This window comes from Nannobrachium achirus (genome assembly GCF_963921795.1).
Source record: "Nannobrachium achirus genome assembly, chromosome: 3".
Taxonomy (NCBI): domain Eukaryota; kingdom Metazoa; phylum Chordata; class Actinopteri; order Myctophiformes; family Myctophidae; genus Nannobrachium; species Nannobrachium achirus.
The window spans coordinates 9045323-9176736 of NC_137812.1; the positions used below are offsets into that span (position 1 = coordinate 9045323).

The 131414-nt window shown below is 42.6% G+C and overlaps 3 protein-coding genes across 3 annotated transcripts; 1 reads left to right on the forward strand and 2 right to left on the reverse strand.

Moving 5' to 3' along the window:
- Positions 1-37278: 37278 nt before the first annotated feature.
- Positions 37279-60141, reverse strand: tmem154 (transmembrane protein 154). Its single transcript, XM_080721300.1, has 9 exons — positions 60047-60141; positions 58115-58306; positions 57525-57593; positions 56151-56201; positions 52713-52856; positions 50060-50111; positions 48820-48896; positions 47295-47344; positions 37279-37435 (listed from the first exon to the last, which is right to left on the reverse strand). Exons 1-8 carry the CDS (start codon positions 60099-60101, stop codon positions 47301-47303), a joined length of 684 nt encoding a protein of 227 aa, XP_080577426.1. The 5' UTR covers positions 60102-60141; the 3' UTR covers positions 37279-37435; positions 47295-47300.
- Positions 60142-63022: 2881 nt separating this feature from the next.
- On the forward strand, positions 63023-76068 carry tma16 (translation machinery associated 16 homolog). The gene is made up of 7 exons (XM_080721387.1): positions 63023-63104; positions 63195-63304; positions 67856-67893; positions 68659-68743; positions 70415-70563; positions 73344-73386; positions 74375-76068. Exons 1-7 carry the CDS (start codon positions 63102-63104, stop codon positions 74592-74594), a joined length of 648 nt encoding a protein of 215 aa, XP_080577513.1. The 5' UTR covers positions 63023-63101; the 3' UTR covers positions 74595-76068.
- A 4751-nt stretch (positions 76069-80819) lies between these two features.
- On the reverse strand, positions 80820-121414 carry LOC308281972 (uncharacterized protein; the record flags this gene model as incomplete). Its single annotated transcript, XM_080722321.1, has 9 exons — positions 121323-121414; positions 98398-98448; positions 97321-97446; positions 95962-96196; positions 92314-92588; positions 90580-90809; positions 89334-89514; positions 86520-86664; positions 80820-81136 (listed from the first exon to the last, which is right to left on the reverse strand). Exons 1-9 carry the CDS (start codon positions 121392-121394, stop codon positions 80820-80822), a joined length of 1632 nt encoding a protein of 543 aa, XP_080578447.1. The 5' UTR covers positions 121395-121414.
- Between the last annotated feature and the right edge of the window lie 10000 nt (positions 121415-131414).

The following is a 131414-nucleotide window of genomic DNA, read 5'->3' on the forward strand; positions in this document are numbered from 1 at the left end:
TGTGAGCATGTAGATCGGCTATTTTCACAATGTCTGCCTCTAATATTTGACAATTTGGCCAATGTTTAACATGTATTTTTAGAGGTATTAAAAAGTATTTAAATTTTCACTTTAGGAATGTGTATTATACCCTCTATACACTTAGTTTGTTTACTGTTGAGTTACTGTTGAGTTTGTACTCTCTGAGACTAGAGTACAAATGGAACCAAATAATGTCTCTCAGACTGAAATGGACACTAAGTATTTTATAGTGTAAATTGGGGTCCCAGAGATAATGAAAAAAATGCGGTCCCAAGGCCTAATGAATATAACACTAGGGCAGGGGTCTTAAACGTTTTTTTCAGGCCAAGGACCCCTTAGTTGAGAACTTGAGAGAGAGAGAGATGAAGCAGGGACCCCGTCTACATATTGTATGAATGTGTGATGGAGATTTCCTAGATAGATTCATAGACTTGTCTGACACTTAACCACTTAGTCACAAATGAAATCGTTGATACTTACTTAGTAAACTTGACCTTTCACTCTGTACTTGGTCTGTTCTTTTATTTCCCCTCTAACCAAAGCTCTTTGCTAAAAATAGCCGATCTACAAGCTCAAAACGCTCCGCAGCGCGAGGCGTGGTGAGCTTGTAGATCTGCTATTTTTTACTCAAGTTCTCAGAATACTAGGGCTGTCCTCGACTCGGGATTTTTGAAGTCGATTCGAGTCGTGGGTTCATTCCGACGCGTCGACGAATCGTTTTATAGTCTACTTTGTGTAAAAAAAAATAAAAAAAATTAAAAAAAAAGTGTTGCTTTAAACGTCCACATCAACATAACACAATAACACATTAAGATGATTGAATACACAGTGTTTTCGGTGATATCGGTGCGCGAGCAAAAACGTTATCTGCATAGCAATGTACCGTTAAAACAAATAAAACATCTCCGCTGTTCAACCCTGCCCCGTCTCTCTGCAGCGTGCAGTAGAGATGAGACATTCGCGAACGATTCCGCTCTCTTGAACGGCTCTTTTAAATGAGCGATTGGATTCAGTCCGCAGTCGCGGGACACCGATCACTGACAGAGTAATGAGTCGGTGTCGAGAACGGATTCATTTCAGAAACGGATCATAAACAGCGGGAGGCACAGCTCCCGCTAGAGCCAGCAGTGTGGACATGTCATGGACGCAAACAGCGAAACAAACATCATCGTGGATTACTTACAACAATTCAGAAGCACTTTAATTAGAATATGTAACTAGTAGCCTACACTTGAGTATGTTAATTTGACTTTAGTAGATTGTTTAATTACTTTGTGGACGTGCGTTTGTGCTGTGGCAGGTTATTTAATATGGGATTTTGACAGCAGTGCTTCTCCTCCTCCTCCGGAACGTTTGTTCTAACAATGCAGCGATTCTGGCCGCTCCGTCTCACTTTCACCCCTACGCTGGTGCGAGACAATAAATAACTGTTCGCCAATTGCTACATCTCTCAATTGGAAGTACACACCAATGCACTGTTGGCAACAGTGCACCGCAGACAGTAGTAGGCTAACTAGTGATGTAAAAATATATATATTTTCGACTCCTCGACTCAAACAATTGGCGTCGATTCCCGGGGCTTAAAGCGACGCGTCGATTCGTCGATTTTTAGAGGACAGGCCTACAGAATACGGACACTAGGGTTCAAGTGGTTAATATAAAAAAACGCGGCACTCAATGCCGCGCTGTGAGCTTGTACACCTGCTATTTTTCAATAGTTAAAGCATTCAATAATTCTAGGCCTAAATGGATAAAGGAATGACCGACTGCTCTATTCTGCTTTTTTCTTCCAGGTTAGTTCAACAGAAGTTCAACAGAAAAACAATTTTTTGTTTACAGATGCCGATCGAGGTTCAAAAGGCAGGAAGGGTGAAAATAAAAATCACACAAGCCAAGAATACATCCAGGCGAAGGTGCTGCGTCCCACAGGAGATCACAGCGACCGAGGACCTGCTGCCATGGAAACTGATAAGCCAACAGGTGCCATCTATTGATGCCAGCTTGTCTCTGTCATTTTCTCTTTGCTCTGTGTGTGGGACCATGACAACATCCTCAGGCGAGTGTGTGTGTGCGTGCGTGCATGCATGCGCGTGTGTGTGTGTGTGTGTGTGTGTGCACGTGTCGCCGGGGTTAAAGATGGACCACAACATTGAGGTGATCTTCATTTGGAACAAGAACAACAGGATTGTGTTTAATACAGACACAATACCACCTTCTATATAAATGGAATGAGGCGGGCTGCTTAATTGTGTGTAGTGATATCCTGTCACATCGGTTCAAGTTCCAAGCATTGTGTAATCATTATTGAAATACTGTATGGTTGCACTGGAGGCTAACGGGTTCCTGATAGCTTCGTTTCTAATTCTTCGCAAAGCTTTTGCTGTTAATTTGCGCCTTTTCTTCTCAGTGCGCGACCCTGTTGACTATTCACGACAAAACGCTTGATTGTCCAGTGGTCACGTCTAAATAGTTTACTGTAGCTATTTCGAGAGTGCTGCATCCATCTGAAAGGCATTTTACAATTTTTGACTTTTCAGTGTCAGTTAAATCTCTTTTTTGGCCCATTTTGAGATTTTAATATCTAGGCACACCTGATATAAGGTGTTAATCACTTTAGGCCACACAAAATGGGCATATACATAATGACAAGGTCAAAATACTCATTTGCCTAATAATTGTGCATGCACTGTAATTACAATCTAAAATATGAATATGACAGAGTGGTCTCTGTCACCGGGCTATAGAAGGGGCCAGATGAACATGTCAGCCTGTGGGGAGGTGCGTGTTAAAGGGGCTCTGGGAAAGCTTAGCGGCGCTATTGGTGGTACGGCATGTTATCTTCTGCAACACAGAGCCTGGCTCCTCTTTGAAGTGCCGAGCTGCAGACCCAGGGCCAGGGGCTGGAGACAGGGGCGTCACAAGGGGGAGGGAAGTGGGACTGAGTTACCAGGGCCTAAGGTGGAGGGGCCTTAGTTATTTTATACTTTAGTTATTGAAAAATAGCAGATATACAAGCTCACAGCGCGGCACCGAGTGCCGCGCTGCGAGCTTATAGATCTGCTATTCATGTCATCAACATGCATCTGTCCCATATAGCGCCACCATCTGGCAGATTTTTTTTTCAAACACATTTTTGGACACTGCTCCTACACATTTTGCGCTAAAATCACGCTGCGACCTGACGGTCGCTTATCTCCCGATTAGGGAGTCTTACTGGTAGATCTGCTATTTTTGAAAAGTCGTGAAAATGTGTGCAAATCTTTGAATATTATGTATTTAAGCGAACATTTGTAACTCAAATTTTGCTTCTGGGCCGGGGGATCCCTGGAACAACAGGTTTTGAGATGGGGGTCCACGGCCAAATACATGTTATTTTGGGGGTCCTTCACATGAAAAAGGTTTGAGCACCACTGACATAGAAATATAGGTTTTTCAAAAAACCTTTTCACGATTTTTCAAAAATAGCAGATCTACAAGCTCGCAGTGCGGCTGTGAGCTTGTATATCTGCAATTTTTCAGTAGTTAAAGCACAAAATAATGCGTAATAATGCGTTCCCAGTCTAATGAAATGCATTCATGGGGGGCCCGCAGTGAATCCTTGTACCCAGGGCCCAGAATTTGGTGTGACACCCCTGCCTGGAGAGGAGAGTAGAGGAGGAGACCACACTTGGACAGCTACAAAGGAATACATAAAAGAAACTAACCCAAAGGTACAAAACATAGAGAAGTGGAATGGGGCAAAGAAATGTAAAAAAATATATATATACAAAACATCATCAGGGGGGAAAGACAACTTTTTAACAAATGAAATGTGTTATTAGTCATTTGCCAAGAATTGTCCTCTCGTTGTCTTGAGAGACAAGTATGAGGAAACGCATCTTAAAAAGACTGGTTATACTCGCACGGGAACAAGCTGGTGTGCGATCTATACGCTCACAACCACGCGTAGATCCGGCTATTTTTGGGTGCTCCTCCACATGCCGTCTGCCACGCCACGCAGACAACGTATAAATCTGCTATACCAGAGGTCTTCAAAAGGGGGTTCAGGACACCTAGGGGGTCCTCCAAATATTTGTGATGGAAACTATTTTCTCTTCTTTTTTATATTAACCTTGTGAACCCTAGCGCCCAATGCCTTGTGTTGCGAGGCGCTGTGAGCTTGTAGATCGGCTATTTTCGGCAAAGAGGTTTGGTGTAGAGGGGGAAAAGAGCAGACTAAGTACAGAGCGAAAGGTCAAGTTTATTAAGTATTGACGGTTTAGGTGGTTAAATATCTGAAAACACAAATTGACACGAATCCAAAATACACTGATGATCGTGCTGTCAAACGATGAAACTGTATGGAATCTATGAGAAGGTTGTGGGGGTCCCTGCTTCATCTCTCTCTCAACTAAAGGGTCCCTGGCCTGAACACGTTGAAGACCCCTGTGCTATACTTTGTAGCAGAGTGCACGTTGTTTGGGTTTTCCTCGGGGCCCCGGCTGGAAGATTGTTTGGGAGACGGCATATCCTCTTTGGAAAAAGCAGATGGTTACCATGTGGCTAGAGGAACGTTTGGCTGCCGGGGAGGAGGACGAAGAGGAAGAGGAAGAGGAGGGGGAGGGGGGGGGGGGGGTAGACAGGACAATTAAGAGAGTGAGAGGAAGAGAATTGACTCTTTCGCTCTCACTGCCCTCCTCCCTCCCCCCACCTCCTGTATCTGTTTTCCTCTCTCTCTCTCCGTCTCTCCCTCTTCGCAGGGGTGTCGCACCAAATCCTGGGCCCTGGGTACAAGGATTCACTGCGGGGCCCCCCATGAATGTTCTTCACATTATTCTTCACATTATTACGTGTTATTTTGTGCTTTAACTATTGAAAAATAGCAGATCTACAAGCTCCGCAGCGCGGCACTATTTTTTGAAAAATCGTGAAAATGTGTGCATGTCTTTTTTTGAAAAAAATATGTTTCTATGTCAGTGGTGCTTTACACTTTTTCATGTGAAGGACCCCCAAAATGATATATATTTGGCCACGGACCCCATCTTAAAATATTTAGTTCCAGGGACCCCCCAGAAGCAAAATTTGAGTTGACAAACGTTCGCTTTAAAAATACATATATTCAAAGATTTAGCACCCATTTTCACGATTTTTTAAAAATAGCAGATATCTGCTATTTTTCAATAGCTAAATAATTAAGGCCTCTCCACCTTGGGCCCTAGTAACTCAGTCCCACTTCCCCCCCCCCCCCCCTTGTGACGCCCCTGCCCTCTCCTGTCCTTTCCTCCTGGAGGCTTATCCTCTCTAATAGACCGTAAGGCACTTGGACTGAGCCGCCAGCTGCCCCGCCGTGTGTCTGTGTCCGTCTGTGGCTCAAGCAGCAGCAGGTAGGGCTGCAGCTCATGATTGTTTTCTTACCGATCATCAGTGGTAGAAAAAGTAAAAGTGTCAATACTGGAGTATAGAAATACTCTGTTACAAGTAAAAGTCTAGAATATATCCGTTTCGCTATGTTTGCGTTATCCAAGTTCATTCCTGAGCACATTCCCTCCTTAGCAGAACAGACGAGTGATTATTGTGGTAGTTCAGCCTGCGCTGAGGATTGTCTAAGTCTAAAGGCCCATTCCCACTGGGCCAGAGAACAGATAAACTAATCTCTTTCTCCAGATATTTTTTCCATTCAAAGTGGATGGTAGATACAGATGAAAAAAAATATCTGCCACCGATATTTCTTTTATCTGTGGCAGATATTTTTTTTAATATCTGGCCCAGTGGGAATGGGCCTTATAGATGATTGCTTAATAGTCGACATCAGTGCTGGATGTCCCGATCAATTTTCTTTTACACCCCGTCCAGATGTAAAGCGTTGTTATGAGCATCAATCGGCTCACACATGATCCTTCGAAATAAAAAGCTATAAAGACCCTTTTCGACTGCAGCTTTAGCGCCACACCACACTACACCGCACCACACCGCACCACATGAAAATATCTACATTTTCCATTACACAAAAGTACCCCTACCGGTAAGAAACAAATTGACCCTTTTAACTGTGATTATTATACAATATAAATTTGTATTACAACTATCCTTAATTATAATACACTATAGTGGATTATAACTGTGATTAAAATACACTATAAGGTAGAATTATTACTATGATAATTATAAGACACTAAAATAAATTATAATAGTGGTTATAACACAATAGAATCTATTATCATGTTATTATCATGTATCACAACTATATCCTGGTGGTCTAAATGAAAAGTCAGTGAGTGATCAGTCATTATGAAGTGTTTGGCCCGGTTTGGCCTAGCTCAGACCTACTCTAGATTGGATACTTTTTAGTACCACATTTAGCACCACTTTCACACCACTCTACCCAGTTCCTTGTAGTGGAAAACCTGTCACAAGTGGGAGGTGTGGAGTGTTGTGGTGTTGGGCCAGTGGAAAAGGGGCTTAAGTAACATTCTCTAATTTCTCTCTCACATCATGATGGCAGATCATGGCACTAGTGAAGTCCTAAAGTCCCGCAATAATGTTTGGGGGGGTCCCCAAATGATTAGCTTATCGTGCAACAATTTGTGGGAATCTTATCTGTGGAACCAGAGTCAAACTAAATGTAATGCCTCAACTCCTACAATTCCAAGTGCTTGTCAGGGTGGGGGGTCCCCAGTTTAAACATGATTATTTTGGGGGGGGTCGTGGCCTGAAAGGTTTGGGAACCCTTGAAGTCCTTGACAATTTCAACAGAGTTTGACGTTTGCATATATGACTGCTGACCTAGGCGGAGGGCAATGGGGTAAACAAACAAAGGATCTGGCTTGAAAATGCTTACAATTGCCGAAATGATGCTTTAATCGGACCGTAGCGGGACTTTGCGTGTACCGTTGCCGGACTGGCTGGTAGTGGTTCCCAACGTTATATATCTGACATGCAGATCTTTGGAACCAATACCAACAATAGCATCAAGTGCCATCAGCATCAAGTGCCATCAGTGGCACTTGATGCACTGACAAAAACAAAAACTAAGCTATGGTTACTAAAACTAAAGATTAAATGCATTGACAATTTTGTCAACAAATAAATACTAGTAGACTAAAATGTTAGGGAGGGACTAGGTGGAGAAGAGATCCAGTAGAACTAAAAACAAGTCATTTTGTGTTTGGTTGCGCTCGGGTGTTGCGATTTGAAAATAGCCGATCTACAAGCTCACAACGCACCGCAGCGGCGCGTTGTGACCTTGTAGATTGGCTATTTTCAGCATGCAACAAAGTGTAAAATCAGCCTTTACCACACCATCAAAACCCGCGAAAATAATCAAATGTCGACAACAACAACAAACTTTTCAGATGACTAAAATATGACAAAAACCAACTTACATTTCATTCAAATGACTACAAAATCTTAATCTACAAGCTGGCGGCTTGAGCTTATAGATCGGCTATTTTCGGCAAGCGACGCCAGCACTTGTATAAACGGGTCTTAATGGAGTCCCCCCTCCTTTGTGAGAATGTTGCGGCTCAGTACTTCTAACTTGCCAGACTCCTGCCGTGCCTCAGTCGGTACCAAAACATTCTCACCCAGAACTGACACCATCTCTGTTTGAATTTTCATAAGCAGTAAATAATTTAGCACCTGAGGGAAAGGAGAATGTGGGCCAGAGCACTGCCAGTTAAACTACTTGAAAAAAGGGAGAAAAAAAAACACCCAAATTCCTTATGAGCATTCACTGGTGTCATATGTTGATGGATAAAGCCACCGCGATATGCTCCGTTTCAACCAAACTGAGTTGACAAACGCTCGCTTTAAAAATACATATATTCAAAGATGTGCACACATTTTCACGACTTTTTCAAAAATAGCAGATCTACAAGCTTGCAGCGCGGCACTCGGTGCCGCGCTGTGAGCTTGTATGTCTGCTATTTTTCACTGGTTAAAGCATTCAATAATTCTAGGCCTAAATGGATTATTAAACTACTTGAAAAAAAGAGAAAAAAACACCCAAATTCCTTATGAGCATTCACTGGTGTCATATGTTGATGGATAAAGCCACCGCGATATGCTCCGTTTCAAACAAACTGGCATTCTCATTGAACTGGCAAATCCTTCTTCAACTTGTTTTTATTTTAATTAATTTACGTTGTTGGTACTGGGCTGTGTTGAAACGGGTCGTTACCGGGACATTTTATAGGCTAATGAGGTTTGGTTTTGCTCAAGCATGCGCTGCATTGCACCACCGTTTGGCTTTTCATGGAGTTTTGTTCAGATGCTGAAATGTTCACATCAGAGTATGTACCAATAGAATATTCACCAATCACCTGACAAAGCTCTCGGAAAGCCGCACAAAGCTGTAGAACAAACTCAGACGTCTTCGACAAAGTGCTGACTGACAATAATAATACCAGTAAGACTCCCTAATCGGATAGGTAAGCGACCATCACATCGCATACACAAACTTTAGAAGGCAGTCGTAGCCAATCAGGAGGGAATATGAGAAATGGGACAGATCCATGTTGATGACATGACTTTAGAGATACTGTGTACCGCTTTTTGGGATTTTAGGCAAAATTCTGTAGGAGCAGTGTCCAAAAATGTGTTTGAAAAAAGTGCAGATTTTTGGATCTGCACTTTTGAGCCACAAGATGTCAGCCTCCAGGAAGAAACCCCAAATACAAAGGGAATACATAATTGCTCATAACAACCACACCAGGGGTCTAATGAAGTACTGTCAACCTCCTAGACACATGAAAACCAGAAAAGGCACAAAACTATGGCACCGCCTCTTTAAAGTGTAAAGTTGTCAAATATGTCATTCATGTTTTTGTATATTTAGGTTATGTCACGTGTCATATCTACAATGTGCAACTTCAAAGCCTAAAAGCCAAACAGAAATGTAATTGTCAACGGCAAAAACACAATTAAATCATTAATCGCAATTATTTGAGTGACAATTAATCGTCAAGTAAAATGTCATAATCGTGACAGCCGTGTGTGTGTGTGTGTGTGTGTGTGTGTGTGTGTGTGTGTGTGTGTGTGTGTGTGTGTGTGTGTGTGTGTGTGTGTGTGTGTGTGTCTGTCTGAGGTTTGGTTCTACACCGCTGTTCAAGTGGCGGTGGGCCATTCAGAGCCAGGGTCCAGGGAACGGATTGGGGAGGGGGGGAGGGAGGGGAGGTGCAATTGTGTTTGGGCACAAGGTGGAAAATAAAGAGAAGGGGTCCGAGCCGAAAGCAAACTGCGAGCAACTCACACTAAAAGGGTGCCAACAGTTGATCCAACTAATCTCACACAGAACGTATCAGAACGTAGCTCGTTTTGAGCTTGTAGATCTGCTACTTTTGCTGCCTATTTTCACATTTGAATCCTGAAAAGTAACAGTAACCTTTGGCCAAAAGACTCACTTTTAAACACTTTCAACCCGTTGTCCTTAATTTGGTCATGATTGTGGTAAATAGCCAATCTTCAAGTACACAAGGAGTTGTGTGCTTGAAGATCAGCTAATTCCATGAGACGCTTTCTTTTTTCCTGTGCAAATAAGCCGAAAAGCTTACTAGGATCTCCTTTTAGTTGACCTTGTACCAGTGAACTGTACCATCATGAAACTGTATCTTGTCCTATGCAAACTTCTAATAAAGTATTCAATCAATCAATCACACAGGTGTACAACGTAATTATAAAGTAGGGCTAAAATAGGGCAAATATATTTTTATTTTATTTATTTTTAGGTTAAAATGATTGTAATCTTATGCTAACCAATTTGCTGGGGACGCCCTGGTACCCCCAAAGACCCCCTGGGGGTCCCCAGACCCCACTTTGAGAACCAATGGTTCAGAGTAGGGATGGGACGATACGCGATATTATCGTTTATCGTGATAAAAAGAACTCACGATAATCGTATCGTGGAGATTTAATTTATCGCGATATCGTCCTCCGTCATGCACTGGGATCAATTCACCTTTTATTTGCAGAGCTGCATATCTAGTACGATTTAAACCCTCTATTGGTAAAAATGTATATTATACGTACTTCATACAGTCTTTTTTCACTCTATCAAATGTCAAAAAATAGCCAATCTACAAGCTCAACGCGTCACAACGCGTTGCGTTGTGAGCTTGTAGATCTGCTATTTTTTGGCAAATGTTCTGCCCCAGGATAATGGATTTTGATTATCGCGATAATATCGTTAATCGCAATAATCGTAATGTGACATTTTCGTCGTCCCATCCCTAGTTCAGAGGACACCATCCCAGGGAAGGCGGGGGAGGAAGTGTTGGGGGCAGTTGGGGTACAGGGGGAGGCCTCCCCCTGGCGAGGACAGAGATTGGCTTCCCGTCACACAAGTGCAGATACTGAATGAGGAGATAGTGCAGCTGTTGAAGCAGTTTGCAGAAAAACAGTCAATACCAGAGCAAAGAGGGAAGAGGAAATATAAGGTCTCTTCTTTGCCAGCTAATTCTAGGGTTGGCTGACTCGGGACGGCTTCTAGATAATGCCAAGATTCCTAAACGTTTTCTTTTCGGCGGCCCGTGGAAATTGATGTTCTGTCCTTTAGGTTAACCCCAGAAGAGAGGACAAACAACATCCGACAAGCACATAGCACAAGCGAGAGTGATTTGTGTGAATCTCCTTTCCTCTCTAGAAACTGTCTTTGCCGATTACTAAAAGCAGAATAATTCAAGCGTGCTTCACGCAGTGTCCTTCAGGTAGTATTTATTTGGACACGCAACACACAGAATCGGGTTTGTGTGTTGTTTACGAACGTATCTGAATAAATATCACCTGAAGGACGTTTTCTGTGAGTGCTGGCATTATTCAGCTTTTAGTGAACTCTTTGGAACTGCAAACCTGTTAAATAGCTTTTATTATAACGCCGGTAAATAGCTTTTATTATAGACCAAGGGTCTTCAACAGGGGGTCCAGGACTCCTAGGGGGTCCTCAGAGTTACTACAGGGGGTCCTCCAAATCTTTGTGTGATAGAAACTCTTTTCTCCTTTTTTATATTAACCACTTGAACCCTAGTGTCATAGAGAACTTTAGCCAAAAATAGCAGATCTACTGGGTATTTGGCCCGAACTGTGTCTGATGATGCTATATTTCGCTATATATATATATATATATATATATATATATATATTTTTTTTTTTTTTTTTTTTTTTTCACCATTACTTTGAGACTGGTCGTCGTAGACAGAGAGCCTCTCCAAGAGGCGAGAGCTATTGCGGAGGGTTGCGTGCGCGCGTCATACATGACAGTTGCATGACTGACTCTGCCAGTGGCATCAGTTCATAATTGCAGATCTACAAGCTAACAGCGCGTCGCGGCACGTTGTGAGCTTGTAGATTGTCTATTTCCACTATCAATGTTCGTTTTTAAGTATAAGGTTGTCAAATATGTCAGTAATGTCTTTGTATATTTAGGTTATGTGTCATATCTGCCATGTGCAACTTGGCATGTGCAAAGCCAAACAGAAATGTAATGATCGACGACAAAAAGGCACATTTAAATCGTTAATCGCAATTATTTGAGTGACAATCATCATGTAAAATGTCATAATCGTGACAGCTCTACACGTTGTGGAGCTGTAATGTTTACTGCTGCCTCTCCCGAATTGCTGTCAAACTTTTTCCTTTCTGATCCTCATGGGGAAACCTGCCCTCATTCCAGGGCCTGCTGTCTCAACTCAGCAGCATCCATCACCAATTAACAAGTCGACTGGTCGAAAACACGTCACACGTACCACCGCGGACCAAAAACCCCAGCCGGTGAGTCAACAAGCCTTCTGAGAAGCGTTGTGATATTTCTATTCTTCTGGTTGTCTTTTCCTCCAAATTGCCCCCTTCCGCCCTGGGTCCCTGTGCGGTGTCACGCTGTGCTCACACCACAGCCCACATGCAGGGCTGTCGCGCCAAATTCTGGGCCTTGGGTACAAGGATTCACTCACATTTTGTGCTTTAACGGTTGAAAAATAGCAGATATACAAGCTCACAGCGCGGCACCGAGTGCCGCGCTGCGAGCTTGTAGATCTGCTATTTTTGAAAAATCGTGAAAATGTAACGACAAGTCTTTAAATGTTTCAAATCCTTTTAAGGTTTTTTGAGAAACCTGTGTTTCTATGTGAGTGGTGCTCAAACCTTTTCATGTGAAGGACCCCCACAATGATATGTATTTGGCCACGGACCCCCATCGCAAAATATTTAGTTCCAGTGACCCCCCAGAAAGCAAAATTTGAGTTACAAATGTTCGCTTAAAAAAATACATATATTCAAAGAGTTGCACACATTTTCACGACTTTTCAAAAATAGCTGTGAGCTTGTATATCTGCTATTTTCCAATAGTTAAAACACAAAATAATTCCAGACCCCTCCACCTTGGGCCCTGGTAACTCAGTCCCACTTACCCCCCCCTTGTGACGCCCCTACCCACATGAAAGCAGCAGTGTGTCTGGGAGATCCCCCCCCCAGTGTTCATTACCCAACACCGAGCTGCATGGCACAGCCCTGAATTATTTACACTGTCCTTGCTCTTTGCAGAGAGAGAGACTACACTCTCGGAGACCCATTCACAAACGGTAGACAAGTGGAGTTGGATCGACCCGTCTGTACACTCCAAGGAGACCCCCCCCCCCCCCCCAACGCATAGCACTCACTCTCTCTCTAAGGTTTTAGCCTAGATGTCGCACATTGAGGTTAACTGTAGTTAAATGGAGTGCATGGCGTGATTTGATCTTTTTACCGCCGTTTTGTGCAAGACTGAGAACAGGTATTTAGCTAGATCAGGGGTCAACATGTTCAGGTCAAGGAGCCCTTAGTTGAGAGAGAGATGAAGCAGGGACCACCACAACCCATAGATACCATATGGTTTCATTGTTTGTGCAATCATCAGTGTATTTTGGATTCATGTCAATTTGTGTTATCAGATATATAACCACTTGAACCGTCAATACTTAATAAACTTTCACTCAGTACTTATGCCTCATTCACACTACAGATATGTAGTTGAACTTTTAGCTTGGTAATTCAATGTAATCTCAATGGAAACCAGCTTTAAAGATACAGGAGACGCTCCAAGCAAAGCTTTGAAAGCTTTAAAGCTGGTTTCCATTGAGATTACATTGAATTACCAAGCTAAACGTTCAACTATATATCTGTAGTGTGAATGAGGCATTAGTGTGCTCTTTTTTCCCCTCTACACTAAACCTCTTTGCCGTAATTAGCCGATCTACAAGCTCCCAACGCCTCGCAGCGCGAGGCGTTGGGAGCTTGTAGATCTGCTATTTTAGGCTAAGGTTCTCAGAATATAGACGTTAGGGTTCAAGTGGTTAATATAAAAAAGGTGAAAAACTGTTTCTATCACACAATGATTTGGAGGACCCCCTGTAGTAACTCTGAGGACCCCTTACGGGTCCCAGACCCTCTGTTGAAGACCCCTGAGCTAGATGATTAGTTTTACTTCCAAGTATAGTTGGCGTGTTTAATTGCTGTATTTTCTGTTTGTTATGTGCAATTGCACCATCAGCATTGCTACTCGATATCATTGCACTGTGTGCCCAATGACAGTAAAGGAATTGTGAGATTTAAGACAGCCATTCTTCAGCTTGAAGGTAAGCCACACAGGATTCTCACAGGATCTATTCTCAAATGAAATGTGATAATGATCAGGGGCAAAGAAAATAAACCGAGGGTACCTCGGGATAGCAGCTTTCTCTCAGTCTCATTCCCCCCCACCGAAAATAGCTTACGTGTACAAGCTCACGATGCGTTAGCTTTGTAGATCAGCTATTTTCGGTGCGCGACTTGGCGAGCATAAATTAGTATGCCAATGCAATTATAAATTAGGTTTACAACAAAGTTTGACCCTAAGGTTCCTACATAGCACCAGTATGTTTTATTTAATTTTTTGTGAGAAACTATTTGTGTCATGAGTACATTCACAAAAAATATCATGCAGTGATAAAGAAACTTGATTTTTATTCGGAACAAAGATGATCCGATCTTCGTTTTGTTTAACCCATTTAGGCCTAGAATTATTTAATACTTTAACTATTGAAAAATAGCAGATATACAAGCTCACAGCGCAGCACAGAGTGCTGTGCTGCAAGCTTGTAGATCTGCTATTTTTGAAAAATCATGAAAATGTGTGCAAATCTTTGAATATCCATTTTTAAAGTGAACATTTTGTGTCAAATATTTGCTTCTGGGGGGTCCCTGTCCCTGATACAAAATATTTTGAAAGAGGGGTCGGCGGCCAAATACATATAATTCTAGGGGTCCTTGACATGAAAGAGTTTGAGAACCACTGACAAAAAAAAAAACATGTGTTTTTCAAAAAAACCTTAGAAGGATTTAAAAGACACTTATAGAATCGGGTCAAAATCGGGTCAAAATTCTAATGTTCACGATTTTTCAAAAATAGCAGATCTACAAGCTCACAGCGAGGCACCGAAACTTGTAAATCTCTTATTCTTCAATAGCTAAAGCATAAAATAATACGGAAATAACGCATACCCTGTCTAAATGGCCTTTTAGAGAGTGGAGCAGAGAAAGCACAACGTTATTACTCTCCAAAGCCATATCTCCACTGTTGTCAAACCTTTTAACATAAGTAACACATTTCAGACATGCTCTGATTCCACATGTCTGTACTCTGTAGCACTCAGGTCTGCTTTCATCACCGTCATGTTTTGGGCAACATCATGTTCAAAGGGGAGGAAATATCGGTGTCCATAGGAGAAAGCTTTCAGCAGGGCACCGGGGTCAATAATCCACAACAGAAGCCAGGAGAGGTAATCGACGCTTCCTGGAAATGGTAGTATACAGTAGAGCAGCACTATGTACTGGCTTTATTACTATCATCACAAAGTACACAAACTATCCAAGGGTTGCAATTAGCCCATTTAGGCCTAGAATTATTGAATGGTTACAGTGAAAAATAGCAGATATACAAGCTCACAGCGCGGCACCGAGTGCCGCTCTGCGAGCTTGTAGATCTGCTATTTTTGAAAAAGTCATGAAAATGTTTGCAAATCTTTGAATATATGTATTTTCAAAGCTTCTGGGGGGTACCTTCTGGGGGGTCCCTGGAACTAGATATTTTGAAATGGGTGTCCGTGGCCAAATAAATATCATTTTGGGGGTCCTTCACATGAAAAGGTTTGAGCACCACTGACATAGTAGTCTCTCAAGAACAGACTAACTGAACTCCAGTTATGTGAAAATGACCTTTTCTTTGACGATGGCTGGCCAGATTGCTGACATAGAAACATAGGTTTTCTCCAAAAATCGTAGAAGGACTCAAAAGACACTCATAGAATCGGGTCAAAATTCTAATTTTCACGATTTTTCAAAAATAGCAGATCTACAAGCTCGCAGCGCGGCACTCGGTGCCGCGCTGTGAGCTTGTATATCTGCTATTTTTTTATATTTAAAGCATAAAATATTGCGTCATAATGTGTTCAGGCCTAAATGGGTTAAAGATGCTCGGATTGCGATTTTTGAGAACGATACCGATCACCGATCAACTGGAATCAGTATCTGCCGAATCAGATATTCCCGATCACAGCATCAAATCCATAAATTCTTCTATTTATTGTGTTTATTGTGATTCTTCTTACAAAACGTTGACATTGTATATTAAGTAGAGACATTATTAGATTGCAGGCTAAGGGGGCACGGTGGCGCAGTGGTTAGCGCTTTGCCTCACAGCTAGAAGGTCCTGGGTTCGATTCCCGCCGGGGGACGCTGTGGGCGCTGGCGGCATGTTCCTCCTCCGCGTCATCATTGCCCACACCCTAGGTGGGGTCGGCGATAGGGCCTTTCTGTGTGGAGTTTGCATGTTCTCCCCGTGTCTCCTAGGGTTGATACCCTCACAAAAACATGCACGTAATCCTGGTCTCAATAATGCCTCCCCCTGGCCAGCCGGGGCGCCTGATGGAGGGGAAAGGAACTGGTTGGAATAACGTGTTCCTTCCACGCGCTACGTCCAAACCAGGGAAATCTCCACTGTCAGGTGAAAAGAAGCAACTTGGACTCCTCATGCATAGAAGGAAGCATGAGGTCAGTCCGTTGTCTCATCAGGCGTGGCAGAGGGAGAGCAGAGCCCAGGATTACATAGGCAATTAGCACTGGGTGGAAAAAATGGGTTACAAAATTGTGGGATAAAAATTAAGAGTAAAAAAAAGATTGCAGGCTGAGGTCCTTTTAGTATCCAATTCAACTTGTAGGAGTTGAAGCTGAGGTTACATTCAGTCCCACAGATAAATATGGTGAAAATAGCTGATCTAGCTTGTAGATCGGCAAAGCCGATACCGATCAAAGCCAATAGAGGCATTATCGGCCGATCGCGATCTCTCACCGATCAATCGGCACATCTCTAGTTGCAATATGCCAGCATTAATTAAGACTGATTCAGGCACTGACACCAAGGCTTGCGTTTTGGTTTTGTGTTTTGGAGTTTACTTTTAGGTTGGCCGACCGGGCAACCTCTGCTTGTTTGAGAGGGGACGCAACTGTCTGTAAACACAACACGATATCTGTCTCAACACCTGAACTTGGCCAGAGCGCTTTGTCTTCTGGTCTTTATATTTAGAAAAAAACGTTGATAAAGGAAATAGACGATCTACAAGCTCACAACGCATTGCAACATCAAACCATGTTTGAAAATGTCTGAAAATATATGACAATCTTTCAACATGGAAACGATTATGACAATTATGTCAAACAATTGCGATTAGACGATTATATAATAATTGTGACAGGCCCATCCATTGCCCAGATGTTCTGTTGCTGCAGAGGGGCCTTTTAACCACGTCAACCTAGATAATGTTTTGTGAAAATAGGCAAAGATTCAGCTAAAACGCAATAGCTAGTAAATAGCTAAAATTAAGGTTTGGCAAAGAATTGAATTTTGGCGTAAAGGGGGAAAACCTGGTCAACGAAGAATGGGTTTAAGTGGTGAGGAAGTCTTTCCCACATCCTAATAAGCTTTGCTAATAACCTCAGTTAATAAACCTCAATGTTTGTTTGTCTCCATATAGTCTGCCTCTCTTCCCTGGTCTCTCTTCGAACTCTCACGCTGCTACAGCCATGGAGATTCAGAAACAAAATAAGTTGTCTCACTCGATTAAGTAGACCATCGTAAATGAAGGTGTGAAAACGGGACAAACAAGGATTTCAACATGAATGTGGCCTTTTCTACATCATATAAAGTTTAAACCAGGGGTCTTCAACAGGGGGTCCGGAACCCCTAGGGGGTCCTCAGAGTTACTACCGGGGGTCCTCTAAATCTTTGTGATTTTTTTTTTATATTAAAGGAGTAGTTCACCCCCAAAATGACTTTTTTTCTATTGATTAGTCATGCCATGGAGAGTAGAGTTCAATAATATTTTTTGGTTTTTGTCACATTCCTAAGACAAAAATTTGATTTGAGTAAATTTACCCCCATTGATTCCGGATGGTGACCCGTTTCGAAACGGGTCACCATCCGGAATGAATGGGGGTAAATGTATTGTTATCACATTTTTGTCTTAGGAATGTGACAAAAAACAAAAAATATTATTGAACTTTACTCTCCATGGCATGAGTAATCAATAGAAAAAAAGTCATTTTGGGGGTGAACTACTCCTTTAAGCATTTGTACCCTAGCGTCCATATTCTGAGAACTTAAGCCAAAAATAGCAGATCTACAAGCTCACAACGTTGTAGATCGGCTATTTTCCTCTACACCAAACCTAAGAGGGTTGGTGTAGAGGAGAAAAAGACAGAGTGAAAGGTCAAGTTTGTTAAGTATTGACGGTTCAAGTGGTTAAATATCTGAAAAGACAAATTCACGTGAATCCAAAATACACTAATGATTGTGCTGTCAAACGATTAAACAATATGGAATCTATGACAAGGTTGTGGGGGTCCCTGCTTCATCTCTCTCTAAACTAACGGGTCCTCTGCCTGAAAACATTGAAGACCCTATTTAAACAGCTCCTCTTAGTCTTCACACACCAAAATAAAGAAAACAAAATCATTCACACTCGTAGCTTTATGGTTTATGGGTCACTGCTTGTCTCATCTGATTAACTTTATGCAAAATTGGGACCTGACATCATTATCTTGTTCCTAAGTGCAACTTCCTAGTTGTGGAAAACAAGTCAGGTAGCCAATTTAGAGGCATCTCGGAAAACAAATCAACATCAAACAGCCATAATCTACACAGCACGCTTTGTTTTAAAAGCGAGTTTTAATATGCACCCGTACGTTATCAAATTTCATGACCTCATTTCGAGTTGCTGTGAGTAAATCCCTAGGCATGAGTGAGAACCAAAACCGAAAATAGAACTTTTTATTTAGTTCCAGAGTGAGTAGGAATATAGGCCTTGAAGCCATGTGAAGCAACTCACAGGTGGGTGAACGACACGGCCGATGCCATTGACAGCACGGCGTTTCTCAACGCAAGGTCAACACTTTAACTCTTTGGCTGTGTTGCAATGCACACTGGACTGGAGTGGTTTAAGGGTTATAAATAGAGACGCACCGATATACAAAGCACTGGTCTGTGCCAACAGCCCGTATTGGCAGATGCAGATGTCACTGTCAGGTGGAAGACCTTGCGGAGATATGGAAGTGAGAGAGACCTCCAACTACCTTACCTTCAGATGTCACCTTAAAGCCCTTTGCACACAGACGTGTTTTTTTTTTCCGCACGGATAAATCTGACTTCTTCATTTTTTTAAGGAAAACAATGATTCTCTATGATGCATGCACACCGGCTCCAAATTTGCCATGCAGCAGGTGGCTGCGGCAGTGCGTTTTTTTCCCGATCGAACCAAGTTCCATTCGTGCGTCTTGTCGCATGCGGTAAAAACTCTCTCGACTCTTTTTATGACTCCTTTTTGGATCCGCAATGGGGATTCCATTGCACACCAAATCCAAGGTGTTTTAATCATGCAGTAAACGGAAAAAACGCAATGGTTGAAAATTGCGCCTGTGTGCAAAGGGCTTAAGAGGTGGTTAAAGCAAACCAGACCGGTCCTTCTGACACTGGTGTCATAAGTTACTGACTTCTCCCTTTAGTACTTACTATTTACTACTTACTATTTACTATCTACTATCTACCGTTTACGATTTTCCGGTTTAGTGTAATGCACTGTGTTGTATTGTACTGTACAGTTTTGTATTGTAAAGCTTTCTGTATGGATAGTCATATCACAACTTTTTTACAGCCTGCTCAGGGACTACAGAGAAAATTAGCTTATGGCTAACTCTGGCTCATTTACATTGATGTGAAAGCTGACATGTTAATTAATGTGCTTTGTCCCTGATAAACAAATAAGTAAATAAATAAATATCACATTTATTTGAATAGATCTATCCCATTTTGAATCGATCAATCCTAAAGTCTGCCACTCTTAACATCACTCTGTGGGTATTAGAATATTTAACCACGTATGCCCTTATGTCTTGTACTTTCAAAAATGACACGCCTAAAAAAGAAAGTGGTTAAACCAATTTAATACCGTGTGACTACATTTCATAACTTGATCCATTTCGTGAAAATTAAATACCTAGTTTCCACCAGACAGCAACACAACAACATACAGATCGTTTACAAAAAACACAGGCCGATTTCTCTGACTGGGAGAATAGCCCCGCAGCAGCATATCTTCAGTTCTTCACACAGTTGACTCTAAAGCTGTGGTTCAGGGCCATGCATTAGGCTTTGTAATAGGGATGAGTATCATCATCCCAGACCCTTTCCTTTATTCGCAGTTTGAAAAAAGCCATTACAGACTCCATCACCGTTTCACTGCAATCACGCTATTCAGAAGACTACATCTGTGATTTGTTTTCCTGGCGAACAGCATGCAGCCAGTCGGGCCATAAAAAAATCAAACCCAAGTTTGAAGTGAGCAGTGTGTGTGTGTGTGTGTGTGTGTGTGTGTGTGTGTGTGTGTGTGTGTGTGTGTGTGTGTGTGTGTGTGTGTGAGCCATACTTGCTCACCCAGGCCGCCACTGGTATTGCAGTTTGCTCAGGCTACATACAGACACGGCCAGCCGGCCACATACACACACGGCCATGTATAGGAGACGTTTGTAACCGAATTTGAGAGAGGGGACAGTCACTGATAACCGATATGCAACCGATATATGTTTGCATAATGAAAATAGGCCTTTTGCTGTGTGGATTGTGCAAAGATTTTGCCCCAATATGATTATGCAATGGTACAGTGACAGTAGTACTATAGACAGCTGCTTTCTTAAACCAATGTCTTTATTAAAAACCTTACTCGTCAGTCAAGGTGTCTGAGTCTGGGCGTGTGGTATAATGACTGACGACAAGCCAGGCTTGTTACAAGCATTCATCAGATCATCAAACATGTTGTGCTGATATCTGAACAATAATTACTATTTTTCTATCATTTCACCGATACGATATGATCCGATATGACCAAATAAGGGCATATCGGTCGGACACAACAAATAAGTAAACGAATAATCTCATCCCATCTGTCCTTCCTCATTTCACAGCTTTCATCTTATTACTGTCTGTATATGCATGCATTGAAAAAAAACGCCTGGAAAATATTGTATTTGCAGCGACATGCACCGTGCCGCTGATGCCCCATGTCCTGTTTTCCCATTCAAGAAGAGAGTAATGTGTGCCTTCTGAAGACCTCTGGGGCATTCTCTCACTTTTCTTCATTTATTCAGGGCCTTTGAGGACTTATTCAGGCCATGAGTGTTTCCTGTATAGAATAAGAAGGATGGGAGGGGGGGGAAGAGCGGGGGTCTCAAGAGCGGAGAGGACGTGTTACGAGAGTGAAGTGTCACGGTAGAGGAAAGTGGAAGGAGGAGGAGGAGGAGGAAGGGGGGTGTGGGAAAGGCAGGCATCAGATATTTCTGCGCGTACTAGTTTGACTTTGTTTGTCTTTCTCCCAGCCGCGCCACACAAGGAACTGTTGTGTTTCCCTCTTTCACTGTGCCTTCCTGTTTCCATTATCTATCACACCTGATTGCTGGCGTTGTTGCATCACCAGAAACACTGTACCAGGCAGCAGACACACGGACAACAACCGGCTCAATCACCACATAGCATACGGTACATACATGATCGCACAAGTCTTTCCTCACATATGATAGCTTCAAGTAAAACTTAGTATCGCTCCCATGTGAGCTATAAGCAATAGCCTTCACTTGGAGTCTGTCAAGTCATAAGGATTCTAATCACTTATTAAGCCCTATGATATCGTGAAACAGCAGATCTACAAGCACACAACCGTTCATTTTGTATTTATCATTTAAAAAATGAACTAAACTAGTGAAAACAGCAGATCTACAAGCACACAACACCTCGCACCGCGAGGCGTTGTGTGCTTGTAGATCTGCTGTTTTCACTACTTTTGTGCGACGTCCTTGTATGATGAAGCAGGGCTTTACTTTACGAAAAAACATACACATTTGAAACTTGGAGATACAAGGTTTCTGCCCGACAGTGACGATATACTTGTTTGTTTAAAAATAGTTAAAATAGCCATCTCTAACTCATAATAAATTGCATTGCAAGCTTGTAGATCTGCCATTTTTAACTTTTTATGCAACATTTGACAAGCCCGAATGGGGGACACCAGGTTGAAAGTGGGCCTGAGCCGTGGTCTAGCGGTCCAGGCACATAAGCAGCTTGACAACGCATCGCGGGTTCGAGTCCCGTTCCCGACGATCTATACAGCATGTCTCTCCGGTCTCTCTCCCCTTGTTTCCTGTCTCCTGTCTCCACTTAAAAGAGAGAAAAGCTAAAAAGAAATCTATAGAAAAAAAGGTTAAGCATGCTGTTCCGACCCTGGATGAACACGGTTATAGTTACCCTACAGGAGAACCAACAATGAGACATGTCAATAGTTTGGAGAAAGCTGTCCTCCCAAAGTCCCAGGAGATGCATGGGAACCAGGATCGACTCAGCGTTTCTTGCCAGAACTGAATATGACAAGGAAGGGGCAAATCCAGTCATTCAAATGCAGAATAGTGAAAACTGGCTTTGTGTGTGCATTTGGTGGGGGAGGGAAGACAAATTATAATATTTCCCACAGCTATAAACAGTGCTTCACTGAACTTTGCTGACAATAGGCCCACAGTAATACAGTAGTCTGTATAGCTGAAACGGCACCTGAATCCAGAGTCAGACCAGACTATGAATCACTCATGTTCATTTACGTTTGCTCATTATGAATCCTGTAGAACTTGAGTTTAATGGAATTTTACATTACTGTCTGTCTGAGCTTGTGCTTCCTTATTTTCTTTACAAGGATGCATGTAAATTCAAGGGAAGTGAGTGGGGAAAAACTAAACAAATATGGTAGCACACACAGACACACTGGGTTATTGTCTAATTGCTCACATAATGGATAAGCATGGCCAACAGCGAAAGTCATTTTTTAGCAAACTTTGGCCAGGGTGAAGAAAGCGGTTTGGCGCATACTTGTCATACCGTGACAAAGTCAATAAGTGGTGAAAAATAATCATCTCGCTCACCAAAAACATTCTGTGACTTAAGCCAGCTTTTGAGAAAAGCACAGAGGTTCTCTGGAAGAAGGCCAAAGAGATCAACTGATTTTTGTCTGCATCACATTTGGATTTGGACAAATGTAAACAAACATAACATAGGCCTGCCATCCTGTACAGACTCGCTCTCTTCAAATAATACTTTTCCAGCTTTCACTTCTTTTAATGTAGCCCAAACCATTCATGCCTGTTTTGCAAAATAATAGCGTCCTCAAGCCAAACTGATTTTTTTTTTTCTTTTCAAAGTTGAGCGGGTGCAAATAATTTGAGATGACAAGAGCTATCTCATTTCCTATTCACATAACACGTTCAGTGCAGCTGGGTTAGAAGACGACATGTAACTAACTACATGTTGACAAGATGGTGAAACAATGCAATATTATTTCTTACGCTCATTGCAATCCAAAAATAACCGTTTCACGTGACAAAGATTGCATTATTACGTGGCTCCTGCCATTGCCAAATCCATAAACGCCCCAATGTGTCAAACATTGGCTTTTAATGTAGTTGACTAGGTCTGCTTGAATTGCTACCAGACATAAACACGGCTTGAGCTTACGTTTATGTTCCATCACGCAACTCTACTTTTGTAAATATTATGAATAAATGAAATACATATCACAGGCAGTCAGATTAGATCACACGTAGGAAGGCCTCGGCGCTGCTTTGATGGGAGTTTGTAGATTGGCTATAAGTCACAGAGTGTGTCGATCAAAAGGGCTATGTCTATGAAGAGATAACAACACTAGCAGGCTAACAACACAAATAAGCAAAACTTGCAGCACTGAAGAGATGTTTTTATATAATGTTGTAAATATGTTATAACTTATAATATAATCGTTATTGCCATACTACTGCAGTGTGACATTTTTAGCAGACACTTATCCAGAGTGATTTGTAACTTGGGTATACATTACACAGGTATAACTGAGTATCAGTGCAAACACTGGCACACTTTATGCACCTCTCTTGTAGACATGCATACTAATCCTGACTGATGCATAATAACTGCTTGCAAACTAAAGTCGACCGTGACTTAATTGCAGTCCAAAACAATAACAACGTGCATCCGTGCAGCATCTTCTCCAGATATATAACCTATTAATTATGCAGCAATCTCGACCAACAAAACAAGCATCTGCATCCTCCTGTGAGAGAATGTGTGTTTTTTTTTCTGGCATGCCCTCGTAGATAACATCCAGCTAACAAATATAATCAACATAAAAACGAGAGCGCATTTGATGCCCATTAGTTAGTTTACAACTCGCTCTCATTTCCATTACTTTGACCCACTTTGATCAAAGGGAGCCAATCTCGTGTCCCACTGAGGCAGTTAGTTAGGTTTGATGATGATGATGGCATGTGGGATGGGGCTCTGAAGAAGCAGCAGCAACTATCCCTCAAAAAAGGAGGATGCTGGTATAGATTTCCTTAATTCCTATGCGATCTGACGAATAACTAAGAATAATGATCAAAAATGAATTAAGAAAACATATTCCCACGTGCTGTTCATTCATAAATACACCAACGTGGTCCCCCCCCCCCTCCCTCCAACACTCCACATTCTAAACTCCTGCAAAAGTTGAGCTAGCAAAATAACTTTAAACTAAAGTGTGTGTGTGCCTCGGTTTAGTGCAAAGCCGTGCTGCACTGCTCGTTAAACTAACGTCCATCACATCTATCCTAAACAATCTACTAACATCAATCACATCTACACAGAATAAAGACATCCATGAAGAGATGAAAAACCTCCAAATGAACGCTAGCCTGCGTTGCTAACCCTGCCCATCACCAGCAGCCAGCAGAACAGTGAGAGTTAGCTCTGCTAATGCTCTCTCTCTCGGCCTCCAACGGCAGAGGCGTCAAATGGGTATGGCAAGGTATGGCAGCCGCCATACCAAATAAACAAATCAAATGCACTTCTTAACATAAATCTATCATGCCTGTTGCTAAGGTATGGCAACATGACCGGTGTCTTGCATGCGCGCGAAGGCGCGCATGCAAGACACCAGGCATGTTGCCATACCTTAGCTTTCCCTGAACTGACTCCACTGTCCAACAGTCTCCTCTCTCCGGAGCGACTCCGTCGCCCCGCGCCGCCGGCGGGTCGTGGTGCGTTTGTCGCTCAACCAAAGACAAACGACGTCGTTTTCAACAACAACGACGTCGGTGTCAGCCTGAAAAAGTGTCGACGAGCGTCAGGTCGACACTTTTGTCGGCGGAAAAAAGACGCCGCCATCCCAGAAACAGACAGAAACAAAAAAGTGATGCTCCATAAGAGTGCGAGCCGCGGCTGGCTGGCTGGCTGGCCGTGTCGCCTGGCCAAAGAAGAGCAGCAGATCTACAAGCTACACGGCGCGTAGCGGAGCATGCGGGGAGTCCGCTAGTCCGCTTGTAGATCTGCTCTTCTTCGCCGGGCGCAACGCGGAGTCTAAACGGCCGTATTTACCTTAGAAATTCTTCTCCAGTCGGGTCTCTTCTTTATGCTGTGTGTGTGTGTATGTTCCTTCTTCAGCCGGGTTAGCTTAGCACAAGAAGCTAACGCTCCTCAGTAACTCCCGGTCCAGCGGCGTCTCCCTCCTCCCCGCTCCTCGGCGAGCATTTCCCCCGCGGAAGGAACGCTGCTAGCGGCGTCGGTGTAGCAGCAGCAGCGCGGCTAAAACGGAGCCGCTGTTTTAGTTAATAGCCTTCCCCCAGCTTTAGCAGCGATGCTAACTGGTGTGTGTAGTGTGTGCTAACAGCAATGAAAGGTATCCTACTATTATAGAGTAGCAGCAGCGGGCGTATAGCGTATAACGGCGGCTAAGTGGGATAATATAAACCCCGCTATTAGCCCGTTAGCCGCTGTCTGTCTGTCTGTCTGTCTGTCTGTCTGTCTGTCTGTCTCTCTCTCTCTCTCCACAAGCAAGTCAAGTTCAGCAAAGTCCTTCAGCCCCTCTGAGGGGAGGGCGACGCGGTGTTAGCATCCAGATCCGCCCCGCCAGGAGAGAGGCAACGATGGGGATGTGATGTGGAGGGACTGGAGCAGCAGTGTGTGGTTCTATCCTCCTCCACCACAACAAGAAGAAGAAGCAGTCCTCCTCCAGACAGTCCAGTCCAACAGCCTTGTTCTGTAATGTACTGATCTGTTCTCTCCTCTACTCCCAATCTCCTCTCACACTGACTGACTGACTAGTGACTACTGCTTGCTGCTGGTGAGAATGGGCGTCGCGAGGCGATGACGTTCTTTTTTTTTTTTTTTTTTTTTGTTCACAGGGGCGATCAAATGTGACGTGCACTGTTTGTCAGAGAGGCCTTTGCCTTTTAATCGTGACGTGCGCGCGCGCGTGTGTGTGTTTGTGCGCTGTGGAGTGAGTGGGGGGGGGGGGGGGGGGGGGGGGTTGTTCAAAATTATGTTGGATTTTCGAATGGGAGGAGTATTAGTGCAGAATATGATTATGTCTGATGTCTGTTCTATTCTATTTATATAGGCTATAGTAGCCTACACTGTGTGTGTGTGTGTGTGTGTGTGTGTGTGTGTGTGTGTGTGTGTGTGTGTGTGTGTGTGTGTGTGTGTGTGTGTGTGTGTGTGTGTGCGTGTGTGTGTGTGTGTGTGTGTGTGTGTGTGTATGGGGGGGAGAGTGGGGTGAACAATTATGCTGGATTAGAATACGGCCCTGCAATAATTTCTTGCAGCATATCCAGCCTCCTTATTCATATTCCATTTTAAGTGTGTGTGTGTGTGTGTGTGTGTGTGTGTGTGTGTGTGTGTGTGTGTGTGTGTGTGTGTGTGTGTGTGTGTGTGTGCGTGCGTGGGTGCGTGCGTGCGTGTGCGTGCGGTGCGTGTGTGTGTGCATGGAAGGGCCTCGAAGATTATGCTGGATTAGACGACATGCCTATTTTTTTTATTTCCTTCTCACATATACATATTCATCCTCATTATTCCTAAGCAGCAGCAGGCCTGCCATCATGAACCAGTCCGTGTTGCCGGAGCGGAGCAGAGGCAGAGCGCCAGCCATTGTCTTATGGTCATTTCTATGTCCTGTATCTTAATCTTCCAGGGAGCAGAGTCTGAAGCCATGAGATATCACTAAGCACCAAAGAATGTGATTCTGAGAACCATGGAATTGACACTGGCACTTGGCCAATGAAAGCTGAAAAATATGCCTCGAAGTGAATGAAAGGAAGAATGTTTCCAGGCAGACACATGAACTGAAAATATCCGCAGCTTGTTGCTAAATCTCCCCATGTGGGGATTCTTAATTTGAAAACTTGGCTTATTAAATGGGCTCGCTATATTGAAATGCTTCCTGCAAAGTTTCACACAATATTCTGAACAGCTGTCTGGCGTTTGTCATGATATCCCTTTCAACTAGAGCAGCCTTTATGAAGACAATATGCCATTCTGCTCGTAAATTCCTCCTTTCAAACCAGCATGAATGTAGACTTTTGTCGCAAGTTAGTTTGTCCTACAGAGCATCGTTTTGTGTTAATGTGATATGCTCTATTATCAGTCATGTCAAATCATTCCAAAACATTTCCTAGTGTGGAGCTGTTTTGGATTGATTATTATCTTAAGCCGTTAAAGCAGTGTTTCTCAACCTTTTTTCCGCATGGGCACACTTTTCATGTCCCAAGAATCCATGGGCAGACCAACATAATACGGAGGTGTAAATATCGTCACTGTCAGGAAGAAACCTCGTATCTCCAAGTTTCAAATGTGTACGTTTCTTCACAAAGTAAAGCCCTGCTTCATCATACAAGGCTGTCGCGCAACAGTAGTGAAAACAGCAGATCTACAAGCACACAACGCCTCGCACCGCGAGTAGAGATGGACCGATTGCAAAATTCTTGGCCGATACCGATCCTCCGGTTTTATGAAGGTCTGACCTGCCAAAACCGATTTTTCCGATACCGATTTCTTTAGCTAAGAACTAGAAAATAGGGTTGCTCAAATACCCTTTTTTCAGGCCAAGTAGGCCTACAAGACATACTTCAGTACCAATAAGCTAGAAGAACACTAATGCCAAATCAATCACAATAGTACAATATCCAAAAACACAGACAATATCCAGTCTAATATGACCGTCTGTTTTTTTTTCTCCTTCTTTTTGGAGACGACATTGACACCGGATTATGGAATATATCCTTACATTGCAGTAATCAGCACCATCTGTATTCTGTAGGCTGCCACTAAGTAGACTGGCTGCTACTTGCTAATGTTTACTTTAGTCACAGGACCAGAGCATCATGCTGTGCAGTGCCATAGACACAATTGGCATAAAACCGGTTTTATGTCGGTGACCTGCCGATCACCGATTCGTCCGGTTTGATATAATACCTGCCGATTTTTGATATTGGCCGATACCGATGTCCATCCCTAACCGCGAGGTGTTGTGTGCTTGTAGATCAGCTGTTTTCACTAGTTTAAATCATTTTTAAAATGATAAATACAATACTGGCTTTCAAGCAGTTTCAAGGGGCACACTTGACCCTTCTCAGGGGAACACCACAGGTCCCCCAGGCACAGTGGTTGAGAAACACTGCGTTAAAGAACAACCAAATTAATGAACACAAGATTTAGGAAACAACAGAGGAAAAACATAAAAGGAAGGTCTCAAACAGGAACAGTCTCAATAGGAAACAACCTCAGGGTTTCTGTAAATGTGCATGGAGTCTGGGATTTAGATGGTAAAACAAAACAAGTATTATCATGTAATACTAGTAAGACACCTCAGGGCGACAAGGTCGCGCCAATTCTTGGCCATCTGGCCAGTGATGTATATCGGACCAGTTATCCATATATGGAGATCCATGTACTGTATATAGTTTTATGCCCATACATGGAGATCCCTGTCTGAATCCGCCGTACAGATATGGGCTGTCTTCCTCCATATATGGGCATTCCCATATGAAGTCCTGTTAGATATGGGCTTAATATTGATGACATCAGGGATCTCCATATATGGGCATAAAAGGGATCCTGTTAGAGTGGTTCCCATGACAACACAACATACAATATATTTTATGCCCATACATGGAGATCCCTATCTGAACCAGCCACACAGATATGGGCCATGTCTTGGCCATCTGGCCAGTGATATATAATGATGACATCAGGGATCTTCATATATGGGCATAAAAGGGATTCTGGGCAATACCCATATATGGAATTACACAGCTTATTCTCAATAGTGTTTCCAAAGAGTGTAGGGCAAGTCTGTCCTGGTTTTATAAGGAAACTACTATCGAACCCAAGAACATAACACATCTGAAACCCAACAACACACTTTCCTTTACTGCTGGGTTTGTCAGGGAAGGTCTTATCTGTGGGGATTTGTCTTCCAAAGCTACACCAGCAGAGCAGGCATTAATATTCTGTGCAAGCATGAAGCCCATATCTCCCTTATCATGGATGACACACCATACTTCCTGACCACTGGAAGGAGAATTCTTTGATTGGTGGCAAAGAGACATCTCACATTGGTCTCGCTTGCCTGTCACGACTCTCCAAAGGACACCGGCTTTAAAAAATATTGTGCAACCGGGTCCACTGATAAAGACGAGACACGCAGTTTCTTCTTACTTTCAGCACACACCGACAATCAGGGACATGCTGGGCCCCTGATTCAGCCCGGGAAAATGAGTTGTACTTTGCCATTTCAGATCATGACAAGTGACAAGCCAGTGGGCCAATTACATGAGTTATATTTTGTTGTTGTCGGGTGGAAACCTTGTATGTCCAAAACCGTTTGTTTTGTATTTATCATGAAAATGATTTAAACTAGTGAAAACAGCCGATCTACAAGCACACAACGTTGTGTGCTTGTAGATCTGCTGTTTTCACTACTTTTGTGCGACAGCCTTGTATGATGAAGCAGGGCCTCATGCTTTGCGAAAAAAATTACAAATTTGAAACTTGGAGATACGAGGTTTCTGCCCGACAGTGACGATTTACTTTGTTTGCCGCCCAGCCCACAAAATGGAACGAAGGCCGACATTTATTTTTATTTTCTTCCTAATGGTCCAGGCCGGGAATGAACCGGCCGTTCGGGAGTTGTCCCGCTTATCCCAATGGCCAGCACGTCCCTGCCGACTATGATATCCCCATGGTGTTTGCCGCACACTCCTCTCAGACACTGCCACGGCACAATAGATAGTAATGATGGGAACACGACAGATGAAACGATGTTAAGAAAGACGGGTGGTCTGGAACACAACTCCTCCAGGAAGACAAACAATGCTGATTGTGTGGCCGTAAAAGGAATCCGATTGGGTGTGACAGTAACAGCGCCCGAGGGGTAGACAGGAATACAAGCATACAGAGATATACAGACGCTGCATTCGGAGAGTAGACAACACGTTGGTGGAATACATAGCAGTCACATGAATTGTGACATACTCCCTGAGATGTGAATTCATTCTTGCCTCTGGTCAAACGTATACACAGTAAAGTTTAGACATTTGCAACTCGGAGAGTGTGCGAACGAAAAGAAAAAGAAATGTGTTTATTTAAACTTGAGTTAACCACTTAAACCCAATATATTTAGTGAGTCCCCCATGGGTCTACACTTGGCCCCCACCTTTTTTCTCCTCTACTCTACACCAAAATCTCTTCGCCATCAATAGCAGATGAGCTCACAACAGCACAGTAAAGTTTAGCCATTTACAACTCGGAGAGAGTGTGCAAACGTAGAAAAACAACCACGTTTGTTTATTTAAACTTGAGTTAACCACTTATATATTTAGTGAGTCCCCCATGGGTCTACACTTGGCCCCTGGCCCCCACCTTTTTTCTCCTCTACACCAAAATCTATTCGCCATCACTAGCAGATCTATGAGCTCACAACGTGCCACATTGTGATGCGTCGTGGGCTTTTAGATCTGCTATTTTCTTTTTTTAATTTCATCCCACAATGTTGTAACCCATTTTCACCCAGTGCCAATTGCCTATGTAATCCTGGGCTCTGCTCTCCCTCTGCCGCGCCTGGGGAGACAACGGACTCACCCCATGCTTCCTTCTATAAATGAGGAGTCCAAGTTGCTTCTTTTCACCTGACAGTGGGGATTTCCCCGGTTTGGACGTAGCGCGCGGAAGGAACACGTTATTCCAACCAGTTCCTTTACCCTCCATCAGGCACGCCGGCTGGCCAGGGGGAGGCATTATAGAGACCAGGATTACTGCATGTTTTTGTGAGGACCCTAGGAGACACGGGGAAAACATGCAAACTCCACACAGAAAGGCCCTATCGCCAAGATCTGCTATTTTCAACGAATGCTCGGCCCCAGAATAGGGACACGAGGGCTCATGCGGTCAAATTAACACTCTGTGTAATGCACTTACACATACTTGTAAAAGAGGCATCTGTTATGTGAGGGGGAATTCTTCAGCAGTCATTAAGTAGTTATCAGTTGACAAAGTCTCCTGTTAGCAACACATCTCTCTGTCAGTCTAATCCTTTGTATTTCACCAGGCAGACAGACACCTACAAGACATGACCCCATTATTCACAGTGTATCACAGCCAGGGACGTGCTGGCCATTGGGAAAAACAGGACAACTCCCGAACGGCCGGTTCATTCCCGGCCGGTCCAGGCCGGCCATTAGGAAAAAAATAAAAATTAAATGTCGGCCTTCGTTCCATTTTGGGGGCTGGGCGGCCAACAAAGTAAATCGTCACTGTCGGGCAGAAACCTTGTATCTCCAAGTTTCAAATTTGTACATTTATTCGCAAAGCAAGCCCTGCTTCATCATACAAGGCTGTCGCACAAAAGTAGTGAAAACAGCAGATCTACAAGCACACAACGCCTCGCACTTTAAATCATTTTTAAAATGATAAATACAAAAACGGTTTTGGACATACAAGGTTTCCACCCGACAACGGCGAAATACAACTCATGTAATTGGCCCACTGGCTTGTCACTTGTCATGATCTGAAATGGCAAATCTTTGAGTAGCAGCAGCGCTATGGAGAGAGATCTCTATAGCACGCAATGAGGGCCTCTCCAACTCTTTTTCCCGGGCTGAATCAGGGGCCCAGCATGTCCCTGATTCACAGTGTATCACAGCCATGGGCAGGCCTGTCGCATGCAAACCAGTCTGGCCAGAATCTGCCACTGTAAGAGGAACCCGGTTTGCATGCACCACGGATAATGACATAACACCTCCCTCAACGGTGTGACAAATCTACCGGTCTGCCACAGTGTGTGTTCTGGGAACAGGGGCGTCACAAGGGGGGGAAAGTTGGGACTGAGTTACAATGGCCCAAGGTGGAGGGGCCTTAATTATTTTATATTTAGCTATTAAAAAATAGCAGATATACAAGCTTGCAGCGCAGGACTAGGTGCCGCGCTGCGAGCTTGTAGATCTGCTATTTTTGAAAAGTCGTGAAAATGTGTGCAAATCTTTGACTATATGTATTTTTTAAGCCAACATAACTTAGATTTTGCTTCTGGGGGGTCCCTGGAAATAAATATTTTGAGATGGGGGTCTGTGGCCGAATACATATCATTTGTGGGGTCCTTCACATCAAAAAGTTTGAGCACCACTGTCTAGAAACATTAGAAGGATTTGAAATATTCAAAGACTTGCACACATTTGTACAATTTTTTAACAAAAACACATCTAACAAGCTGCAGCGCGGCTGTGAGCTATTTTTCAATAGTTAAAGCACCAAATGAATGGGGGGCCCACAGTGAATATATAAAATGTCACAATGCGACATAGCTCTGTTTACACAATGCTGTACCCCCTCCAACTGTATATATGTTCCCCATTTTCAACAGTTTTTATTGTATTTGTGATACTTGCTTTGGCAATGTAAAAGTAAGTTTTCTCATGCCAATAAAGCTCCTTTGAATTGAATTGAATTGAATCCTTGTACCCAGGGCCAGGGCCCAGAATTTGGAGCGACACCCCTGCTCTCAATGGTGGGACAAATCTACCGGTCTGCCACAGTGTGTGTTCTGGGGAGGTTTATTTAAGTCTGAATCTTTAAGTGGATATAGCTTATCACACCTCAGGCATGGCTAGGTAATGGCACTTCTGCACTTATTGCCTTTACAAACAGCGTCAACAGAGCCGGGGGGCGTTGCACCAAATTCTGGGCCCCGGGTACAAGGATTCACTGCGGGGCCCCTGTGCTTTAACTATTGAAAAATAGCAGATATACAAGCTCACAGCGCGGCACCGAGTGCCGCACTGTGAGCTTGTAGATCTGCTAATTCTGAAAAATCATGAAAGTCTTTGAATATTTCAAATCCTTCTGAGTTTTTTTTTTGAAAAACCTATGTTTCTATGTCAGTGGAGCTCAAACCTTTTCATGTGAAGGACCCCCAAAATGGTATGTACAGTATTTGGCCACGGAACCCCATCTCAAAATATTGAGTTCCAGGGATCCCCCAGAAGCAAAATGTGAGTTACAAATGTTCGCTTAAAAAATACATATATTCAAAGATTTGCACACATTTTCACGACTTTTCAAAAATAGCAGATCTACAAGCTCGCAGCGCGGCACTCGGTGCCACGCTGTGAGCTTGTATATCTGCTATTTTTCAATAGCTTAAGTATAACATAATTAAGGCCCCTCCACCATGGGCCCTAGTAACTCAGTCCCACTTTCCTACCCCTTGTGATTTGTGACGCCCCTGAACAGAGCAGTAGGTTACTCGTAATCCAGGCGGTGCTGCTGAAACAAAATTCAGATCACGCTGAATATCAAGAGACTTCCCCTTTCTTGCATTTATTTTTCATTTTTATATGGCACTCTAGCGAAGGTATTTGGATGTAGTGGAGGTATACATACAGCTCTGCTGTGTGAACGTCTAATGAGTTACCCAGAGACTGCAGACAAAGTGAGAGAGAGAGAGAGAGTCACGGAGAGAAGGACAATATCTCTTGGTATTTCTTATTTATATTCATTGGTTGGCACGAATTGTCAGCCGCACGCACGCACGCACGCATGCACGCACGCACACACACACACACACACCATTACCTTTCAGTAAGTGTCTCACCAGAAAGTGGGTACGGTCTAAAGGGAGGCAGTACTATGCAGCTGTTATACATGAGCTATACTCTGAACTGCAGTCCTGCACGCAAATACTCAACTGAAAATATTCCATAAGTCCATTTGAAAGTATATGCTATTCAAAACATTGTATTATATTGTTAAAATATATATGAATACTATTTACTAGTAAGACGCCTCAGGGTGACATGCAACCTCGCCCTAAAGGGCCAGTTACCCATATATGGAGACCACTGCATGATAGTCAACAATATGATCAGAATGTGGTCAGAACATGCCCATATATGGGCATTACCAAATATGGGCATTCCCAGATATGCGATTGATATTGATGACATCGGTCGCAACAAAGGAACAACAGAATCAGATGTGCAGTCAAGGGCATGTTTATTGACAATTGAATCAATATTCAGACCTAATGATGATTTTAGCATTTTGTATGCTTTTTTGTTTTACGATGTTGCCAAGATATGATACATTTATTTGCGTAGGATCAATTCGATAAATTAGATGTAGCCTATATCCTGACAAGCCTGCAACTGAATAAACAAACTCAATATAAAACTATTTACAATAGGCATTTTCTTAAAAAATAAAAGACATTTCTAAAATGAACAACACATTCTACACATTTACAGCGCAAGAATCTGCAAAAATACTGACTGCGAGTCTTATAAAGCTGAATGTACATTTAGTTCAGTGTAACGACAACATAATCTCAATACCCAGGGCCAAAACCAGAACATGCAATATCCTAACCGGAAATATCTTGTTTTTTGTAGAATGTTGTTTCTAGGATGCACACTATTTTAGACAGTCATACAGTGTAACAGAAGATCGATACAGCTGATTTCAGACTCCAGTGAACCTCATTAGTCTAGTCCAGGGACTGGCAGAGAATGTTAGAGAGGCAGGGGCTGAAATTTCTAAAAGGGTCTTTTGGTGAAAATATCGAAAATAGCAGACCTCCAAGCTCACAACGTGTCGCAGCGCGACGCGTTGTGAGCTTGGAGGTCGGCTATTTTCAGTACTTGATATCACACTGAACTTAGCATAAAAAAGGCAATACTGGAGATGTGGCGTAACGGCATGGATTTCTACACAGTGAGGGCAATTCTGTCAACATAAGATGCTGCATTCAAGTTCAGGAGAGTTTGGACAAGACAATTCTCTTGAATGCTGCCTTCAGGTATGGCATGGAAAGAGGGGCATTTGAATTTCTTTCACCATAGTGAAAACAGCATTCATGGTCTGGAGAGGGCACTTTTTACAGCCCCCTTTCATGTCTATGTGTGTGCCTGGTCTAGACCTCCGTATTGAATGCTAACCAGCTGTATCATCTTCACGCACGAGCATGAAAAAGAGCCCTTCTGTGGTTGTCCATGCATGCAAATCAAAAGCACTTCCTAATTAAAACTTCCTACTAGAGAGATGGGTGTGAAGAGAGGACACGGCCAGAAGAAAGAGGGGCCATTGGCAAAAGCTCATGATGGCAAAAACGTATGGTGAGCAATACATTTACTAATTTGTAACTCCAAGAGCAAGCAAATGTGCAAGATTTTGTATGCTCTCCGAGTTAACAGCAGTGTGAACCTGTGGCGGGCGAAAAAGTGGAGCCAAAATTGCAATATCTAAAATTGTGAAATGTAAAAGAAATCTGTGGTGTTTGGTGATGTTACAGTCAGGGGCGTCAATTGGGTATGGCAGGGGTATGCAGCTGCCATACCCTGGGTCCAAGGGGGAAAATAAAAGTTACTTTTAAATATAAATCCATGAATGTCTCTTTGTCTATCTGTGCTGGTTATTTTGTTAAATTACAGTAAAATAACTACAAATACAAAATTTAACAAAATGGTCACTTTAACAAGGTATCATAATTATATTCTCCACACTTTTATTCTCCCCATCTTGACAGAATGGTATATTTCCAGGTTCCGCAGGTCAGCTGCACAGGTGCAATGCATTATTGTTAATTGTGGCACGTTTACTAACATGTCAAGTTTAGCTGCACTTGAACAACTGTTCCAGGCTGCCATATCCAGCCCAAGAAACCGTAGAAACAGGGGGGGGGGGGGGGAATTTTAAATTTACTTCTTAAAATAAATGTATCATGCCTGTTGCTAAGGTATGGCAACATGACTGGTGTCTTGCACGACCAGTCATGTTGCCATAGCCTGGCGTTGCTCATACTAATTCCTCACAGGGGTGGTGTTGTGCAGTCTGGTTTATTAACCAGGCTAATGTTGCCATACCTTAGCTTTTTCTGAACTGATGCCACTGTGTTACAGTACTTCTCCGTATGCCTTTCCCCTTTTTGTTGGTCAAATGGTGTCGACACAGAGCGCTACACTGTATTTATAAAATGTGTATACCTGGAAACGGTCTTCCGTTGTTGAATGATGTGTAGGAATCTCGTGTGTGTGGTTTCATGTCTATATGAAAGCAAATACCAAGACAAGTTCCAGCTACACACCCAGATGGCCAAATGGGCAAACAAACCTGACTCTAACCATGGTAAATGTCTGAAAGTGGGTGGCTGCAACTCTATCGCACATTACTGCAGTTTCTTTGTTTTCCTTTCCATTTGGTATTCCTAAATCGCGTTTATTTTCCCCTCAGATTAAATTCCTAGAGTTAAAAGAAAACTCATTTGCCCACCATCGTAATTAATTACGACGTGGCAGTTGAATACAAACGGCAATAAAACGCAGACAAAGCGCGACTGGGACAATAAACAATGGCACAATACTGAATTGATGGCAATGCAATGGCCATTCATTACCAATGCTCGTTATAAAGAATCAACACCACCATGCAGAACACCCAGGGGTGTCACACCAAATCCTGGGCCCTGGGTACGAGGATCTACTGCGGGCCCCCCATGAATGTTCTTCATAGGGGGAGGGGGTTTGACCCATTTAGACTGGGAACGCATTATTACGCATTGTTTTGTGCTTTAACTATTGAAAAATAGCAGATATACAAGCTCACAGTGAGCTGTGAGCTTGTATATCATAGTACTAGTATATCTATATTTTTTAAAAATCAGGAAAAGTCTTTGAATATTTCTTTGTGAAAAACCTATGTTTCTATGTCAGTGGTGCTCGAACGTTTTCATGTCAAGGACCCACAAAATATGTATTTGGCCACGGACCCCCCCATCTCAAAATATTTAGTTCCAGGACCCCCCCCCCCCCCCCCCGAGTTACATACATAATATTCAAAGATTTGACTTTTCAAAAATAGCAGATCTACACGTTCGCAGCGCGCCACAGAGCTTGTATATCTGCTATTTTTCAATAGTTAAAGTGAAAAATAATTTTGGGCCCTAGTAACCCAGTCCCACTCCCCCCCCCCCCCCTTGTGACGCCCCTGAAAACACCACCGGGTTTGAAAGACGTCGTCTGGGAAGGCACTCTTGCTCTGCTCTCTATTAAAGTCACGTGGGAGCACTCGACAGGGCAAGAGGTTTGCGACGTCGCATTACGAAAAAAAAAAAAAAAAAAAAGAAGAAAAGTTAGACTTGCACAATTATCGTCGCCACTGCTGTTTTTGTCTGGTATACCGAGAAGGGGAGAAAAAAACATCTGCATTTCCTTTTTTCTGAAACACACACTCACACGCACACGCACACACACACACACACACACACACACACACACACACACACGCACACACACACACACACACACACACACACACACACACAAGTTGTGATGTTGGTCCCCTGGTAAACAACGTAGTTCCCCGCTGTCAGCAGTGTTGCGTGAGTGTGGTGGGAACTCTGCAGCGCTGGTCACAGTTTGTCACGGCTGGTTACTATGCATGGCAGTGCCTCGGGGGTGGCGGCGTGTCCTTGCTGCCGTGGTGGACGTCCTCTGTCACCTGCAGTGGAGAGAGGGGACCACAGGGAGAGAGACGTTGTGACAGTGCCCATAAACCTCTCCTCCTCCTCCTCGCTTGTGGGCAAAGAACAGACAGTCGGGGGAGAAGAGATGGAGGTTGGAGTCCGGGGCGTCAATTGGGTATGGCAGGGGTATGCAGCTGCCATACCCTGGGTCCCAGGGGGGGGAAATAAAAGTTACTTTGAAATATAAATCCATGAATGTCTCTTTGTCTATCTGTGGTGGTTATTATGTTGTTAAATTACAGTAAAATAACTACAAATGCTAAATTCAACAAAATGGTCACTTTAACAAGGTATTATAATTATATTCTCCACACTTGTATTCTCCCCATCTTGACACGATGGTATATCAGTCAGAGCGTCACCGGGAGGTGACGCGATGGACCAGAGCTAGCTACACTGCACAACCGAAAAAATTAAAATTCAATAAAATGTACTTCTTAAAAAAATGTATCATGCCTGTTGCTATAAGGTATGGCAACATGACTGGTGTCTTGCACGCGTGCGAATGCGCGTGCAAGACACCAGTCATGTTGCCATACCTTAGCTTTTTCTGAAATGACGCCACTGGGGGAGAAGAGACGGAGGTTGGAGTAGAGGATCATTGACTGTCACTGCAGAGGAATTATACGCTCTCTCTGTGAAGAAGCCACTTCATACACGCACGCACACACACACACACACACACACACACACACACACACACACACACACACACACACACACACACACACACACACACACACACACACACACACACACACACACACACACACACACACACACACACACACACACACACACACACACACACACACTGAGCAATAGCGCTTGTTGTGGTCGGGTTTGCCATTGTACACTGGAGAAAGAAGTAGCCTACTCCAATTTTCGTTTTTTAAAAGTTAAATCAAATATAGGTTGCAATACCACAATATACAAATACTCTGTTACAGGTAAAAGGCATTCATTCAAAAGTTGACTTGAGTAAAAGTACTAAAGTATTGGCATTAAATCATACTTCAGCACCAAAGTAAAAGTACTTGTATAACTTGCAGCTAAAGTAAAAAATAACTGTGGGGGAGTAAAAAAATAAGTATAACATTTGCAAGTAGTGGAGTCGAAGTTTGAAGTTTGAAAGTGAAACACTCAAGTAAAGTAAAAGTACCCACAGTACTTGAGTAGCCTAAATGTACTTTGTTAACCTGCTTGTTGCCAAGAATTAAAATGTATCTTTTAATGTGCACGATGTGCACGGGTCATGCGCGGATAATGCACAGATGATGCTCCATACCGTGTGTACACCATTCACAGCTTTCAAACAAAAGAGAAATCGTTCAGGCGTTCAAAAGATAGAGGCCTATAGTGTTTTCTTCAAGTGTAAACAAACATGGCTGCCATTTTTGAAAGATAGTGCTGTTCTGGGAGTCAAACATGCATTTTGCGATCATGCCGAAACCGGAAGTAAGAAGTAAGAAGTAAGAAGTAAGAAGTAGGCCAACTTGGGAAACTGGTGTTTGGCACAGGGACATATACCTTTACGGCCCAAAACTTGTGAAACTGGTGTTTGGTACCAACTTTCCTCCACTGCCATTGTGTGTTTGTTAAACGGGTCGTGTGCAGGTCAGTGGGCAGAGCAGGTGTAAGGTTGAACTCCCACTTTGGGAATGCAAGCTAAAAATGTATGCACTCATGCAACTGTAAGGCACTTTGGATAAAAGTCATCACATGGAGAAAAACTACGAGTTAGAGATCATCCCAGTGGCTCAACTGGTAATAGCACACTACATAAATAAGGCCAATGTATTATTCCAGCGGTTCTCTTTTTTACATTTTTAAACCATTTTTCAACCGGTGTCAATTATCTAATGTAACCTGGGGAGAGCTCAGACTGACCTCATGGTTCCTTCTATGCATGAGGAGTCCAAGTCACTTCTTTTCACCTGACAGGGGGGAGTTTTCCCGGTTGGACATAGCGTGTGGAAGGAACACGTTATTCCAACCAGTTCCTTTCCCCTCCATCAGGCGCCTCGGCTGGCCAGGGGGAAGCAGTATAGAGACCAGGATTACTGCATGTTTTTTTCGAGGGTATCTACCCTAGGAGATACGGGGAGAACATGCCAACTCCACACAGAAAGGCCCTTTTGCCAACCCCACCTAGGGTGTGGGCACGGATGACGCGGAGGAGAGAACACGCCCCCAGCGCCCACAGTCCAGCGGTTCTCAGAAGAAATATAAATAGCAGATCTACAAGCTCACAGATACTTGAAGTGTGGTTCCTGTGGAAATAAGCCGTAGTGCTTTCTAGGACCTCCTTTTAGTTGACCTTGTACCAGTGATTTGTACTGTCATGAAACTGTACTTTTTTCTATTGCAAACTTCTAATAGGTTCTTCAATCAAACAATCAAGCTATATCTGCTATTTTTCAATAGTTAAAGCACAAAACAATGCGTCCCCAGTCTGAATGGGTTAACCCCCCCCCCTATGAAGAACATTCATGGGGGGCCCGCAGTGAATCCTTGTACCCAGGGCCCAGAATTTGGTGCCACACCCCCTGTTCTGCAGGTCATCCCCTTCTATCTCCCTCCAGATTTCCCCCTGTCTCTCAGTCTGTGTCACAGCCAGAAATAAAAGCAGAAATTCCCGGGAGGGAAAAAAAGAAACGACAACAAGAAAAATAACAATATCGAGACCTTGGACAGATCTGTGATTGCTTCATTTAAACGCGGCCCAGTCTGTCTAGTTTAATACCCAATTATTCCACCCAAGGGGATCAATAACTCTGGTCTTATTTTACGGCATATTGAACTACTATGTGACAAGCCCCAGAGTGTTTCTGGAACTTAACAGATCCGCAGTGGAAAGGGAAAATAATGCTCCAGCTGGCTTGCGCTATACTGGGAATTTTTTAACCCATTTAGGTCTAGGGTTATTGAATGCTTCAACTATTGAAAAATAGCAGATATACAAGCTCACAGCGCGGCACCGAGTGCCGCGCTTGCGAGCTTGTAGATCTGCTATTTTTGAAAAATCGTGAAAATTTGAATTTGGACCCGATTCTATAAGTGTCTTTTGAATCCTTCTGAGGTTTTTTGAAAAACCCATGTTTCTATGTCAGCAATCTGGCCAGCCATCGTCAAAGAAAAGGTCATTTTCACTTAACTGGAGCTCAGTTAGTCTGTTCTTGAGAGACTACTATGTCAGTGGTTCTCAAACTTTTTCATGTGAAGGACCCCCAAAATGATATGTATTTGGCCACGGACCCCCATCTAAAAATATTTAGTTCCAGGGACCACCCAGAAGCAAAATTTGAGTTACAAACGTTCACTTAAAAAAATACATATATTCAAAGGTTTTCACACATTTTCACGACTTTTTTCAAAAATAGCAGATCTACAAGCTCGCAGCGCGGCACTCGGTGCCGCGCTGTGAGCTTGTATATCTGCTATTTTTCAATAGTTAAAGCATTCAATAATCCTAGGCCCTAAATGGGTTAAAAACAAAAGAGGTCATGATATAATATTGTGCAAGCCTTACGCCGTTCCCTTCTGTTTTGAGTTCTCTCCCTCTCTCTGTGTTGTAACTCTCGTTCCGCGGAGGAACAGCCCTTTTTTCTATGTAACCGAGAGTAGCCTCCCTGTCCGCGAAGCCTTGAAAAAAAAAAAAAGAAAAGAAAAAACCCTGGGAAAAAAGCAGTGTGTGTGAATGACGTTAGGCCACAGTTAACAGAGTGGACCTTGATCCCCCCCCCCCCCCCTCGCCCCAACCCTCTCCAGCCCGTCCACAAAGCCAGGGGGGTCGCACCAAATTCTGGGCCCTGGGTACAAGGATTCACTGCGGGCCCCCCCATGAATGTTCTTCATAGGGGGAACTGGGAACGCATTATTTATTACGCATTATTTTGTGCTTTAACTATTGAAAAATAGCAGATATACAAGCTCACAGCGGGCTTGTAGATCTGCTGTTTTTGAAAAATCGTGAAAATGTGTGTTTGAGTCTTTGAATATTTCAAATCCTTCTAAGGTTTTTTGAAAAAAAGAAAACCATGTTTCTATGTCAGTGGTGCTCAAACCTTTTCATGTGAAGGACCCCGAAAAATGATATGTATCTGGCCACAGACCCCCATCTCAAAATATTTAGTTCCAGGGACCCCCCAAAAGCAAAGTTTGAGTTACAAATGTTCGCTTAAAAAATAAACATATTCAAAGATTTGCACACATTTTCACGACTTTTCAAAAATAACAGATCTACAAGCTCGCAGCGCTGCACTCGGTGCCGCGCTGTGAGCTTGTAGATCTGCTATTTTTCAATAGCTAAAGTATAAAATAATTAAGGCCCCTCCACCTTGGGCCCTAGTAACTCAGTCCCACTTTTCCCCCCCTTGTGACGCCCCTGCACAGAGCCAGGGACCATCTCTAGCTGAAGTTGCGCCACACTTCCATGCATGCCTGTCGTAATCAGCAACAGATGTTAGAAGTGTTTCTGACTTGTTGCTCCGCCGTACGACGGCGCTGCGCACGCCGCCGAGAATAGCAGATCTGCAAGCTCGCGCCGGGCCTTGTCTGCGACGTGCCTTGAGCTTGCAGATCCGTGGTTCTCGGCAGATGCTTGTAGTACGACGAAGTCTATAATGTGGATCAGGCTTAAGGCCCCACCGTGGGTAATGATGACTAAAAGGGTTAGAGTTCATCAGTCACAGCTAATCCAAACCCAGGCTGGCACATTGCAACTAAACACAAACCAGTTGGGGAATGGAGGAGAGGGGGCAGAGGTGGAAAAGGTACTCACACTTTGTACTTAAGTAAAAGTATCAATGCTGCAATGTAGATGTACTCCGTTACAAGTAAAAGTCCAGATTTCAAAATGTACTTGAGTAAAAGTATGAAAGTATTGGCATCAAAATGTAAGTAAAAATACAAAAATGTTTGAAAATAGCAGATCTACAAGCTCACAACGCGTCCTGGTGCGTCACGTTATGAGCTTGTAGATCAGCTGTTTTCAAATAGCCTAGGTATGAAATATAGGGCTAAAGTATTTATGTATGTTTTATAATATTATAATGTATGTCTGCAAAGTATCCAGTAACTAAAGTTTTCAAATAATTGTAGTGGAGTAAAGCTACAATATTTGGATCCGAGATGTAGTGGAGTAGAAGTAAAAGTATTGGAAATTGGAAATACTCAAGAGAGAGAAAGAGCAGAGAGAGAGAGAGAGAGAGAGAGAGAGAGGGAGAGAGAGAGAGAGGGAGAGAGAGAGAGAGAGAGAGAGAGAGAGAGAGAGAGAGAGAGAGAGAGAGAGAGAGAGAGAGGGAGAGAGAGAAAATGAGGGATAAAGTTAAAATGAGGGAGAGGGTGAGAGAATGAGGGAGATAGAAAGAGAATGAGAGAAAGAGCAGAGAGAGAGAGAGAGAGAGAGAGAAAGAGAAGCCATTGGGAGAGCGACCATTACCAAAAGATGAATGTTCAATCTGTGTTGTGTTAGTTTTACTGTGGAGTCTGCGCTGCGAGGCCTGCTACAACTGAAATATGTGATTCATAATGCCTGGTCTATGATGTGTACCATAATAACATGCTTGTGATCACGCTTGCGTCGCCGCCGCCAATGAAATATGTGCGAGGAGCTCACTGTAATCAAAAACATGTCCCCGACCTATTCTTCCACCGCCATGGTCTGTAAACACTCTTAACTGCTGGGGGAAGATGCCTGTATTTAGAACAGAGGTCTTCAACAGGGGGGTCCGGGACCCCTAGGAGGTCCTCCAAATCATAGACACTTTTTTCTCATTTTTTATATTAACCGCTTGAACTCTAGTGTCCTTATTCTGAGAACCTTTGCCAAAAATAGCAGATCTACAAGCTTACCACGCCTCGCGCTGCAAGGCGCTGTGAGCTTGTAAATCGGCTATTTTTTTGCAAAGAGGTTTGGCGTAGTGGGGAAAAAGAGCACACTAAGTACATGTGGAACGCCCTACCAAAGGCCTTAAAGGAGTATGGTTCCCTAGCATCCTTTAAAATCACCCTGAAAAACCACTTACAGGTAAACCTAGCCCAGCCTCCCCTGACCCCTCTTTGTATTTACCTACTGTATATATTTCTTTGCACTGTTTATTTTATTTTTATTTACTTTTTTTTTTAACTATATCTATTGCATTGTACTGTGTTCTATCCGTCTGTCATTCAATGTTATATGAGATACTTCAATGGTTTCCTATGGAAATAAGTTTAGTCTTTTCTAGGATCTCCTTTTAGTAGACCTTGTACCAGTGAACTGTACCGTCATGAAACTGCACCTTTTCCTATGCAAACTTCTAATAAAGTCTTCAATCAATCAATTCTGAGAACCTTTGCCAAAAATAGCAGATCTACAAGCTCACAACGCCTTGCCCTCACGTTGTGAGCTTGTAAATCGGCTATTTTTTGCAAAGAGGTTTGGTGTAGTGGGGAAAAAAAGCACACTAAGTACAAAGTGAAAGTTCAACTTTTATCAAGTATTGACGGTTCAAGCGGTTAAATATCTGAAGTACGCAAATGGAAATTAATCCAAAATACACTGATCTGATTGTGCTGTCAAACAATGAAACGATATGGAATCTATGAACAGGTTGTGGGGGTCCCTGCTTCATCTCTCTCTCAGCTAAGTGGTCCTTGGCCTGAAAACGTTGAAGACCCCTGATTCAGAAATACACCTCATGACAGAAAGGATCCAATCTGATAACGTTCCACGTTTTTCCGTCATGTTTTCTCTTGTTTTATTTTTCAGATTTTGGCCTTGTTTGTGCAAACCACGATGCAGCGTGCATTATGGCTAATGAGTAATCACTAGGGATGTAACGATATAGTAACTGTATCGAAATATCGTTTTTAACTTAAAAAATCGAAGTATATCGAAATGAAAACAGCTAAAATCGTATCGTTTTATTTTGTATCGTATCGAATCGGCAGTGCAAAGAATATATTGTATCGATACTACCTACGTGTGCATTGTATTTAGCATTTTTAAGAAGAAAAAACTAAAAGGAGGGGTTTAATTACTTTTCCTTACTCTTGGTCTATCGATAAATGTGTGTAATCTCTGGGTTCATGTCAAGGCGCAGGTTTTGTCAATATACAATGACCATGTATTTGGCAGATAATCACTGTGTTTACTTATTTATATCCATAATAATACATGTTTCCCTTAAAAACCTGCACTATCCACACCTTTCACACAGATTTAATTTCTTTGCTAAATAGTTACTATATCGATTTTAAATCATTGAATCGAATCGTATCGTATCGCCATGAATGAACCAATATCGTCCATGTATCGATGTGTATCGAATTGCTATTAAAATGTATCGTTACACCCCGTAATTACTGATTATCCATAGCACCCATAATCACACAGCTTTTCAGAGATGACTATTATGCAGAGGTAGCGTTCAATCAACAGCTGCACTAACCCTACACTTAACCTGCACTGCCTTACTAGGGCGTGACTCTTACCGTAATGATCTATTCTCAGGCATGTGTCATAAGAGGTGAACATTCTGTGAACGTTTTCTGAAGATAGCCTTATCTGCAGGCAAATATATCAAGCTTGTAGATCTGCTATTTTAAGCGAAGAGATTTACAATTTACAATTCCTCTTTGCGGGAAATAGACGATCTACAAGCTCTATTTCCCCGCGAATATTCCCTCCAGAATAGGGATGCTAGGGTTCAGAGGAACCTGTCTCTCTAGGGGTCCCGGACGCGATTATTCCTACCGTAGGAGACGGTGTCACATAAATTAGAAGGCGCGGCTTGTGATTGGCTGGAGCGGAGGTCTGGAGCGCTCGGCTGTGGTCACTTGGACCGCGCGGGTGTGAGCGTTAAAGGAGTAGTTCACCCCCAAAATGACTTTTTTTCTATTGATTACTCATGCCATGGAGAGTAGAGTTCAATAATATTTTTAGTTTTTTGTCACATTCCTAAGACATAAATGTGATAACAATAAATTTACCCCCATTCATTTTGGATGGTGACCTGTTTCGAAACGGGTCACCATCCGGAATCAATGGAGGTAAATTTACTCAAATCAAATTTTTGTCTTAGGAATGTGACAAAAACCAAAAAATATTATTGAACTCTACTCTCCATGGCATGAGTAATCAATAGAAAAAAATTCATTTTGGGGGTGAACTACTCCTTTAACCTCTATGAAAGTTCATTCGGAATGGAATGATATGGAATATTCTATTCCATTCTGAGGTGTCTACATCAGGGGTTTTCAAAGTGGGTGACGGGGCACCCTCGGGTGCCGTGACAGCAGTCCAGGGGTGCCGCAAGATAATTTGATAATAGTTGGAATGTATTTGGACACTTAAAAAATATATTTAGTATTTAAACTTGAAGTACAAAGTCATTTTCAGTCAGTTCTAACCAAAATGGCTATTATCTCAACATTTTCCTTGCAACATAATCGCCAAAATATGCTATAAATATAAGGTGCTGGGAGTGAAAATGATGAATATAATGTAGGGGTGCCTCAGATGAAAGATACATTTCTAGGGGTGCCTTGAGCCCAAAAAGTTTGGGAACCCCTGGTCTACATGAGCATTTCTATTCTGAACGAGCAGTCATTCTGAATACAAGTGGAATATACAGGTGCGTCACACCAAATTCTGGGCCCTGGGTACAAGGATTCACTGCGGGTCCCCCATGAATGTTAACTATTGAAAAATAGCAGATATACAAGCTCACAGCGCGGCACCGAGTGCCGCGCTGTGAGCTTGTAGATCTGCTATTTTTGAAAAATCGTGAAAATGTGTGCAAGAAACCTATGTCAAGGACCCCCAAGATGATATGTATTTGGCCACGGACCCCGATCTCAAAATATTTAGTTCCAGGGACCCCCAGAAGCAAAATTTGAGTTAGAAATGTTCGCTTAAAAGATACATATATTCAAAGATTTTCACACATTTTCACAACTTTTCAAAAATAGCAGATCTACAAGCTCGCAGCGCGGCACTCGGTGCCGCGCTGTGAGCTTGTATATCTGCTATTTTTCAATAGATAAAGTTATTAGGGCCCCTCCACCTTGGGCCCCACTAACTCAGTCCCACTTTCCTACCCCTGGGAATATACCTGCCCATGTGAACGCAGCCAGTGTCTCTAGTCTAGGCTTATATTGCAACATCACCACACAAACTCTCACAACTCACACTACAAGCAGGACAGATTATATTCACCAAGAGAGAGAGAGCTAAAACTGAGCACAACTCAAAAGTCTTTGTGTCAGTAAATATTAGTCTCGCGTAGCAGACAACTATTCCACAATCTCTGAATGCTATAGACGGGTTTCTGGTCCACGTTACACTGATAAAACTAGATGCGTGCGCAGGGTCGGTACCAAAATTAGCCAATGAAACCAGCGCTCCCCAAAACAACAGGTTTGGGGATTGGACGGAATTGATTACATGATACAGTCAGCTGTGCATTTAGTCTCAATGTTTGTAAACAAGAAACCCGTCTATATAGAGTCTGGAACAGCAGCTCCCTAACGGCGAGTAATGGAAACGGGCATTACGAGAAAATATATTTTAAAATGTCATTTCTGCTAAGCAGCAAGCTAAACATGCTTATATGATTTTTATTTATATAATGATAAATGTGTGCGATGTGAGACGGAAACGGGAGTGACGAGGAGGCTTCACTTCCGCTCAATCTCGCACTCATCATTTCTATTCCGGTTTGCCAGACTGTATGCCGGGAGCATTTGACCAAATCGCGGAGGCAACAGTCTGGCCATGCGAGACTAGTAAATATGAGCTGTAGACTGGAATGCACTGGAATGTAAAAAAAAAAGAGGAATACTCACATTAAATTATAATTCTATCTGTTTGGAGGCCACTGTCGTTTGGAGTCCACCTATAACGAATAAACATACAAATGGGACTGGTGCACGGCTTCAAACGTAAACACAGTCTGAGGAATAAACACGTTAACCCAAGCAGGGAGGTTTTAAGTACACAAACAAACTCAATGCAATACATACAGCCATTACAGTATCTGCATACCAGATTATTCAGGACCCAGATAAGGTAAGTGAAATGTTTTTGTTAAAAAAAGAAAATATTGCTTTATATTAGGGCATTCACGAATAGTGATTTTTAGTATTTGAATTATTCGACCTCAAAGTATACGAATAGTCGAATATTCGACAGGACTGGCCAAACTGTCAAACATTAAGTAAGCAAGAGGCGAAAATTGTGAAAATAGCCGATCTACATGCTCACAACGCCTCGCGTTGCGAGGCGTTGCGAGTGTTGCGAGTGCTTGTCAGGGTGGGGGTCCCCAGTTCAAATTATGTTTATTTTGGGGGTCAATCAAAAAAGGTTTGAGAACCCCTGGTATAGAGCATTAACAAATTCATCCACCAGGGGCATTGACAACTAATTCTTATGACTTCCTATCTAGCCAAGCTTTATAAACTACATCTTTTTTAAAGAGAAAACAATAAAAAAATTAAAATATGGGAATATTCGACTTCGGTGAACAACGTCGAATAGTGAATTTGATATTTGAATATTTGAATATCTGGTGAATGCCCTACTTTATATTATGATAGTACTTATTTGTATATATGGAGTCTTTGTTTAGCAAGAGGGGTCTCCCCGACGCGCTGTGAGCTTGTAGATCGGCTATTTCCACTATCAATGTCCTTTTTTAAGTATGAAGTTGTCAAATATGTAATGTCTTTGTATATTTAGGTGTCATATCTGCCATGTGCAACTTCAAAGCCTACAAGCCAAACAGAAACACAATTGTCAACGACAAAAACACAATTAAATTGTTTGAGTGACAATTAATCGTTATGTAAAATGTCATAATCGTGACAGCCCTAATCACAATATAGTGTTTTAACCTTTTAACAAAAAACCTTCAGTTTTAAACAAAAAAGACTTATACTACCTTTAACTAGCTTTACAACTAGAGGAAATAAGCAGTATTCTAGGTCCCAGAGTTGAAGAGGCATACAACATACAGTTACAGACTATGTCTCTACGGTATACTTAGTTGACACTACCACACAGATAGTTTTGTTTAGTGTTTCAATGCCAACGATACAAATCTAAAAAGAAAATGCTGAATCTGAATGTAAAGCCATTGATGGGAAAATTATTTATGTGAAAATATGTCTTAAGCTGTGAATTGGCAATGTACTATATGGACCTCACAACAAACTCACAGTTTTGCTCATAGAGAAATGCTGCAACAAATAGTGTAACAGTGACATCTGCTGGCTGAACAGTGAACACCCAATCTTTTGCTAAAAGAAGTTGCATTCCAGAGGCAGACGCTCTTGCCCTGTTTTCAAACTAGTCTCATAGTTGTACACCCACCATCTTTGTTCATCCACTGGTCCAATTCGTCCATCTCCAACTCCAACACAGAAGGGACGTCCTCTTCAAACATGGGCCTGGAAGACATGACCTTAAAATGAGTATGTTTTACGTAAAGTAAATCCCTGCTTCATCATACAAGACTATCGCACAAAACTAGTGAAAAATAGCAGATCTGCAAGCACACAACACCTCGCGGTGCAAGGCATTACACAACACGTTGGCTATTTTTCACTGTTTTAAATCATTTTGTAAATGATGAATATAAAACGAACGGTTTTGGATATACAAGGATTCCCCCTGACAACGAACTATATTTGCTGCTTCTTTGTAAACACAGCAGTTGTCAAAGAAAGACAGAGTGATGATGGTGATGACAATAATAATATTAATGATGATGGTGATGATGATGATGATGATGATGATGATGATGATGATGATGATGATGATGAGATAAATTATTGCTGATGAGATGGTGTGATTTTTCACATTTAACAACTTAAATAATATCCTCGGATTTGGGCAATCATTGCCATAGTGTTTCTTCAATCTACAGTATATCTAGAAGATATCTGTGAAAATAGTTTTCCAGGGTGAAAAAATATATATTTTTTAGAATTTTGTATTGTTTGAAACATCCATGTGAATTGTATAGATGGTGTGCACGTGACATCATCCTCATACCTGGAAGTTATGCAGGAACGCCCAAAAAACTACTTCCTGGCCTTGACAGCCAGACAACAGAAAGGGTCCTATCTGATTGCATTAAACAACCTTAAACTCTTCGCCACTTGATTTGCCATTCACTTTATGCATGCGCATGGTATACCCTCTATTTTTTTTTAATCTATTTTTCAGTACGTGATCTTCATTATTCCGGAGGTGCAACAATATTCAGTATTGTCTCGTGTGAGGGCATTCAGGGCATTCATTTAGGTTCATTTATTTTAAATATCTCTGCTGTCGGGCCGAAACCTCCTAACTCCAAAATGTTCATTTTTGGGAAAATGAGCTCAAGTGGAGTTAGGAGGTTTTGACCCAAGCACTTTTTACTACTTTTCATTGGTTCAATATTATTTTAACCAACACTCAGATGTAAAGGGTGTTCAATAGCCCTGATTTATGCCAAAAATGGCAAAAAATCTAAAACCTAAAAAATGGAGTAAAGAGCTTTTGGCCAGACAGTGACGATATGGGTTATGTTTCGGTATTTTGCGCATGGTAAGTTTCGTTTACTTACATTGGCACTTTCTCTGTGGTGTCGTCCAAATAAGGATCGCCCTTCTCGTGATCTAAGAAAAGAACAAATAAATATCTGCTTACTTGTCCAGTCCATTTTCTTACTTACGCTAACAATAGTCGATCTACAAGGTCAAGATGAGTCGCATCGCGTTGTGAGCTAGCTTGTGGGTCTGCTATTGTTTGCTATTTCTCTTAACTCATTCCCCGCCTCCCCCGATAGTCCCGAGAAAATCCCAATGTCGTTCCCCGCCAGGCCCGATAGTCCCGAGAATTTGCTTTTATATAATGTAATGTTTAATTACACTCTCCCCCAGCTCGTGACAAATTTTTATCCTTTTATCTTACAGAGAACCTAAAATATCACACATCAAAGTAAGTGTGTTTGAAAAAAAGACTGTAATAATGTATAAATTGCAATACAAATGCATATAAATCTCCCCATAACCCACAGTGAACTGGCACAGTGACGCATTTTGCGCACACAAGGCTGGCGGAAAAAAAAGAGAAGAAAAAAAAAGTGTGAGAACAGCTGTGTGTGTGTGTGTGTGTGTGTGTGTGTGTGTGTGTGTGTGTGTGTGTGTGTGTGTGTGTGTGTGTGTGTGTGTGTGTGTGTGTGTGTGTGTGTGTGTGAACATCTCTTAGCTGGCTGGTGGTCCACGGACCACTGTCTGTTTCAGTGGTCCCCCTGTCCTGATCAGCACAGTGCTATCAGAGTCTCTGATTCAGAGATCTGTCCCTCTCTCTCTCTCTCTCTCTCTCTAGATACAAAATAATTATCGCCAATTCGCCATATAAATGCTTCTAAAACATACCTGAGAATGATGATGGTTGATTAGAATCCACAGGTTATAATCCATATATCCAGGCTATAATATATTGTTTTGTAATGGTCCACAAGCAGCCAAGCAGGCCATTGGCGCCAGGCGGTCCTTTGCAAAGGGGGGTCCCTGGTCGGCTTTCTAACAGGGGGTCCGCGGGCCCAACGCTTCGCTCCGCAGAGCAGTGGGAACACGATAATCAACTCTTACAAAATCAATCAATAAAACTGCCCGATTACATAAAGTTCACGACGCGATCCAGTTGAGTCAGAGACAAGTGAAGTGGTCCCTGGAAGGGGGTCCGTCCTCTCATTACCCTGCCTGGTCTCCAGCCAACACTTCTCACGGACCACCACCAAAACTCCCACGCTCCCCCACCACGCTCCTCCCAAAAAGCAAGAGATCAACTAGTGTCGTTACTAACGAGCAAAGACGCAGAGGAGCTGTTTAGCAGGGCAGTGCAGAGGATTTTTTTAGGGGCAGGGGGAGACATTTTTCCAACATGTCCTAGAATGTGAAAATAGCAGATCTACAAGCTCGACTTTGATTGATTGATTGAAGACTTTATTAGAAGTTTGCATAGGAAAAGGTACAGTTTCATGACGGTACAGTTCACTGGTACAAGGTCTACTAAAAGGAGATCCATGAAAAGACTAAGCTTATTTCCACTGGAAACCATTGAAGTATCTCATATAAAATTGAATGACAAGCTCTCAATGTGTCACAGTCTCAGAGCGATGTGTTGAGCTTGTAGAGCTTGTAGATCTGCTATTTTCACATTCTAGGACATGTTAGAAAAAAGACTCATGCCCCCTTTTATGTCTATTTGTGTGTGTGCACCTGTACAGAGCAAAAGACAACCAGCAGACACACAGAGACAGAGAGAAAGCGCCCCCAAGTGGGGGCTCACAGAAATACTCACAGAAATACTGCAATATAGTATGTGAGTTTTTTGGTCAGATATAGCCAATAAAAATATTTTTCTCTGCATTTTTCTAAACAGAAAATTCTAAAAATAAATCCTATTACATAATTACATTAGTACACTTATCTGATAATGCCTGAAGCCATAAAGACACATCTCAAGTGAGTTATCCACTTGAAAACAGATCATTCACAAAAAGGTCAATAACTCCAATTATTTTGAATTTCCACCTGGATTTTGAAAAAACAAGGGGTTTGAAATGGCCAAAACTCTAGATTGCTACATCGTACATACAAAAAAATATTTTTTGGAGAGACTAGAGGATGTCCTCTTTTAATCCATGCACTGTATGACATTTTCGTGCAAACAGGGAATTTAGGAAAAATGTCTAAATATGAAGAAAATGCTTAAACAAAATGGCAGGGGAGCCTACAGTGAATGTTAAAATGGCGGTCAATGTGTTAAGTAACATTATTTTTTTTTTCAAAATAAGGTTGATTCTTTCAGTGCAAATAAAATCATCAAATGTCAGTGGTGCTCAAACCTTTTCATGTGAAGGACCCCCAATATGATATGTATTTGCCCACGGACCCCCATCTCAAAATATTTCGTTCCAGGGACCCTCCAGAAGCAAAATTTGAGTTACAAATGTTCGCTTAAAAATCCATATATTGAAAGATTTGCATGCATTTTCACGACTTTTCAAAAATAGCAGATCTACAAGCTCACAGTGCGGCACTAGGTGTTCACTGTTCAGCCAGCAGATGTCACTATTTGTTACAGCATTTCTCTATGAAATTGTATATCTGCTTTTTTTTCAAGCACAGAATAATTAAGGCCCCTCCTCCACCTTGGGCCCTAGTAACTCAGTCCCCCCCCCCCCTTGTGACGCCCCTGACCGTGCGTACCTGTTGTGTAACTGGTTTTGCGGCTCCACCTGCGGTTGATGACGATGCCGCCCACCACCATGGCGATGATCACCACCACCAGCACCACGGGGATGAGGATGATGAGGGGATTGGTGTCATCCGTGGGGGCGTCCGTAGGATCACCTACCAGGAGAGGAAAGGAGAGGAGAGCATCATTTAGTCACCTGAAAAGTATTAGTTCTAGTCAAATTTTAGTCCACTAAATATCATAAGATTTTAGGCGACTAAATCTACAGTTGATTTAGTCAACTGAAATGTATTTTGGCTTTGATTGATTGAAGAATTTATTAGAAGTTTGCAATAGAAAAAAGTACAGTTTCATGACAGTACAAATCACTGGTACAAGGTCAACTAAAAGGAGATCCTAGAAAGCCGAGGCTTATTTCCACAGGAACCACACTTTAAGTATCTCATATAACATTGAAAGACAGGCCTTGATGTTATCGTAATGACTGATTTTACACTTGGTTTTGTGCTGAAAATAGCAGATCTACAAGCTCGGACTGACTTCAATGCTTCCTTCTATGCATGAGGAGTCTTGAGGAGCCGCTTCTTTTCACCTGACAGGGGGGAGATTCCCCGGCTGGCCAGGGGGAGGCAGTATAGAGACCAGGATTACTGCACGTTTTTTGAACCCTACCCTGATGCTGCATTCACACTGAGAGAAGCCAAGCTAATGGTTGGCTTGGTAATTCAATGTAATCTCTATGCAAACCAGCTTTTAAAATTTCCAAGCTTTTTTTCGAGCATGGATAAAATGGAGTTTGAAGTTACAGTGGGTGTGTATGGGGCCCTCCTCCTGCAGGAGGAGGACTGATAGCATTTACTTCAAATATCTAAATATTGAATCAAGCTTAAAATCTGTCCAGGGTGTTCATAAAAGCCTGATTAGACGATAAAATGACAAAAACATTTTTTTGAAAGTGAAATATCCTTTAAGACCATTTTTCTTGTATACATATATTTTAACATATTGGACAAAATAGCCAATTTTATATCAAGGTGCCCAGATGTCCCTGGTGCCGACCTGACCTGTGTCCGTGCAAATGGTTATGAATCATGCAGCAGGATTTCCATGAGCAAATTCCTGTGGCTGTTGGGTGTGTCATGGCCTGTATGAGTGGGCCTAAGTACCGTCCTATTTGACCCCTCCAGTGGCCAGAGGTCGGGTCATGCACAAGTCCTGGGGGCGTGTGTCCAAATGACGCAGCGCTAGCCCGGAACGCCGCGCCCCTTGAACCCATAACGTCTCGCTAAACTGTAAGATACTAATGAGTAGGTCTATATGTCGCCAGAGTTAATAATATAATGTAGTATGGAGTAGCCTACAGTATTTAACGCTCCATCTTTCTAATTAATTAACATGCTAAAGTTTGCAGTTATTGTTGATTTGAAAAAAGAATATCTTCGTTGTCAGGTGAAAACCTTGTATGTCCAAAACCGTTCGTTTTGCATTTATCATTTTAAAAATGATTTAAACTAGTGAAAATCTGCTGTTTGTAGATCTGCTGTTTTCAGTACTTTTGACGGCCTTGTATGATGAAGTAGGGGTTTACTTCGCGAAAAAAAACGTACAAATTAGAAATTTGGAGATACAAGTTTTCTGCTCGACAGTGACGATATATAGATAGGCTTATCTACAAGTTTCCAACGTCCCATATTGTGCAGTAAAAGGTGTGCGGCATTTCCGGTGTCGCAGCAGAGCGTGATCTACAAGCTCACAACGGTTGCATCTGCGAAGTGACGTGAGCTTGTATGTCAGCTGTTCTCCGGCTGTGTCCCACACATAATGCTACTAGCCGGGCATCCAGTCCCTCAAAATGGGAGAGGACCTGTGATGTTCTGCCGCACTTTTTATTTCAGTTTTATCTATTAGTTTGGTCATTAAGGTCCACAGAATGAGAGGCCTGCTCTGCCGGAAACATCGCGAAAAAAAGTTATTGCCATTTTTATATTCACTGTCCCATTGACTCCACTACACAGGAAAGGAAATATATTATAAAAAAGAAAGTTCTGCTTTAAGTAGCATGTGAGGGATCAAATTGGAGGGTTTTCGTGATTCTGAATCCATTGCAAGCATTTGTTTTGCACAAAAAAACATTCCTTGGGCTAGAAAACAGACCAACAAAAGGGTGAAAAGTGATGAGTCATCATTCTTAATTCCCATAGACTTTTTTCATATCGCGTCATATAAGAACTGTGTTCCAAACATAAAAAAATTATCTCAGCGGTTTGACTCATATGGAAGTGAAGAATCAACTAATGTTACTGTCGCCGAGTTACATTTTCGCTAGAAACAGACTGTATCAAATATGAGTGACTGACTATCATAAACCATACAGAGCCACCTCCCCGACAATATCGTGGAGACCGTTTGTTTATTTTTGGACCACAATGCTTATATGAGACAATTCTAAGATGACTCAATTTCTCTCAATAGAGAAATTACTTCTGCGAACCGGGGGATTAGCGAGTGATGTCATGACTTCGCATCTCTATAGAGAACTAAAAATAAATAGGTTTATAGAGAATTTCCCCTATTTGTCACTTCCACAATCAAAAAAGAAAAATAACCACCTGGTATTTTCATCAGTATTTTAGTGACTGCACCTTATTTAAAGCTGCAATCAGTAACTTTTATGCCCGGATTCAAACCCGGGTTCCGGGGGTCCCCTGTGCAAACGCTGAATGTTCTACTGCTGACTGAGCTAATACAGAAAAGCCTATCTGGGCGGGTGTTGTTATAATGCGCTTTGAGCCTCATGCAATACCTCCTGTCAACCTGTAGTGGTCCCGCACGACCACATAGGATCTACAACAGAAGAGCAGGCAGACCCAACTACAACCATCGCAGTTGTGTTATAGTTATATCGTACAAAAATACTCTACCATACAGATTGGTAAAAAAAAAAGAAAGCAATGGATTACAGCAATAATTAAATTAAATTAAATACAAAATAAAATAAGAGAATAATGTGGTGGTATGTTAGTACATACGTAGGGCTGTCACAATTATTACATAATCGTCTAATGCCAATTATTTGACATAATCGCAATTATTTTGGGATAATCGTAAATCGTCATAATCGTTTACATGCTGATTTTTTGTTTTATATATGTTCAAACATTTAACAAATAGTGGAAATATTTCCACTATCAATGTTCTTTTTAAAGTGTAAAGTTGTCAAATATGTCCTTCATTTCTTTGTATATTTAGGTTATGTGTCATATCTACCATGTGCAACTTCAAAGCCTAAAAGCCAAACAGAAATGTAGTTGTCAAAGACAAAAACACAATTAAAACGTTAATCGCAATTATTTGAGTGACAATTAATCGTCATATAAAATGTCATAATCGTGACAGCCCTATACATACATAAGTTAACTGGCCCCTAAGATCAGAATTGGTAATGGTACCTTCATTATACATTCCAGAGCCACTTCCCTCTTCTGTGTTCACGTCTGCGTCTAGGAACAAACCCAAAATAGACATGCAACAAAATGTTTAGGTTATGTCAAGAATGCCTGACTAAAATATCCAAGCACTTTAAAATGAAGACTTTCACCTCGACGTTGCAAGGCAGCATGGCAAGGATACATCACTGTGAGGCCTCATGAGAGGTAAACAAACATACAGTGTCATTTACAACTAAACGTTGCTCTCAAGAATGTTTAAAAAAATATTTGAAGCAAAACAATTATAGACAATACAGATTCTATTTGACCAACACTTCCTTGTTTTCCAAGGCACCGTGTTGCGCTGGGAGGACACCCAGCACAACACTTGTGGGACACTTTCAATACTGTAAACAATGCTATGCATTAGCCCTAAAATAAAGGCGTTTTAACTTTCCCCCAAGAGTGTCTTGGTCTAACTTTTTTTGCATCAATTTGGTCACCTGTCCACCAAAGAGCAACTTGTGTGGGAGATGTTTTACTCTAAAGCCAAACAGATGCACTCCTTACTCTCTGTTTTCTTCAAGGAAATACTGTTGTGTTTTTTGTTTTGAGTCAAATTATGAATTTTATTGAACAGACGTGTAATAAGCATGATAACTTCTGGCTGAGCGGTCGTTATTGAGAAATAAATACCTAAATACCTAGCTAAACCGCTATATCGTTATAACGACCGCACAGCCAGACATTATTCCTTACATATATAATACATTTTGTGGTAAATAGCATGTCCTATCTAAACTTATTTAGCCAATAGGAGTGATTCCAATTTTTTATCTCTGATTCGGATGTCAGCTCACAGTTGTACTCTCTACGACTTCAACAGGGGGTCCGGGACCCCTAGGGGGTCCTCAGAGCTACTACAGGGGGTCGTCCAAATCTTTGTGTGATAGAAACTTTTTTTCCTCCTTTTTTATATTAACCACTTGAACCCTTGCGTCCATATTCAGGGAACTTTAGCCAAAAATAACAGATCTACAACGCCTCACAGCACGAGGCGTTGTGAGCTTGTAGATCAGCTATTTCTGGCAAAGAGGGTTGGTGTGGAGGGCGGAAAACAGACTAAATACAGAGTGAAAGGTCAAGTTTATTACTTATTGACAGTTCAAATGGTCAAACATCTGAAAACACTAATTTACACGAATCTAAAATACACTGATGATCGTGCTGTCAAAAGATGAAACTATGTGGAATCTATGATAAGGTTGTGGGGGTCCCTGCTTCATCTCTCTCTCAACTAAGGGGTCCTCGGCCTGGAATCGTTGAAGACCCCTGAGCTACGAGTTAAATGAACACTGACAATTTTACAGTATACACCTGCTGACATGGGCTCACCTGGACTGACTAGTAACAAGTTGGGGTCTGGAGTTGCAGTGACATCATCAGGCATCGCCGATGGTGATTCTGCGGACCCACAAAAGTAGCACACGATCATTAGGGTGACAAATTAACCACAAGAGATAGAAGTGACAAATCACCTGCTAGATTACAGATTTATAATATTCACTTAGTTCATATTTTTCTTCATGTTACGTCTTAATCATTCTTTAGGGTGTTTGAGAGAGAGAGAGAGAGAGAGAGAGAGAGAGAGAGAGAGAGAGAGAGAGAGAGAGAGAGAGATTGACATGTGATACAGGTCATCCAATCCTGTGTCATCGCGGTTTACTTTGTGTCTACGTGTACGCAAACACTGACCAATTAGTACATTGACCTGCTCATTTTAACCTGCCGTCCTATCGAAAACAGCAGATCCATAAGCCCGCAACACGTTGCGTTGTGGCGCGTCATGAAGATCATGTAGATCTACTATATTATCGACAAGCGACTCAAACGAGGTTTAGGTAGTTACAGTACATTCTTCTCACCAGAAATGGAGGACTATAGAGAGGATAGCTAAACATGACAAGCATCGAGAGAGCGCTGACCTGAGACGGGTTCACCATCGTATGACGACGGCGGCAGGCCCTCTTCGTCTGCGTGATCTTCAATTACTGGCGGTTCTTCCGTCACCTCGTCAGCAGGTGCCTCTTCTTCAGCTGCAGGCGTCTCCTCCTCAGCTGGCTCTTCGGGTGCCACTTCCCCGTCTCCTTCCACATCCTCTTCTTCCTGGGACACCGCTGCAATTCAACACTCTGCATTACATTTCGTTTTTCGTTGTCGGGTGGAAACCTTGTGTGTCCAAGACCGTTCGTTTTGTATTTATCATTTTAAAAATGAACTAAACTAGTGAGAATAGCAGATCTACAAGCACACAACGCCTCGCACCTTGTATGTCCAAGACCGTTCGTTTTGTATTTATCCTTTTAAAAGTTGAACTAAACTAGTGAAAACAGCCGATCTACAAGCGCACAACGCCTCGTGGTGCGAGGCGTTGTGTGCTTGTAGATCGGCTGTTTTCACTACTTTTGTGCGACAGCCTTGTGTGATGAAGCAGGGCTTCAAACATGAAACTTGGAGATACAAGTTTTCTGCCCGACAGTGACGATTTGCGTACAGACTACTGCAGTGGACCAGGCACGTGCGCAGTCTGCACACATAGACATCAAAGGGGGCTTGAGCCCTTGCCCTTTTATCCGTCTGTAAAAAGTGCCCTCTCCAGACCACGGATGCAGTTTTCACTATGGTGAAAGAAATGCTAAATGCCCTCTTTTCATGCCATACCTGAAGGCAGCGTTCAAGAGAATTTGCTAAAACATTCTCCATCACAGAATATTCAAACCATTGATCAAGGGCAAACATTCCAGAGCAGGCAAATACTTAAAAAAAGGACCTCATTGAAACACGCCATAGGCTTTTTTGGGGGGTATCATTTTAGTTGACCTTGTAACACAATGTAACAGTGAACTGTACTGTCATGAAACTGTACCATTTCCTATGCAAACTTCTAATAAGGTTTTCAATCAAAAAAACAGTGCAAGACGATGACAGTTACAGTGTTATTGTGACACCATGCCAGGAGGACCTTGTGACTTCCTTTTATATTTAATGTCGAAACAGTCAAAACAGTTGCAAAAATGAGCTAATCACACAGGCAGCGGAGTGTTTACGCCACAGGGATGTTGGAGTGCCTTGTGAAACATCTTTACTGTCAGGTATTCGTCATGATGATGACTAAAGATTAATGTTTTGTTCTTTGGAAAAAAATGTTTCTTTACCACTTAAACAACATTGAGCGGAGTCACACAGGGCTCTAAACTAGGTCCGCTAGCATTTCCCTCTACACCGAAAATAGAAGATATACAAGCTCACAACACTGCTATTTTCGACGACTGTTCGCCCCACCAAAATAGGAACTTTCGGGTTCATATGGTTAAGAAAGGTGAGCCAACTTAAACGGAATAAAGAGAAACATTGCACTGATTTTAACGAGTGACGTTTTTATGGCTTGGATACTTGTTGCAACAAGAGAAGAAGTGTCCCCATCCCAAAAGTTGAAACGCCACAAGGCTATGAAATAACAGAAGTTGCCAATGACAGGATCTGTTCGTAGAATTAGAAAAGAGGCACTCGTGGCATTGTAGTGTCGAGGGATTTTTCGTTCTGAATCATTACACGGTATTTTGACAACATCTTTTTTACTGAAGTTACTGTAGGCATACAGGAAGCCGCCGGTCCTCAAGAGCCTGTGTAACTCGGTCTATCACCACACCAACAGAAATATAATAACCTTGCTCAACGGCTCATCACCTCACAGCTCACACACACAAAAAACAAAGTATTATGTGACTCGTAGTTCACGAAAGCCAGGTAAAGCCAGGTATAGGAGGATACGAGGACAACAGAGAGAGGGGTGGAAAAAACTGTAAGGTGTGTGAATTAGTAAAATGGTAAAAGAAATACTATTTATTCTTTCTTACCTGGGCCAGGCAGGCCAGAGAGCAGCACCAGCAGCAGTACCAGCAGAGGGGTCATATCCCAAGGGCCTCTTCTCCTCGCGTTACCAGACTTAAAGGCAGACATTGTCCCATTATTATGAGCCCATGTCTTCCTTTTAAAGTTAAGACATCATCATACTTCCTGATAAAGAGAGAGAGAGAGAGAGGGAGAGAGAGAGAACTTAGGATACACGCCCATACACACTCTCTCTCTCTCTCTCTCTCTCTATCTCTCTCTCTCTCTCTCTCTCTCCCTCTCTCTCTCTCTCGGATGTGATGCAATCGACTGACTGTGTACTTGTAGCCACAAGTCTGGCAGCACCTCAGCTGCTGTAGAATCACATTCCTCCTGCATAGGTATGTGCAGCGTACCTACCGGAGGCGAGGGAATTAAAGCTCAGCAAAGGAAAAAGCCTTGGACTCGGAGGAGCAGCTGGTGGGATATCTCCTCTGGAAAAAGAAGAGAAGAAAAATGCTTATCTTGAGGAGTAGTTGATAAACCTTTTTTTCCCCTTCTTTTTAAAACAGAAACCAAGGCTAAAACGGGTTTGTCTACTTCAGTGTTGCTCAAACCTTTACATTTCAAGGACTGCCCTTAACTCTGACAGTGTACAAATAGAACCAAATGGACCCGTTAGGGTCCATTTGGTTCCATTTGTACACTGTCAGAGTTACAGACTTGTATAGGTCCATTTAGACCCCCATAAAGGAACCCACAGAGTCCCTGGAATCCACTTTGAGAACCACTGGTCTACTTAATAGACACGAAACACTTCACGTTAACGTGATTATTACTCAGCTATTTCAACTAGAAGTCGGGATAGAACAATAACAATTAGAGGAAATAAGGGCTCTTACACTTTCCCTGTGATGATCACTTTCCACAGACACTGACTGAGTGGGTTATTGTTCTGCTTGTTGGGAGGCGTTTCATCTGTTTCTCATCCAACCACAAGCACAGGCGGCCGTGGGTGGTGGCAGGTTTCAACATGATGTCGTCAGGGTGAAGGCTTGTCCTCCTCGAGGTGTGAAGGAGGCTAAAGTACTAATCAGAAACAAATTAGCACACTGCAACACCGTTCAATAGAGGAATAGAGGCTTGGGCAATAGGCCTGTGTGATTAATGATGGGTGAGCCATGCATTCGCCTTCAGTTTCAGGTTAGGCTACTGCAACACAATAGGAACCACAATAGATTTAATCTAGTAAGACGAGTTGTTGTAACAACAAGTAGATGACTATAGTGTATGCGGATGGATAACGTGAGTGGCAAATTGAGTGGCAAAGTGAGTTTAACGTAGTTTAAGGAAATCAGATAGGACTTTTCTGTTTGAATGTATGGGATGTCAAGTTTTTTTGCCACTCAGTAGGCGTTCCCGCCAGTGCTTAATTTGTCAATGAATAGGTGCCGGATCCCAGACTGCGTGTGTAAATGGCCGCATCCATGTTTTCTTTTTTTACGCACCCAGTAAAATATTAGCAGCAACATTTGGCACATATACTGTAAGTGGGCCATCAGAGCACTGGTAGTCAATTCATCAATTTTGGAATGATCAATCTGAATAACTGTCATATTCAAATTGTTAACAAAAATCTATGACATCATGTATACCGTACGTGTATAGCTTGTCTATTGTGTTTCACTGTGTCACTTATGAAGCACCACATCAGAAAAATGTACAAGAAATTGAACAAAAACATAAAAATATAAAGTAAAGAAAAATGCTGCAGCCAAAAGGTCTCTATTTGTAAGGATGAAAATATAAATGACCAAACAGCACTATTTTGATTTGACAGGTAAGGTCCTGGGTCCAATCAAATAGGTGCCGGATCCAAATATAGAGGTGGGGGAACATGTTCCCTTAATTAAGCACTGGTTCCCGCATAACTTCCAGGTATGATGATGATGTCATGTGCATACCCTCCATTCTGAATTTGTGCTGTTTCGTTTTCAGTTAATAGACCTACTATTGTTAAAAGTTCTACCTTAACATTTGGTCATGATCCATTGTTGTTATTTACCGCATAACCCAGGGTTGCCAACACTCCTGAATCCGGCAGGAGTCTCCTGAATTTCGACCCCATCTCCTGCGGTGCTCATGAATTGTCATTTCTCCTGGATTTCTCCTGGATTTGGTATCAAAACTGCCCAAATTCACCAGAACACAGGGAATTACAGCTACTATGTTAAAAGATTATGGGGATCCCCCGCTTGAGGGGTGGGGGCAGTGCAAGCAATCATATCATTATGATTATATTGTTTTTTAGATTGATATTCATATGCATTTGCTATATTGTTGTTGATATTCTGACATGTTATCTTGTTTATTATAGTGATGTATTATTCTGCTTTTTTGTAAATCGCTTTGGATTAAAAGCGTCTGCTAAATGCCTAAACTGTAAACTGTATCATACAGAGATATTGATTTGAGTAATGACTGGTTATTATTAGGCTACAGATGGGTCTTAATTACAATACATTGCTTCAGTAATCAAATCAATTTCTGTACTTTTTTAATGGATTAAATTGTAGCCTACCCATCATTTTCCATGCTAGTAAAGCAAGCCTGATAAAAGTATCAAACCCGCAAAGATTCTGCCGAACACAGGAAAAACTCACAGACCCCTGCTTGGGGTGTCCCCCCCCCCCCCCCCCCCATCTTGAATTATGTCCAGTCCAGTCATGTTGGCAACCCTGCCCAATAATAATAAAATAGTAAGACATAAATAAACTTGGTTCTTTTCATAGAGTACTATTTAATTTTCCTTCTCCCACCCATAGTGTTATATTATAATACAGCTCCCACCTCCCAGTTCTACGTTCCATCCTCGCACTAAAAAAAACGAAAAAAAAGAAAGAAAAAAAAAACGGGGGCGCGCAGAGAAATCGGTCCGTGTGCGGAACCATAACAACGTGTCTAAAACACACCCGGAACTATTTGAAGGGCGTACCGCTCATTACTTCCGCCGCAAGTGTCAACAACAGAAACACGTGTGTGTTGTGTGTGTGTTCGTCAACTCTCACCTCGATCAGCATCATGGTAACATTACCATTTCATATCTTCTGCTATATTTAGGCTGTAACATGTTGCTGTCAGACTGTGATGGTAGCTTATTGCTGTGTGTTTCAGCCTAAGGCTCGGCAGCAGAAGAAGAAGGCTCCAGAGAAGGTTGTCCATCCGTACAGCAGGAAGGCTGCATATCTGGCCAGAGAGGAGGTCCGTCTGGGGAAGAAGGAGAGGTGAAGGAAAAGATCGGATATTATATAGAGTTCTAGAATCAATCATAAAGGCTTGATTTATACTTAAAGCAACGCCAGGCTACTTTATTTGTACAGCATATTTTACCTCTGGTCCAGACAGCTAGCCGTGGTTAACTTAACAGACGTCGGTCTGTCTGTCTGTCTGTCTGTCTGATTGATTGATTGAATGAATGATTGAATACTTAGCAGTTTGCAACAAAAAGCACAGTTCGTGGCTTTTTTCCTTTGTATTCAACTCATAGAAAATAATTATTTCGTCCCTGGGTGGATTCGAACCACCAACCTTTCGGTTAACAGCCGAACGCGCTAACCGGTTGCGCCAGGGCTGGGGAACAATTGCCTACCTAGGGGGGGAAGGGGGGAAAAAATGGAAGGGGAGAGGGGGAGAAGGGGGAAGAAGGAAAAAAGAGGAGAAAGAGAGAAAGAAAGAGAAAACGAGCGTGGAAGGGATGAAAAATGCAACAGGCCAGTGTTCGTGTGCATCTCCCCAGTGATCTGTCCAAGTGGTTTATGAGTATATATGATAGATTCATGAAAATTGTGACTTTTGTCGATTTTAGGTATGGTTGGTGAGGATCCGAAGGTCGTGGGTTTGATTCCCACCTACGCCGGGTCAGGTGTTCGATTCCCACCTACGCCATGCAAAAATAAAACTCAATGAATGAAAGAAACGTCCTCATTGTTTTAACCATCTCTAAATGGACCACAAAATCAATTTTCTCACCATCATCTAACCTATTTGTACTATTGTATTACTACAATATAACATGTAGGCCTACGATACATTGGCACATATTGACAGATGCCTGTTAAGTATAACCCTTGTGAGACTGTACTTCATTCATAGATGTATTGTACATCTATTTATATTCACTGGTGATAGACGTACACAGTATAGATGCATTTATATATTCACTGTACATTTTATGTATTGTTATACTTATAATTATTATTATTTTATATAATTATATAACATAATTATTTTCTCTTATTCAGAGATCCACTGCAAATGCAGATCAGTATTTATTTCATCTTGGTTTGGAACAAATTCACTTTGTATTTCATTCATTCTAACTAATGCTGCTGACATTTCTTTTAAAATCGTACTCTGTATGAGTTACAACAAACAAACATCAACAATATTATGACATCTGGACTTATTTCCAATGGGGATCAACAAAGTCAACCATTGAGGTAAAAGCATAACATATTTCATTAAGTAAAAAAATGCAACTGCATGAAAGGTAAATATAATTTTAATCTAAAAGATTCAAATACAACAGGGTATTAATCCCACATACAACATAAACATGGTGACAACAAACATATATGAATACATCATCACTCTTGGGTGGAAACCCTGTATGTCCAAAACGTTACTTATCACTATTTAAAAAGTATCTAAAATAGTGAAAATAACTGATCTACAAGCTGACAACACGTCAGCATCTTGTGGGCCTATATATCTGCTAACATGGTGAAAATAGACGATCTACAAACTGACAACACTTTGATGTGTTGTGGGCTTGTAGATCTGCTATTTTCACTACTTTTATGCAACACTCGTGTATGATAAAGTAGGGCATTCATTTACAATAAAATAAAAGGAATGGGACATGGTTTCTGCCCGACAGCGACAATATGTTGATGGCTCTGGTGGCATCACACTTTGCACAAGAATAATAAAACAAGTCTCAACTACATCACAAATTTAAGTAAGGGAGAGGCAAACATCTGCTCATTTATTTTTTGTTGTCTGCTAGCCACTCCTCTTTTGATATGGTGTCTGTATTTTTGGGCAGTGTACAGTATTATGTCCTGTTTCCTGTGTTCTGAACTGGCCACTTTCTGCATGAATTTGCCTGCACTGTCCGCTTGTTGAATCTGGCCGTGGAGGCGCTTCGCCTTTGGTGAAGAGGTGCAGAGAGAACAGCTGAGGTCTGGGAGACAGCAAAGGAGAAATAGAGAGAAATATGTATAATCAATACAAATTCAGTGTCACACAGGTGACAGTTTATGTTTGCCTATGTGATAATACAGTATGCCCATCACACATCAGATCCCACCGTGGCATTATCTTTTTTTAGCAGCCATCATGCAGGGGCCATCTATGTCTGTACACAGACATTTGTATGTGGCACAGATTTACACACTATTATAATGTTCTTATTTTGATCATAAGATCCAATTACAGAATGTCAAGTCTCCATACAGGTTTTCGTCAGAATATGTATGACACTGATATACTGGTTCTCAAATGTTTTATTTGCACAGACCCTTAACTCTGAGTGTCTTTATGGTTTTGATTGAATAGTTACTTTGTTAGCAGTTCACAAAGGAAAAGCACAGTACAGTTCAGAATCAGATACAAGGTCTACTAATAGGATTTAAACCCAAGAAAGCACAATGGCTTGTTTACATGTGGGTCCTTTTGTACTAAATGTATAAGAGAAACACATAGATCTATAAACCACTAATTTGTTTGTTATGCTTTGTTGATGAGCCAAATGTAGTTTTCTCCTTTTCACTTTCATTAACATACTATATGACTCCTTATCTTAATGTTTCAATGACACTGACAATACCTTAAAAATATATATACATATAATAATAGCCTAATATTGCAATAGCAGGACAGTAACTTAGCTATGTAATCCATAGGATAGGCCTATATTAAAATGTCTTTACAAATAAAGCATTAACTAGATAGTATTGGCCAGCCATGGATCAAATGAAAGACAGTAGCAGACACCATCACCATGCCTATTGCCTACTTGTTATTGTATGTATGGTAATGCATTTCATGCAGATGACCAGACCATTACCATAGTAATTTGTAGAAGTCACGAAACTTACCTTGAGTGTTAGGATAACAAAGCCAGTGTCCAAGTGTCCATTGCATCCAAAGGTCTCTAAGTGACAATTGTTTGTTTTTAAACGTGACAACGTCGGACGCTGCATTAAGAGAATGTGGCTCACTTCACTCTACAGCTGTTCATAGCCCTCCCGTGTGGTTTCTATTTGCTGCTCTGTGCTCGGATGCCGTCTAGAGCCCGCCTACTGTATCCGGTAATGTGTAAGCCCACGTTAAAGCAAGTAGCGTTTCCATATCCGCTCTGGCCCCAGACCGGAACAGCGACCCGAAAAGACGGCGCGTGATTGGTTGGAATCCCGCGAGGGACGTTGTGTTTTGATCGGGGGAGGGAGGGGAGGGGAGGAGGAATGAAAAAGGAGTGCGGCGATTTTATTGGCAGACGGACGGGCGTGCTACGGGAGGCGTTCCGATTGGAAAGAAACCACCGCGGGGGAGATCTTCCATTGGCGACAATTGAACTCGGCCTCTTTTTATTTGGACGCGAGGAGCCCCGCCGTTGGCCAGTAAAGGAGGAAGCGAGGTAGGCGAGCGCTCGCCGGGTAGCGCCACAGAGACTGTGTTGCTATTTGGTCATATGACTGTCATTTTTCAGGGCCAGTCCAGACAGAGCCGTTAGCTAGTTCAGCTCTGGACAAGAGCTAACCAGTACGGCGCCGTACAGACATCTGCGTCACGCATCATCATCTTATCGTCTGAGAATGGCCACTGGGGGCGCCGTACTAATGCATTGTCAATGGAAGGTTGTTTGGTTTTTTGTCGTTGCCGTGTCTCTAGCTCAACCGCAGCCTGTACGCTCTTGAAGAGACACGGCAACGACAAAACACCAAACAACCTTGCATTGAGAATGCATTAGTACGGCGCACCCAGTGGCCATTCTCATACGATAAGATGATGATGCGTGACGCAGATGTCTGTACGGCGCCTAACACATTTCAACAACAAGCGATTCATCTGCCACGCTGACACACAAAACATCTAGCAACAATAATACATGAAATCATGGCCACCTCCCTGACGGAATGCCCAGACTTATTGTGTTGTAATTTTGCAACACAGTTCAAATGTTAAGTGATTAAAACATTTGAATACTTTGATTAGAATTGTTATTGGGTCTGGTGTCCAGATGTGTTATAACAGCCTAGTGTTTCCTTTCCCAATGCTGCCTGAAGGATGAGGATGTTTTAGGATCTGATTCTATAAATGTCTTTAAAAAAATATGTCGTTCCAGGGACCCCAGAAAAAAAAAAAATAGTTAAAAATGTCCGCTTAAAAACATATATGTATTTCAGAGATTTGCACAAATTGTCATGAACTTTCAAAAATGGCAGATCTACAAGCTCACAGCGCGGCACTCGGTGCCGCACTGTGAGCTTGTATATCTGCTATTATTGAATAGCCAAAGTATGAATTAATGGTTAAAGTGGTTTAACTGTAAAGTGACACAGATGCTTTCCAGGTCTTAAAGGAGTAGTTCACCCCCAAAATGTGTTTTTTCTTCTTTTTTTTTCTATTGATTACTCACGCCATGGAGACTTGAGTTCAATAATAATTTGTTGTATTTGTCGCATTCCTAAAACAATGATTTGGTTACAATACATTTACCCCCATTGGGGTTTAAAACGTCATCTAACGGTTGTCATTGTCTGACGTTGTAGACAGAAGAGTGAGAAAAAGACACGCCTGAACAGCATTGGTGAGTCTATGATGGTGACTTGACTTTTATTTACTGAATTACTGTCTGTCTGTTTCAGTACATTGTACAACAGGGGTCTTCAACGTTTTCAGGCCAAGGAACCTTAGCTGAGAGAGAGATGAAGCAGGAACCCCCACAACCTTATCATAGATTCCATATAGTTTCATTGTTTGACAGCACGATCATCAGTGTATTTTGGATTCGTGTCAATTTGTGTTTTCAGATATTTAAACACTTGAACCGTCAATACGTCAACGTTGTGACGTGACGTCATGACCACGGTAACCAAAGCAGATAATATGTAGACGCAGGGCAGCTTTGGGCTGACGCTGTTAAAATCAGTCAGAACGCACAGATCAGACACTTGCAAATGCAGTGTGAAAAGTCGGGCCAAAAGATCAGATTTGAGAACCAAATCGGATTTGGTCTGGATTTAACTGCAGTGTAAAGCCGGCCTTAGTCTGCTCTTTTTCCCTTCTACACCAGATCTCTTTGCTGAAAATAGTCGATCTACTTGTAGATCTGCTATTTTTGGCTAAAGTTCTCAGAATATGGATACTAGAGTTCAAGTGTTTAATGTAAAAAAGGTTCTATCACTCAGTTTTGGAGGACCCCTTGTAGTAACTCTGAGGACCCCCTAAGGGTCCCAGACCCCCTGTTGAAGACCCCTGATCTACAGTATTACTGACTGACACTGGGGGCTATGAGATGATATCTACTATTAGTGTGTGTGTGTGTGTGTGTGTGTGTTTTTCTGTGTGACAGGTGACAGGCTGTTATGGTTTCAAGGCCAGCTGGATCCGACAAAGACAACGTACACCAAGAAAGAGGCCTGTGAGGTCATTGAAAGGTGAACTCAAATGTATAAACTAGGTTTTCTAGGCGTTTCCTAAACCCACCATGATTGAGTTAAAACCCGCCTCGCGGAAGCGCCCCTCTCAATGATCTAAAGTATGAAAGTGCGTATGAACGTTAGTGCTGCTCGCTCAAGTGCAAAGCAATACTGAACCTACGCCCTACCGATCCGTTACAATAATACACGCAGCATAATACGCCCAAAGCCATATCCAAACTATAACAATTTAACTGATAATTAGTAAGAGTTTTTATTTTGAGCACAGTAGTGACAAATTAATAGCTTTCTCAGTACATTTTTCTCTTTAGCAAAGTTACAAAGTTTTACCTTTTTTAAGCACATTACAAAGTAAGTTTCAATTTATTTTTTTTATTTTTTTGCAGTTTATTTTGAGCACTGTAGTGACAATAGCTGTGCATTGTGCAAAAGCAGGCTTTTCTCAATAGCCTACAAGTTTTATATTGTATTCATGCCGTTACTAGGTCTGACTTTATCCACCCTCCATGTGTCCGGCAAGGATTTCAGCCACTCCTGGAAGTCTTCGCGTTTCCTCGAGGCGGGTCTTAACTCAATCCTGGTGGGGTTAGGAAACATGCATTTTCTAGACGTGCTCATTTATATGTTTCATTTGTTTTGTATTTTTTTTTTCTGAATTAAACGGCTACCAGGGAAAAATGTATCGTCGTTGTCGGGCGGAAACCTTGTATGTCCAAAACTCTTCGTTTTGCATTTATCATTTTAAAAATGATTTAAACTAGTGAAAACAGCCGATCTACAAGCACACAACGCCTCGCACCTGCGAGGCATTGTGTGCTTGTAGATCTGCTGTTTTCACTACCTGTGCGACGGCCTTGTTTGATGAAGCAGGGCTTTACTTAGCGAAAAAATGTACAAATGTGAAACTTGGAGATACGAGGTTTCTGCCCGACAGTGACGATACACGGTATGTGATTCTCAGCAGTTCATATCAGTTCACTCAGCGTCCTGTATGAGGTTTGTGAGGCAGAAGAACAATTTCCTGCAATGTCATCCGATTGCCTCACAATCGACCTCCACTGCGTGTCTGCGTCTGAGCGGTGGGGTTATTTTGCAACCTGCTTGCGTGATACGAAAGTGACTAGGGTTGGGATCCAGAACGGGATCCAACTAGGGCTGTCACAATTATTACATAATCGTCTAGTCGCAATTATTTGAGGTAATCGCAATTATTTTGCATAAAATCGTCATAATCGTTTCCATGTTGAGAAATGTTGATATAGTTCCAAACACTTTAAAAAAAGTAGTGGAAATAGCAGCAGATCTACAAGCTCACAATGTGTCGCATCGCGACACGTTGTGAGCTTGTAGATTTTGTAGATCTAGCTTGTAGATCTATTTCCACTATCAATGTTCTTTTTTTAAGTATAAAGTTGTCAAATATCTCAGTAATTTCTTTGTATATTTAAGTTATGTGTCATAATTGCCATGTGCAACTTTCTTTCGGAAAATGTTTGAAAATGTTTTCAACATGGAAAAGACTATGACGATTATGCAAAATAATTGCGATTATGTAATAATTGTGACCGGCCTAGACGTGACCTGATCCAAAATCATTGTAATGCTCATGTACTACTTATTTGTTGTGTGTGTTTGTGTGTGTGTGTGTGTGTGTGCGTGTGTGTGTAGATACCTCCACAGGTTTGACTCTGAGCTAGAGCAGATAGAGTTGGTCAACGGGATCAAGGGTCGCCAGGGTCGTCACCATGGCGCCCGGGAGACGGTGATCACGCAGACCATAGAGCGAGAGCGAGCGCTGTACGAGACCAACGGGATCGGTGAGTGTCTCTTTGAAAGTCACTTCTGTACATGTAACCTTTGGAGAAGCTTAAGTATTCCACCAGGGGCTCTGTCCAGAAATTCTTTAAGGTTTGGCAGCCATTCTTGAACTATTTCAGGGTTAAATTCCCGGCTGGGGACGCTCAGGCATAGGACGTGAATTTCATGACAAACATTTTGTATGACAAGTGACATTTCGTGGACAAATTATGTACATAATCATTTGTATTTTTAATTTTTAATTTTATTTTGTGTCATATTTTTAGCTTTGTATTATTGTACTTTTCTTTTAGATGTATTATTGTACTGTGTAGTTCTGTGACATTTGTTGGAATGTGTGTTTATCTGTAAAATCGAAAATTCAATAAAAACAATTTAATAATAATGTACATGTAACCTTGTGAAGCAGACATTTTCAACCTTTACTTCATTTCAGGGCCTATTTTGGGCTAAAGTTGTCAGAATATGGACGCTAGGGTTCAAGTGGGTTAATATAAAGAAAAGGAGAAAAAAAGGTTTCTATCACTCAAATATTTGGAGGGCTCCCTTAGGGTGGATCTTAAATTACCTTTTTTTGATTTTCTTGAGTCTCACCCCCCAATTATGTTCCAATGTACAAAAAACTGCTTTGGTTAAAATTTTGTTGAATTTCAAGCATATTTAGAGGTAGCTCAATCAAGTCAAAGATTGTACATTTTATTGATCAAAATCGAATTGCACTGCAGGCACATTTAAGTTATACATTACACATTATTCTTATACTAAGCACAGAAATTATATTTTTTAAGCTTACAAATCTAAACACAAATCTGTTTACATGTTTGTCATATGTCAAACCAGAATTAATGTATTGTAGGAAATAGCAAAGCAAAGAATGACAATTTGCAATTTTTCATTTAACGTGCACAATGACATGTCTTTATTGCACACTCTTCAATCATACTCACAACACACAACAAGCACACAGCCCCACTTCCTTGCTTACCCCCAAACCCCCAAAAGTCACTGCCGTATAGCAATTCAGTAGTTATTGATCAATTAAAGTTTGTTTACGGCAATCGGGATACTTGTGCCGATAGTCCTGCACAATTTGCAGCAAGCATTGGAGTTGGGACTCATCTTTAGTAATGAGACCACAATATTCTTGTATTAGGGCAACCCCACGCTCTGCATGATCATTGACAACATTCATCGCCTTCACTACAGCCATAGCTTCTTGGTAGTCCTCCCTGGGCTCCCACTCAAAGCACCTTGGAAAAAATCTTCAATGTTCTTCCTTGCAATTGTTCCAAGGTCAACAGTAATTCTCTTCATATGCCCTGTTCACCATAAGTGATTGGAAAACTTTTGAGAAGCAGCTTTAGACACCTCAGCATTTATTGATGAACCGGATACCTCCGGTTCAGAGCTCCAGGAGCTACCCATCATGCCCGTTGGATGGCAAAGGTTATTTATTGTATGAAGATCTGGATGTTTCATGGCCAATTCAAACTGACCTTCAGGGAAGACAAAGCATGCATGGATTTGTGCATTTTTGCAGTTTGCAATTATGTGAAGGCATGGATGATGGCACCTGTTACTGTCAGCGCTCCACTAAATGACTTGGCAGCTGTTAAAATCGTTGTTGGAATATTCATCAATAAATGCTGAGGTGTCTAAAGCTGCTTCTCAAAAGTTTTCCAATCACTTATGGTATTTGGCTCCAGAGATCGTCGGACTTGCATTGTTTGACAGTCAAGTGAGCGCGCAAACAAAGAGGCTGATGGTGAGAGCCATGAAAGATGGAAATGAAGATCATGAACAGGGGCATATGAAGATAATTACTGTTGACCTTGGAACAATTGCAAGGAAGAACATTGAAGTACTTTTCAAAATGATGGATCTCCCAGATGACTTCCTTGACGTTGATCCCGATGAGCCCAGGGTGGACTACCAAGAAGCTCTGGCTGTAGTGAAGGCGATGAATGTTGTCAATGATCATGCAGAGCGTGGGGTTGCCCTAATACAAGAATATTGTGGTCTCATTACTAAAGATGAGTCCCAACTCCAGTACTTGCTGCAAATTGTGCAGAACCATCGGCACAAGTATCCCGATAGCCGTAAACAAACTTTAATTGATCAGTAACTACTGAATTGCTATACTGCAGTGACTTTCAGGGGTTTTGGGGGTAAACAAGGAAGTGGGGCTGTGTGCTTGTTTTGTGTTGTGAGTATAATTGAAGAATGTGCAATAAAGACATGTCATTGTGCACGTTAAATGAAAAATAGCAATTTGTCATTCTTTGCTTTGCTATTTCCTACAATACATTAATTCTGGTTTGACATATGACACACATGTAATCAGATTTGTGTTTAGATTTGTAAGCTTAAAAAATATAATTTCTGTGCTTAGTATAAGAATAATGTGTAATGTATAACTTAAATGTGCCTGCAGTGCAATTCGATTTTGACCAATAAAATGTACAATCTTTGACTTGATTGAGCTACCTCTAAATATGCTTGAAATTCAACCAAATTTTAACCAAAGCAGTTTTTTGTAAATTGGAACATAATTGGGGGGTGAGACTCAAGACAATCTAAAAAAGGTAATTTAAGCTCCACCCTAGGCTCCCTGTAGTAACTCTGAGGACCCCCTAGGGGTCCCAGACCCCCTGTTGAAGACCCCTGTCTTACAGTACTAGTACTACATGCTGTTTACATTTCCGACTAATGAAGTATTCAATCAATCAATGGCGCTAAACAAACAAAACCTATGTGTTATTGGTTTCCTTTTCCCCAGAGATCCCAGATATCATCAATACAAAGAATCTGAAGACATTCAGGTGAGTTAACCCATTTAGAACGGGTACACATTTTGTGTATCATTATTTTATGCTTTAACTATTGAAAAATAGCAGATATACAAGCTCACAGCGCGGCACCGAGTGCCGCGCTGCAAGCTTGTAGATCTGCTATTTTTGAAAAGTCGTGAACATTAGAATTTTGACCCGATTCTATAAGTGTCTTTTGAATCCTTCTAATTCTAGGCCTAAATGGGTAAAAGTCTCATACCTGTGGGTAAAATGACACTGATCTTGAGCAAAACAAACCCCCAGACAGTTTTGTCACAATAACTGCAACATTGCAATACCGTGCCACTTAACACCACAGGAGATGGCAAGTAACTGCCACAACTGCTTTGTTCTGTAATATTCATGAAGCTATGCACTTCCAGGTTATACTTCAATGAATGTGTATGTTGTAGGAATGGGACGATGTGAACATTTCATATCACGATTATTGTGACAAAAGAAATCGCAATTTACGATTTTACTCGCGATAATCAAAATCCATTATCCTGAGGTGGAACATTTGCCAAAAAATTGCCGATCTACAAGCTCACGACGCGTTGTGAGCTTGTAGATCTGCTATTTTTTGGCAAAGACATTTGAGAGACTGAAAAAAGACTGTATCAAGTATGTACAGTATATTATAAGTACCTTTTACCTATTATAGAGGGTTTAAGTGGTACCGGATATGCAGCTCGGCAAATAAAAGCTGAATTGATCCCAGCGCCTGACGGAGGACGATATCACGATAAATTAAATCTCCACGATACGATTATCGCGAGTGTTTCTTATCACAATAAACGATAGTATCGCTTATCCTCCCATCCCTAGCTGTGCCATTCTTTCCATCCAAAGATGTTGTGTAATTTGTTCTTCTTCAAATAGCCGTTTGACTCTTATCTATGTAATCTGCCAAAGATTTGGCGTGACGCCTAGAGCTTTGTGTGTGTGTGTGTGCGTGCGTGCTGATCGATATTGACAGAGAGTGGAGCGGTGACCTAAAGAAACTCCCAAACATCAAAATGAAGAAGATTTCGAGCAAAGACGCGACAACGACGACAACAGCAACAACAGAAGAAGAAGAAGAGAAACTCTTGGCAGGAGAGGAGGAAGCTGGTGATGATGATGATGATGATGCTGAGCTGGGAGATGAGGAGGAAGAGGATGATGACTTGTTGGAGGACATGGAGTTACTGGGCTAACACGGAGAAAACGACGGACACAAATTGAGACTCTTGGCGGGTCGGTGCTGCTGGAACCAGGGGTGTCTTACCAAATTCTGGGCCCTGGGTGGGTACAAGGATTCGCTCACGTTTTGTGCTTTAACTATTAAAAAATAGCAGATATACAAGCTCACAGCGCGGCACCGAGTGCCGCGCTGCGAGCTTGTAGATCTGCTATTTTTGAAAAAATCGTGAAAACTTGTGCAGAGTCCTACAGTTTCTATGTCAGTGGTGCTCAAATATTTTCATGCGAAGGACCCCCCAAAATGACATTTATTTGGCCACGGACCCCCATCTCAAAATATTTAGTTCCAGGGACCCCCCCAGAAGCAAAATATGAGTTACAAATATTCTCTTGAAAAGTACATATATTCAAAGATTTGCACACATTTACACGACTTTTCATGAATAGCAGATCTACAAGCTCGCAGCACTCAATAGCTAAAGTATAAATTAATTAAGGCCCCTCCACCTTGGGCCCTAGTAACTCAGCCCCACTTTCTCCCCCCCTTGTGACGCCCCTGACTGGCACAATATGAGACACTACGAGCACCCATTAACACTGCTGAGACAAGCACCAGCCACAGGTTGTGTAACTCAGTGGTTCTCAAACTTTCTTTTTTTTTTATTTAACCCATTTAGTACACATTATTGTGTATCATTATTTTATGCTTTAACTATTGAAAAATAGCAGATATACAAGCTCACGGCGCGAGTGCCGCGCTGCGAGCTTGTAGATCTGCTATTTTTGAAAAATCGCGAAAATTTGAATTTCGACCCGATTCTATAAGTGTCTTTCGAATCCTTCTAAGATTTTCTTTTTAAAACCTATGTTTCTATGTCAGCAATCTGGCCAGCCATCGTCGGCAGCTCTACGATCATTCCATTAGATACAGATTCCCATTGACCAACACTGTATGCCTCGTTATTAATGAGTCTCTGTCTGTTTTTATACATATAGATATACGTATAACTATTTGACCGGTGGTGAGCTGCTTTAAATGTGAAGTGATAAACTCCTCTTGACGGTGCTGAGAAGATACCTGTAGATGGATCGTATGCGTTGCCGATGTTAGTGATGACATTCTTGTAGACAATAGTGCTGGTTCTAATTGGTGTAAATTCTCCATTAATACCCAAACCAGAAGAAAAGGCCACCTTTGGTTGTTTAGGTCCTTTTCACTTAAATGGAGCTCAGTTAGTCTGTTCTTGAGAGACTACTATGTCTCAAACCTTTTCATGTGAAGGACCCCCAAAATGATATTTATTTGGCCACGGACCCCCATCTCAAAATATGCTGTTCCAGGGACCACCCAGAAGCAAAATTTGAGTTACAAACGTTCGCTTTGAAAATACATATATTCAAATATTTGCACAGATTTTCACAACTTTTTCAAAAATAGCAGATCTACAAGCTCGCAGCGCGGCACTCGGTGCCGCGCTGTGAGCTTGTATATCTGCTATTTTTCACTGGTTAAAGCATTCAATAATTCTAGGCCTAAATGGGTCTGAGAGTGTACAAATGAACCTGTAATGGTCCATTTGGAACCACCTCAAGTAACCCAGAGGGTCCCTCTACCCCACTTTGAGGAAATAGTGCTGTAACCTGTTGAAATGAACATTTACTTCCTCAGAGATTTTTCATTAAAAAAAATAATTGTTAAACCACTTCCAACTTGGCATCCCCGATTTCCGGGCATGAATGCTCACAATGTGTCGCAAAGTAATGCATTGTGAGCTTGTTGATCTGCTATTTTAGTTATACTCTGTACAATTAAGTATATATATAGGGCTTAAGTGGTTTAAATAACAAGTGCTTGCCAGTTACCCAGAGCGAGTTCTGTATCCCGTTCAAGCTTTAGCAGGAATAGAAATTATGATTTTTCAACCGTGGTACAGTCACTCATGACATTAACCATTCAGATGCTTTGCCATCGATGAAAAGTGTGATGCCATGTTCAAACATTTACTTGTAAGTTGTCAGTAGGGCCGTCGTTGAATAAAGACATTTTTTGGCCCGTACTTCAAACATGCTAGGCTCCGTGTGGTGGCAGGACTGTGTAACCAAACAGAGAGAACATGCATTGAACATAAGCAAACAGATGTTGGTGCTGCTTGATTAGGTTCATAGTAGGGGTGGGTGATATGGTGATAAATATCGTTGAGACGATACAATGTCTCCACGATATGGCTTTTCAGAGATATCGTATGTATTGTGATACAGTAATTGATGGAGCCTTGTAAAAAAATCCAGTTTAATTGTTAATACAAAGATTCATAGCAGAATGCATTTTGGTCTAAATCAGTAAGGGTCCATTTGGTTTCATTTGTATACTGTCAGAGTTACATACTTGTAAAGTTCAATTTAGACCTCCCAAAAGGAACCCAGAGAGTCTTGTTTTTGTCAAGTAACTTGAAAAATAACCATAAAAACCAACATGAAAAAGAATCGTGATAACATCGTGTATCGTGATACAGGCTTGGGAAAATATCGTGATATTGTATTTTTCCATATCGCCCACCCCTAGTTCTTAGTGGATGTACCACCTACGCTGTATTTGTGAGAGTTTAACTAGGTGTTGTATGTGTAAGCAGCATGCATAGGTGTCTTGCTTCTCACCTAGAAGAACTACATGCTGCTGTTCCATCTTCGTCCAGAAGATGGCAGCAAAGCGCTGATCTAACGAGTGCTGAAAATGAAAGTGTCGGTTCTCCTGGAGACTAATCTAACCTGGACGCAATCTAACCTGGACGGTTAGATTGCAACTGAAGCACAGTGAGGAGATCTACATTCATTGTTTATTGCACATAGAACACATTTGCATCATAATTATGTATGAACACCATGGTTTCATACCCAGTGACAAAGAGATAAACAGATTTTATATTTTTGAAAAAACGATTTAAGTGTTAAACTGTTCAAAACACCACCAAATAATACCTCTATAATACAGGACAAAATGCCCAAACAGTTAACATTGACCGTTGTCAAAGGTCAACCACATTCACAGTGTGTCTAGGGCTGTCACGATTATGACATTTTACACAACGATTAATTGTTACTCAAATAACTGCCATTGAATTGTGTCGTTGACAGTTCCATTTCTGTTTGGCTTGGTAGCTTTGAAGTTGCACATGGCAGTTATGACTCATAACCTAAATATACAAAGAAATGACTGACATTTGACAACTTTATACTTAAAAAAGAACATTAATAGTGGAAATGGCTGATCTACAAGTGCACAACGCGTCGCATCTGCTATTTCCACTATTTTTGAAAAAGTTTGAAAATATATGAACATGTTTCCACATGGAAACGATTCTGACAATTATGAGAAAAATAATTGCGTTTATTTCAAATAATTGCAATTAGACGATTATGTAATAAGTGCCCCTGTTCTGAGCATGTCATAACAGGCGAACAAGCTTGTAGATCGGCTATTTGTGCCGATTATCTTTGGTACACGGGGGAGTAAAAAGGAGGGGGCCAAGTACAGATCCCTGAGTAACAGTGGTCGTCAAAGTACTGTATATAGAGTTTTAAGTGATTAGATCATCATCTGATACAAACTGTACAAACACAGCGACGCTAAGAACAAGTGGTTAAAAATACATAATCGCAGAAATCTAGAAGTGCAGACATCTCGTATAAAGCAAGATTTGAGACATAATGTTTTGGATAAGTAACACTGATTCTATGGCTTCATTAAATTCATACTTCAACCTCTTAACACTGACTGCACCTTTTGTTTTTAAACCCGCCAGCACCGCGACGATGGGAATGCACTCATGTCATGACAGTGAGGCGTTTCAGCTTCAACCTGCTATGACGTATTTGGACTTTTGGGTGCAATTTTGTTTAAAATATTGCTATAGTAATATTGCTGTCAAGTATGATTCCATTGTTCTGATCTTAACTAAATACCTGTGCACAAGGGCTAAGTGCAGCCAAGTCTGGAGTGGTGGTGGTTAAGTAATGTACTTAAGTGCAATTTTGAGGTATTTATTTTGTACTTTACTTGAGTATTTACAATTTCCAAAACCTTTACTTCTACTCCACTACTTCTCAGATCCAAATATTGTACTTTTACCCACTACATTTATTTGAAAACAAGTTTAGTTACAAGTTACTTTTGCATTTTGATTATTATTACAAAACATACAGTAACGGTTTAAACTCTGTATCAACAACTTTCCAACATCCCATCATGCATTGCGCAGAATGTGCAGGCAGCTTCCGGCGCCGCAGCCGAGAGTGATCTACAAGCTCACAATGGTTGCATCTGCGACGCGACGTAAGCTTTTATGTCTGCTGTTAACCGGAAGTGTCCCGCAAATAATGTTACAGTAAATTCTCGCGGAAACAGGTGGATACATTTTGGCCATTTGAAAATAGCTGATCTACAAGCTCACAACGTGTCGCTTATAGATCTGCTATTTTCAAAAGATGTTTATCCATTTGAAAACTTGAAATGGGACATTATGCATAAAGAGTACATTTACTTTTGGTACTTTAAGTACATTTTGATACCATACTTTTGTACTTTTATTCAAGTACATTTTTAATTCCGGACTTTTACTTGTAAGGGTGCACGCACACCAAAATACCTATGATATGCGTTCCGCCAATGCATTTCAATGAGAATGAAGTGGTTTCATGCCAGTAGAGGATTTCTGCAAAAAAATACGCTCCATTCTCATTGAAATACATTGGCGGAATGCAGATTCCACTCTCAGAGGCATTTTGGTGTGTGCACACCCTAACAGTACAATCCTAACGATTATATTGGACATAGTTTGATTGGCTTAAGTCTGACTCTTTGGTGTTCGAAAGCCATGATTGTCCAATGTCCACTGACTAAAGAGAAAAAATATTCTCCTATGAGAGTGGAGTCAGCCAATGCATTTCAATGGGAATGGGGTGGATTTATGGTCTTGCGCAGCTTTCAGCGTGTCACGTCAGACTTTGTGTTTATGCTTGAAGCACTGTTATTCCCCAATGTCCAATCGGGTGAGCCGTCCCAAGACTCAGGAAGTGACAAGTGGTTGTAGCCACAGATATAAAGAGCTAGATGCCTTGTTCGCCTCTACAGTTAATTGGAGCGATGTGCAAAAGTTCTTGTCCGGACTTCCTGGAAAAACTAAGGGAACACTGTCAGTCAAAGTGACTACTGGCCAATCACAGTGCGACTTTTCCGGGACTTATCCAAGGACCACAATTCAATTCAACAGAGCCAGTTCCGATGTTGCGCGGCTCAGCTCTTCTCACAGGCTGCGTACGTAAAGACCAGCCCCCACCTGCCTCTGATTGGCCTGTCAACTTCCCTATGTGTGACGCACGAGGAAGCAATGAAGACGGAAGTGATGAAGATTCCCTTAGTTGCTCAATGCATACGCCCCCTAGCCGAAGGAGGCGTCTACCTTTCTATGTCTATGGTTGTAGCCACGTGTGTCATTGGTTATTGGGAGAATCCGCTGACTGCAAAATCGTGAAATCGAGAAAACAATGTTTCACATTAAGTTAATCGTGTGGGGACCTCCCAAAATCATTTGTGGACCCCCCTGGGGGTCCCGACCCACATGTTGAGAACCACTGCTCTAGTGCAGGGTCCTCCTGACATGCGGTTCAGGGGTTCACACAGCGATGCTCCCCCAGACATGGGGGGGCCCTGGTCGAGTCTGTGTGTATCAAAAAAAGCACCTCTGTTGAGGCAAGACCCGCTAGATGAAGATTTACTATTCTGGCCTCCTGGTTTACAACTTCTAACGGCGCTGACGCGGCGCAACGCTCGACTGTCTCACGTGGCTCAAGGTCGCCTGAGACGGCACGCCTCCGCCATCTCCACCTAAACCGAGGTGCTTTTTTTTCCTCACTCGGACTGAAAGACCTGCAAAAAAGGGACTTTCAGTCCGAGCGTATCAAAAAAGCAACTGGGTTAAGCACCGTTGGTCCGTCCGACCAGTTTAACATTCACCGGGTTAGCATTCACCAGCGTTGGCAGGTTAGTATTTATTTCACCTGGTTAGCATTCACCAGCATTAGTTTTACTGAGGTTAGGGTTAAGGTTAGGTTTAGGTGTATCTCCGTCTCCCCGAATTTCGGCACACGTCCGCGCAGCCAATCACAAGCTTCCGCTGCCTTAACCCAGTTGCTTTTTTGATACACTCGGACTGAAAGACCTGCAAAAAAAGGGACTCCCGCTCTCACACGGGGGTCTGCGCGGGCGCCACGGCGGCCTCCACCGAACACTCAGAGTCCGTGTTCAGCGTGTCCGGCACGGGGACGGGGACGGGGGTGAGAGGAACCTCCACGGCGGCGGTGTCGTGGTGCAGCTTGCCGTTGGCGGTGGCGGCAGAGACGCGCGGCGGGCAGTTCTGCACGGTGATGATGCGGTTGAAGGCCTTGAGGCGGTGCCACAGCTGCAGGTAGACCTTACACTGGATGTACATGAAGATGAGGCCCCCCGTGAAGCCGATGGCCACCACGATCAGCTTGGTCCAGAACGGCCAGTCCAGCACGCCTGGAGAGGAGGGGGAGCGGTGGGGGAGATATCAGATACCGTAATGTAGCAGCGACGTGCAGAGAATGTTAGAGAGGCAGGGGCTCGCAGCGCGACGCGTTGTGAACTTGGAGGTCAGCTATTTTCAGTTCTTGATATCACACTAAACTAAGCAAAAAAAAGGCAAAACTGGAGACTTGTGCGGCATGGATTCCTACACAGTGAGGGAAATTCTTTCAACATAAGATGATGCGTTCAAGTTCAGGAGAGTTTGGACAAGGCAATTCTCTTGAATGCTGCCTTCAGGTATGGCATGGAAAAAGGGCATTTGCATTTTTTTGACCATAGTAAAAACGACATTCAAGGTTTGGAGAGGGCACTTTTTAACAGACGGATAAATGGGCAGGGGCTCAAGCCCCCTTTCATGTCTATGTGTGCATGTGCAAATGTGTGTATTTGTGTTTGCTGTTTAAAAAAAGGTTTAAAAACATCCAGTAGGCAAGAAAAATTGTATGCTCTATTGATAGTAGGCTGTCACTCCATATGTTGCTGTATAAGCTTGTTTGATATGTACAGATGTGACTGACTGTGTGCAGTGTGCCTAAACCTCTAATAAAAATAGGAATGAAAAAAAAAAAAAAAAAAAAAGTAATATAGAAACACATAGTAAAAAAAAAAAAGCTACATCCAGTAATCTAAATGTACCTGAGTGAAGGGTCATTCTCACCAGGCAAGATAAAGATTAAGATAAAGATAAAACATATTTCTCAATTGAAGTGGATGGGAGTGGATGGTAGCGTCCAGTGTGCATCCACTTCAATTGAGATTCATATCTTTTATCTTGCCTGGTGGGAATGATCCGGCACAGCTTGTGTTAACTCCTTAGACACATACAAAACAGAAAAAGTACAAAACTATGGCACCACCTCTTTAAATATTAATAGAAACAGACAGACTTCACTCTGGCCTATAATGCCATAACGCAAATCATTACAGGCAGATAATGTTAACTCATTGAATGCCCTTTTCAAGATGGCCGCCAAGTACCAGGATGCCACGTTCCTAAATTTCTAGTGCACGGATCAATTTTTAGTGCACGGATCGTGCACGCCCATGCACCATATATGCACCATATGTGTAGTACTTTTTAACAGCTTTCAAACAAAAAAATCCGCTTGGAAATCCGTTCAGGCATTCATGAGATAGAAGCCTTCAAAGTCAGACAAAACAAACACTGCCACCTTCCTAAATTTCTAGTGCACGGATCAATTTTTAGTGCACGGATCGTGCACGTCCATGCCTAGATCATGCACCATATGTGTAGTACTTTTTAACAGCTTTCAAACAAAAAAATCCGCTTGGAAATCCGTTCAGGCATTCATGAGAACAGCCATTTTTGACATTTTGAAAGATGTCTTTGTTATGGGGCTAAACATGCAATTTCGCAATTGCGATCATGCCTAATACATTTGAGGCATTTTTAGATTTTTTTTTTTTTTTTTTCAAAATGGCTTCCAACTCAGGAAACTCGGGCTGTGGCAGCCTGGGACTACTGTAATAACTCGGGAAACTCGGGCCTTGGCAGTAATGAGTAAAATAGGCGATTGTCAAGCTCACAACATGCCGTGACGCGACACGTAGTGAGCTTGTAGATTGCCAATTGTTTTGCGCGTCACAGTGATACGATGAGGACATTCATTTATGGAAAAACAACACAACGTCTATGTCAGGTGGAAAACCCATTATGTCCAGAATTGTTACTTTTCAGGATTCAAATTCATTCAAAAACAGCAAAAGTAGCAGATCTATGAGCTTGTAGATCTGCTACTTTAGTGTGACGCATCTGACCGGGAACGCATCTGTGTCACGTAAGCACATTAACCATTTCTTACACTTTGGCTATTCAAAAATAGCAGATCTACAAGCTCACAGCGCGGCACCGAGTGCCGCACTGCGAGCTTGTAGATCTGCTATTTTTTTTGAAAAATCGTGAATATTTGGGCAAATCTTTGAATATATATTCTTAAAAGCGAACATTTTTTACTCATATCTTTGCTTCTATGGGGGTCCCTGGAACAACATACTTTGAGATGGGGGTCCGTGGCCAAATACTTATCATTTTGGGGGTCCTTGACATGAAAATGTTTGAGAACCACCGATGATAGAAACATGAAACATGTATAGAATCGGGTCAACATATTCAGAAATAGCAGATCTAAGACTACAAGCTCGCAGCACGCTGTGAGCTATTATATCTGCTATTTTTTGAATAGCTAAATTATAAAATAATGATTATGGTGGTTAAAATATAATGTGACAGATGTGTTCCCAGTCTAAAAGGGTTAAAGGACAACTTTGTTTTTTTACAACAAGGGTTCATATTTTAGATTGTAATAAGAGAAAAGAAAAGATGTGTGTTTAAATGTTTTCATTTACTGCTTTCTATTGTTTTAGCGATTTTAGTGTTTTGATTTCAGTGGTTGTGGTTCATGCGTACAAGTGGCTAAATATGTCTTTTTAGACACAATAAGCCGTCAATTTCTTTGTTACTATTTACACCAGCCCCCATAAGTCACGTCTGCCCATGAAAGATTGTGGTGCATCTTGGGAATGGACTTATTGTGTCTAAAAATACATATTTAGCCACTTGCAAATCAAAACCGTTAAAATCACTGAAAACAATAGAAAGAAGTAAATGAAAACATTTTCACACTCATCTTTTTCTTTTCTCTAATCTAAAATATGAACCCTTGTTGTAAAAAAACAAAGTTGTCCTTTAATTAACTGAAAAAAAAAGGCAAAAAGTTAAAATAAGGAGATAAGACAGCAACGATAAAGAGATGTGACCAATAGCAGTAGCTGTGCTGTGCTTACCGTTCGATGCATACTTGTAGTTGGCCAGAGAAATTCTCATCAACTCCTCTGAAATCAACATAAGTGTAATATCTCTTTATTCCTTTACGGTCTCTGGAGAAACCCATTCTACGCTATGACGTACAACAACAACTATTTATTATTTATGTTCCTAAAACCAACTATAATATTCATAGTCTATTGTTTAGTCTCTATTCACAGCACAGCACGCCACGTCAAATGACTATTTAGTACAAATATTTGTATGTTTCAAAATATAAAAATTACAAAAATATATTGTGCACACCCATGTATGGGAGAAAATATGTTTTTTTTTACACAATATATTTTGAGATAATGGATTTCCAGTATAGATGTATGTAGTACGTGTATATGTATTTTCATAAATTCAGTTGCATATGACTACACTTTCTGGAAAATGTTTGGTTCATTTTGAAACATACCAGTGAAGTATTTATGGTTTTGCTGTGTAGGACAATACACAGTCTAACACCACACCATACCACACCACGGCACAGCACAGCACAATGACAAGTCACAAGGAAAATGTATAAATGTCTTAAGAGAAGTTAAGACAGACATGGAACAGTGAAGAACTGACACACTGAAATGATATCATATGGTATGTAATATGTATTTTCACTGTCCTTAAAGAGGCACAAGGTAACTTTATGTTTTATGAATACAATTTAATGTTGTCCAATCTCTATGGCAGTGTATGTATACCGGTATACCGGTGCAGGAATTTCATGGAGGCCAGTTTGGCCTTGTGCCTCTCAAACCAAAGGCATGACCTGAGGCCACAGTGGCCTTTTGTAAATGTAGACAGTAGACATTCTTGTCATTTAGACACCAGTGTCTTTTGTTGAGATTCTGAAGTCTTAACTCCCCCGAGTCCCCATCTTTAAAGGACAACTTTGTTTTTTACAACAAGGGTTCATATTTTAGATAGTCATTAGAGAAAAGAAAATATGAGTGTTAACATGTTTTCATTTACTTCTTTCTATTGTTTTAGTGATTTTAACGATTTTGATTTGCATGCATGCCCCCAGGTTGGGGGCATGCATGCAAGTGGCTAAATATGTCTTTTAGACACAATAAGTCCATTCCCAAGATGCACTGCAATCTTTCATGGGCAGATGTGAGTTATGGGGGCTGGTGTAAATAGTAACAAAGACTAAAATATGAACCCTTGTTGTAAAAAAACAAAGTTTAAACTAATCCAGTGACTTTGAATGGTTGAGCATGGATCAGATTGTAAATACCATACTTTATCTATTTCGCTGCAGATATCATCCTTAACCCTTAAATTCAACAAATTATTTGTATGGACTAAAATCTTGTTTTATTTGATGGCCTTCCTGCCCTGGCATTTGGCCTTTGTGCCCTCACAAGAATGGACAACACCAAAGGCCAAGTGGCCTTGCCCCTAAAATGACACAATTCCAGGCCTGGTTGATACAATAACTTATACAATTGAGGTGGTTTGTATTTTGTCTCCCTGCTTCGTGTCAAAGCCAAGGTCATGTCACATTCAACACATATAATCTGACACGAATTTTGACCTGATGGTAAAGATTCAATTCATCCCCGAGTATTCAGTATTAATTTCAGCACTTAGCTGTGCAGGAAAGTAAGGAAACCAGGTTCAAATCCGTGGTAGGAGAGTTAAGTTACACTTCATATCTGATTATCAATGAAAAGAGAGTTTTCATTGATCTTTCATTGATAGGGAGACAAGGTGTGAAAATAGCTTATCTAGCGGTTCTCAACCTGTGGGGGGTCCCCAAATAATTTTGGGGAGGTCCCCAGATGATTAACATAATGTGCACCATTGTTTTCTCACTCAACAGTAAACAAACCAACATAAAGTTGAAGTGTATAGAGGGTATCTGCACATTTCTAAAGTGACAATTTAAGGACTTTTTAATACCTCTAAAATTCCAAATTAAATATCAGCCAAATTGTCAAATATTAGATGCAGAAATTGTGAAAATAGACGATATACATGCTCACAACACCCGAGGCGTTGTGAGCATGTAGATCGGCTATTTTCACAACAGAACCGTGTTATACCAAATGTAATGCCTCAACTCTTAGTGCTCGTCAGGGTGGAGGGGTCCCCAGTTGAAATATGGTTATTTTGGGGGTCGCGGCCTGAAAAGGTTGAGAACCACTCTGCACTAGCTCACAGTGTGTCGCAATGCCACACGACACGTTGTGAGCTGGTAGATGTGCTATTGTCACAAGATGTTTTGAAAACGTCTACATTTCTATCGACCCAAACTTGGGTCCCGACCAGAGGGGGACTGCCCATAGGTCCTACATCTCATTAGTCCTAATTTGGTTAGGGTTGGGTTTTAGGGTTAGGTTCAGGCATAGTTTTACTGAGGTTAAGGTTAGGTTTAGGTTTAGGCATAGTATTTTCACCAGGTTAACATCACCAGATTCGGACTAATGGGATGTAGGAACATTGAAATGTCGGACCAAAGCCATGGCACCGACCACAGTCGGGGTGATGAGTACTGACCATTCCGTCCCATGCGGATCTCGTCAGCGGTCCTCCTCACCAGGACGTAGACGGACCACAGCACACAGCCGATGGCTATCAGGTGGAACAGCACCGAGCAGTAGATCTTCCTCCTCTCGCTGGTTGACATCGACAGCTTCTCCCACTGCAGCCGGGGAGACACGGGAAGAGAGACCACTTCAAACCTTATTTTATACTTTAACTATTAAAAAATAGCAGATATACAAGCTCAGTGCCGCGCTGCAAGCTTTTAGATCTGCTATTTAAAAAAAATCTCGATTTCTTTTTGAATATTTTTGGATATATAAATATTTGATTCCTGATACATAGTAGGCTATTTAAGCTTTGGACGGCTACGGCAGATGACAACGGTAACCGGAAATGATCAGCGCACGATAGATAAACCTGCCGCCGTCGCAGCCGTGTCTACTACGGCAGAAGCTCCTTTCCCACATAGCATCTACAATGTCTGCTGCGTAGACGCGTCGCCATGGGAACCAAAGAGTTCAGGAAAAGGGGTGGGACCCCGTCGCCGACGGCTGTTTGCTTAACGATTTTGACCGCTACGGTGATTATGTCATACTGTAGCAGCCGTGGTCCCGCCTCGCGTTGCGGTTGTAGAAACAGGCAGCTTAAATTGCCTAATATTTGGAGATGGGGGTCAGCAGACAATTTACATATAATTCTAGGGGTCCTTGACATGAAAGAGTTTGACGCAGAAACATGCATTTTTCAAAAAACTTAGAAGGATTTAGAAGACACTTATAGAATTGTGTAAAAAATATTCAAAGATGTGTACAACTACAAATGTTCAAAATTTAAAAAAAAATAGCAAATCTACAAACTTGCAGCGTGGCACTCGGTGCCGCGCTGTGAGCTTGTATATCTGCTATTTTTTTTAAATATTTTTTATAGCTAAAACAAAGTAATAATGTGTGCCCGTTCTAAGTTCTAAATAGGTTAAGTAAAAGTATCGATACCGCAAAGTAGAAATAAAGTAAAAGTAAGTACAAGTCTGGTATTAACTCTTTTTGCGCCGATCCCGTACTAGTTCGCCTTTATTTCGGCCTTTTTATTGTCCGGGGTGCGGATCCCGGACTAGTTCGGCTTTTTATATAAAATTATTTAAACACCCAGAGGCCTTACCGAAGCACCGGGCAAAATTTTCGAGCCGGCCGCCGGCCGCGATTTGTTTACATCGGCCCGCGAGAGCGTCGCGCCGCCGATATTTGCAGTCCACTCCAATGCAATCCAGGATCTTTGGAGCTCATTTTCTCTGTTCTATGCCTTTCTATGAGGGGCGCAAGGTTTAATCACGGCTAAATCGCCGAAAATTGGGCTTCTAAAATGAGTGGTAGCCAATAGCTAACTTCAAGCTAACTTCATCCTGTTCCTGTTCATGACACAAAGGAAAGTGTTCAGGCGCGTCATGGCTGCGCACAGCTTGTGCATATACAGCGTATGTCTATGGTGGATTCTCTGGCCACTGGGCGCCCTCTAGTGGAGATTCCGGGCACTGGATGAGTTAAAAAATGTACTTGAGTTAAAAGTACCAAACTATCAGCATCAAAATATTGCACCCAAAAGTAAAAGTGTAGCGTCACGGCCGGGAGGCGAACCCGGGACCCCGATTTGCCAGGTATGCGCGCTGACCAGTCAGCCAAAGTGCCAGGCACGTTGGCGAGAGCCAACGCACATACCGTATAGCCTACAGTCGTCCCCTCTACCTGGAAGCGCGACCACGCGCGCCGGCCAGGATCTAAGATCGACTTTGAAACCGGGGGGTTCAAACGCAACTCAGGGGGGAACAGTTGTCGACTACTAGCCGGACAGGTCTACAACGCCTACGAGGATTAATGCTTCCTCATCCCACCGCTGCCACCAATGTAGCGTCACGGCCGGGAGGCGAACCCGGGACCCCGATTTGCCAGGTATGCGCGGCTGCGCGCTGACCAGTCAGCCAAAGTGCCAGGCACGTTGGCGAGAGCCAACGCACATACCGTATAGCCTACAAAAGTACTCATTTAAAGAATGTCCCAGTTTTCAGAAACTCTCTTGAAAACAGCGAATACATACAAACAACATACAACCTCATGACGTGTCGCATCACGAGTATATCATCACTGTCGGGCAGAAACCTCGTATCCCCAAGTTGCAAATTTGTACTTTTTTTCCCCCCGCTAAGTAAAGCACTGCTTCATCACACAAGGCCATCGCACAAAACTAGTGAAAACAGCAGATCTACAAGCACACAATGCCTCGTCGTGCGAGGCATTGTGTGCTTGTAGCAATGTGGCGCATGCGTGTGCAGCTATCAGGGGCGTCACAAGGGGTAGGAAAGTGGGACTGAGTTACCGGGGCCCAAGGTGGAGGGGCCCTAGTAACTTTAGCTATTGAAAAATAGCAGATATACAAGCTCACAGCGCGGCACTCGGCGCAAGCTTGTAGATCTGCTATTTTTGAAAAGTCGTGAAAATGTGCGCAAATCTTTGAATATATGTATTTTTTAAGTGAACATTTGTAACTCAAATTTTGCTTCTGGGGGGTCCCTGGAACTAAATATTTTGAGATGGGGGGTCCTTCACATGAAAAAGTTTGAGCATCACTGACATGGAAACATAGGTTTCTTGGCACACATTTTCACGATTTTTCAAAAATAGCAGATCTACAAGCTCGCAGCGCGGCACTCGGTGCCGCGCTGTGAGCTTGTATATCTGCTATTTTTCAATAGTTAAAGCACAGGGGCCCCACAGTGAATCCTTGTACCCAGGGCCCAGAATTTGGTGTGACGCCCCTGGCAGCTATACTGAATACCTTGCGTAGCGGCTTGAGCTGCGTCTCCATGATGAAGTCGTAGTTGCAGAGCTCACAGCAGCGCGTGTCTGAGGACTTGATCCACTGGTTGAGACAGTCCTGGTGGACGAAGCGCAGGCTGCCGGTGCAGTGGCACGGAGTGATCAGGGGACACTCCTCATCTCCCTCACAGTGGCAGATCCTGCACCAGGGACGTGCAGAGAATGTTAGAGAGGCAGGGGCTGACATTCCTAAAAGGGCTTTTTGGTGAAAATATATGGAAAATAGCCGACCTCCCAAGCTCACAACGCGTCGCAGCGCGACGCGTTGTGAGCTTGGGAGGTCGGCAATTTTCGTTGCGTGATACCACACTGGACTAAGCATAATCAAGTCAATACTGGAGATGTGGCGTAACGGCATGGGTTTCTGCAAAGAGAGGGCAATTCTTTCAACATAAGATGATGCATTCAAGTTCAGGAGAATCTCACCATAGTAAAAACTGCATTCATGGTCTGGAGAGGGCACTCTTTAGAGACAGATAAAAGGGCAGGGGATCAAGCCCCCTTTGATGTCTATGTGTGCACGTGTCGTGCATGCTGCTTGCACGTGCATGCTACTCCTTTCCAAGTGTAGGAGCAGCATCATTTTTGAAAAGAAACACATATGAAGGCAGCTTAAAATTTCTTTTATAAAATATTTTCGAAACATTATTTTTATTTTAGCATCCGTTTTTCAAGATAAAGTTGACTATAGCTCCTTTGACATGTTGAACGATTTCAAGGGGAAAGGAATGGAATAATTCAGTACTGCTCATTATTTGTATACATCGATTCATCATTAAGTTGGGCGTAGGGTTACCAACCGTCCCGTAAAATACGGGATTGTCCCTTTTTTGGAAACTAAAAGAAGGGTCCCGTATTGAACTGACACAGGACGCTCTTTGTCCCGTATTTTAAGGTTGGGGGATAAAAATGAATGACGGAATGATTTAATTGAGAAATGACTGTGATTCTGCCTGTCAGTGAGCTTCCACTTCCACTCTGCTCTCCTCCGAGACAACAAGTGCTGCATCCCATTGCTGTGAGGCGCTGCGCTGTTTGTAGGCAGCTCATTGGCTTATTAACACAGTGTTGCTAAGACACAGTCTCCGCCCCCTACACCAATCCCTTCCCATGGGCAGTAGGTTCAGTCCACAAGTTGCCTGCGAGAGACGATACGAGTGCGTGCAAGCGAGCATACGACAGTACTCGGCTCAGAACACACGTACTTGCAGACCTCCACCTCGGAGTCGTCGGAGCAGGGGAACGCGGTGCCGCAGTTCTCCCCGTGGTGCCCGTCGTCGTGTGGCGTGGGCGCGGACATGTCTCCGCACCCTGCCCCCGTCTCCTGGTAGCGCTTGGTGATAAGCTCCTCCCCTTCCTCCGCCGGCGACGACGAGCCGCTTCCGTCGGACCGCTGCTCTCTCTCTCCGTCACCGCCGCCGTGCGACGTCTCCCTCTGCCAGGGACGTGCAGAGAATGTTGGAGAGGCAGGGGCTGAAACTTCTAAAACAGTGTTGATTTCGTCGACTAAAACTATGACGAAAAATGTGTGTCGACCGTTTTTTTCACTGACGAAAACTAAATAAAAACAAAATAAAAACTAAGCTGTCGTGACTAAGACTAAGACTAAATATATTGACAATTTCGTCAACATAATCAAAACTAGACTAAAACGTTAGGGAGGGACTAGTGGAGAAGAGAGTCATTTTATGTTTGGTTGCTCTCAGGTGTTGCGTTCTGAAAATGGCCGATCTACAAGCTCACAGTGGATCTGCTATTTTCAGCACACAACCAAGTGTAAAATGAATCATTACGATGCCATCAAGGCCTGCCAAAATAGATTTGTAGATTTAGTCGCCTAAAATCTTATGATATTTAGTCGCCTAAAATTTGACTAAAACTAATACTTTTCAGGTGACTAAATTATGACTAAAACTAAATGACATTTTATTCAAAAGACTATGACTAAAACTAAATCAAAATTTGCTGTCAAAAACAACACTGTTCTAAAAGGGCCTTTTGGTGGAAATATCAAAAATAGCAGACCTCCGAACGCGTTGTGAGCTTGGAGATCTGCTATTGTCGGTGCGTGATACCACACTGAACTACTGTAAGCATAACCAGTAAGATGCCTAAGGGTGAGGTCGCACCATGTCTTACACCTAGTGATGTATGTCGGACCAGTTACCCATATATGGAGACCCCTGGTACCCATATATGGAGATCCACGTACTGCATATGGATACTGTATATGCTGTGAGACCCCAAACATGCTTACACAGTTATTTTTTATGTGACAGTTCTATGACGTCCATGACATCTGACATCATACATACAATCCCTTTTATGCCCATATATGGAGGTCCCTGTCTGTAGAACCAGCCACACATACAGTATGCGCTGTCTTGGCCATCTGTCTTGGCCATATATGGATTCTGTTAGTGTGGTATGTGGCCGATGTGGCCTCCATATATGGGCATTCCCATATGAAGTCCTGTTAGACATGGGCTTAATATTGATGACATCAGGGAACTCCATATATGGGCATAAAAGGGATTCTGTTAGTGTGGTTCCCCTGATATCACAGTGATGTCAGAGCATTGGTGAAGTATAATTATAATCACGGTTTCAGTCAATCGTGCTTTTACACTTATTTGACAGCTTTAGTTGCGATCGTCAGGTCGTAGTTACTATCAAAACCAGCTGTCAGTCTGTTCCGCCACACGTCACGTCACACTTTTACCCTACTCATATCTCCGCCACCGTTGCCCCTAACCATGCCAAACTTTGCACACACACACTCCTTGGCTGCCAAACCACAACATCCACCCCTCATTTCTGACATGGCCCTCTTCTAGTCATAAGTCACTTTGCATTTTACTAAATGAATTGAAAACATACACATTTTTCTATATTGTGCTATTGCTATGAGTTTTAATTTAAGCAAAAAAATGTATTACTTCCTCCGCCGCGGCCCTCTGCGAGCCACTCCCCTTGCTTCCCTTCTTAGAAGAAGACCCTCCACTGCTGCCGGCACTGCATCGCTTCTTCAGCCCTCCTTCCTCCTCCTCCTCCTCCTCCTCCTCCTCCCGGTTCTCCGGCTGGGCCTGGTTCTCCTCCTCCTCCTCCTCCTCTCCTTTCCCTTCCTGGGAGCAGACGGAGCGCAGCTCCATCACCTCGTCCATCATCACCTCCTGATCCTTGGCCTTCTCGGCGGCGCCGTCCCTCTCGCTGCCTGTCATCATTAATACATAATTGCAATTAACACTTCCGGTGCCAATTCACCCTTTGTCAGCCTTCTGGTTGGTCCCTGACTGACCAACCAGCAGGCTCTATCTGCCTGGTTCCGCCTTTTTTATGTTGAATTTGCTAAAACGTAATTTTTAAGGCTGGGACTTTAACTGATTAATTGCGATTAATTAATTACAGAAAATTAACGCGATTAAAAAAATTAACGCATTTTAATCGCACTTAGTTTTTGCACCACAGAACCTTCAGTTTCGGGCATATCGATCATAGCGATGCACCAACCAAGAAGAGACAACAAATGCAAAGAGAGAAGTAGCCGATCAGAGCGCTTCGCTTGGCCCAGTGGATGCGAAATTTAGATTTAAAAAACTCACTTGTTGATTCACTCGTACAACAAAATGTGTTTTACTTGAAAAAAAATGCTTCTCAGGTCAAATATCGATGTGCGATTAAAATGCGATTAATTGCGATTAATTAATCACAGAGCCTGTAATTAATTAGATTGGAGAGGCTCCTTTTTTACTGAAACTAAGTTTAAAATGAGAATTGATTACACAGAATAACAATAAGAAGCAACTGAATTTTAATGGTAGTGGATGGAGAGAAAGGACATTTGTCCCACCAAGACACAGCAACCAATGGGTGCAAAGAGGGGCGGGACAATGAGCGGGATTTGACAAAGGGTGAATTACGTCCAGGAACGTGATAGGAATTATGGCGGTGCGGCGCCAATGCCGCGTTATCACGTCCAGGGTAAATCAGGTAAACAGGCGCTGCAGCGGCCACTGGTTGAGTCTGTGTGAAAGTAAACTGATCGCCATTACAACATCGTGAATCTCCACAACATGGACACAATCGTGGCTTCCAGGGCTCTTCAAAATAAAACGCAGTGAATGGCGGCACTTTGTAGCCAAATAATTACAAAAATAATGGCATCCCAAGTGTTAATCGGAATTATAATCGCAATTATTTGAGATAAAAATTGGAAAAATTGCAGAAATAGCTGATCTACAAGCTTACAACACGTCACTTATTATTAAATGTGTCAGTAATGTCTTTGGGCGTTTAACTTATTTGTCATATTTGCCCTGTACAGTCTTTGATTATGAAGCAAATAAATGTTCAATGTGGGAAAAAAAAAAGAAAAAAAAAGTTAAATATTTCATCGCAATTATTTAATTTGTATTCATTTTACAATGAATCTGTGTAGACTATTGATTTTATTTCTGGATAATCTACTGTTTGACTGATGATATAGGTTCCTTGGTTTACTTATGATCCTAGATGACTATTTCTACGCATACGATCGATGTATTCCTGTGTGCTGTCCATGCTCAATGTAGGTCCCTCTGGATTAAGAGTGTCTGCTAATTAATGTTGTGCAGCCCCTTGGTAGTAGCCTGACACTCAGCCTGAATTGACATTTCGTTTCACTTCATTATTCAGTCTGAAAGTTCTTCCCCCGAGGGCGATTGCAGGGATGGGCGTTGCCAAAAAGAGGCAGTCTTCAGCGATTGGTTCACCGACCAACACATGACATAGTGTTGTTATCATGGTTGTTATGTGTGACTGGCTAGTGGCTAGCCTGTTGCTTGCTAGTGCTACTTGCTAACCAAAGAAACAGTCAGAATAGGAGCACTACGAACTAGTAATCAAACACAACATAACATGCCTGCTACTGGTGTTTCATAGCGAGATCGATACGATCGCATTTTACCGCAATTTACCGCATTTTAGCGCGACGCGATGCGCGGTACGGTACGGCGGCGGCGCTGGTGTACTTGGAAACACTCATGAGTTCTGGGAAACCCCCACCCACGCTGATCACAAGACGCTGATTCACGACGCTGATTCGCCGTACGGATTTTCAACCGAGGCAGGACTCTTCAATGAGAGCACTTCTAGACCCCTGAATCGCCAAAACAAAAAAAAGGGGTGTGGCTAGCGATTCAGGGTCTGGAACTAGGCTACCTTGGTAGCTTATGCTTGCTAGAACTACTATCTATCTTTCAGTGTTGGCTTGTGATGCTGCTCTACGGCCCCTCTAGTGTACTGCCATCAATGTTTATTTTTGTTTATTTATTTTATTTTTGTCTTTTTTTTTTAAACATTTCTTCTGTAGTTTGTCTGCTTTGTCTGTTCTTTTTGAAGTAGATGATTGTATCTGTATCTGTACATATTGTAAACATTTTTCTATAATGGATATGCCTGTAATTAAGAAAAAAACTGAAAATTTGAAATAAACAGATATATAAAAAAAAAAAAAAAAAAAAAAGAGTGTCTGCTAATAAATCCCTAAACAGTAAATAGTAATGGTGCCAGCCCGTACTACAAGCTCGTAGATCGTGAGCTTGTAGATCTGCTATTCTTGGCAAAGAGGTTTGGTGTAGACTAGAGTGAAAAGAAAAGCAGACTTAAAGGTGATACACCATGACATTTCACTTTTCCTATTTTAAAACCTTTTTTTGGGGTCCCACTAGCACCTTCTATCCTCACAAAGTCCCATTTCTGACCGTTGTGTCTTTCTCTGGTTTTGAGAAGGCGAAGGTTAAAAGTATCCCACGGGTTCTCAAAACAAGCTATCCAGATTTGCTGCCGATTGTGACGTCATCTGCCGATTGTGACGTCATCATAAAAATAAAAATAAAATAGAAAAGCAACATAAACATAAACAATATGACATAAATACTTTTTAAATGCATGGTGTATCACCTTTAAGTATTGACGGTTCATGTTGTTCAATGTCTAAAAATACACATTAAACCAACAACCTACACTGATGATATTGCTGTCAAACAAGTCTAAGCTGTCTCAGAAATCTATGAAAATGTATAATCTGCAACACAATTTTATACAATACGTAGTGGAGTCCTTGCTTTATCTCTCTCTCAGCTAAGGGGTCCTTGGCCTGAAAACGTTGAAGAACCCTGCTCTAATAAATGCCTAAACAGTAAATAGTAATGGAGCTAGCCCGTACCCTCTTGGCTGTAAATCAGGAGTCTTCAACGTTTTCAGGCCAAGGACCCCTTATTAGACGAGAAAGAGATGAAGCAGGGACCCCCACAACCTTTTTTCATAGATTCCATATTGTCTCATCGTTTGACAGCACAATCGTCAGTGTATTTTGAATTCACGTAAATTTGTGTTTTCAGATATTTAACCACTTGAACCGTCAATACTTAAAAAACTTGACCTTTCACTCTGTACTTAGTCTGCTCTTTTTCCTCTGTACACCAAAGCTCTTTGCCGAAAATAGCCGATCTACAAGCTCACAACGCCTCGCAGCGCGAGGCGTTGTGAGCTTGTAGATCTGCTATTTTTGGCTAAAGTTCTCAGAATATGGACGTTACCAGACGTACCCTCTTGGCTGCGGTGCCGCCTCCGGGCCTTCTTCTCCTTGGTCCAGCTGCGCGCCTCACGCCACGCCTCCCCGTCGCCGTCCTCGGACGACGACTCCACGTCGCGGGCGACCCGCTCCCGCCGCGGCCCGGGGGTCCGCAGCCTCTTCTTCTCCGGCTTCTTCTCGGAGGAGCCGGGGAGGCTGCGGTCGGAGCCTCCGGGAGGGCTGCTGCGCTGCTGCTGGTCCGTCCGGTCCTGTTTGGCAGGGACATGCAGAGAATGTTAGAGAGGCAGGGGCTGACATTTCTAAAAGGGCCTTTTGGTGGAAATATCGAAAATAGCAGACCTCCAAGCTCACAACGCGTCACGCGGCGACACGTTGTGAGCTTGGAGGTCTGCTATTTTCGGTGCTTGATACCACACTGAACTAAGCATAATCAAGTCAAATCTGGAGATGTGGTGTACAGCATGGTTTTCTACACAGAGAGGGCAATTCTTTCAACATAAGATGCTGCATTCAAGGTTCAGGAGAGTTTGGACAAGGCAATTCTCTTCAATCCTGCCTTCGGGTATGGTATGGAAAGAGGGCATTTGCATTTCTTTCTCAGCAAGCACGGTCAGGACCTGGACCAATCAGTGACGTCTCGATTGGGACCAGATCACAGCCCATATGGGGATGATCTTGACGTCATTACCAGGACATCATATGGATTGTTTTTGTTTGACAGGATTATTGTTTGTAATGTTAGTTGAAATATGAGCATATAAGGTTATATTCTGGCCTAGAATATCACCTGATTTCAACATAAATCCGGTCAAACAAAAAAGTCCGCCAAGATCATCCCCATATGGGCTGTTATCTGGCCCCAATCGAGACGTCACTGATGCGTGATTATGGATCCCACTGGGAAAGATGGATAACCACGCCCCGGACTCATTTTTGAAGCTTGTGATTGGCTGAACTGGACGTAGGGAGCGCTCCGTTGTAGTCACTTGGACCGCGCGAGGTGCACCAAAACCCAATTATCATTGCGTTTATCGTGAGCTTGCATAAATAGAACGATTGCATTCACCACGGCTTCGTAACTGGCCCGCTCTTCGCGGGCACTCACGCCTGCGGCGCTCGGGCGCGAAGAGCAGGACCAAGGTCCGCTGGCCTTCGCGCCGCTTGCAATGTCGTGGACAATAACTGAAAACGAGCGCTCTATGCCGTTTCCATCCATCTTTCCCAGTGGGATCCATAATCACACGTCACTGATTGGTCCAGGTCCAGACCGTGCTTGCTGGGTTCACCATAGTGAAAACTATGGTCTGGAGAGTGTACTTTTTTACAGACAGATAAAAGGGCAGAGGCTCAAGCCCCCCATGTGTGGACGTGCCTGCTGTTTGGCGGCGGTGCTGGTGGTGGACTCCACGCTGGCAACGGGCTCGGCCGAGGCGCTGGTCTTGCGGCGGTGACGGCGCTTCACCTGTTTCTTCTGGGCCGAGGGGTCCTCCTCCACGGGCTGCACAATGATTAATACCCATTAAGACCTGGAAAAATAACTCAACACGACGCGTCGTGAGCTTGACGATCTGCTATTCCCACTATTTTTGAGCGGTGGTAAACCGCTCCATAGAGTGGCTGTGCGTGTGTCTGTAGCCTTTTTCCTCAGCGTTTTGCCATAGCAAAATGTGTGTACGTAGCATCATGTTTGACTAGTGATGTCATATGTCGTATGTCTGTAGCCTTTTTCCTCATCGTTTTGCCATAGTAAAACGTGTGTGTGTAGCATAGCCTGTACATCCTAGACTCAAATCCTAGACTGAAGACGTTATGCAAGCACGACCACCGCTCACTTCACATTGGGTGTGATTTCTTTTAAAATGCTTGAAAATATATTATAATTTTTCAACGTAAACCAGGGCTCTTCAACAGGGGGTCCTCTAAATCTTTGAGTGATAGAAAGTTTATTTTTTCTACTTTTTTTTATATTAACCACTTGAACCCTCGTGTCAACGCTGTGAGGCGTTGTGAGCTTGTAGTTCGGCTATTTCCGGCAAAGAGCCTTGGTGTAGAGGGGGAAAAAGAGCAGACAGAGTGAAAGGTCAAGTTTATTAGGTATTGACGGCTCAAGTGGTTAAATATCTGAAAACACAAATTGACATGAATCCAAAATACACTGATCGTGCAGTCAAACGAGGAAACTATGGAATCTCTGAAAAGGTTGTGGGGGTCCCTGCTTCATCTCTCTCTCAACTAAGGGGTCCTTGGCCTGAAAATGTTGAAGACCCCTGATGTAAACAATTATGACTATTATGACAAAATAATTGCGATTAGACGACAGTTGTGACAGGCCTATCTAACAGACCACTCCATCTCACTACCATCCCTGTCTGTCTGTCTGTCTGTCTGTGGTTTGGTCTCTCCTCCTCCGATATATGCTCAGTAAGACTCTCTGGCCTTCTGCTGTTACCTTGGAGACGTTGCCGGATCGACTCCCTGACTTCCCAGGGGCCTTCCCCCCCTGCAGAGAGAGAGAGAGAGAGAGAGAGAGAGAGAGAGAGAGAGAGAGAGAGAGAGAGAGAGAGAGAGAGGTGATAAGAAAAAGTCATGGGTTGACGCACGCACGCACGCACGCACGCACGCACGCACGCACGCACGCACGCACGCACGCACGCACGCACGCACGCACGCACGCACGCACGCACGCACGCACGCACGCACGCACGCACGCACGCACGCACGCACACACACACACACACACACACACACACACACACACACACACACACACACACACACACACACACACACACACAGGCCGGGTGTGTTTCCCAAGGCGATTTTAGCCGTTCGTAGCTCACGCATGGTCGTAGAGACCAAACCCCGACCGCCATGTTCCCAGGTTTACATGGGTTCGGGCAGAGCGACCTAACCCAGACCCCTACAACTACATCAAAAGTGGTTTAAAGTCTCACACCTGTCTAAATACGGTATTCTATAATTGCCTGTATCCTCCGTGTTCTTCTATAAGAAGCCTTTTTATCTGATCACTTTCTGTTTTCCCATGCATTTCCTGGCGTTCCCCATGCGCACCAACACTATTGAGATAAACAGACAGTGATCGGATAATAAGGCTTCTTATTAAAGAACACGGAGGATACGGGTAATTATAGAATACCGTACCGTATTTAGACAGGTGTGAGACTTGATTAAGCACTTTTTTGTGAAATCTGAATGTTGGTGTAGTTGTAGGGGGCTAAATAACTGCACAAACCCAGGCAAACCCGGGAACATGACGGTCAGGGCTTGGTCGCTACGACCATGTGTGAGCTAAGAACGGCCAAAATCTCTTTGGGAAACCTGGCCATTTTCTGTATCTGCAGTATTTATATAGATAGACCCTCCAGGAAAATGTGATTATGCGATCGCAGAATTTCCCACATAATCAGCCAAATGGCGCAGATTATGCGAGGGTCACGTGTTTTCAAAAAGGCCACATAATCGCATATTTCCGCCTGCATATTTCAGAACTACCCGCATATTTCATCGCATAAAATCACATAAATCCCTGCATATTTCGCATATTTTGCGTTATTCACAACTTCTCGCACATTTCACAGCTTTCTGCATATCTCACATGTCACATATTCCGCAACTTCCGCAACAATTTCACCAGATCAAATCACATAAAAAACAGTATATTTCATTGCAAAATCAAGGTTTTTAATGAATGATTTTAGTCTGCATAATAACGGATTTTAATCCACATAATCAAGGATTTTTGCCCACGTATTTCAAGTTGAGTTCCAGTTGACAGTTTAGCAAAACATTTATTGGCTGACATCCAGAACATGATAGCCAAGAGTCCTGTTTGACCAGGGACGTGCTGGCCATTGGGAAAAGCGGGACAACTCCCGAACGGCCGGTTCATTCCCGGCCGGTCCAGGCCGGCCATTATTAGGAAAAAAAATAAAAATAATTGTCTGCCTTCGTTCCATTTTGGGGGCTGTGCGGCCAACAAAGTAAATCGTCACTGTCGGGCAGAAACCTTGTATCTCCAAGTTTCAAATGTATACATTTTTACGCAAAGCAAAGCCCTGCTTCATCATACAAGGCCGTTGCACAAAAGTAGTGAAAACAGCAGATCGTTGTAGATCGTCTGTTTTCACTAGTTTAAATCATTTTTAAAATGATAAATACAAAACAAACGGTTTTGGACATAAAAGGTTTCCACCCGACAACAACGAAATATATATATATAATAAAAATAAATGAGGGCCTCTCCAACTTTTTTTCCCGGGCTGAATCAGGGGCCCAGCACGTCCCTGTGTTTGACCTCTGTGTGTGTTGTTACCTCACCCTGACCTCAGGCAAAGCCAGCCAATCCTCTTACCGCTGCAGTGGCCAGAGACACACACAGCCCTGCAATGTGCCTCTATTTACAGCATTGCTGTATAACCACTTAAACCCTATATACAGTATATGGTTGACTGGAGTTCCTCGTGGCGGCTCTATGCTAGCGTCTTGTCTGGGGCAGCAGTGGCTCAGTGGTAGAGAAACCGTCATTAGAACATGGAGGGTTTCCAGTTCAATTCCGGGACAATAGCCGATCAACAAGCGTACAACGCGTCCCAATGTGACGTGCTGTACGCTTGTCGATCTGTTGTTTTCCTGCGAAGGTCTTCCCCACAATAAGGATGCCTGGGTTTAAGTGGTTGAAGAGCTTTGTCACAAGTAACTTTGAACTCTCATACAGTTGCAGTTACCAGGGTTAAGGGTTTACTGAGGGTTCACTCATGAGTCCAGTGACGGAGAAAAGGAGGTCATGTTCATGTATGTACACACCGCTATGCCAGATGTTATGCAGTGTTCATTTTGTTGACAGCGCCGTTTCCACGAGAAAACCGCGAAACAAAATGTCAGCTATGCCTTCCGCTCAGGGTTGAAAACGCAACAAAGTAAGACCAGGTTTTAGACTGGGAAAGTTGACAACGGTCTCTGAACAGCAGAAACGGACGAAACTACAAAACATGCATGTGATGTCATGGCTCACGAGCAGACTACGCACAGCCACGTTACCATGGTGAATGTAAACAAGGAAACGGAAGCGGTGTCAATCGTCTATCTGTGCGTCAACGCCACCTAGCGACATGCATGCACATTACATCATTTTTAATGCTGGTGCGTTTCCATAGACGCACAATAAGATGTGAGAACGCAATGACATGTTGCTGTTTTCTCTAGAGACGTCTGAATGAGGCCTAAGAGTAAGACTACTGTAATAGTTGTTGATATAAGTAGATATATAAAAAAGTTCACACTCCCGAGAGTGTGAACGCCAACCTCTGTGCTTATACTACGATCTAATCTAACATGCTTATTATTCATACCAACGTGTAGCAAGAAAGACATTATTGCAATGAAATTGCATCATATTTGGCTTTGATGCTTCGCAACAAAGCCAGTGCAAGCAAGACACAGAACACAGAGAGCACGGCACCTGCAGCAGGGAGCGTTGGGCGGGAGGAGTAGGACAAAGGCTCTAAGGTGGCGTCCATACGAAAACGAATTTGGGTGATTCCGCACTGGTTCTTTATCGTTTAGACTAGGGGTCTTCAACGTTTTCAGGCCAAGGACCCCTTAGTTGAGAGAGAATGTACTTGTATTTGTGTTAATGTGTGTTAACAGATATTTGTTAACACACATTAACACAAATCCAACATACCGGTACATTAATTAAAAACTTTAGTTACTACTGTAGTAAAGAACTTCTGGAAACTCTGAAAGCTACTGTAGTTACTTTCCAGATGTAAATTATAATATTATAGAGCATATCGTCACTGTCGGACAGGAACCTCGTATCTCCAAGTTTCAAAATTTGTAAAATTTCTTTTTGCAAAGTAAAGCACTGTTTCATCATACAAGGCCGTCGCACAAAAGTTGTGAAAACAGCTGATCTACAAGCACACAGTGCCTCGCACCGCGAGGCGTTGTGTGCTGTAACGTTGTTCCATGATTCAATTGCTTGTTGTATTATTTTGTTGTGTTATTTGTCATTGCTTGTATTGTTTTGTATGCTGGAATCAGGGTGTCCTTGAAAAAGAGAGCTTGCTCTCAGTGGGCTCCCCTGACTAAATGGTGAAAGAAAGAAAGAAAACGATAAATGCAAAACAAACGGTTTTAGACATGCAAGGTTTCCACCCGACAACGATGATATACTGTACATAAACCACTTTAGACCTATTTTATACATACTGTAGGCTGTTCGAAAATAGCCAATCTACAAGCTCACAAGGCATCACATTACATTTAGTTTGATAAATATTTTGGAAATACCCGATCTACCATTGCCTTGCAGTGCGAGGAGTTGTGAGCTTGTAGGTCTGCTATTTTCCACAACATTTGCCTCTTTCTTGTATGTAATTTTTGATAATAATGGCCAATTTGATATTAAAAAAGGTCTTAAAAGTCATTCAATTGTAACTGTAGAAATGTACAGATAGCATTATGTACTTATACAATATGTAGGTTTGTTTACAGGTAAAAACAATGTTGCCCTTTTCGCTAATGTTCCTGGGTGAACCGAGCCCCAGTTTGGGAACCAATGGAGTAATAATGAATGAATTGTATTTTTATAGCGCTTTTCTAAGTACTCAAAGCGCTTTACAATGCTTCATTCATTCATACATTGGGGCAAACAGTCAACACCAGCCAATGGTGGCAAGCTAACACCGACCGACTCATTGGAGGCAATGTGAGGTTCAGTGTCTTGCCCAAGGACACTTTGTGGACAGGAGGAGCCGGGATTCAAACCGCCGACCCACCGCTGATCCACAGCCGCCCTGGGTAGAGTATATCGCCGTTGTCGGGTGGAAACCTTGTATGTCCAAAACCGTTAGTTTTGTATTTATCATTTTTTAAATGATTTAAACTAGTGAAAACTCGCGGTGCGAGGCGTTGTGTGCTTGTAGATCAGCTGTTTTCACTAATTCTGTGCGACGACCTTGTATGATCAAGCAGGGCTTTACTTTGCGAAAAAACATACAAATCTGAAACTTGGAGATACAAGGTTTCCAACCGACAACGACGATATGTTCGTGGTAAATGCTCAAAGAATATGATTGTGTGTCTGTTATTCCGCACACATTCTGTGAGGAGGGAATGGAGTTGAGTCAGCTATTACTGAAGGTCGATGTGTTAAGAATAGAAAGCCACAATCACCAGGTTGAGTAAAAGTTAAGAACATGACAAAATATCCTAACAGTTCTGAGAAGAGGGCGTGGAGGTGAGGTCTAGAATGAGAGAAGGACGGTATAAATACGATGTGTGTTCGTGTGAACAGTCAGAATATGACCATCGCTTGCTATATGCTCTGCTACCTGTAACTTCACTTGTACGGAATAAAAGCTATATTGAAGATCCACGCTAGCCCTTTTCATGATGTTTTCAATATGCCTGTGTACGGTGAAGTGAGAGGGAGCCAAAGTTCCAGGGAGGGAGAACGGTAGGGGAATGTCTTATTGTATTTGTTATGTTCTCATTTGTCTCGTATTCTTGTTATGTTGGGTGTTAAGTCCTGTACCCCTTTGTGTGTTCGTCTGTACGTATGGAGAACAGAAAAGAACAAAAGAAGCCTAATACTGTACACACTGTTTATAGGCTAAAAAACCGGGGGGGGAAAAAAAACATAAAAATGAAGATCCACTACCGATGGGTTTCATATCATTCTACCAGTGGAAGTCCTTGCCAATAGATATCTACTTCAAAGCCTTAACAACTTAAATGCTATTGAGTTAAACGGCTAAATATCTTCATCAGAAATAGCCAGTCTACAAGCTCTGTGGCACTGTGACAGCTTTATCCTCCACATAAGTTCACACAACTCTCCCTGTCCAGTACAAATAGATGGTAGGATGGTGTCTCTCTCTCACACGCACAAGCGCACACACACACACACACGCACGCACGCACGCGCGCGCGCGCACACACACACACACACACACACACACACCCACAAACTGACTGTTGCTTTTCCATTTCCTTATTCTTTTTTCAATTCCTTGTAAAAATGTCCAACAAGTGAAATAAAAAAAGGGGAAATTATTCACCTCAACTGCCACTGTGTTTTAATTATATGTGTGTGTGTGTGTGTGTGTGTGTGTGTGTGTGTGTGTGTGTGTGTGTGTGTGTGTGCGCGCGTGCGTGCGTGCGTGCGTGCGTGTGTGTGTGTTGTTTTTTCAATTCCTCATAAGTATCAAGTACCGTTGTTTTAATAAATTGTTGCTTTGTCAAGAGTCTACTCCAGTGGTTCTCAAGCATTTTTGGCTCAGGACACCCCTCATCCACCCCTGAACCAACTTCACAGTAGCTTACATTTATGTCAAATATTATGTAAATCTTTCCCCCTAAGATACAGTATGTCACGAGGAAAACTTGAGAGAATATCTGTTTCCATTTTAGGACAGGTCGAAAATATCTTTGACCCACTTAGGCCTTGAATTAGAAGGATTCAAAAGACACTTATAGAATCGGGTCAAAATTCTAATGTTCACGACTTTTCAAAAATAGCAGATCTACAAGCTCGCAGCGCGGCACTCGGTGCCGCGCTGCGAGCTTGTATATCTGCTATTTTTCAATAGTTAAAGCATAAAATAATGATACACAAAATGTGTACCCGTTCTAAATGGGTTGAACCACCTAAACCCCGGGCTCCACAGCCAGGGGTGTTGCACCAAATTCTGGGCCCTGGGTACAAGGATTCACTGCGGGCACCCCATGAATGTTCTTCATAGGGGGAGGAGGGGGTTTAACCCATTTAGACTGGGAACACATTGTTATGCATTATTTTGTGCTTTAACTATTGAAAAATAGTAGATATACAAGCTTGTAGATCTTTTTTTTTTTAATCGTGAAGATCTTTTAGTCTTTAAAAAAATGTTTCTATGTCAGTGCTCAAACCTTTTCATGATATGTGATGATATGATGATATGTATTTGGCCACGGACCCCCATCTCAAAATATTTACTTCCAGGGACCACCCAGAAGCAAAATTTGAGTTACAAATGTTCGCTTATAAAATACATAATTATATTCAAAGATTCACACAGATTTTCACAACTTTTCAAAAATAGCAGATCTACAAGCTCACAGAGCGGTACTCGGTGCCGCGCTGTGAGCTTGTATATCGGGTATTTTTCAATAGTTAAAGCATTAAATAATGAAGGCCCCTCCACCTTGGGGCCCTAGTAACTCAATCCCACTCCCCCCCCCCTTATGACGACCACATGGCCACCGGTGGTAGACTGCTACAGAGCTTTTCAACCCGGACAAAATAGATAAATGAACAAGCTAGCCAAAGTAAAGCTAACAGTCTTAGACATAATGAGGTGGGTTTCCACCCAGCTGAGACAATATAGTGTTCTAGCGTATTAACATTGTGTAAAAGTTCAATATTAAAGCGTCCTTAATGACAAAATGCCATAATCACTCACGCCCTACAGTATATATATATACTTAATTGAATGATCAATGGCAAAAATAGCTGATCTACAAGCTCACAATGTGTAGCGATGTGATGCATTGTCTCATTTTTGTATTGTCCTTATTTATTACAGTTAACTTAATGTACTGACAAAAGCAAAACACAACTGAAGACGAGATTCGGGTCATTGTGTTGTGTTATGGCATTGTCAGTACACAGTAATAGTGGGATTTACTATGCTTACTATGTTTAGTACATAGTACTATTAGTGGACCTACAACCATGGTTCTTAGATAATACACAGCATATAGTATTGGACTATTACGATCAGGCCAAACTGTATTTAATGAACCATGGATAGCCGAATTCATCAGGGGCACATGTTTTAGCGTGGCACCGGGCCGCTCCCTGACCGTAGCGGCATAGTGTGTCCGGTGCTACACCAAAAGGGACGCCCCCACAGAATGTGTAGTATGGCAAAGAACGTCCCGGACGGCGCTGACACGTGACGTTTCTGCACTGCAGGGACATGCGCACTGAAACTAGTGCAGCCAGTCTCCTAAAATATTAAAAATATTATTATTGTGGCATAAAATGCCAGCAAAAGAAACAGGGCAACAGAACATAACGAGCCTATTTTCTAAACCCAGGAAGTCAAAATGTATAATTGCTAATGATGACCATTTATGATCATTTCATCATAAAATATATAGGCCTATATTTGATATACTTGAACTCCATTAAACAACAATAGTATTATATATACATAGATTCTTTTTACAATGGATATTTGATTATGTCTCTAGAATACATTTTTTTTTATGTTCATCTTTTATTTAAAATATAACTTTTTTGGTAAACATTTTATGAAACCACCTATGGTAGACGGTTTACAGAAACAGTTAAGAAAAGGTGCAAGTTCGCTCCTCGTCAGAGTGCAGTCTTGTTTCTATTGTAGCCAGGAGAGAAAGAAAGGCCTTCTATAAGGAGGTTAGAGGTATTTTGGGGTAAAAGTGCGGGAACCAGGCCATTTTACATAAATCAAGGGTGTGGAATCAGAAAAACATGGTTCCCAAGCAAAACATTTCGTTTTTGACCTTTTTTTTGCATAACACAATGGCTGCCGGAATTGCCAATTGTGAAATGTTTCTTCAATAGCTCTGTAACAAGGCAAGCAAAAGAGTTTCAGACACTAAAGGTCTTTGCACACTGCTGCGTTTTTCGGGCCGAATATCAGAGTGAATTTCGGAGTGCGTGAAAAAAAAAATCAACCTCACGTTATGTCAATCACGTTTGCACACGTTTATTTTCGGACCAGGGTTGATTTTTTTCCGATTTTCGCAGCTGTCGCACTGAGTCCCATGCTCTCTCTCTCTTTCCTATCTCTCTCCCTGGCCTCTGGATTTCGGATTTCCAAAACGCAACGAAAACATGCAGTGCAGTGTGCAACCACCTTAAGCCTGCTCCTAAATATTCAAATTAGGGGCGACCATTACAGAAATCTTTAAAAGCTACTCAAAGGGGTCCACACACAGCACACACCTCTTATTACCTGTGCCAACAGAGTGTGCACGTAGGGTGATGAGTGCTGTCTGTATGTGACACCAATTAGCCAATGACTGAGCAGCATTGGCACCAATTAGCACATGCAGACAGTACTCATCAACCTATACTTGTGCGCTGTGCTGGCACACAAGTAGGCTATATTTGGCTATGAGTTCACAAGACGCAAGTTGGCACCTTGACAGAGTGCAGTCTATTTTTTTTTTTGAGTGATGCTGCCTACCGTTCCTACATCTGGAACTATATCTGCACTGACTCTGACCTCTAAGGACCTTCCAGGGAGGGTGCTCTTGTGCGTCTTGCTGTGTCACCCTTTCTTGTCCTTTTTTTCTTTTGCGAGTTGTTTTTATCGCTCTGACCTTTGGACACTGCACTATGTTGTGTTAGTAGTTTTTTTTTGTATTTCTGCTTGTGTTTGACATGATGTTGAGATACTTGTTGCACTAACTAGCATTGACTGTTATGGTCACTTTGATTTGGGCACTGTATTATATTGATAGTCGGGCTTTAGGACACTTTATGTATATACTGTATATTTATATATATATTATTCGTTCCCTTTCTTGATGTACCTTGCTCTTACTGTACTTACTGTACTCTGTTCTTGTTTTTTCTGTTTATCTTTTTCATACTTCTCTGTAAATTTGTAAATAACCTTATACTGCTGTGCTGCCTCTGGGCAACTGATTTCCCCCTTGGGATAATAAAGGTATCTATCTATCTTTCTACCACTTTTTCTAGTCACATGTTCAAATACTGGATTCTGATTGGCTAAATTCCGGAGGTTATGGCAGAACAACCGCCGCAGTTGTGTGAGGACGAGATCAATGCGCCTCAGTGTACATCCGGGGACTTCAGGAGGTAGTCGGAACACCTTTCCCCCAACCAACATATGACGGTCGTAGCGGTCCTATGTTTACTAACGTGCGTACGACGTCGCCGATTTATTTGGATCCAATGCAATCCGCCAACTTTAAAGCCCCTTTTCTCTGAACCTATGCCTTTCTGGAAGCGAACAGCCTCTATTTACGGCCGGAACGGTCCTTCTAACTGATGTTAGCTTAGCTGTATGCTAGACATCTTTCTCTGCATGGAGTTGGCGTCATCTGGTGGTGAGTAGAAGATGTTGTTTGTGGAACTATTTGCTGTCGTCGCGGAAGTTTTATAGGCAATAATGATTGTAACTTAATATCCTTGCAAGTTACAACTATGTGTTTTCTTTCATGTATACGGAAAAAAGTGGTAGAAAAGCTATTTACCACTCGGGGTCGGACATTATGCTCTGATAATGTCCTGTGTGAGGGTGTTATCGGACTCGGCTTCGCCTCGTCCGATCACCCCCTCACACAGGACATTATCAGAGCATAATGTCCTCTCACTCGGGGTAAATTGCTTACATCTATCTGGCTTTGTCTGTTTGTACGTATGTCCCACAAAGCTTGCCATTGGCCACGCTTTGCAGGACGCTTAATGGAATTAAATCATGAAAAAATTAACGCTGCCCACTTCACACTGGGCTGCACTGGCTGCACAAAACAGGTGGCCGTGCACAATCCTGCATTTATCAGTCTACAGCCAAGGTTCGGCGTGACCACATTATTTTCTCTGTCCAATTATTTGTTCCCCTCCATTGTGCAGATGGTGGTTTTCACTGTTTTCCAGTGAATAGGTTTTTCTCCAGTGTGTATACGCTGGTGATTGTTCAGTACATCTAGCCGACTAAAAGCCTTGGAACACTGTTTGCAGATGAAAGGTTTTTCTCCAGTGTGGATACGCTGGTGCCTCTTCAGGTCGCCTAACAGACTGAAACTCTTGTCACACTGTTTACAATAGAAAGGTTTTTCTCCTGTGTGGATACGCTGGTGCCTCTTTAGGTCACCTAACAGACTGAAACTCTTGTCACACTGTTTACAATAGAAAGGTTTCTCTCCAGTGTGGATACGCTGGTGACTCCTCAGGTTAGCTAACCGACTGAAACTCTTGTCACACTGTTTACAATAGAAAGGTTTCTCTCCAGTGTGGATACGCTGGTGACTCCTCAGGTTAGCTAACCGACTGAAACTCTTGTCACACTGTTTACAATAGAAAGGTTTTTCTCCTGTGTGGATACGCTGGTGATTGTTCAGTACATCTAACCGACTAAAAGTCTTGGAACACTGTTTACAGATGAATTGTTTTTCTCCAGTGTGGATACGCTGGTGCCTCTTTAGGTCACTTAACTGACTGAAACTCTTGTCACACTCTTTACAGTGGAAAGGTTGTTCTCCTGTGTGGATTGACAGGTGTCTCTTCAGCGCACTTAACATACTGAAACTCTTGTCACACTGTTTACAGATGTGAGTCAGCTGGTGTGTCTTGTTGTCTTCTCCTGGTTGAGTTAAAGTCTTGTTAAACATTTGATGACTGTAACGTATTGGTTCGTCTGTGTCTCCTTGTTCCTGGCTGGTTACAGTTCTGGTGATTTGCTGGAAGGATTCTGAGGGGATCTGTCCATTTATGGGCATTTGGCAGTAGAGGTCATCACGACTCGACTGAGACCTGATGTATGTACAATCAGAAGAGCAGACCGTAGTCTGGCGAGATTGAGAACACACTCCTTCCTGGAGTGGTGGTGCATCATCAAATCTGCATCTAGACATGGACTGTGTTAGGGATAAGGAGGTTTAAGGTTCTGTTTGGTAATGGACAATTTATTTATACTCTTTCTGACTCCCTATGTTTTCTATCCTGTTATCCGTCTCTCACAGTAAGAACACTGCATAATCCATCCTCTGGTCTCCGTGGAATGAAGTGGAATTCAAAACTACTTTCAAATCTTTATACGATGCTGAGCAGAGCGCTGGTCTGACCTCGCTCACAGCACAAATGGTTGCCGTGCATGCCTGACAACACCGATGTGCGCAGGATCCAAATTTGTGCAAGAGCGACATCATCAATACTGTAATGACATCACCACCATGATGGAGGAGATCACGGTGGAAGAGTTCCACGTAGATGCCACGCCGTAATTAGATCCAGTTTATTTATCTCCTACAGTATGTTTCACTTTGTGTGTGATGCTACTAGCCCCGCATCCTGCATCCCTGACGCATACTTTTAAATAAAGGACACATTAAACGAAGCATCACTGCATCCCCAGGATGCATACAACTCTATCCTTCCTGCTATCAGTCATTTCACTGCACCAGCTGAGCTGCATGTGGTGGAGTCTCCACAGCTGTGCGCGCTGGCATTATTGATGAGATGATTGAGATTGTCTTGTAAATCCATGCTTCTGTCCTTCATTAATTAACTACATAATTATACTAGTAGCTATTTAACACTATTTGTTTAAACTAGAAGCTCAAGGGCGGCCGAGCATCTAGTTGGTAGCCGGCCTACTCTGGAACGATGTAAATAGGTACTTTGAATGCCCCGCCATTTAATGCAATACCTGTTGTCAGAGGACCCGTTTTGACCATCTGTTTGCCTGTGTCCATTTAATGCAAACTCCATTATACCTGTCATAGGACCCGTTTTGACCATCTGTTTGCCTGTGTCCATTTCTGCCTATATATGGAGATATCTGTCTGTCTGCGTACATTTTATGCCCATATATGGAGATCTCTGTATCTGCCTGTCGGGCGGCCGAGCGTCTGGCCGGGGACTGGCCTACTCGGGAACGATGTAAATAGGGAACCTTTAATGTAAACCCCATTATACCTGTTGTAATAGGACCCGTTTTGACCATCTGTTTGCCTGTGTCCATTTATGCCCATATATGGAGATATCTGTATCTGTCTGTCTGCTTCCATTTTATGTCCATATATGGAGATCTCTGTTTCGGAAAACCCTGATGTATCAGCTCCGTATACAGAGATTCCGGAAAACCGCGTATCGGGTCGGGTCCAGGCAGGAAACGCACGTGCCGAATTTGAAGCCGGTGGGACAAACGGTTCTCGAGATACGCGGATTACATACTCACAGAGATTTCTTGCATTTATTGTAAAGAAGATTAAAGTCCTTTTTGATGTTTTCACCATTGATACATAATGCGTGTGTCATCGCAGGACCCAATTCTGGGACCCATTTGAGTGTCTACCTGTGGGTACCGGGACCCATTACATTGAAAACCTAGCAACATCACTGGTTCTCCAACATTACTTCTGAGCAGGGTCAGAGTGGTACTCAGTTTCAGCCCGGATATTTCATCAGACCAGCCCTCATGCGAGTGTGCAAAGCGTGCATGCACACTTTTTTAGCATTATTTATTAATATAAAAAGTAACAAACACATATTTTCCCCATCTACTTTTATTTAAATGAGTGGTGGGATTTTCAATATTTGCAACTACTCCTGTACGGTGGAAAGTGAGGGACAGTTCAATGTATTCCAATGGATTATATGCTCAATTATCACTTTGGAATACATTGAAACAAAAGTCGCTGCTCCCTACAGGAGCAATTGCAAATTATGAAAATCCCACCACTCATTTAGATAAAAGTAGATGAGAAAATATGGTTCAAGTTGAAAAATACCAAAGTTCCCCATGACACTCTGAACTAAGACACATTTCAAAAAATCTTTAAAAAATTACTTTTGACAGATTATTTTCAAAATAAAGGCTGTGCATTGTGTAGAAATGCCTGCCAGACAATCTGAACAAAGATCTGACGAACTAGAAGGGTGTGCATCGTTTAGAAAAGCCTGACAGACAATCTGAACAAAGATTTGGCAATTTTCAAAAAACTTGGAACCTGTAATTTGTAGACGGTCCCTAATATTGGGTGAATGAATATCCAACCTCAAACCAACAGCCTGAGCTAACATTAACGTTAGCTAAATTAACGCAGGATAAGTGTATTTACCTGTCCCCTGTTGGACAGAATGGACACGCTTGGGGAAAAACCTTTTCAGTTCCTCCTTTCTCCTTCTTGTCCATGGGCAGTTCGCGGCTGATCTAGAATCAGCCCTTAGTACGAAATGGTACCACGGCTGTCGGCCGGTTTTTACTCATTAGATTGCTTTGGATTGGAATCCGCTGAGTGGTGGTACCTCCCATTACAACAACTAGATGGGGCTGTTTCTCATTTTAATAGGTAAACCGCTGTTTCTGCAATCTGCATTTTTACCAGAATATAAGATGCAAATAATATATATGTCACAGTTTTTTTGAGTTTCAGTGAAATTGAGAACAGGAGCGCGCGTCATGCGGCGCGGGGCGGAACAAGCGGTCGCTTTGATCCACAACAACGACAACGTAGCGTCGGCAGGAATGATAGTGCCTCACCCCACAGAGGTTAGGGTTAGGGTTAGGCATAGTTTTACTGAGGTTAAGGTTAGGGTTATGGTTAGAGTTAGGCATAGTAAGCTAATGGCTAAACACAGCCGAGCTAGGCTAGTGGATAAACAAAGAAAGAGTAGTCGCAAACGAGTGACGTCAGTGACTACACAAGTGAATGGCTGTTGTCGCCATCTCACGGTGAATACGCAGAATTACACAGGTGCGCTGATAAGAGACTATCAAAGTGAATTGATCCAGGTGGTGTTAGGGGTGTGTGGTGAACTACAAAACGAGCGCTCTTACCCCAATCTCACTGAGTTACCCAAACTGACTGTAACATATACACCACACTGACCACACACCGGCCGCTCGCGCCACCGGCCGATCGATGCTCCAGACGGCCACGCCCAGGGGCGTCAATTGGGTATGGCAGGGGTATGCAGCTGCCATACCCTGGGTCCAGGGAGTAAAATAAAAGTTACTTTTAAATATAAATCCATGAATGTCTCTTTGTCTATCTGCGCTTGCAATTACAACTACAGGTACATACGCAAAATTTAACAAAATGGTCACTTTAACAAGGTATTATAATTATATTCTCCCCATCTTGACAAAATGGTATATTCCCAGGTTCCGCAGGTCAGCTGCACAGGTGCAATGCATTATTGTTAATTGTGGCACGTTTACTAACATGCCAGGTTTAGCTGCACTTGAACAACCGTTCCAGGCTGCCATATCCAGCCCAAGAAACTAACCTGGGTAAAAAACTGACAAAACTATAGTTTTTTCAGACATTGTGAAAATAGCCGATCTACATGCTCACAACGCCTCGCAGCGCGAGGCGTTGTGAGCATGTAGATCTGCTATTTTCACAATAGAACCGTCTTATGCAAAATGTAATGCCTCTTTTCCATGGGGACTCCCATCTTTGCCATACCCTAGCTTATGCTGAACTGACGCCACTGGCCACGCCGAGCCTGCTTCTGAGACTCCTACAGTACATTCAATCCCTCATATACTGTGCACACTCCATAACCCAAGCTGCACATAATTCAGAGCACATTATGTTCGAACTAGCAGCCTAGTAATAATGTGCTAATATCACCATGTGTGGATGGGCGATTTTTGGACAGTATTTTTTGCAAGTCCGAGTGTATCAAAAAAGCAACTGGGTTAAGCACCGTTGGTCCGACCAGTTTAACATTCACCAGATTAGCATTCACCAGCGTCGGCAGGTTAGCATTTCACCAGGTTAGCATTCAACAGCATCGGCAGGTTAGCATTCACCAGCGTTAGTTTTACTGAGGTTAGGTTTAGGGTTAAGGTTACTTTAGGTGTATCTCCGTCCCCCAGACTTTCGTCACCTCCGTGCAGCCAATCACAAGCTTCGGTCTGCCTTAACTCAGTTGCCTTTTTGATAGCCCGGGTGATTATAGCTGAAATGCTACTGTCTTCCAGCATCCTAATATACATTTTCTAGATATCTAGTCTGGTCAACTCAACATCGCCGTCACATTGTCTCAGTAAAGAAACACTTAAACCCTATAACATTGACCGGAGTACCTCTGGCAGGGTTCCAACACATTTTCACCAATGAATTTCCAAAACTTTTCCAGAATATTTAACCCAATTTCAAGGACTATATAACCAGTAAGACGCCTAAGGGCGAAAAGCAACCTCAACCTAAAGGGCCAGGTCGCGCCATCTGTCTTGGCCATCTGTCTTGGCCACATATGGATTATGTTAGTGTGGTTCTCCTAACAGGGCATCATCTGGGATACAAATCCCTTTTATGCCCATATATGGAGATCCCTAACGGAATCCCTTTTATGACCATATACTGTATGGAGATCCCTGCTGTGAGTATCTGACATCACTAATCCCTTGTATGCCCATATATGGAGATCCCTAACAGAATCCCTTTTATGCCCATATATGGAGATCCCTGCTCTGAGTATCTGACGGAATCCCTTTTATGCCCATACAAGGAGATCCCTAACAGAATCCCTTTTATGCCCATATATGGAGATCCCTGCTCTGAGTATCTGACATCTATCTATAAATGCGAGAAGTCTCTGCGTGTCTGTCTGTCTGTCTGCGTGTGTGTCTGTAATCCGCGTATCTCGAGAACCGTTCGTCCCACCGGCTTCAGATTCGGCACGCGTGTTCCCCGCCGCGGCACGGAGTGCAGTGCCGGGCCTCGACCCGACCCGACCCGACGCGGGCTGATTGTTGACATCAGGCTGTTCCGGAGGAAATCGGCGCAAGCGCTGACTCATTGTGACATCACCTCATAAAAGGCTCTGACATCACGTACGCCACATGAGTCAACAAAAAATCTCTGTGAGTGTGTATGTATATGTAATCCGCGTATCTCGAGAACCGTTCGTCCCACCGGCACGCGCGTTCTCCATATATGGGAATAAAATGAATGCCTGTATGCGGAGCTGATGTCTGACATCAGAGTTTTCCGCAACCGGTACTGTGTGTGCAGAGATCTTCATATATGGGCATAAGTGGACAAAGACAAACAGATGGTCAAAACGGGTCCTATGACAACAGGTATATTGGGGTTTGCATTAAAGGGTGGGGCATTCATGGGGTTTGCATTAAAGGGTGGGGCATTCATTCCCTATTTCAAATTCGGCACGCACGTTCCCCACCGCAGCAGGTAGTGCAGTGCTCGGCCTCGACCCGACTCGATACACGATACACGATTTTCTGGAACCAGCACGAAAGGTTCGGATTCTGATGTCTGACATCAGGATTTTCCGGAACTGGCACTGTGTCTGCATAGATCTCCATATATGGGCATAAAATGGATGCAGACAGACAGATACAGATATCTCCATATATGGGCATAAATGGACACAGGCAAACAGATGGTCAAAGATCTCCATATATGGGCATAAAGTGGACGCAGACAGACAGATACAGATATCTCCATATATGGGCATAAATGGACACAGGCAAACAGATGGTCAAAACGGGTCCTATGACAACAGGTATAATGGGGTTTGCATTAAGTTGGTCTCCTCCTCCATCTGTTTGTCTGTGTCCCTTTATTCCCATTATGGAGATCTCAGATAAACAGATATCTCCATATATGGCATATATGGGCATACAATGGACGCAGAATGACAAAGATCTCCATATACGGGCATAAAAGGGACACAGACAGACAGATACAGAGATCTCCATATATGGGCATAAAATGGACGCAGATAGACAGATATCTCCATATATGGGCATATATGGGCATAAAATGGACCCAGAACTATAACTGCAGTGATCTCCATATATGGACATAAAATGGACGCCGACAGACAGACAGATACAGATATCTCCATATATGGGCATACATGGACACAGGCAGACAGATGGTCAAAACGGGTCCTATGAAAACAGGTATAATGGGGTTTGCATTAAAGGGCGGGGCATTCATTCCCTATCTACATTGTTCCGAGTTGGCCAGGTCGCCGACTAGACGCTGGGCCGCCCGAAGGGCGGCCCAGCTTCTAGTCACTGCAATGTCACCTGTGATGTCACAGTAATTCAGCAATTCACAATAATTCAGCCCAATAACGAGTCGCTTACTCCTATATGCAATGCCCAAAGACAGGCAGTGTAGCAAAAATAAAGTGTGCACACTGCGAACAGACCGTGGCGTGCATGCGGATCGGTCACGATGGACACACACGTGCCCACGTCAAAAGGTATGAAAATTGTGGCTGGGAACCCTCAAAGTCCATTTATGGTTTGCAGTAAATTAGTTAAAACAAATCAATAACCAAAAACAATGCATAGCTAATTTTTTTGCAGGACCTTCCAGGACCCTTGATCAATTCCAAAACTTTTCCAGTACTGGATTATTATTATTTTTTTTCTAATTTCAAAATATTTCCAGGAATTTCATGACCGTGGGAACCCTGCTCTGGGATCGATCTATTAATACTAGTGTCTTTTCTGTTTTCTGTTATTGTAGGAGCTGCTGTTTTCTGCGAAAGCTTTCCCCACAATATAGATTCTGAGGTTTAAGTGGCTAAAAGCCATCTACAGTATGGAAGGATAGAAGGACGATCCCCAGGGATGGAGTAGTGATAAAAGGCTTGTGTAACATACAGCAGGGACGGCGGTTAAAGTGCTTCAAGTGTGAGTGTGCAGGCGTGTGTGTGTGTGTGTGTGTGTGTGTGTGTGTGTGTGTGTGTGTGTGTGTGTGTGTGTGTGTGTGTGTGTGTGTGTGTGTGTGTGTGTGCGCGCGCGCAATCTGTGCATGCGCATTGCTTGTGCATGTGACTGATCATTTGTGCATGCATGTGTGGGAGAATTACACAGAAAGGAGAAAGAGACAGAGAGAAAGACAAGCAGACAGGCAGACAGACAGAAAGACAGTGAGAGAGAGACGGGGGTCAACATTTCACCACACTGGTACACAATAGCCAGGGGTCCTCAAATACAAATCTTGAAGGTCCAGAAATATTTTTTTGAAACAGGTCCGGGTCCGAAAAAAAAGGTGAAGGCGAAATAAGGCGGATACATTTATACAGTATGTACTGTATGTATGTATGTTTATTTTATAATCATTAGAATTGTTTATTTTTATTATTATTATTATTATTTGGAACTTTGGAAATCTCAGTTGGAACTGTTACCCCTGCTACCCGATGCTGGATAAGCGGTTGAAGATGGATGGATGGATGAATGGATAATTATTTATGCATGTAGAGTAGGCTACATTATTTACATTTATTGTGTAGCAATAAAACACTGGCTTATAGTTTAATTATTGGAAACTAAAGAGCATGAATGCAATATTAGGCTTGTCGTTCAGAATGGAAAATAAAGTGAAACTTAGCGTGAGGGGGAGAGGATTACTTGACATTCAGTTGACACACGTACTGCACAAGCCAGACTGTGCTGGTTGCCTATGTCAAATGGCCAGTCAAATCAGGGTCAACGAGTCATAGTTATTAACCTAACACAGCCTAGGATAGCTGGCAATAATATGCGACGACACATCACATTGTTAAAGACGCATGATCACGCATCGCGAGTTTCGCGACCATTTCTCGTCTAATGCAAGCAGCTGGAGCCTTACATCGTGGATATTAATGTGTTGCTGTTGTCCTCTCCAATTGAACAGCCAAAGGTAGAAGATCTCTAAGTTATTAATCCAGTGGGAGCAATGGTTTCCAAGAGGTTTTAGCAACTTTTTCAGGCAGCGAGCGGCATGAGTGTGTGGAGAGGGGAGGGGAGGGGGGAGCAGCATGGAGAGCGCTGCTTCGGAGGGAAGGAAAACCTTTGATCTACAAGCCCACAGCACGTTGCACCCGCTACGCTTTGTGGGCTTGCAAATTGGCGTAGGGGTGTGTCTTGTGAGCCTGTGTATGTGTTTGAGCGAATGAGCACATACACACCCACGCACACACAAACACAAATCACACACAGTCAGTCCGATCGTCAGATACAACTGTGCGGAGATTTCTCAGAAATGTGCCGCGGTCCGGACGGAGGTGCGCCTGGGTCCGGACATGGACCGCGGTCCGCCTATTGAGGACCCCTGCAATAGGGCATTAACGAAAAGGTCGACAAGTCGACTCAGTCGACTTCATTACACAAGTCGACTCCCACCAGAGAAAGTCGAAAGTCGAAGTTGAAAATATATATACTTTCTATTATGAAAATAGCAGATCTACATGCTCACAACATGTAGATCTGCTATTTTCACAATTTCTGCCACTATATATTTGACAATTTGGACAATGTTTAATTTGCCATTTTAGAGCGGTATTAAAAGTCCTTAAATTGGCACTGTAGAAATGTGAAGATACCCTCTATACACCTAAACTTTATTTTGGTTAGTTTACAGTTGAGTGAGAAAACAATGTTGCACATTAAGTTAATCCTCTGGGGACCCCCCAAAATAATTGAGGGGTCGTGAGTGATTTGATGATGACGTCATCAAACAATAAAGTCGACTTCAACTCAACTTTTTACTGAGTCGAGTCGACTTGCAAAGATCACAAGTCGTTAATGCCCTAGTACACAATACAATTCTTCGTGTGATTTGACTCAGAAGAGTGAACACAACTACAAATGGTTTCATGTGTACACGACTACACGCTTGCTAACATTTTGTATATTACTTTATACATACCGTAGTTAATTAACACTGGAAATGTATTGTACACACACAAGTATACAGTTAACCACCATTATGAAAGGACAGGTGGCACTGCCAGGATTAAGTTACAAGGACGAACACCACACACACACACACACACACACACACACACACACACACACACACACACACACACACACACACACACACACACACACACACACACACACACACACACACACACACACACGCACACCTGACCAAGTCACGTAACACACCCACATGCGACTCCCAACTCTTGCCTGAGATTAGCGGTCATTGAACTTTTGCCACAGACTTCTGCTCCTGGCATCGAGCCTGTTTCTATTTACACGAAGGAGGTCTCACAGCTCGTAGCCACGATGCAACAACAGTTTTATTGTAAAAAAGGATAACCAGTACATTTTGACCAACAAGTTACTTAAAATGGCAAATGTATGCATTAATATAGCGCCTTTATCCAAAGCATTACAATGTGCATTACATCAGTGGTTCTCAACCTTTTCAGGCCGCGACCCCCAAAATAATCACATTTTAACTGTGGACCTCCCCCTCCCCACCCTGACGAGCACTAAGAGTTAAGCCATTATATTTTGTACAGTTCTTATATTTTGTACGGTTCTATTGTGAAAATAGCAGAGCATGTAGATCTGCTATTTTCATTCATCTTCCGCTCTGCGTTGGCTGGTGGTGGTGAGAGGCTCCAAGCGAGACATACAGTATATACTTCACCCCACAACGACGTTGCACAGAGAACAGCTGACATACAAGCTCACATCGCGGCGCGGAGGCGACCGCTGTTGTCTGTTCTCGGCCGTTCTCTGCACGCGACCCCATCGCGGGGCGGAGCATAAATTAGACTTGGTGGGCCGCAGCTGTACGAAGTGCATCTCTGGTGCTGTGATTATAAAACAACGCTCCCTCCGTTCTAATGACAGCGACTGTAGGTGTGGTTTTGAGGACAATTGCCTTGAATTGCTAGTATTGTTTACACCAGTGGTTCTCAACCTTTTCGGGGCGTGACCCCCATATTTTAACTGGGGACCCCTCTACCCTGACGAGCACTAAGAGTTGAGGGATTACATTTTATATAACACAGTTCTATTGTGAAAATAGCTGATCTAGATCTGCTATTTTCACAACTCCTGTCACCCAGCACCCCTACTTCCCGCGGTAATGGTGTATCCCATACGAGGTCCAGCACATGTGTTCAACAAACTATAGTCTAACGTCTGTGCTGTCAAAGATCTGCTAACCCTGTCGGACACCTGTTCAAACTCCAGGGTATCTGGTTTTAGAGCAATGATTCAGAACGTTCACATTTTTATTTTATAAGAACTTGAATGTTGCATCTAAGATGAAATCAGTACCCAGCGTAGTATGAACACAACACTGCTCTATTATGAGCTGTTCTTTATCCGTGACCCTGTCAGAACACCTGTGTGGACACAGCTGTTACCATGATTAATACCAATATGTCCCAAAGTGACAGACTGTACCGGGGTCAGCAACCCGTGGCTCTAGAGCCGCATGCGGCTCTTAAGCACCACCCTAGTGGCTCCCAGGAGCTTTTTCAAAAATGTATGAAAATGAAAAAAAATATTTTTTGTTTTAACGATTTTTTTATCGTCACTGTCGGGCAGAAACCTTGTATCTCCAAGTTTCAAATTTGTATGTTTTTTTTCCCATTTTTTTTTCGCATACAAGACTGACGCACAAAAGTAGTGAAAACAGCAGATCTACAAGCACACAACGCCTCGCGTTGCGAGGCGTTGTGTGCTTGTAGATCGGCTGTTTTCACTAGTTTAGTTAATTTTTTAAATGATAAATACAAAACAAAGTTTTGGACATACAAGGTTTCCACCCAACAACGATGATATATAAGGCTTTTATATTTTTTTGCGGCTCCAGACAGACTTGTTTTTAGTTTCTTTGGTCCAATATGGCTCTTTCAACATTTTGGGTTGCCGACCCCTGTACGGTAAATGTGTTTCAGAAAGTGTGGACACTGTGAGAATGTCCTCGCGGGCCACTCTCAGGGTCCCAGTTCCACCCGCAGAGAAACGGTTAGAGCAAGACTTCCCCAAAACCTTGCCATGGTAAAGACCCCCAAATTAGCCTCTGGCTGCTGCCCCCCTTTTGTAAAATGGCTTAAAATAAACGAATAAATCTTTCAAAAAACAATTATGACGCACATTCTGTGCTTGTGCTGAAAATAAAAAAAGGGGGCGTCAGATTGAAAATGGTTAAACTGTCAAAATAATCATGAATTTATATTTATATAATTTATATTTTCCCTTTTTCCCACTCCTTTCCAATTAGCCTCCCAGATGATGCCCCACTGGGGTCCTCCACTTGGAAAAGCTGTGTTTTAGAGCAGTGCTTCTCAAAGTGGGGGTCCTCAAGGGGTCCTTGAGGGGGTTCCAGGGAGTCCCCAGAAAAATGTGTTAATATAATATAGCATCGCAAATGCGTTATCAGCTTACAGATCGGCTCTTTTCAAAATAATCTTGAGAGAAATGTGAAAAATGTTGAATATTTTTTGAAACATTATAACAACACAGATCTTGTACACGAATGGGGGGGGGGGGGGGGGGGGGGGGGGAAGGCATATTTCCAGATGGGGGCCACAGCCCAAATATATAATTAAATTGCGGGTTTAAATCAACATGTAAAAGTTTTGAATACCAACTGTCTTTTTGTAAATATGTTTTATGTTTCCTTTTTTGCTGAAGATATCTACTGTCTGTCAATCAACGTTATATGAGTTAAAGCGAAGGCTCTCGACGGAAATAAGCTTTACCTTACCTGAGTTTCCTTTTAGTTGACCGTGGATCAGTGAACCATACTGTCACAAAACTGTTTTTCCTATGCAATACTTCTAATAAATACCTCAATCAATCAATCAATTCAGGATGGACTCACCTCATTCTTGTCTAGTTTGGAGCGAGGGGCGCTCTTGCCGTTGCTGGCCACAGAGATCTGCTGTACTGGCATGCTGCTGCTGCTCCAAGTCCTCTCCCAGTCCTCCCAGTAAACCCCCTATAGCTGTTATTCCCTGCACAGCATGTCAGCCGTTACCACCAACACATCAACAACCGCCACCACGCACACCGCGTCCAGGAGCGCACAGTCTGCTGTCCCATCCAGGAGTATACCGTCCGATCGGGATGAGAAGAGAAGAGAAGAGAAGAGAAGAGAAGAGAAGAGAAGAGAAGAGACGATGGAGCGGGTCACTGTGGTAACACAGGCAGACGGCGCGTCAGATGGGGGGCGTGCGAGCGGTTGTCATGCCGACAGGGACACCCACACACGACAGCCTTCACCTTCCCCTCCTTCCAGTTTGGGGGGAGGGGGGGGGGGGGGGGGGGAGGGGGGTGGGTGGCAGAGGAAGAGAGAGAGAGACTTCAGTAGGCGTACAACAGATAAAGTAATCAATAATTAATCATTTAAAGATCCATTCAGACCTATGTCCGATTTGAAAAATTACCCTGTTTTTTCTGGAAAACTATCACTCAGCTAGCCTAGTTCCAGATCCTGAATCGCTAGCCACACCCCTTTAAATTTTTTGTTTTGGCGATTCAACGAAATGTCAATTCAGGCTGAGTGGTCAGGCTATCACTCAGCCTCTGTAGCAGCTAGAAAAAAAAATCCAAAACTATTTGATAGCTTACACCTTTGGCTTTCATAGACAATTTTCAGAAACATATCAGGGATCTTCATATATGGGCATAAAAGAGATTCTGGGGAATACCCATATATATGGACTTTTACGTAGGTGCTGTCACCTGTGATCTCACAGTCACAAGGGAACCAATAGACTTTACAAGTGTGTACTGACTGACTGACGGACGGACGGACGGACGGACGGACGGACGGACGGACGGACAAACTGCGACATTTCTCATGGTAAAAAAAGTTGCTACATACTGTAAATGTACTGTACTACACAAAAATGGATTTCCGGTAGGGGTGTAACTTTACATTTTAACAGCGATACGATACGCATCACGATACATGGTTAACGATACGATACATGGACGATATTGGTTAATTCATGGCGATACGATACCATTCGATTCAATGATTTAAAATCAATATAGTAACTATTTAGCAAAGCAATGAAATCTGTGTAAAAACGTGTAAAAAAATCGAGTAAGTAAAGCAAGTAAACGCTGTGATGATCTAGCAAATACATGGTCATTATATTTCAACACATATGGACAAACCCACCTTGACATGAACACAGAGATTACAGACATTTATCGATAGACCAAGAGTAGCTGTATGGAATGGAAAGGTAATTAAACCCCTCTTTTGTTTTCCCTCTTAAATTTGCCAAATACAAGGCACAAATACTTAGTTTCCATACAATCAATTATTTGCATTGCAAAACGATTCGATACCGATTATCGCATTTTAAAACAATACGCCAAAACGGTACGATATTTTGCTTTTGTAAACAATATAGTAGATCATTGCAAATTAAAATCGAGGGCATGCATGTCATTAGAGGCGAGAATTAGCTAAATCAACAAATAAGACAAACATTTAAAAAGCTCAAACCGCACTGTGCGATTCGCTTCCCATTTATTCAATTAAGTGAAAAGGTTACGGACAGAATAGCGGCTAATAGAATAACGGACAGTCAGTTGCATACCTAGACTTCAGTTGGAGCGGAGGACAGGAGCGGACAGGTGTGGTGCAGTACAACTCCAGTCTGCCAGTGTGAGCGTGTGGCTTGGAAGGCTGCGGCCGCTGCGCATGCTGGGTAATAAGACGCGCACACGTCCCATGAGGCTTAGGGATTTAACTAACCCCAATCCCCTCTAGTTGCTAGCGGTTGTGCTAATGAGATTATATATATGTTGTGTGCGTGCATGCATTTCGCTCGCTCACACACACACACACACACACACACACACACACACACACACACACACACACACACACACACACACACACACACACACACACACACACACACACACACACACACATGCATGCACGCGTGCACACTGCAGTTGTATAAACAGTTACATGACAGAAGATTATGAGAATTCACCTTTAGGGGCTGCAACTATTGATTTGTTTTCATTAGCGATTATTATATTGATTAAAGTTTTCTTTTTTCAGTTTGGGAAAAGTTATCTAGTGCACAGCCATCTCAATGGACTGTCTGAGTAAACCGCTGTTTACTCAGCCAATCCAGACCATGTGGGTTAAGGCTATAACGTCATCGTTTCAGTAAATATGCGTACTTGGTTGTACACACGGATATGAACGGGTGGCGTCTTCAGATTTATTCACCCTGGGACCCGGTTTTAAAATTGTACACAATACACCAAACTTTATGCAAATGTACTGTAGGCTGAGGATGCTTTTTTCATTCTCTTTGCTCTTTTGCCTTTTGCACTCTCTTTCTGTCCTACGTCATTATTACTTATTATTTTATCTTTAGATGTGTTGTTTTTTTGTTGTTTTGCTGTTATTTTAGATATACCACTGCATTGTCTCAAAGGAAGCCTGACAAAAAACAAGTTTTACTCTTATGTACCTGTACAAAAGACGTAACAATAAAGTACAACCTTGAACCTTGTGATTCTAGAAGTTATATGTTTTAGTTTTAGGGTTAAAAATGGCAAGAACAATACAAAAAAAGAATCGCAATGTAACGAAAAAATAGGCATCCTAGAACATCCTCAAAAATAATTCCAACGCGTGCGTGTGTGTTTGTGTGTGTGTGGGGGGGTGCATGTGTGACAGTGAGTACATCTATGTAATGTGTGTTGTGTAATCCTATTTCCGATTGGCTCAGCTGGCTGGGATTATGATGGAACAGAACTGTTTGACTGGTCAGTAAACATGCGCGCACGTCTGGTTTACAAGGCTAACTAAATAGTCCACATAATACAAACACACAGATAATAATCTATCGGTCTTTCTCAAACGTAGGGTCATGACCAGGCCTGGAATTTCATCATTTTACGGGCAAGGCCACTTGGCCAAATGCCAGGGCAGGAAGGAAGGCCATCAAATAAAACACGATTTTAGTCCAGGGTTCTTCAATGTTTTCAGGCCAAGGACCCCATAGCTGACAGGGAGATGAAGCAGGGACAGCCACTACATATTGTTTAAAAGTTTGTTCAGATTTTCATCAATTTCATCGATAGACGTGTTTGAATCCACTGTCATCAGTCTATGTTGGATTCGTATTAATGTGTTTTTTTCAGACATTTAACCACTTAAATTGTCAATACTTAGTAAATTTGACCTTTCACTCCAAACCTATTTGCCAAAAATAGCCGACAAGCTCTCAGCGCCTCGCGCTCACTGGATTGGTTTAAAGATGGCGACTCGGGGGAGTTAAGATTTCAGAATCTCAACAAAAGACACTGGTGTATATGACAAGAAAGAGACACCGGTGTCTGCTGTCTACATATTGACAAGAAACAGAGACAGAGGAGAAAGTAGCACAGTGAGTCATCTGGGGCATCAAGTAGAGGTCTTCACAGGGGGCCCGACCCCAAAATTACCCGAGGACCCGAGAGACCCGTACCGGGTTCGGCCAGTGTTTTATCGTAGTCACTCGGAGCCGGGTCGGAATGGCCCATCTCCCTCGGAACACGGGACTGTAATCATCATGTGTATAACCCGAGAGGACCTGTACTATGTGTGTACTTTATGCTTTTTTATGCAAACTGTAAAGCAAGCAATCAATGTGTGTGTGTGTGTGTGTGTGTGTGTGTGTGTGTGTGTGTGTGTGTGTGTGTGTGTGTGTGCGCTGCCGTGCGCTGAACAAACTACTGGAGTTCTGTTTAACGTGTATGCTGTGTTTAGGCTGATCTAGGATCAGATCTGTTAGCCGTGAGGCAGCAAGATGAATGGCTGTGTAACTGTGAGATGATGCTGGTCTAGGATCAGTTTAACAGCGGGGAGGAAAGATCTGGTGCATGCGTGATGCATAGCCTGCTGCCAGACTGATGCCCGTTACCGGGGCCATTCGGGTTTGGTTTTGTAATTTGATTATTATTTCGGAACAGGTCGGAATCGGACGAAATTTGACGGTCCATTTCGATTTCGGGACCATTTTTTGGACCTGTGAAGAGCTCTAGCATCAAGGCCACTGTGGCCTCGGGTCAAGCCATTGGTTTGAGGGGCACAAGGCCAAAATGAGGGGCAACGACGGCCATGGCCTTCATGGCCTCCCTGAAATTCCTGAAAAATGTTCTAAGTTTCTTTCAGAATTTTGAAAGAAACCTTTTTGCAAAAGAGGACTTCCACTGCCTGTGTCGAGTAGTAGGCCTACCGGTATATTCCACCAACTACAAATATATATCCATGCCATTACAGAGAGTGACAAAAGTCCATAGCAGGTGAACAAAGTTATTCTGTGGTAATCATTTATATTTGTAACATGAATAAAGCTTACTAGAGGTTCGCGGCCCTCACATCTAGAGATCGCGCCTGCTTCGCAGGCGCTCACAGCTACGTTGCAGCAGTGATCCACCCACATCCATCCATCCATCCACATCCATCCATCCATCCATCCATATCCATCCATCCACATCCATCCATCCATCCATCCATCCATCCACGCATCCATCCATCCATCCACATCCATCCATCCATCCATCCATCCATCCATCCACATCCATCCATCCATCCATCCATGCATCCATCCATCCACATACATGCATTCATCCACATCCATCCATCCATCCATCCATCCACATCCATCCATGCATCCATCCATCCACATCCATCCATCCATCCATCCACATCCATCCATCCATCCATCCATCCATCCATCCATCCATCCATCCACATCCATCCATCCACATCCATCCATCCATCCATCCATCCATCCATCCATCCATCCACATCCATCCATCCATCCATCCATCCACATCCACATCCACATCCATCCATCCATCCACATCCATCCATCCATCCATCCATCCATCCATCCATTCATCCACATCCATCCATCCACATCCATCCATCCATCCATCCACATCCATCCATCCATCCACATCCATCCATCCATCCACATCCATCCATCCATCCATCCACATCCATCCATCCATCCATCCATCCACATCCATCCATCCACATCCATCCATCCATCCATTCAAAGCCATCCATCCATCCATCCATCCAAGCATCCATCCATCCATCCACATCCATGCATCCATCCATCCATCCATCCATCCATGCATCCATCCATCCATCCATCCACATCCATCCATCCATCCATCCATTCCATCCATCCATCCATCCATCCACATCCATCCATCCATCCATCCATCCACATCCATCCATCCATCCATCCATCCATCCACATCCATCCATCCATTCATTCACATCCATCCATCCATCCATCCATCCAAGCATCCATCCATACATCCATGCATCCATCCATCCATCCATCCATCCATCCATCCACATCCATCCATCCACATCCATCCATCCATCCATCCATCCACATCCATCCATCCATCCATCCCTCCATCCCTCCATCCACATCCATCCACATCCATCCATCCATCCATCCATCCATCCACATCCATCCATCCATCCATCCATCCATTCACATCCATCCATCCATCCACAACCATCCATCCATCCATCCATCCATCCACTTACTGTACTGTACTGTACTTTACTGTACCCTACTGTACATCTCTCTCTCTCTCTCTCTCTCTCTCTCTCTCTCTCTCTCTCTCCCCATCTGACCCCCCCTTCCCTCTTGAAACCCGATACTTTCGTGATGATAATGACAAACTCACTCTACAGAGGATTGCGCAATAGGTATTGCGAAATAAGCATACAAACACAAACATTCTGTGATTATGAAAAGTAGAGACGCATTTGAAGGTGGAAAAGTTGATGGTCAGCAAGGAATATGCGTTATTGATTTTTGTATTATGTTTTTTAGACAATTGAACAACTGCTGAACGTGGAGTTGCAGATGCACATACATACACACACACTACCCCATTCTGATTAGGTTGTGAGGATATTAGGGTTTAGCTGCAACATGCACAGGAGCCTGGCAGGGGGCGCTATCACTCCTGGTCTTTGTGTACCGATTAACCAAGCAACTCTCGCCAGTAAAATTCTTTGCTTTTTTCTTTTTTTCTGAAGGAGTTGTAGGTCACAGCCCTTCCTGCTTCCGTGTAGATAAGTTTCATAGTTTCATTGTTTGACAGCACAATCATCAGTGTATTTTGGATTCATGACAATTTGTGTTTTCAGATATTTAACCACTTGAACTGTCAATACTAAATAAACTTGACCTTTCACTCTAATTAGTCTGCTCTTTTTCCCCTCTACACCAAAGCTCTTTGCCAAAAAATAGCCGGTCTACAAGCTCACAACGCCTCGCAGCGCGAGGCGTTGTGAGCTTGTAGATCGTCTATTTTTGGCTAAAGTTCTCAGAAAAAGGACGATGGGTTCAAGTGGTAAATATAAAAGAAGAAGAAAAAAGATTTGGAGGACCCCCTGGGGGTCCCGGGAACCCCTGTTGGAGACCCTTGTGTTGAAGTAAAAGTCAGGAATTCAAAATGTGAACTTGACATAACTACACTTAACTACACTTACTATACACTGCAATGTATGTTGGTGTTTTCACTTGGTCTTGGTAGACAGGGACTTTAGACACGGTGCTGTTATTCACCTGCGGTGTGGTTACTAACGGGTTTGACCCAAAGCACTGAAGCCACCGCTCTACCTGTATCAACACGCTGAATCACAGCAACACCACTTATTATTATCATACGCTGAAAAACAAACACACGCCTAGCCTCAACAGACCCTACAGACAGCCGACTACACGTTTATACACAGCAGCACCAAGGTGGTAAAAAGTAACCATCTCGTTACATTGACTTAACCCTTTGTAAGCCACGGGGAGCCCCTTAATGTTAAAATCGTACTATATCGGACTTCCTAGGGGGGGAGGGGCAGCCAATCGTCTTTTCCCGTATTTACCGAAATAAATGATTTTCATCCGAAAATCGGCGATCGTCTAACCTTCCCTAGTCACCACTCGTGCATTGATAGCTCATGCACGGTCTGACATGAAGCAGAGGTGACGTCAGCTCCTTTCCTTCTCCAAGGCTACTCCCAGCCATCCGTTTGCTGTCTGTAGACTAGTGCTCCTACTGCAGCCATGCTTGGGGCTATGCTAGGGAAAATTTTCAGTTCTGTTCTTGAGTCACACATGGATTATTTGCGGGGACATTTACGTGAACGGATCGCGCACGCGAAACGCACGGGGAGATCGATGATCGGCCAAAACCCCCATTCTATCCCAACGGAGATCGAGAAAATCACGGTGAGCTAATGACCTGGGGGGAAAAAAAAAGAAAAAACAACGGCGCTGTCCAAGAAGGAGGGGCGGCGGGCTCATGTTTATAAACATAATATTATGTCTCAGATCACAATACAATAATAGAAATTTCACGGCTAATCTACCAACCACCATTCTATTTCGCACTCCACCACTTTTCAACCTATGTTCATATATTTGGTCCTCACTCAAAAATAGCTTTTTTTTTTTTCTCTCAGAGGAGGGCTGTGGGCAGGTCAGAAACCCATCGTCTTGTGACATATAGAAACTGCAGGCTTTCTAGGACCTATTATATGAAGACAGGTTGAAAAGTGGTGAACTACTCCGTACAATTAAGTAAAAAATGACAACAAAAAAACTCCACTCAGAGGCAAACATTGTACTTTTACACCACTACATGTATTTGGAAACGTTATAGTTTGTTCCTTTGAAGATTTAAATTATTATTACAAAACATACATGAACCACTTCAGCCCTATTTACATTTCGGCCATTTGAAAATAGCGGATCTAGCTGCTATTTCAAAAACATTTTGAAAACTTAGGGACGATTCTGCATAATGAGTACTTTTACTTTTTCTACTTTAAGTAAAGATGCCAATACTTTTGTACTTTCACTCAAGCGAATTCTGAATTCCAAGCTTTTACTTTAAACAGAGTATTTCTGCACTGCAGTAGGCTATTGATACTTTTAGGTAAGTAAAACATTTGAGTCATTTTTCCACCACTGTGTATTGTAGTACAGGGAAACTGCAATGTGAAATATTATGATGGAACATCCCCATACAAAACTTTCATGAGTACCAGCAGACAAACTCACATGTTGTGAACTTGTTATGAGCTATTTTCACTCATGACACCGTCTTGAATTGAGTACAAAAGGACCCCAATGTAAAAAAGCCAATTGTGCTAAAACCTATTAGACCAGGGACGTGCAGAGAATGTTAGAGGGGTCTTCAACAGGGGGTCCGCGACCCCTAGGGGTCCGCGGAGGTACTGCAGGGGGTCCGCGAAATTATTGCTAAAAAAAAAAAAAAAAAAAAAAAAAAGATTTCAAAAAATGTTTTTGCCACTTTTCACATTTATGTTAAAAAATAAATCATGATTCTATCCATTTTGAATTGCTTGAATACATGATTACTATGCAATTGACATATTGTTGATATTATTGACATTTATTCTCAGTTAATAAGTAGTATGTTCGCTGTAACTTGTACATATTTAAAATAAGAAATATGTCATAGCCCCGACCCCCCACCCTACGAGGTGGTAGGGGGTCCCTGCTCCATCTCCCCATCAGTTGGGGGTCCCCGGCCTGAAAACGTTGAAGACCCCTGTGAAGAGACTTGTTATACGAGGACGAATCACCACCGTATCACTAGTTTTTAGTAGGGATTCAGCCATTTTGACACACAGAGACACGTTTTTATGACCCAATTCGACACTTTTTCGAATTCGGGTCTGGAAGTGGATTAGTGTGGTTTCGCATCGTTTTCGCAGCTGTGTAACCAAAGAAAACGACCAAATACGGGAGCATATGATGACAGAACCCCTGATGGGGTTTTAATTTAATTCCCATATTTGTAATTCCTTTATAAAGTCATCCTTTCACAGAAGACTCAGTTTCCACCCACAGAGTAAAATCACAGTTAGTCAAAAGGCGCTTTTCCACTGCAAGGTGGAACCAGAACTTTCAGGAACCTGAACCTATTTTTTTGGTTCTGGTTTTGTTTCCATTGCGAACGGCCCGGTTCCAGATGAGGTTCCTGGAACCTCCTGGAACCATTTTTAGGTCCTGCTCCCGAGGTAGAACTAAACTTGAGTTCTGGGAACCCATGGGCGGGGCTAGCAGCGCTACTGCTCTTGATTGGTTGAGCCGCTTGAGCGGAGACTACGCAGAGGAGAACTGGGAGAAAGGAGAAATCTCTCACAACACAACCCCGTCATTTTTAAAATCCTATTCCGACAGACAGATTAACAACACTATGGACGCGACGCCAGACGATAGGCGACAGCCACAACACATTGGTCAAGTGAATGTGATGATAAAGGCTCTTATTTGTGTCTGGGCAGGAGAAGAAAATATCCAGAAGGAGTTAGAAGCATCCGTTCTAAATGAAGGAGTTTCAAACAAATTCTGTCGCCGTCGTCTTTCTGAAATGGGCGTCGAGTGCACAAGCAAACAGACACGGTGCCAAGCAAAAATAAAGACAATGTACGTTGATAGACACAACAAACTACAGTGGAGATAAGCATTTCTACATTCGCCCGTCCATTGGTGACTAACGAGTCGCGAGTGACCAAACGCTCAGTAGCCTACAGTTATAGCATATTGTTTGAACGTTCTATTGTTTTTAATTTTTTTATATCCAGAAAGTAGTAACTAATAATAGACGTATTTACATACAGCTGTTATTTTAGATTTTAGATTCCCGAATGTGCTGCTGTTCAAATGACCAGCTGTTTTGTCTCAGCCAAATCAAGCTGACCAGTGGAGCTTCCCGGTTGGGTCTGGTTATATGGAAACAAAAGCAGAACTTGGTTCTGGAACTTCACAGGTTCTTGAAAGTTCTTGGTTCTGGAAAGTTCAGGTTCTAGTTCTGGGTTGGCCCTGCAGTGGAAATATGCCTATATTGTGCCTTTCCTGAAACGGACTAACTT

What these genes read in the sequence shown, in the direction of transcription:
- tmem154 (XM_080721300.1), bottom strand. Translation starts at nt 60,101, where the DNA reads ATGACCCCTCTGCTGGTACTGCTGCTGGTGCTGCTCTCTGGCCTGCCT. An exon ending in CAAAACCAGTTACACAACAG is followed by an intron (nt 50,112 to 52,712) that starts GTACGCACGGTC and finishes TTCTTTTCTTAG; the next exon opens with ATCACGAGAAGGGCGATCCT. An exon ending in ACCACAGAGAAAGTGCCAAT is followed by an intron (nt 48,897 to 50,059) that starts GTAAGTAAACGA and finishes CATGTCTTCCAG; the next exon opens with GCCCATGTTTGAAGAGGACG.
- tma16 (XM_080721387.1), top strand. An exon ending in GACACGCCTGAACAGCATTG is followed by an intron (nt 67,894 to 68,658) that starts GTGAGTCTATGA and finishes TCTGTGTGACAG; the next exon opens with GTGACAGGCTGTTATGGTTT. An exon ending in AAGAATCTGAAGACATTCAG is followed by an intron (nt 73,387 to 74,374) that starts GTGAGTTAACCC and finishes CGATATTGACAG; the next exon opens with AGAGTGGAGCGGTGACCTAA.